The sequence below is a fragment of the Acanthochromis polyacanthus genome, chromosome 2 (genome assembly GCF_021347895.1).
Source record: "Acanthochromis polyacanthus isolate Apoly-LR-REF ecotype Palm Island chromosome 2, KAUST_Apoly_ChrSc, whole genome shotgun sequence".
Classification (NCBI taxonomy): Eukaryota; Metazoa; Chordata; class Actinopteri; family Pomacentridae; genus Acanthochromis; species Acanthochromis polyacanthus.
In genome coordinates this window covers 13,162,086-13,286,716 of record NC_067114.1, presented here as the reverse complement: position 1 = coordinate 13,286,716, position 124,631 = coordinate 13,162,086, and the positions used below count along the sequence as shown (strand labels likewise).

Below are 124,631 nucleotides of genomic sequence, written 5' to 3'. Positions count from 1 at the left end.
AGAAGAAAAATTGTGTCTTTTGGATACTCTATTGTCCCATTTGCAATAACAAAATGACTGAAACGAATTGGAAAATTTAAGTACATTTTTATGTTTATCACAGACTAAAAACAGAATCAGGGATTCAAGATTAGGTATCGATGATTAGAACCTCTTTGGGGAATGACAGGTGTCTTATTTAAACCTTTGACATCTGGGCTTTGCTGCTCTCTTTGCATTGATGTGTGTGGTGTCATCATGCCAAAATCTAAAGAGCTCTGTAAGACCTTCAGGGAAGAGATTGTGAAGAACTGTAAGTCTGTCATGGGATTTAAAAAGATAATTTGAAATAAGTCATTCCACTGTAGAGAAAATCATCTACAGGTGGCAGAGATTTCAAATGACTGCCAATTTATCCAGGACTCCCCTCTCAAGAAATTCAGCCAAAGAGCAAACTATTAGAGGCAATAATAACGTCTCTAAGGACCTCAAATTGTAATCACAGGAAAGCAGGTATCTCTAAAGAGAACACACCAATTGAACCTGCACAGGAAACCCGGCAGGAAAACTCTTTGCTGTCCAAAAAGAACATTATAATAAAAGTACAGTTTGCCAACAAATACACATTCAAAGACCAGGACTTTTGGAATTATAGGCTCTGGACAGGCGAATCAAGGACTGAGCTGCTCGACCGCAGTAACAGCAGACGTTTTGGTGCAGAACAAAAGCGGCTTTTCAGGAGACAAACCTCACACCAACTGTGAAGCATGGTTTTGGAAATGTTATGGTTCAGAGTTGCTTCGGTACTTCGGGACGGGGAAACTTCCAGTCACTGATTCAACCATGGCCTCTGAATCATATCGGAGACCGCTAGAAGATGGTGTGAGGCTATTTGTGTAAAAACTGAAGCTAAAGTAGACCTTTCAACAGGATAATGATCCCAGTGATGACCACTAGCAAACCCACCAAGAAATGACTCAAAAAGAACACACTGGATGATTAAAAGACAGCATAAAAGCCCAGATCTGAATCCCATTTAAATTTTGTGGATGACATGGGAAAGAGCAGAAAAGAGGAAGGTCTCTTGGAAAGAGCTGTGGGATATGGAGACGTTTAGAGCAAGCTTCATCATCAAGGCAGCCTATGATGTCCTACCATTGCCAAAGAATCTCAACCAATGGTATTGTAAAGACCCTACATGCTCACTCTGCCCGACTCTAGCTACACTCAAACACATTTTAGTGGGCTGCAAGACCAGCCAAGGCCAAGTGGTAACACCCTTCCACCCACGTTGACCCAAAGGCAAGACAACATTTGTCCAGGAGAGTAAGGGTCCTCTTGGGCAGGCTTGCCATTGGAGGATGCTGGTAGACCTGGACAAAAAGTTCTACTTCCAACCTGAAATCGCATCCACCAACCTGCGACCAGACCTAGTGCTATGGCCAGCTTTGCTTAGGCACGCCTACATCATCGAGCTCACAGTGCCCTGGGCGAACTAAGTAGAGGAGACCTATGAACACAAGAAACTGCGATATATGGAGCTTGCCGCTGATGAAAAACAGCGAGGGTCCGACCAGTCGAAGTAGGCTGCAGAGAATTCATAGCCATCTCGAAATCCAGGCTTGTCCGGGAGATGGGAGTACATGGGAAGGCCCACCGGCAATCAAGTACCTCTCCAGAGCCGCTGAAAAGGGAAGTAAATGGCTGTGGACAAAGAGCAAGAAATCCACCTGGACATTCGAGTGAGTAGATGGCATCTAGGGGGTGAACCTGGGATGCTGGGATTCACTGCTGAAGCCCCTGGAGGTGTCATGGGCCTATCAGCGAAACACCGATGAAGGAGGGCGCCCAGTTGATTACCCAGAGGATGCCCTCACTCATTTGACCATCCAGGTGTCTCATTTATGCAAGAAGGGATCACAACATCTCGTCCTACTTAGCAGATCTTTTTTGGGCAGTTGAAAAGGGGAATGCATGCAAGAAAACTTTTGCACATCAACTGAAGAGATTTTTCATGAAACACTGCTACAAATTTTCAGCAAACTGGTGGACAAAGAAAAACACCTACAAGAATGTATTTCTGTTAAAGGGTTCAAACTAGCTCCTGTATGGGGTCACTTTTTTCCTCATATTAGAATATTATATCTATTGAAAAATGGTTTAAATGCCACATTTATCTGTAGGCACTTTCTGAAAGAGGATCAAATGTTTCCATGTCCAGTAAAAAAATCAACAATATCCACTTGTTCTTAGTTTCTAATATATCTGTAAGTAGATTTCAAGCCACTGATGACAAATGTGTTTGGACATGAACTTATTTTCATACAGTCGGAGGAAGCAACTAAGAACATTTACTGGCGTACAATTTTTAGGTATTTGCACCTAATTGGAGAATTCCCATCTTATGTTGCCTTTGCACTTCGACTAAAGGACATTTTAGAGGAAAATATATTTTAACGCCACTACATGTGTTTGCCAGCTTTAGTTATTTTTAAGGTTACGATTTTACACAACTGATAAGCTTTAAATCAAAATACCACACAATGCTCGAGATTAAATCAGTGGTTTCTAATATTTTGGTTTCTGACTTACAAAGAGCAGTGTGTAGTCGGGCTCACATATCAGATGTCAGAGGTAGTAAAAGCTCCGCCAAAGAGTGATTTTTCTCTCAGAAATTCTCACATTTCAATATTCAAATGGTCCAATATCTTCAATTGCATTGGAGCTTTGTTTTTCTTCCTTCCCCTCCTATTAATCATCTCAAGACCTTCACATTTCTGTGGCGTCACTGTTTAAAAGTGTATATAAAGTAGTTCAGACTGGCTCCACCTGCTGCAGCTGCAACACAAACATCCTGCTGACACACTGATGATTCACTATCAATAATGATGCCAAGTATAAAAATATACCAGAGGGACCAAACCAGTATCTTTACTTTAATACTTCAACTACATTATGCCACTAATACTCACGTACTTTCACTAAAAGGGAATTTTCATTTACATTTCATGTATTTTTTACAGTGCTGTGTTGGCAGTTTTACTCTAAATAAAGGATGAGAATACTTCTTCCATTACTGCTTTTTCTAATACTTCTCTTTTTTCACATGTTACTCAACAAGTGTTAATCATCTGTGAAGTAGTTGGCTCCATGTTTTTTTGTTTATCCTGACGACACAGACATTTTGAGTCCCGGTGATTTCTGTGGTAGGGATTGAGAACCTCCTAGTCATGCAATACTCGTTCAAGTCGATGTAACGTTAGTTAGCAAAGCTAACAGGAGCTAGCGAAGTAATAACGGGGCCGAGAAATTGATTTTAAAACTCCATTCCGTTGACATTAAATGCATTAGTAGGACAGTAAATTTACTAAACTAGCATTAAACTATAAACGTGGAGTGTTTACCCGTCTGTTGTGGCATTTCCCTGTCTTCTTTCCAGCTTTTACAGGCTACCTCCCGTTATCCTCGCTCTAAAGTACCGTTAAGTAGCTGCCAAATTGAGCTAACTTAACTAGCTTCGTTAAGCAGTTTACTAGCATCACTCTCGGTTTCGCTGTTTCGTCCTGTTCTATAGGAAGTCTGGAGGAAAAAGTGCCACATGCTTCCCCTCACCGCCGCCCCCTCCCCGGCCCGGTCAAACTTGGAAAAACGGCACGTCGGGGCTGCTGCACCTGATTTAACGGGCAACGTTTAACTCTGTACGGTGTACCGGGGGCACCTACGGGTGGGTGCCACGGCCAGAAGGAGAAGTCGGTGCTTCTCTCTCCGTCCCTGTGCCTCGGAAACATCATGTCTGTTTTTTTCCGTTGGTTTTCACGGTGGCGTCGCCAGCAAAGCAGAGACATGAGCGGAGCAGCAGTGACAGACGGAGGACAGCCCTGTTACCACAGCAACTAACAGACACGCCGCGTCCGGTTCGAGAAGCAGCGTTTCAAAATAAAACCACAATTTCACAACAGCATTTATTTCAAGTTACAATGAAGTTTACTGGTTTATAATGCACAGTGAGTCTAGAGTCAGTGTAGATGAAGTTCATGTCAACAGCAGAAAATCCCATTTATCCTCTATACAGTATATTTCTAACGGTGTTGGTTTCATCACAGTTGTGTTTGTCATTTCTCGAAAATCAGCAGATAGCCCGTTTATAGATTGTCTGGTCACCACTTTATGTTTGTATGGATATCACCAAAAATATTTAATAAGTTTAACTTGGTGAAATAGGAGAAAAAAAACATTATGGTCATGAAAACACTGCAAAAATCCAATCAAGCTTTGTCATCATTTTGCTGTACATATGACAGTAGTACAAGCAAGATGAGACAGCATTTCTCCAGAATCCAATAAGGTGCAGATTTTTGTGCAAATCCAGATAAAAAAAAGAAAATGGAGATATGTTTGCTCAGTATTTGTGCAGTACATTTTAAATGCTCATTTAAGATACTGTTATTCTATTGATTTTTGCTCAAAGTTACTTCTGCAATGTTGAATATGGTCTTTTAAATGACCCAATTGTATACCAAATTTTTCCCCACTGTTGTCATACTACCTATGGTTAATTAATTAAAAATGAAATTGATATCCAAGAAAAATCTCAAGATGTACACATGTTCAATGACTTACTTGTTACGATCCAATCTCTAGGGTCAGCTGAATCCAACAAAAATCACCAGATGTTGTTGGTTCACTAAAGCAATGTATCGCTCTAGCAAATTTAACAGAACAATGATCAAACAAAGAAAACAAGACTTGTGGGTGTTGCCAAATCAAAGAACCGAAAAAAGCTCAAACTAAACAAACAAAACAACTAAACTCCTTAGCCAAAGCCAAAACACAGTAGCAACACCCACCACAAGTAACAGAAATTTATACAAACAGTGCACGGAACAAAACAAAACTTGTGCCTCTGTACACACAGTATGCTCCGACTCAAGTTGCCTTTTGGTCGGCTTTCTCTTAAATGTTCCTCCAAGTTGAACTAAGATGTACAGAGATCCTGCTGCATTCTGTGTCATTGGCCTAAGAGATGATTTTTTTGATGTAATTTTGAAACCTCTTAGCATCAATAACAGTTTGAAAAATCTGGATGTCTCCTTCCCTTTTAGGCTTCTAATCCTGTCAGCTTGCAGCATGGTGCTCTTTGTAATATTTTTCTTTTGCAGAATTGGTTTGTAATTTGGACATGGCTTGAATAACTTAAACCAGAATTTGCTATTGTGTAGCCCACAGATTTACAGTATTGGAGCAGAATCTTGGGTGAGCTGGTGTGCTCGAGTTACTTAAGTGAAGAGGTGGAAGGAGGGAGAGCAAGGCGGTGCAGAGTTACACCTAAGCTATTCCAAGAGAGGAAGTGATAATTTCATGCAAAATAAATAATATTGTTAGGTTTTTGTAGAGTGAACTCAGGCACAGGAAAAGAGCAAAAGAGACAGATGACATTAACAATGATTTATTCACAAAGGCTAGGATACAGAACTACAATTCCCAGTTATTGGGAAATCCCAGGAATTGGGCACAGAACTCATGGGTTGTAGGAAACTATGGTGTCCCTAGCGGTTGGGCAAAAAAAAAAAAACTAACCTGGGAAGGAATGCCGACTGCAAAAACAATACTAAAACTAAGGTTGAGCAATGTCAATAACTAGAATTATACAAGGAACTATAACTGTGCAGATAACTATAACTAAGGTCAGAGAACAGCTCAAAAGAATTACTGCACAAAGCAAGATTGCTCAGGGCTAAACTAAGGAAGTCACGGGGCAACGATCACTGTAGGACGAGTCCCAAAACTCTATGAAACTTGAATTCTGAAACTGGGCTTCTATAAACAATTAACTGCTCTGACTGAGGCGTGGCTTACTGTGACCAGAGTTTAGAGAAACTGGGAAGCTGGAGGGGGGCTTAGGGTCCAAGGAGCTGAGGAGGGGGCTGCGACAGCAGGGGAAGCCATGAAGATGATAGATGAATCAGGCGACGTGTCCAGAGGGAGGAATGGGTCTGGGCCATAGATAAAACCAGATATCCAGACAAAGGTGAGCCAGAGCAGGTGGAAGGGCGACTGAGCAAAAACAGTTACTGAGGTTCCATAGAGGAAAAAGCTGAACAAACCATGTGCAGAGAACTGACAATGGATGTTTAAAATCCAGCATCTGAGAGATGACGGACGCCTGGTTATATTGTGAGACAAGGTGAGTTGAGTGGCACTGGTGCACCTGCTCCTGCTTCAGTTGATTGCAATCAGAGATTGGCCTCACCTGCCGCTGCAGCACCCAGTGCACCTGAAAGAAAAGAAAAAACACAGGGAAGGAGGGGCCCTATCTATCTTAACAAAAATCTTCTTAAATATGCAAGTTTGATGCACAGACGTGTGTTTTAAAAAGTTTAAAGGTCGAAGAGGGGCTTTAACTTCTTAAGACCTGAACTTTGGTTGGGCTTGCACTTTAAATTTCTTCTAGTTATTTGGGATAAGGAAAAACCAATAAATGCAATAACTGAATAATACATAACATCGATTATTATATTTATTATATTTTATTGCATTTTATTAATATTATATGTATATTGTTATTATTATTATTGTTGCTATTTTTATAATTATATTTATTATTGTTATTACTTTTATTATTATCATCATAATGAACAATGCACTATTTTTTAGAAAAAAAAGATGTCCACGTAAATGGATGTCAGGGCCTAGGAGGTTAAACTGGGTATAATTGGTCTGTTCCAGTTCGATATTTGACTGAGTTTTGTACGATTTTGAAACACTGTGTGTGTTCTTTTATTATTATTATTTTCCTGACACATTAATGCTTGTGTGTCTGTGCTCCTGTTCTAACAGTAAGCAGAGGCTCACTGGGTGCTTTTTTTCTGAAGGCGGTCAGCCGGATGTGGTTGTCGGTGTTTGCTGACGGTTTGACTGTGGACACAAAAAACTGCGAAATCCAGGAGAAGGACAGCGCCCAGAATAACTGTAAACCTCTGCAAACTGCGGCCAGCGCCGTGTTCAAATGGGACTGCGGTCGTCTTCTCCGGGTGGTCGGGCGTTCAGACAGAGGTAGGGAGCTGCTGCTTTTTATCAAGGTCACTAGCAGATGATTTTTCGCTACATGAGTCCGTGCGACGTGAAGTTGCTTTGCTGTGATGTTGACGAATTCACCAACGGCCAGCGGGCTCCGGCTCACTTCATCCCCGTTTTCTCCCCGTCGGCGGTGTTTGGGTGTTTGTGGGGGACTCGGTGGAGCTGATGTCGGAAGGGAAAGCGAGCGGTGAGGGGGGGTCATGGTTGGGGGCCGGGAGAGGAGTCTTTCGTGGCCTGTGATGAGCTCCGTGGGCTGGGGTGGGATATGAGCGGAATACAAAAATCTGGCACGACGGCGTCTCACAAGTTTAGCGGCTTGAACTCCATCCTGGAGCTGTTGCTGGAAGGAAAGAGTCCCGCTGCGGCGTGTCGAGCGTGTTTATCCGACTCAGTGGCCTGCTGCCGCCCGGTCAGGCTAATCCAGTAATCTGGAGGAGAGGTGGTTGCATTTTGTTGTAACACCATTACTCCCTCATCCTCCTCCTTCTCCTCCTCAAACAAAGTGTGGATGGACACTTTGTCTGCTCCAATGCCGTGAGAGAAACAGACATTTTAATGCTGAAATAATTAGTAGATTAGTGTGTGAGCTCATCCACAGTTTGCCATCATAGAGTTAATTGACCTGTTTAAAGTTTGAAAATGTGGAGAAGAAATATATATTTTTACAGTGAAACTTCTGATGTCCACTTTTTCAACATTATTGGAAAATCTTTGAACAGTTTTGGTGGAAAAAAAGAAATGCTAAAAATGTTTCTTTAAGAACATTCACAAAATCGCTGGATTTTGGCAGATTTTTTGTGTGAATGTTCTTAAAGAAAATACTAGAGGTTTTACTGATATATATGTAATCACTTTAGATATTTTTATGATTTTTTTGTAACATTTTTATTAATTTTTTGAAAAATATTTACAAGAATTTTCTTGCTAAATTTGGGGGATTTTTTAAAATTAAATATATTAAATAAAACTTTGAAGGAATTATTAGAATTTTCTTTCTGAAGGTTTTGCAAATTTTCAGAAATTTGGCGAATTTTTTTGCTGAATTTTTGGATTTTTTTCCAGACAGGAAACAATATTTTTTGGTGCCCGTAAATGAGGACAATAGGAGGGTTAAAGAAAACCTTTAGCACTTCCAGTTTTTGTGTTAATACATTAAAGTTCTTACCATGTCTATTTATTTTTGCCTTTATACAGCCTTCTGTGAGCAGATGATTCATGGTTTGGCTCATTATTCAAGTAAAGGATTCCCAAAATGCATTATCTTCAGTGTTTTATCAGATTAAGGCCTCTATTTAACTCATATTTACATGACAGACTAAACAATCACAATCAGCTTGCAATAGAAATAATAATTAGCTGCATGTTAAATCAGTTTAAATGATCCCCAGGTTGTTGTTGTTGTCTTCATGGGCCCAAAAGTCTCCCTGAACATGGTTGTATATCGTGCTTCTAGTGAGTGCATGAAAGCTTTTTTTTTCTTAAACAAAACTCCAGTCTTGTGAGGTGTTTGGGAACAGTATCCTCTTTGTTCCCGCTGCTCCATGGAGAGGATTAATCCAGCTAATGATTGCTAATGTAAGGAAAGGGATAAAAGCACATCTGACGGAGAGGAAACCAGGGCTCTCGTAATTATTAATATCACCAAAGCCTGTGCGTGGGCTTAATGTATAGCTATGTGTGCTGCACGGGTGGGAGTGTGTAAGATTGAGGGTCTTTTTTTTTTAATGTGTGTTCTCATAATGACTTTGCACTTTTATAGCCGGGTCCTGCACATGCTCCATGTTTGGAAGAAGCTGGTTGCTAATGGAGTGTTTCAAGCATAAAAACTCTCATGTCGCTGCGTATTTTCTTTGCTTTGTTCTAACCTTGACCAGTTAATCCTGGCAGGGTGCAGGTGAGATTAGTGGTTTAACTGGACCCCTGACTCAGTGCACCTCGAGCCCACGTCGACCAGAAGGACAGCAGGGTGTCTGCGGCTTAATCTCACATCAACACTGTTGTTTTTTAATAAGGCTTTGATCGCATCAAACTATAATCTGTGTGGGTTTTTTTTTTTTTTCCCATCCGAGCAGCTCCAGCAGGCGAAACACTTGATCCCATCTGTTAAAATAATACAGATTTCTCTCCTGTTTGTGAGTCCGGTGCAGAGCAGATGCCACCAGTTGCTGCTTCATTCACAGATCCCCATTGGTTAATAAGGGCTAGGCTTCTGCTTGACAGATTTACTTTGGTTTAAGACTGTAATCTCTTTTGTGGGTAGATTAGCTCAGCCACGACCCTCTCTTCTTATAGTTTCCCCCGACCGGAGCATCACTAATATGCTTTGCTTGGGAGAAAGAAAAGGGGTCAGTTTTTACACCCTCGCACACAGTGGAGGGATGGTTTTATATTCTTGGGCCAAACTTCTGTGTAGAATTTCCTGTGTAGAGTCAGCCATTAGACTTCCTGTGCTCTGGTGGGAGGGAAGGAAGGGGAAGAGAAGCCCAGGCAGACTGTACTCCCTACTGTTGTCAGAGGTGGCCACTGTGGTTGCTGCGAGTGTGCCGCTGTCTCAGACTTGCAACAAAGCCAGGCAAGGAAGTGAAAGAGTGGATTGTGTCCTCTTTTTTCCTTCCTCTGTCTTCTCTCTGGTGACTTCTGTAATTATCAGAAAGCTTGTAATCGCAGAGTAGGAAAACCCCGCCAGGTACAGGAAAGTGTGAGGCGATGAGGAGACATTTTCATTTGTAACGTCTCCATTTTTGTTTAATTACAGGACATGTCCTTCAGTTTGTTAAAGCCACAGTGCTCCACGCTCCGAGCATGCCACAGCAGTGATAATATCTCCAACAGGTGAGCAGCACTCTCTCTGCCTGCACAGTTTCTTTACTGCCCTTTTCAGATATGCTTTAACCCTCCTGCTGTCTTCATTTGCGGGCACCAAAAAACATTGTTTCCTTGTCTGTAAAAAATCCAAAAATTCCGCAAAAAAATCCCCAAATTTCTGAAAATTTGCAAAACCTTCAAGAAGAAAATTCCAATAATTCCTTAAAAGTTTTATTTTTAAAAAAATCTCTCAAATTTGGCAAGAAAATTCTTGTAAATATTTCAAAAGAATGAGTAAAAATCTTCCAAAAACATCCTAAAAATATCTAAAGTGATTGCATATATATCAGAAAAAATTTCTAATATTTTCTTTAAGAACATTCACAAAAAATCAACCAAAATCCAGTGAATTTCGCTGGATTTTGGTTGAATTTCTTTTGTGAATGTTCTTAAGAAACATTTTTAACATTTCTTTTTTCAACCAAAAAAATGATCAAAGATTTCCCAAAAATGTTGAAAATGTTGACATCAGATGTTTCACTGTGAAAATATGTTTGTTTTTTTCCCCACATTTTCAAACTTTCAAACGGGTCAATTTTGCCCCTCAAAACGACACGAGGGTTAATTGAAATGTGCGAGAACGCCTTGTGAGAAATGATCCGCTGCTCTATCTCTGTGTCTTCCTCTCCCTCCCTCAGCGCTGTTTGATCCAAGAGAAACGTGCCTTGTAAGGAAGCAGGATGTTCACAGGCTCCACCAAACTGCCACCCACTAAAACCCCCCAGCCCGAGCGGCTGGATGAAGTGTACGCGGCCTTACGCAGAGGCTTACAGTGAGTAAACACATCTCAGGCTGTTTGTGTTGATTCCAGTGGAGGGCTGCCAGGTGAAACATCACTGGAAAACTGCTGCTGTTCAGTCTGAGATACAGCAGTAAAGACAATGTGTTTCTGTCGGCAGGTCGTACCTGCAGGTCCACCAGCTGGAGCTGGACAGTCTGGGTCAGCAGATCAGAGAAAACAAGAGGAACGGTCGCTTGGTGAGAGCTCCTGCTGTCAAACCAGTCACGCCAGTATCGACTACAGTTCAGTGTGTTAATGTGACGCTTTGTGGTTCTAAATGTTTTCTTTCCTTTGCAGGGGTCTTTGTATGAGTTGGATAAGGTGCGTTCATTTACACCAGTTGTTTTTAAGATTTGAGCACTGAAACTGTGTTCAGGTAGAAGAGACTTTACTCTAGTAGTCTTTTATTAATAATTGTTTCTTCTGCTGCAGCAAGTGAAAGCCATAGAGAGGTTCATGCGTCGCTTGGATTTCCACCTCAGCAAGGTCTGTGTGTAAACATGGAACTGAATGAAGATGAATGAATGAGCTGCAGTAATTAATGTTATTTTATTAATAGCTGTGAATCAAGGGACTGCGCCTTAGGAAGAACAGTGTTATCAACCATCTCTGTAGTTTCTCCTCATTTCTGTGGAACTTTTTAACATTTTTCAACGTATTGTTTTGTTTTTACTGCCTACAACTTTGCTAGCCAGCAACTATTTATAAAACCACTTTGCATTACCTGCTCATAATCACACGGCAGAAAAAAACACAGTTGTGATTAGCTGGTGAACACAGTGACACATTAAGGAGCCGGATATTTTTGGTAAGAGTTGGTGGAGAACAAAACAGAGCTAATAGGATGGTGAATATTGGACTTGAATTCATTAGATGAATGCTCATGTTGTTTTGTGTCTCTTGAATGAGAATATATTCATCTGTTTGTTCACGTTTACCATAGTGACTTTGTATGAAGATTTTTTTTTTTTGCTTTATCTGCTGCCATAATGACTAGACAATAATCTAATCTTTTCCATTAAATATCAAAGACACTAAATGTTAATAACTTTGCCATATTTGCCTTTCCAGCTTGAGGAACTGTACGATGCTTATTGTATACAGCGCCGACTGCGTGATGGAGCGAGTAAGATGGTGGCAGCGTTTAACTCGGCCACTGGCAGCAGGGAGGCCAGAGAGAGTCTGAGTGAAGCCAACAAAGGCTACAGGGAATGTACAGAGGTAGGTGTCCACATGAACACTGGGTCAACTTTGTTTTGGAGGATTTTGCCAAAAATGGACAAGAAAACATGTATATTCTAGTGTGAGTTAGGCTGTGGCTCATCATTACTGAATAATTTACTGAGCAATCGACAAACCAAAGTCATCACAACAGGCGATAAAAACTGAATTTTTGCCAAAACAATCGATTATTAAAATATTTACTGGTTAAACATCTGTCACTTATTGATTAATCCTCTAAACACCAAACAGTTTCTGGGCATATTTCACTTCGGTGGCATTTTTCCTCACTGTCAGCTAATTTTTCACAGCTACATAAACATCCTGCACCTCTATGGAAACAACACAACCAGAACTAGAAGGAGACAGAACTAAAAATGTCTGTGTGCAGCATGATGCGTTTAGTATGTTACAAACCATGAAAAGAAAAGAAAAGTAGAATTCCTTTAAGCATAAAGAAAAGTTGTTACCAATACTGATAAAAGCTGACTCTGTATACAATGAATATTTTAGTATTCATGCTTTGGAATTTGTTTCTGCACTTTTGCTATCTATCTATACTCCGTGTGAACACAACGTGCAGTTCAGCCAAACAGTCCCTAAATGTTTGTCACATGACTGTTAATCCACTGATGGCTTCATGGTGCCGTCAAGGAGCACAGAAATTTCAGTTTTTTACAGAACTGGTTTAGAAAAAAATGTACATACTTGCCAGTTTTTAAAAATAAGACACAGAATAAAGTAATTTTCATGAAATATCAGAATTTTGAGCTTAGACTGAGTTAGATTTCCAGGTTCCGACTCTAAAACAATTCACAGGGTTAAGTGACTCATTGTTTAAATTCTTTATGTCACTATTTAAACTTTTTTCTCTGCAGCACATGTGCTCGCTTGAGAGTGAAATAGAAAGCCAAATGGGAGAATTTCATGTCAAGATGAAGGGTGAGTCATCGTCTACCCTCATGTTACTTCCCATTTTCTCGACTCTCTGGCTCTCTGTTGGTCCAGTTCTCATTTTTCTGTTTCTGATGTTTCAGGCCTGGCTGGATTCGCACGGCTATGTGCCGGTGACCAGTATGAGGTAAGACGCACAACACGAGCACATTGTTATGCGAGCCTCTGTGCCTGCATTATCACATCGACTAATTGTGGCCCTGGCAGGTCCTCATGCGCTATGGGAGGCAGCGCTGGAGGCTACGAGGCCGCGTGGAAGTCAGCAACAAGCAGATTTGGGACAGCGAGGAGTATGTTTTCCTGCCTCTCATCACAGAACTGCTGTCAATCAAGGTAATGAAGCCAGATTTTAAGATGACATCACTGAAATCCTGCAAAAAGACGACAAACGTGTTGGTTCATCTTTTAGGGCTTCGGACAACCTTTGTACTTGGTTGTATTCCAAGTTGTAAATCTTTAAAAACAGGTCGCTAATATGTAGTTTCAGGTTGTAGATTAGTGGCTAAACTGGCTGCAGTTTTAGCCATTAAATGTTACTGGAGCAGGAGTAAAGCGTGCATTTTCAGGCTCTGTTTTTAACGGCAAATTAATACACACTTGTTGTGCAGGAGGCTTCATGTTTGCCAACCACTATTGAAACGATCATCCCCATTTTCATTGTAATGAAGAACCGTGTCTTCTAATGCAGCCTTGTGACTCAGTCTACGGCACAGAGGAATACTCTATATCAGACATTAGCTGTACAAGAGGAACTTGTTTGTTGGATTAGTTCATTGTTATTTTTGCCTTTTACATGCTTTATTGACACTAAGAAAACATATCTTATTACCGTGGCCTTATCACGACAGCTCAGAAAGCTGCTCCTCATTGTGGCTGTGATCAGAGGCTGCAGATAACGTCGGTCTGGTTGGATTTCTGTGGTCTCTGCGTGTCGTCATCTCTCTGAGGTTTGCTTGTTTTTGGTCGTCAAGGTGACGGAGCTGAAGAGCCTGGCCAATCATGTGGTGGTGGGCAGCGTGTCCTGCGAGATGCTCGACCTGTTCTGCCCCCTCCCCCAGACGCTGGCTGTGGACATCAACGACCTCGGGACGGTGAAACTGAACCTGGAGGTCACCTGGAGGTGCTTTTACCTGCAGCACACACCTTTTATTGCATCCTTTGTTTGTCTTTCTGTCCTGTTTCTCACTCTTTGTCCTGTTTTTCTGTCTCTTTTTCAGTCCGTTTGATAAGGATGACCAGACTTGCTCCACCAGCACAGTTTCTAAGCGACTTCTGTCCAATCAGAGCCCTCCTGACACGCCTTCTATGCGAGAGCAGGTGTTCTATGTGAGTCTCTTTATAAGACAAACTCAGCCTCAGCTTTTTCCACCAACTCCATCACACGTTCTTTGCTGCACTGCAGGTTCATAATCTGCATGAAGGGTTTCCACAGTTGTACACTCTTTGTTCTTACTGCATATCTACACTTCTGTGTATTTGTATCACTGATGGCTGTTATTACTGTCATTTCACTGGCTTGTTCTATTTCAGCTGCTCCCAAACTGCTTTGTGTGTAGCGGTAGCACTGATGTGTGTGAGGACATTCGCAGAGGGCTGTGTGTGAGGACGTGTGGCTGTGGGAGTGGAGTGCCTGGTGGCCGCAGAATGACCGATAGCAGTAGCGGGTTGTGTGACAGCAGCAGCATGTATGAGCGCAGCTGTGGTCCTTGTAGCTGTTTAATAGTGGTTGAGTAGAGCTCCAATATGTCCCTCCTCTTCCTCACCTTGATGAAGAGCGTGCCTCGTGGCTGGCCCAGGCAGAGCCGCTCGATGGCGGAGGCTTTCCACAGTGTCGTGGCCGGCAGGGTGACGTCCTTACGTTGTGAATTCAGCAGCGCGGCACCCCGGTTCACCTCAGCACAGCCGGTGTGTTGGGACGTAGTTGTAGCTGTAGTTGAGTTTATTGAGACCAAACTTTAGAAACAATAATCATTTATTAACCACAAGTAATCAACCTACGGCAGCAGGTCTGGGCTCTAAAAGGGTTTAGTAAATTCTGTGAATTGTGTCATTTTCTGATCAAATCCTAATGAATTAATTCCAACTTTCTTTTAAATTATGTTGCTTATAAAATCAATAAAATGATAAATGTTGATGGTTTAGTGTATAAAATAATCACAAGTCGCCAAAATCACAATATTACACATTGATGTAGGGCAGTGGTGGCACAACGGTTAAGTCTCTGGACTACAGATTAGGTCAGAGGTTCAAACCCCGATGTGGCCGCTGTCGGGCATTTGAGCAAGGCCCTTAAACCTTCCTTCTCCAGGGATGCTGTACTATGGCTGACCCTGCGCTCTGACCCCATAAAAATGCATTTGTGACATATGAAGACTTAGTTTAGTTTAATGCTATTCAAATACTGTGGTTACATCAGCTTATATTAGGATCCAGCATGTAGACAAATCTTTATTTGTAAAGCTTCAAGTCGCAAATATTTGCGGTTTTAAAAAAATGGTTCAACATAACTGCCAAAACTAGTAATTAATTACAAAAATTACAATTAGGTCACTGTCAGCAGACGGAACTAGCTTGGTTTATTTCTGAAATTCTGTCATTCGCCCTTCTGCAAGAAAAATGAAGGTTTTATGTAGAATAGAATTATTTTATTGGCATTGTGAATTTTGCAACAAAATGAATCAATAATCTCTACATTATGAATAAATATAAAGTGCATCAGGTAGTATTAAGTTGCTAGTAAACAGTCAATGTCAGTGTTTTTACAGAGTCCAGTGCTCTTATGACTCTAATGTAGAGATTATCTCATAAATCATGCCCCTCTTGTCTCTTTAAAATTCATTTCAACTGTTTACATCGTTGAAAAGTCAGCAAGAATTGATCCTAATTGAACTGAAATAACATTCATGCATTGAATCATTTGGCATGAAATGCTTGGAGCTTCACTTCTCTGATATTAAACCCTGCAGCAGGATAAGCTGACGTCAGCAGAGACTCATGAGTTGAGTCTCACCCGTTTTTCTTTTTTACCTGCCAAAAATCAGTCACTCCCTGCACTTCATATTTCATTTTGCTGCTTGAATCAGTCATATCGCTGCTCTGGATGTAATTTGATAACCAGTGTGTTTACAAAGTGCTCTGCTGTACGTGGAGATGAGGTTGATCTTTCTGTTTATTTCCTTGTTCTCAACTGTTGCCTCTCATCTCGTTTCCTTTCTAGTCTCTGCTGAAGCGTCAGGGTGAAATGGAGAATGGAACGGTCTGGTCCAACTCCTCTGAATCCTCCGATGACTCCTCCAGTCCGGCTCTGGCTCATCACACTCAGAGGCTGACGGCCTCAAACATGCTGCAAACCACTCTCACCACTCAGCTGTCGTTCACACCGCACAAGTCCAGCGCGTCCACGCCGTCGCTCTCGTCCAACCAAGAGGAGGACGAGACAGAAGCCGGTGAGGTCTTCTCTCAGGCGGATGCTGTGCCCAACGGCCATCTGCAGACTTCCTGCTCTCACAGCCTCGTCAGAGGGAGCAGCCCGGACTGTACCGCGACTGACAGAGCATCTGTCCAGTCAGAGGACCTCTCAGAAACCTCAGCAGACGGGAGCAGCTCGTGCCCCGACGTCTCCTCTGTACCTCCTGTGTTGGTGGAAAGTGCAGATGTGTCTTCAGAGGTGGTGAAGGATCTTCCATGTGAGGATTCGTCAGTAAAGACTGAACAGACTGAAGCAAAAACAGAAAACAACATAGCCGAAGCAGCAGAGGGACGCAAAGTAGATCAAAGTCGGCCAGCTGAGTCCGTCCATGAGCTAAACCAAGCAGAAGATGCTCCAACGGTGAGATCAAGAACAGGTTTACATGTGTCTTTGTCACAGACGGTCTATAAAAGATGAGTGTAGCTTTCACGACTGAAAAGTGAAGCCCGTGCTGAGCTGAAGTGTTCTAATGGCCAAGAGGAGTGACACATCAGATTATAGAGAAATCTATTCAAAAAAGACTCTTCTTATTGCCTCAATGAACATTTTCTTAATAAGTTTATGCTCTCAATTGCTAGTTTCATTTCTCCTTCAATACAGCATGGTGTAAATTACAGTCACATCGATAAAAAGATGCTGTAGAGCACGTCTACTTTGTGACTGACAGGTTGCTACCATATGTGCAGTGTCCTCCAGTTCTCAGATCCACCCCTCACCCTTCAACCAAGATGGTTGAAACATATCAAACTCAAGGCTTCAAAATTGTATCTGACAAACTACCAAGTAGCATCACAGCCGCTGCATCCGTCTTTTAAATCCAGTCTGTTGTGTCTTTAAAGTCTGATATGCTGACGGTGATATTTTAACACCTGGATTTGTTTTTCCCTCAGGTTCCTTTTCCTACTTCTATTAGTTTCACTCAAGAAGTTGAGACGGCCCTTGAAAGTTTTGACTTTCTCAACTGCTCTGATCTTGATGAAGAGGAGGGGGAAGATGAGGAACAGACAGATGAGCAACAACAAAAGAATGAGCAACGAGAAAAAGAGAAGCAGCGAGAGACAGATGAGCAACAAAAAGATGAGCAGCAACAGACAGATGAGCAACAGGAAGATGAAAAACAGCCAGAAGATGAAAAACGGGTGGATGAACAGCTGCAGAAAGTGGAGGAACAACAGGTGCACGAAGGAGAGAAAGAAGAGCAGGATAAGAAACCTGACGAGGACCAAAACCAAATGGAAGGGGAGAAAATGGAGGAAGAGGAAAAGAATGTGGAGATCTTTTACTCTGGAGGAAGGTCAGTGTCATTAGGAAAGAAATGGTTACTGTGCTGCTAATGTTGTGCTTCATTATTAAATCAGCCTGTAGTTGCCCTCTGTAAAGCAGCTATAATCACCATGTATCAAATGACAGAATATTTCACAGCTAAAGGGGTCATTCTTATGGATGAACCTGCAGAGATTTATCACCAGATCTGCTGTTTTTCTCACCTTTATGCAGCTTTATAGTGAGTTTTAGCTCACTGTCCAACCCTCAGCTTTGCTGCTTTGATTCACTCTCACTGCTTTCGTGTAGTTTTCAGGTTCAGCAGCTGTTTTCAGCTAAAAAAAACAAAACAAAAAGCCTGAAAAACACCTTGTACACTAAACCAAATTCAGATACACAGTTGGATTGCTGCACAATTAGCGGTTAATGAGCTGCTAATTGCTCTACTGTGAACAAAAATGGTGGCTTGTACACTTCAGTGGCACCTGAAGAGGAAATATACAGGAGATATGTGGCTCAGAGGCATCTTTACAGCATGATTGCTTCTCTCTGTGCTCACATTTACTGTATTCTACGATTTTAATACAGCCAAGTCTGTGCTGTCAGACGACAGAGTAAGAAATGTTGACCGAAACACAGCTCATTAAGCTGACATGCAAACCAGCAGTGTTTACAAGCTGTTTTGCGTCACAAAGATTCAGATTTTATAACCATAACGCTGTTTGACAAACTCACCATACAGGTTAAAGGCAACAGCTGGAAGCGATATTTTTATAGAGGAGAGAAGGAATTTTTTTCGCTGCTCTGTGCTGTGAAATATGCACTAGGGGTCAGTTACAAACGTGGATTTCTTTTGGAGTTGTGGTACGGAGTTAAATATAGAAGTCTCTTTTTTGTTTATTTTTATCATGTTGGAGTTTCCAGTTTAACTCCCCAGTTTTGCAGTTAAATATGTAACTCTGCATTACAAAACGACGTACAGTTTGTTAAAGAAAGTGAACCTAATTTAGCTTTTTATTAGGACAATGAATCACATAGATTAACAGACATATTGGTAAAACAGACATTTGTTTCAGCCTTACAAACCTCCTACAAAGCGAATCTTGAAGGTAGTGAATACTGGACCTTAAAAACAATACCACGGATATTTCTTGATCTATCATACGTGAATTTCATACAAACAACAGGAAACAGAAAAAAACAGCGTGAGCCTCCCTGTGCCTTTGAAACGGCACCAGTTCTCCTCGGTTCACTTCCACACAGTCTTCAAAGCACTTGGCAGCGACATTGTTCTGAAGAGAATTTGGCTGAATCAGGTGTGCAAGTGTTGTTTACTGGATTTAATTTAGATCCAAATTAAAGTGATGGATTGTCGTGGCTTTGCTGACACCACAGTAGATCTTTTCATGTTGTAGATTCCTGAAAAGTCTGACTAAGAATTACTGAGTCTGATAAAGTATTTTTCTGCCCACTGCTTGTAATTATGACAGTATGACATCAATGAGGCAGTAGATCTTTATCTTATTTTCCACGTTTGTTTATGTGACCTACTTTATGTAGATAATATGTTCACATGGTTGATGACTGACATTATTTATGTCTCTGAATAGGAGTTGCAAAAGACAGCAGTTGTGTTTGGCTGCATTTTGGAGAACTAAGGACAACATGTTGCATAATAAGGACATCTATTTAGATTTAACCCTTGTGTTGTCCTATGGGTCAAAATTGACCCGGGTTAAAGTTTGAAAATGTGGGGAAAAAAATATGTATTTCACAGTGAAGCTTCTGATGTCCACATTTTCAACATTTTTGGGAAATCTTTGAACATTTTTTGGTGGGAAAAAAAAGAAATGTTAAAAATGTTTATTAAGAACATCACAAAAAAATCAACCAAAATCCAGCAAATGTCGCTGGATTTTGGTATTAAATAATATATTAGAAGTTTTACTGATATATATGTAATCGCTTCAGATATTTTTAGGATTTTTTTGTAAGATTTTTACTCAGTTTTTGAAATATTTACAAGAATTTTCTTGCCAAATTTGGGGGATTAAAAAAAAAAAAAACTTTCATGCAATTATTGGAATTTTCTTCCTGAAGGTTTTGCAAATTTTCAGAAATTTGGGGAATTTTTTGCTGAATTTTTGGATTTTTTCAGACAAGAAAACAATATTTTTTGGTGCCTGTAAATGATGACAAAAGGAGGGTTAATGAAAATATAGAGACTTGGGTTTGCATCCATCACTATGTATAAATAGTGTAGTGTGAAAGGAGAGGTGACAGATTATGTGTGATTCTGTCAGTTGGAAATAAGATGTTCCTTCCCGGCAGAATGCTTGTTGTCTTTACATCGGTGTTTTTCTTTCACCTGACAGCGATGAGGAGGAGGCAGAAGGTCTTGAGATCCTTATGGAGGCTCCAGAAGGGTTTAGGAACTCGGATGAAGATCGTTTCTCAGAATCACAGGTAAATGAATTACTGTTGACTGTTTTTATGACCAAAAAAAGAAGAAAGAAAAGGTGGTTTAAAAAAAACATTGTCCATCCATAAAGGAGTCGAGTGTGGGTGATGTGCAGGATTTGGGTCAGATTGAAGTTCCTGAGGAGAAGGAGGAGCACAGCGAGGAGAAGGGAGACGGACGACACGGTGAGAGGTTTGTCAGTTGTTTACAAGACTGCTGATGTGAGAGGTTTGTTAATTTGCGCGTTTTTTACCCTTCAGGAGAGAAACCATCACATGACCAGGAGGAGCGTCCCTCCACTCCCAGCCATTTGGCCACTTCAGTCTTCTAAGGACGCAGTGGAACCACGCTGAATCCATTTCTCCCACTCAGAATTACTGGTGCCATCTCTCACTTTACACTGCGGGACCGGAGGCCTTGAGGATGTTTCATTTATTGCTCAGACAAACAAGCTCTTCCATTATGGTGGAGTTTGTGCACACATTTGCCTTGTTCTGACCAAGAACGATAAAAACCTCGAGGTTGTCGACTGCCAGTCTGACGGTAATCATTCTTATGACATTTCATCATGTTGCCTAGATTAGAGGTGGAGTCAGCAATTCTAATCTGATGCATTTTTTTTGTCAAATTTAGTGAAAACTTCTCATGGTGTGCTGGCTGTCTGTTTAGTACCGTGTTTGTCCACAGCCCTGCCTCTGTAAATGGGAAACAAAGTGACTTGGACTGATCCAGAACACTGTTCCAGAACAGGATGGAGGGGGGCTGTGGGAGTGAGAGTGAAGCTAAATATGCTAACAAGCTAGATATGAACAATTGTTCTCCAGAATTGCAGACTCCACCTTTAAAGCGCGACACCACTTAAGTTTACACTTTGATCAACTGCTCCTGTCATGTGAAAAATCCATGTCCAAAATGTCAGCATTTCAGGAACAGCTATGAGAGCGGCCTTGTTTTTGGCTTTATTACAGTGCTTTTTATTTTTAAAGTAATCATTTTGAAATGGTTTTATGAGTTCAAGTTTGTCTTTTTCAATCTACAGTGAAGCATACAATCAGTTACTGAGCTGCGTTACAAAGATATCAGTATTTGTGGATGTGAAAAACTCCAGAGGTTATGAGTGTCAGTGTTAAATCGGTGTACAGCCCACAGCTCTTTCCTTGTTAGAGGCAAATACTTCATGAGCATGTGATGTTTGTCTGGGGACATCGAGTCATTTCCAAACCAGGAATGTACCCTGAAAACGAAGAGGACCATTCATTTTAAGCATCAGAGACAGTTAATGAGAACATTTATGCTCGGATTTAATGTTCAAAGCTGTACCTGAATGAACATGTCGTTATGTAAACACTTGAGAGGTAGAAGTCTCTCTTCAGAGCTCGTTTTGGTTAAACCTGAGAACAATCTGCAGTGTGGAACTATATTTAAACCTGCATGTGTAGCTGCCTCACGCTGCCAGCATGTCTGTATAAAAAGCTCAACTGATAAGTGTGTAAGCTCGGCTCCGCTCCAAGGAAGCCGTCCGGTGTGTAACTGTGTCCAAAAGCCGCCTCATGGGGGGCGCTATAGTCTTTCAGCGTCATGCTTCACATGTTTCTTCAAAAGCCTCGTCATTCAGAAAGTGCCTCAAGTGACAAGAGATGTAAGGATTTAAAATGCCACGACAGGAGAGATCAGGCAAAAGATAACAGTGTTTATTTTCGGAATTACTTTAAGAGTGTGCACAATAAGAGATATTTACTGTTTCATATAAAGAAATGTATATGTCTTGAAATGTTCAAATGTTTATGTTCAAAAATGTTTAAACTTTATAAAGGTTTCTTTAAAATTAGCACATCAGTTGTGTTGAATGAATCCGCATGAGTGTCTTTTTTTTTTAAACGTCAGAACAGCATGAAGCACAGCCAGTTTTTCCCCAAGAAGAAATGCATTTTAAAGAGTATAAATGAGTACTTGTCTTTATGGCACGCTTTGGCTCAGAGTTAAAAACTGAATGTCAAAGAACACAAAGGCGCTGTTTTGGAATGGACTTCTGTTTGTTTCCTTTGTGTTCATCTATATGTTAGCTCATCTTAGAGAAGTATTCAGCATTAGTAAGATGTGGAACAAAATAAATATCTAAAATCACACAAATGCTCTAAAACATTTAACCACCAACGTGTAAACATCACCCAAAATCTGTGCATCAGAAGAACTTGCATCCAATTCCTGTTGCTCATATGAGCCTAAAACCAGCAGTGCAATGTAACAGAAAAACACCAAGAACTCTCGAAATGAAAATCCAGACATACTGAACTACAGCACAGCTTTCAGTGCAATAAAACCTCACAGATAAAACAGCATGATGGAAACAAGTTGATAAAAATCCTCCAGTTGTCTTCCTTTGTTTGAGCTCCTCTGAAAATAAAACAAAGTAGAAATATTTGAATATTATTGTCACTCACAAAGCACAAAAGGTTTGACAGAGTATAAGTTTCATATTCCTGTTATAATTTGTGTCGTTTCCTCCGGACATAAGAGCGACTCGCCGTCGTCCTCACTATAATAGTTTTAATATGGTTTCCTCTCTCTGGATCTGACTTCTTACTGTCCAACTACCAAAATCCAGATGATGATAAATGAGAACAACGTGAATATTCATCTAGGCTGCTTTTAATTACTGCAGTGTTCACTTTATATTGTTACCCTGGATTTTGCCTGTCAGGCTGCAGCTAAAGCCTCTGATTGGTGAACGCTGAATGTGCAGCTGGAAAAAAAAAAAAAGCAGCAGGCATGAATCAGGGCTGGAGAACATTAATGCTCTCCTCTGCACATTCTTCCTTTTAAATAACACTCTCACACAAAGTACCACAAATAAAAATCAAGTCTCAGTATCTTAATTATGAAAATCTATGTACTAGGACTTAAAATAACTAGTTTCTGAGATGAGCTGAGCCTAAATCCAGAAATTTCAGTGCCTGAAAGTGGTTTTCTTTTAACCTATGAGATCACCATGCTAACGTATTTAGCTAAAAAGGAGGTTACACTCAGTGTTTGGGACTTAAATGGGCAGTTATGCATGTGTGACAGCAAACTGTAAATGTCACGCCACCAGAAGAACCTTCATGTGTCCAGCTGGTGATGCAGGCATGTGTATGTTATGTACGGATACGAATCGCGTGACACAAATATGTAGCGGTTTGCGGGAATTATTGGGACTCGGAAACACCCCACAGTGTAATCAGTTCTTCATTCTAAGATTTCCAACAGATAAGTTCCATCGATTTGTTGTAGGATCACAATCATGTGATCGTCAGCAGGTAACTGACACAGTGTCCACTTGTTGTCATGGTTACCGTGATGCTATCTCACAATGGGAAATATTTAACAAATCCGTGGATCCAGGCTATAATTCTACAATTTCATTTAGCGGACGCTTTTGTCCAAAGCAACGTACAACACAAGCAAGAATTCAGACATAAGGAAAAAGCTGCATCACTGCCAAAATCTAATCAGTTGGTCCTTGTTTCGTTTCTGACTTTCCCTGATAATTTCATACAAATTCATTTGTCTGTTTTTGAGTGATGTTGCACACAGACAGACGGATTCACACACGTCGATTCTCACAGAACTCCACGGCGTTCCTTGGCAGAGTAATACCAAACTGCACTCAAAGTGCACTGAGTGGTAAAATAAACATCTGTTCCCTGGCATGATTAACAATTTTCTACCAGTTTTTTTCCCCTTCCAGACTTTGCAGCCACCATAATGTATTTTTAAATATTTCTCATCATCCTCCAGTTTAACAACTTATCTCTTTACACTGAAGTGGGCGGCACACAAACAGTCCATTTTGTGTGAAAGAAGAATCAAATGGGGTGTTAAACAGCTTTTATTATGAGAGCGTACAAGCACCTGATGAAGCAAATCTAAGTTAAGAAAGAAAGTTGATCATGACATCCATCACCTCTGACTGACACTCGTTACTCCTGACTAGGGTTAGAGGTTGAGACAGCTAATGCATCTTGCTTCAAAGAACACCGCTCCGTCCTACCCAAATACTCGTAAAGATGTTTAACTGGGAGTTGCAGCGTTGTGTTTTCTCACCTAAATGCTTAGCGGCTGCTCCATGGATCCTCCCAGCTTCACTAAAGCATCACTGAGTCCAGCCTTCAGCGCCGAGTAGTCGGGTTGTTCAGAGTACTGCAGAGTCATCACTGCAGTCAGGTAGGTTTGAAACGCACCTGAACCACGATACACACAGAGACATGTTACCACACAGCCGCTGTCAACCCTGTTATACGTTATAGAACAGGGGTGTCAAACATGAGGATCGCAGGCCAAAACCGGCCCTCCAGAGGGTCCAATCCGGCCGTGCGACGACTTCGTAAAGAGAAAGAATTATAGAAGACATTAGCTTCAAATTGTAAATTTATAAAATTACAAATTTAAAATAATTTTGAGACCATGACAAGTTGCTTTGATCATAAAGTAAAATACTAGATTGTTCACTGTTCTTTTCATTTTGTGTGTCATTTTGTATTTAGTTATTTTTGTCTGACTTTTCTCTCATGTTTTTGCTGTTTTGTTTCCTTTTGTCTCGTTTGTGTTATTTGCCTTATTTTTGTCATTTTGTGTTTTACTTTATTCATTGTTTTGCGTATCGTTTTTGTTGTATTGTGGGTTTTTGTATCGTTTATGTTGTTTGTCTATTTTTTTGGTCACTTTGTTTCTCGCTTTTATCATTTTGTTTGTCTCGTTTGTGTAATTTATGTAGTTTTTTGTCTCGATTTTGTCATTTGTTTCGTGTCGTTTGTCTCATTTTTGTCATTCTGTCTCATTTTTGTTATATTTTGTCTTATTTCAGTTTTTTTTGGTCTTTTTTTTTCTGACTTGTCGCTTTGTGTCTTGCTTTTGTCGTTTTGTGTCTCATTTTTGTAATATTGTGCCTTGTTTTTCTTTGCCTTTTTTTTCCTTGTCGTTTGGATCATAAACATCACTATTATCGTTCAGTTCCAGATACCTGTGATTAAATATTCTGTTCTTTAATAGACACTCTGATCTCTAAGTTGTAATGTGTAAATGATAAACTGAGGAATAATGTTGTTGAAATTGAATTTATTTTTCTTAAGAAATTTCAGTTTGTTCATAAAATTTGTCCAAAGATAATTCCTTAAATGTGACCATTTTCAGAACGTATTTTTTTGCACTAAAACAAAAGAAAAATGTGGAGTTTTGGTTATTTATAGGTGATTATCTGATTTTACTGGTCCGGCCCACTTGAGATGAAACCTTGAACTAAAATGAGTTTGACACCACTGTTATAGAAGAAACATTTAAACTTACTGGAAACTTTCTTCTTCCCGAAGCAGTGGCTCAGCAGAGCTTCAACGTCCTCCATGTACCTACATCCAGAACTTATATTTAGTTATTTGGATTTCATTTGTGTTACAAAGTGTAGCTCTAAGTGTTTTTTCTCTCTCACTTCTGTTTCTGGGCTGCAACCTGGTCGGGCTGAGTGAGTCCAGTCCACGGCAGCGTCCCTGTGTGCCAGTGCAGCATGCAGTAACCCAGAGACTGCAGGTCACTGCGGCGAGACGGAGCTGAAACACGGTGATGCATCAAAACAACACAGCAGGTGTTTAATATTCCTGTTTTACATAATCAAGTAAAATGCTGTAAGAGCTTTTTAGACTGAAGAACATCACAACCAGCTTCAGAGGAGAAAAATTAAATCAGTCTCATGTGTGACAGATGGAGAGTGGGCAGAACGCCGACGTCCTCATGGAAGGAAGAAAATAAATGTGGTACTGTGCTTAAATTACAGTTTTATATATGTATATATATATATATATATATATATATATATATATATATATATATGATGAGGTGAAAAATAATTCTGTGACACTGGTGGAGGGTTTTAGTTTACAGATGAGGACTCCGTGGACTCACCTGCTCCTTTATGAGCGTCCAGGCTGATGAACTCTACGGTGCCCTCGTGTGGCGTCCTGCTGGCTTCACGGTACTCCACATGTTGACCTCCTGGACAGTACCTGAAGGCATGGCAGTATCCTACCAGGTAAACCTAACCACACACAAGAGCAGTGAGTGATCATTTCAGCCATGGACACTCACAGACAACACTTCTGAATATTCCCCACCTGTGATTTCTGTCCTTGTGTTATGTAGATGTTTTCTGCGTTAATGTCAGCATGAACGTACTCGTTTGAATGGATATACTGCAGCACGTCTAGCTGCAGGGAGGAAGAAATGTTTCAGTTTGTTAAGAAAGTGGGAATTATTTCTAATAATTACTTTAAATGTCTTATTTGGAGACTAAACTTAACCCTCGTGTCATCCTACAGGTCAAAAGTGACCTGGTTTAAAGTTTGAAAATGTGAAAAAATATATAGATTTTCACAGTGAAACTTCCAATGTCCACATTTTCAACAGTTTTGGAAAATCTTTGAACATTTTTTGGTGGAAAAAAAGAAATGTTAAAAATGATTCTTAAGAGCATTAAAAAAATCAATCAAAATCCAGTGAATTTTGCTGGATTTTGGTCTTACAGAAAACATTACAAGTTTTACTGATATATATGTAATCACTTTAAATATTTTTAGGATTATTTTTTTTGAAGATTTTGACTCATTTTTTGGAAAATATTTACAAGAATTTTCTTGCCAAATTTGGGGGATTTGTTTTAAATAAAACTTTTCAGGGAAACTTTTAAGGAATTATTGGAATTTTCTTCCTGAAGGTTTTTCAAATTTTCAGAAATTTGAGGATTTTTTTCAGACAAGGAAACAATATTTTTTGGTGCCCGTAAATGAGGACAACAGGAGGGTGAAGAGTTTTATGAAAACACTGACTATTCTACAGGCGAGCTGAAGAACAACTTTCTCAGACAGAAGCTGGTTTTCTTGCTCAATGACAGAGTGCAGAGACTGGCCCATGCTGGGTAAAATCAGAAACCTGTAACGAAAAAAAAAAGAAAATCCCACAGTCAATGCAAAAATACTTTTCTGTAACAATGTGTGAATATTCACAGACAAACTTCCCACCTGTATGAATCTGCATGAAGACCAAAGCCGACGCAGGAAGGAATCCCTAAAAAGTCCATCTTGTTTTGTTTGATCCACTTATCCACTGAAGAAACAAGAATGATCACGTGTGATGAATACTGCATGTAACATTACACTCCTGAAGAGCCGAATATAAAGAGGAAAACAAGTTTTTGCTGATGCTGTATTTGTATTATGAAATCAAGCTTTTATGTGACATTGTGTAACCAGATCACAAGTAAAAGAACCCTTCTTGCAATCTTTCTCTATTTTACACGGTAGCTGTTAGTCGTTCTGAGTCTGACTCATTTCTGTGTGACTTTCTGTCACCTCCTAACATAAACACTAAAATACTGTTGCTAGGTTTGTTTTAACAAGGTCATTTACTGTGTAGTTATCATCACAACACATAAGAGGCTGAGTAGAACAAGTAAAAAAGCATTTACAGCTTTTTGAGGCTAAAACCTGTTAAAACACACACTAAAACATGAACTACCGGTCAAAAGTTTCTCCTTCACTGCTTTTTATTGATTTGCAGTATTTTCTACATTGTAGATTAATACTGAAGATAAATACTTTTTTGTTTACAGCATAATTCCATATGTATTCTTTGATAGTACTGATGTCTTCAGTATAATCTACAATGTAGACAATAATGAAATAAAAACCATTTAATGAGAAGTTAGTCCAAATCTTTGACTGGTAGTTTACTGAACACTCACCAGATGCAGGTTTAGCAGCTCTCTGCAAGAAGTTCTGCTCATTGAAGATTTTTCCGTCTTTAGCAGCCTAAGAGTAAAAATAATAAAGATAAATTGATTCTACACAGTGAAGTCAAAGAACTGAAGAAGCATTACCTACAGAAATAAAGAACAAAAAGCAGTTAATGAATACATAAGTTAATTATTTCTAAAATAATAGCACCTCAGTGACACAGCATCAAACAAATTCAAACTCTAAAATGTCCCACAGGCCTTGGCACTTACCAGTTTCAGGATGTGATTTGAGTCCTTGGAACTAGACAGAGAAACTGAAAAAGAACAAACAATATCATACAACCATTATAGTTGTACTTATTATAAGTGCTCTTTCTCATTAATTTATGGTTTGCTTAATTTTTATTGTTTGTTATGATCTATTTTACTCTTACAACACTTTGTATTCGCTTTTAAGGATTTAACAGTAACTTTGATATTACAGGCTGTTAACTTGAAAATTCATTTTATTTCCCCTGATGTTCTGAACTCAGTCTCACCTTCATAGATGAGCTCTGTCGTGCTCTGACTCAGTAGCTTCATCAGTATCCACTTCTTGCCCGTTGTGTCCGTCACCTCCTCGCCTTCCTGCAGCGGCTCCACAGCAGGCGCATGCTTTGCCTTCTTGGCTTTACCTCTTCCTGCCACGGCACATTCAACCAGTAACTCCAAATTAATTATGTTGGGAAGAGAAGCCTAAATTATACTCTTACTGCACATTTGTTTCTTGCACTTTACTCTGACATCCTGATAAGTCTGGTTATGGATGAGTTTGTGTGCAACATCTTGTATTGTGAGGAAAGAAAATAACCATAAGGAGAACAATTAAAAAGACTGTTTGGAAAAGACTGTAAAAGATTGATGTAAAATGCACCATAAAAGAGCAATTCCTATTTCAGTGACAGAAGTATTGTACAAATATTGACCAAACTGTCAAACATGAAGACTGTTTAAGGAGTGATTTCATTGGCACCCCAAATTCTTCCTAATCTGACCCACAGAAAACCTACCCAGGAATTAGTCTGATTCTTAGACCCCGTCTAAGAGCGTTTACAACCCCATCGTCATTCGAGACCTGGAGTAGATACAGCACCTAAACTTTGTTCTAAACCTGTATCGTTTAAAGCCTTTAGATTAACTTGTTGTGCACAACGCAAGAACACGAAGATACAGAAAGGCACATTCAGTAACATTCAATTTAAAAACTTCTTGTTTTTTTGTTTGAAGCCAGAGAGTTGAGTGGGGTCGCAGCTCACCTTTTAAAGGAGACCTTGATATCGTAGAGGAAGGAGGAGAAGCGACAGAGGAGCCGTCTACTGCTGAAGTCTCTGCTGTCCCGCTTGCTTTAACTGACAGCCTCTTTTTTTCTTCCGCCTGCTTCACAGCCGGACTGGACAGTTTGGACTTTCCTCTGACTACATGTGAATTCAACAACAATCGACATGGATTAAAGAAGATTATGACGGCAAAGAAGAAAGAAACTGTTGTGTTCATAAGGCACTGAGTGATCAGACTGAACAGTCTGCTCACCAGATCGAGGGGATTTTCCAGGAGGAGATGAAGAAGAAAGCGAATCTGGCACCAGTTCTGCATCAAGTTTGAAAGTGACCGTGGGCTGCCTGAGTGGAGAACCCTGACACCTGACACCATTATCTGTGGATGTAAATCACAGTTCTTTGACTTCTAGGAGAACAAGTGTTTGACACTAACGTGTCTATGTCCCCCGCCGGAGACATGGATTTGAAAGTCAAAGTCAACAAACGCTCGGTGTGACCTTGAAAATTATGCGAAGGTCACCCAAACTGACTGTTGTCGGGGGATCATCCTAATACATGTTGACATCAAGTTTGACGAAGATCCGACAATTCCTTCATGAGATATCGCGCAGACAAGGATGCGGGACGTACGGACGTACGGACGGACGGAGGCGAACACTAGGTCCCCCTCTTCGCGTGTTAGCGCGGCGGGGGACAAAAAGGCAACGTCTAGTTTTATTTAGTAAGCATTCGTTCTGCTCAGAAAAGGTTGTTACTTAATCTGTTGTTGAGTGTGACTTTCACCTGCTAACGAGCAAATATTACACAGCAGGGATCCAGAATAACTTTTTCATTGCTGCGACCTACTTTCTCATTTGGTCCCACCTCCCACCTTGTCACAGATAAAACACAACACTGATTGAACATCTTCTTATTGACAGAAATAACAATTTAGCAATGTTCCCAATACGCCTCACATCGCAGGCTGCAGTAGCTGCGGTGCTCACACAGGTGTGAGACCAAAAATTACTTTAAAAGGAGTTAAACTAGGATGATGTAATGTCAGATTTGTCCAAGATGAAACCAGGTGATTTTTCTACATGTGCATTTCACAGGAAGACTGCATTTTTAAGTGTAAATACCGCAGTACACAGAGGTTATAAAAGTACTACTTTCCACCACTGTAGTTAAACCGGCAGCTTCAAGTGCCGGTTAGAGCGACACCAATACAGCTTTATAATCATCATTCATTCTCACAATGAAACCACTTGAAATTCTAACTGGCACAGTCTCAAAAACAGGTTGCAGTCTGGAGCCCTGCAGAGGCGCTTCATCAGTTCATTCATGCTACTAAATTTATTTGCTGTTATTTCTTTTATCTCTTATCAGAAAACTAAACGTAGGAGCCATGAATGAATTGTTGTTTTATTATATTCTTAAGTGGCATGTTAATTGTTGTTAGTGTTTGTTTGGTTATGATATTATTTTGTGATTATCTTGAATAGAGAATAGCCGGTCACATGCACGAGTGTAGATAATGAAGCGAATATATTTACCTGTTCATCTGTCTTGACGTTTTTTCATTGTTTGAGGAGATGCGCTGGGTCACCATATTTTTTGTTGACCGCTATTTTTCTTCAATCGCTTTGATTACTTTGATTATGACTTTGTGCATGTTATCACAAGTTGATTATCTTTTTTCTTTAATAAAAGGTTACATTGACTCTTTACTCGTCTTATTCAAATCTCAGTGGAATGTTTTGTTTAGTGAGTCAGACAACACTAAACAAAATCTTCCAGGTAAAACTGCTTCCAGAGCATTTTAATTATTTACCTTCAGTCTTATCTTTGACAGGAGAAGTGGAGGCCACCGCAGATGAATCATTGCTCTTGTTGCTGAGTTTAACTTGCCTGTCCAGGCGAAGGGAGTTACGGGTTTTTTGTAGCGCAGGACGAGTTAAAGCTGGAGATAATGTTATATCTGCAGGGGCAGCAGAAAAGGAGAATTTATGTTTCAAAACTTTCTATCACCAAACAAAGGCTGACATCTAAGGATAACATTAACTGAATGTTTAATAAAATTTTGCAAAGATATGTTCCCTTACTTTCCCTGGGCTCATTACTGGGGCTTGAAGCACGGTTTGTCTTCACTATAGATTTTGCTGCTTCTGTCCTTGCGGGTGTAGAGAGACTTAAAGAAGCAGTTGAGCTTGTAGGTCCACATTCAACAGCAGCAGAGGGAAGTTTCTCCCCACATGATGGACAAAATCTGAAACCAGGCTGCAGCTTTGTCCCACACTGGGGACAGAAATGGAAAGGCATTCTGCAAGAGTGAACACACACAAACAAGGAAATTAGTACAAGGCATTAATACAAAAAAGGGATGCCATGAAACAATTAAGTATACACTATGTTAAAACTCATAATGAGCAGATGAAGAGTGGGGTTATAGATTAGAAATGACTCCAGGAACAAGTCACACAGAGGTAGTTGATGTTGTCTCACTCTTTCCCCTTTCTTGGGGTCCAGGATCATGTTATCAGACACATCTTCCCACAGATGTCAGACATGACATCTGGGGACAGAAAAGTGTTTAGCAATGTCCCAGACTGACACGCCAACAGTCAGCATGCCAGCAGCATGTTCTTGTCTTTCTCATGCCACTCGTGGAATTGTGTCATCAAAATAAAGCTGCATTTTAAGGTGACCTTCTATGGTCAAAGGAGTATCATGAACGGATGAGGGTGTGGTTAAGAAACTGCCAGTTACAAATCTTTTGTAACTAAATTTAATCCTTTTTCTAACTGTAACGACAGAAACCAAATTTTCACAGTACAACGGTTAGTAAATCTGTTTTAAAAAGTTTAAGTAGTGCACATTTTATCTGTCTAACACCTATATTGCTTGTGTGAATGTAATTGTCACAACCAACACAGTCACTAGTACTGAAAACTACCCAAACTGTGTTTCTGACAGTGATGGAGAGACATGATCTGGTTTAACCATGGCAACAACAGGAGGACTCTTTCTTCCCTTCATTTGTCCAACTTCATCAAATTAAAAACACTTCTTCTTGTGCAAAACATAAGTGTAAAAGTCAACTCATCTAAAGCTAAACGCCATTCTGATTTCATGTCAGGGTTGAATCTCAAACTGTCCCATAATAGAAGCAGCTAGTTTCCCTTAGCCTGTTACTATTAGCACTGTTAGCAATACGATACTGGTCAACTCACTCCCCGGACAACTCATTCCCCAGAAAGTGACTCCCCAGAAAACTCATTCCCCATATGCTTAGATTACTTACCTATAACTAGCTGAAATCCATGGATGATATCCTTTTACACTGAAAGCTGAAATACCCTAACCCTAACCGGGGAGTGAGTTGACCAGGGAGTGAGTTAACCGGGGAGTGAGTTGTCCGGGGAGTGAGTTGGCCTTAGAACATGCTCACCACTTTCTCTTCAACCAGAAAACCAAGACAGGACAGAACAATTCACGTTAGCTAGCTAATACTGAAGCTAAACTGTATAAAAATACAAATATAGCGCATGAGATAAAAAGCAAAAACATCATCTTGCAATTTATTTTGTATTGGATCCAAAAAAAACTGGTACCTTCTTCAAAATGTCCCGGGGAGTAATAAAAAGCAGATAAAGTGATACTATCTTTCAAACCGCTCAGGAAGTTTGGGTTTAGTTTCTTCTTCTCTGGATAAAAACAGTCCTGTAGCTGCTGGAGCTGCTGCCTCCTGCAGGAGCTCACGTTAACTGCAGCCAAAATGTTTCCTCCAACAGATGGAGCTTTTGCCAGCTCTCTTTTGCCACAACTGATAATAAGATGAAGGTCAGTCAGGATCTGTACAGGGAGCGTTATGGCGGCGTAGTCTGACCTAAGAATGAATTCTAAATATTTTTCAACAGCGGCAAAAGAAGTTTTCATGAACTTAATACAGCTGTTGAGATGACAGTCTTCTAAAAAGCACACAAACGCCTCAATCCAAAATTGATCTCCAGCTAAATTTTCATTAATAGACAAACAGAAAAAACTCACTTGACTACTTGGAAAAGCCGATGTGAGTAAATAAAACATAATATTCTTGTCATTATGTGGTTGTTTTAGGTGGTGAACATCTTTTAAGTGTCAGAAATGCAGAAAACAAACAGAAAGATTGAAAATCTCTTCATTATGATAATTAGCATTCAGTGCTGTATGTCTCTTTACTTTCACACATAAAAATGTTCTCCAATCACCTGCACTATGTACTTTACAAATCGATCACATAATATAAGACTGCTTCAAGGAATACATAAATACAAATGTTTATTTTTGGACAAAATGTACATATTTTTGCATATGAAAATATGGCACAATTGACAACGTTGTTTCAGTTTAGTCCTACGAATAAGATCATCAATACTTGAATTTGTGGCTAAAACAGTGAGAAGAGAAACATAACTATGTGTCTGAGCTGAAACACATTCACCCTTTTATACAGGAGAGAATGGCAGTGTAATACAAACGTGGATTTGCGTGTAAAACAATAAAATACAGTGCCATTTCAGTGTTTTGTGTGTTTTCATAACATATCAGCAGTATTATAAACTGATCTAAAGGACAAATTATGAGGGCAAACTAAAGCGGAGGGCCCTATTTTATTATCTTATTTATAAAAGTTGGCAATACAGCATCAAAGCTTAGACGTTTTCAAAAATCAACACATTTAGCAACCTAATGATATTCTGAGAATGCAGCAGCAACAGAGCAGCCCTCTAGCAGTTACATCCAGCATCTAGATCTTCAAGCATCCCATCATCTGATCCAGAAAAAAAACAGCCACACTTAATACATTTATGACATTTGCTGCATTAAATTGCATCTCTGCTCTTTTCCTCTGAACATTTTTATATATACTACAATGTAATATTAATTTGGTATGAATATTAGAAATAAAACCCTGGAACAATAATAATTAATTTGTAGATGTTCAGGTTTGAGTATCGAAGAGAATTCATCAATACTATAAAACATGTTTAATGTAAAACTGTTGGCATCGTGACAAAAAAGAGAAGCATTGATGATGTTACTATGAGAGGTGCAAGATAAGCGAGTCATGATACTATTTTAATGTTTTTCTAAAGAATCGAACTTCACCTCATCTGAATAGTCGTCGCTAGGCGCAACACTTCTGTGTTTGTGTTTATTTGATCAAGAGCCAGCAGGGAAACATTTTGGTAGTTGCTATCCCTCAAAAATACTTCCCCAGTTTAATTTGCTTTGATGGTTTAATGGCCAAATAGTCAAAATATCTACAAAAATGTCAACTCCTTAATAACTGATTGCATTTTTTGTATGTCTCTTTTAAATGGCAGGATAAATTACCTGAATTAACAGGGTTCCTGAGTGACTGTTCTGCTTCTACTGCTGCTTTCTATGACATACTTATTTCTATTATAAAATTACTGAGCACATATTTTGCATTTTCAGTTCAAAACTATACATAATAAAGTGTAAATGATTTAATCAAAAACAGCAAACAAGCAAGAAGATTTAGAAAATAAAGTTGTCTATTTGACTGCCACTGGATGGCCGGTGTGAGCGACAGTGAGATTGCAGTACACAGCCGGACATAAAGCACAGTATCAGCAGTAAATCACTAGAGACCTAAAGGTTCCCTAAAAGCACATTCAAAGGCAGTTTCTTTCTTTACAGCAGGTTAATTGTATTAACAGTATATTTATAGCCTTTGGCGGCTCACGTTTCTGTGATGCGGAGGCCAAAATCTACACCTGAAAACATGATCAGCATATTCAACTGATTATTTAAGCTATGAAATAAATAACCCAAACTCACAACCAATACGAATGAATGATTAAAGAGACAATGAAATGAAATGAAATGCCCAAATTCAACAGGCATTAACTCAGAACTGACACGCTGCAGCATGTCAGTGGAAGTAGATCTCTATTATGCTGGTCTGTGGGGCAAAAGGCACGAATAATGTTAAGTTTTAGGTAACAGGATTAACTATACAAGCTCCCACTTTGTTATACTTGGACGTCTGCCTACTTTTCCACCAACATTATGGACACACATGTGCAAGTAAAATCATTCTAACAAGCACATTTGCTTCTATCAGAGCCCTCTGACGTGTCCGGGTTGGCGGGTCCGTTAGCTCGGACCGTCCCATCGGGGATCCAGGACTTGTCGACGCATCGCTCCATCCTCTTCATGATGAGATCCAGCAGGACGTCCACGGCCTGGCTGACGTTCTGCCCGTTTGCTGCACTCGTCTCAAAGTAAGGAATTCTGTATGGAAACAAGTCTTTGTTTTAAACACAGCAATAAAGGTCACTGCTACGAGCTTTCTGGGATTATTCTATATTAAAATTTTTAACTAATGTCATAAAAAAATGCAAATTTTATCAGCATTTCAACACTTTCCAGCTTCTACAGCTTTCTATATGGCTCGTTGTTTCCAAAATGTTCTTACCGAGACAAAACCCTTCATTGCAAAAACTCAAAATCTTACTGAGTCTGTTTGTCTTATTTTTTCGTCAAAATGTCTCATCCCACTTGATGTAAGATGCATTCACTTAACAAGTGACATTTAGCAAGATGGAGGGATTTGTTTTAAGACAAAGCAGCTTAAATATCTTGTTAAGTCAAACAATCTTGAAATTATCTTGTTTTGAGTTGAATTTTACATGAAAACTCAAAATAAGTTTAATACATCTCAAATTAGGAGGTTACATGAAAGCAAAAATCTGTTTTTGAGTGAAAAACTGCCTCTTTTAAAGCCTGTCTGGCTTATTTTAAGACACCTAAGTTTGACAATCCTGGTAAAATATAGCCTAAAATAAGTTTTCCCAGCTAATTTTAAGATCTCAATATTCTAAATATATCTCATTCCAAGAAATCTTACCAAGCTATTTTCATTTGTTTTATTGGCAGATTTTTTTCCACTTTTCATTTTTTCACTAAAAGCTCCTTGAAATAATTTTTTTTCTTGTTTTGAGAGGGGCATTTTTTCCAGTGTTTTAAAACAGGTCACACATTTTTAGGTTTTTTGAAAAGGAGTTCAATGGTTTTCTATAACAGCTGGACACAAATTTCTGAAAATCTTTCTCCAACAGGAGTACACAGGACAAATACTGACGAATATTTTCAGGTGGGGATTAATACTCGTCTGGTCTGCTGTTGTGTATTTATTGCATCAGGATGTTGCACATGGAATCAACTCAAAATAAACAACTTTGTTCACCTTTATCACAATAAAACAATAAAAAAAAAACTGTAGTTCTAGGCAACAGTGGAGCTCTATGGCAGAGGAATGATTGATCCATCTCAGCTACACAGACAGTACTTGTCATTGGGATCAATTTATTGCTAGTTTTGATACTTTATTGCAAGTGGCAGATTTAGTACAAGATCATTTGATACATTTACAAATTTAAGAACCTTAAAAAGAAGGAATAAATACTGTCTACCAGCGTAGGTGATGTTATGTTACAGACTGAAGGCATTTAAAGTATTTTACAAACTCTGCTATCAGTGTTTTAGAAAAGGTGTGTCCGACGGTGCCAAAGCAGGATATTTTACACGTGTGTGCAAATATTTGCTTTTCGAGGAGGACCAATTTAGTCCTCTGTTCTCACACACACACTTTGGCAAACAGAGCAGCCACTGCCTTCTTGACAAACGTTTGAGGGAGAGGTTTATAGACGGATGGAAAACAGACAGACGTACCCATACTTCTCTGCCAGTTCGCGGGCCTCTTCTTCACTGACCGCCCTCTGATCTGCCAGGTCGCATTTGTTTCCACACAGGACGACGTCTGGGTTTTCACAGTACGCGTGAATCTGCAACTGACCTGAAATACATCCATTATGGATTTAGTCCCGTTTTAAAGTGTGCATTACATTCATTCAAAATATTAAATTTGAGTATAGTAGCAGCAACAACAGCTCAGGTGAGAATAAGATTTGAAGATTACATGTTTAATCACACACATATATTTTAGGTTTAACAGCAACCTCGTCTAAATTCTACATGAGTCACACACAGTGAGCTTCAAGTATTTGGCAACCAGCAAGAAATGTTTTATGATGAAATATCCTGTGCACCTTTATTTTGTCGTAATTAACCCTCGTATCCTTCTGCGGGTCAAACTGACCCGTTTTCAAGTTTCAAAATGTGGAAAAATATATTTTCACAGTGAAACTTCGGATGTCCACATTTTCGAACATTTTTTGGTAGAAAAAAGAAATTTTAAAAAAGTATTTCTTTAAGACAATTCGCAAAAAAGATTTTTTGTGAATGTTCTTAAAGAAAATATTAGAAGTTTTACTGATATATATGTAATCACTTTAGATATTTTTAGGATTTTTTTGAAGATTTTGATTCATTTTTTGAAAATATTTACAAGAATTTTCTTGCCAAATTTGTGGGATTTTTTAAATAAAAATTTTAAAGAAAACTTTTAAGGAATTATTGGAATTTTCTTTGTGAGGGGTTTGCAAATTTTCAGACATTTAGGGATTTTTGGATTTTTTTTCAGACAAGGAAACAATATTTTTTGGTGCCCGTAAATGAAGACCGCAAGGGTTAAATGAATAGCTTCCTGCTTATTCCTAGAATTTGTACATTTTAGAAATGTACACATAGTTGGACATTTTAGGAGACGTACTCATCCAGTTTCTGACGTTGAGGAAGCTTTGCTCGTTAGTGAGGTCAAACAGGAGGAGGAACCCCATCGCATCTCTAAAGAAAGCAGTCGTCAAACTTCGAAACCTGAAATTATTCAGGACAAAACATTTAACAAGAAAAAATAACTGAGGTAAAGACACATTTAAAACCAATTGAAGATGTTTGATGAGGTTGAGAAAGGGAAAGTGGAGCTTCATGTACCTCTCTTGTCCTGCAGTGTCCCACAGCTGCATGTGGATCTTCTGTCCTTTGCCTGAAGATCCATCTGGACCTGTTGATTTGTACATCTGAGACAAACACAGAAAGGTCAGGTCAAACAAGGAAATATCCCTGCAGCTTCTCCTTTTGATCAATTAAGTAAGTGAATTGACTTGATTAATACTGGAAGCACCTGTGAGGACAGAAACCAAAGTCCACAAACGACTGAGCAACTTCGGTTCTTAGTATCGATCATATTGACTGGAGGTTTTGCAGCTACGGGGGAATGAATGAGTGTTTAGCTCAGGTGAGGAGGTGAGAAACTAGGCTTTATGCCACAAAAATAAAAGAAATGGAAATAATACTTTTAATGCAAGTTTGACTTCATTAAACATACAAATATCAACATGTATAGCAAATGTCTGTGTTTTATATCGAGCTATAAGAATTTATTGATTACCCAGTCAGTCATTCAACACAGAAATAACTACATGCTAATTGAATGATAATTATCTTTGATTATAAGGGTCATTTTCCAATCAAAAATGCCAAAAATTCCCAAGTTCCATCGTCTCACTTGGGTGGATTTGCTTTCCTTCGCTGACGATCAAAAGATACCAATAAATGCTGACATTTTGTTATTCAAAAACTGAGTATTAAAAAGACCTTAATTGTTTATAAAATGGACAATTAAATCAATTTGTATTTCACAGCTCATTTCCTTAATCCAAATAGTAAACACATCTTCTCCATAACCTCTGTTTAACAGCATAACTTCTGCAGTGAAGATGACTGACCAGCTGGACGTCTGTGACAACTGGACAGGAAGCCCCTGTATTACTGCTGTGATTTTAGATTTGCTAAATTTCAAACATTTCATGGATCAGAAAAACGATTCTGTCACAGTCTTATGCTTTATTTTTAAAGCACTGCTCTGTGTTGTTTGAGTTCCAACTATGGATATTTACTCAGCTTTAACTTTCCTGTTGTCTTCATTTACGGGTACCAAAGAATATTGTGTCCTTGTCTGAAAAAAATCCAAAAGTTCAGCAAAAAAATCCACAAATTTCTGAAAACTTGCAAAACCTTCCGGAAGAAAATTCGAATAATTTCTTAAAAGTTTCCCTTAAAAATTTTATTTAAAAAATCCCCCAAATTTGGCAGGATCATTCTTGTAAATATTTTCATAAAATGTGCAAAAATCTTCCAAAGAAATCCTAAAAATATCTAAAGTGATTACATATATATCAGTAAAACTTCTAATATTTTCAACCAAAGTATTAGAAGTGAAATTTGCTGGATTTTGGTTGATTTTTTTTTTGGTGAATGTTCTTAAGAAGTATTTTTAATATTTCATTTTTCCACCAAAAAATGTTCAAAGATTTCCCAAAAATGTTGAAAATGTGGACATCAGAAGTTTCACCGTGAAAATATATACGGTATATATTTTTCCACATTTTCAAACTTTAAAACAGGACGACACGAGGGTTAACTGGGACAGAAAACTGAATTTTACAAAAGTTACTCGGTTAATTGATTCACTACTAACTACAGATGTCAAAACGTTTATGTTAAAGCATTCCTTACATAGTATTTAAAGCTCAGTATCTTTTTCTCAGAGGTTAAGTAAATATTTGGTGAATGATGAATAGATGTTTCATATACATACATATGTATATACATCAGGCTCCATATTCTTGGAGCTGGAGGTCAGCAGCTTTAAAGAGAGCACAGAGTAAATAAGAACACTGCTCAGCTGTTTGCCAATGGCATGAAGTGTTTGTTCTTAAGGAGGGAGCTAGCTGCCGTTTACCAGCATGAGTCATTACTCAGATTTCTGCTGCAGCGTTCATCAGTAGTCTTTTGTTAACAGGGTATTACTTAATGCTGTGGGAATGCATTTAAGCCCCTAATTAGGCAGCCATAAATACCTGTAGCGCACATGGACATGAGGAAACCTGACATCATAAGTATGTAAAATCCCTGTGTGCTTTTACCGAGGAGCTGAAAGAAGGAAATCCCACCTATTCTGAATCTGGCAACAACTTACCACTCTCTTTTCTCTGAAGTCTATCCCAACTGTGGTGATGAACTTGGAGTTAAACTTGCCATCTGTATACTGGTATAAGAAGCTTGTTTTTCCCACGCCAGAGTCACCGAGCGCTAGGAACTTAATGAGGTAATCGTATTCCCCATCAGACATAGTGAGTCCTTAATTTCTGAAACACACAAACAAAACAAATTAGTCAAACGACAAATCACAATATTTAGTAGAGATATAAATGTCAATATAAAGCAATTTTTCCCCCCCTCACTGAATTAACATGCACAAAAACTGGACTTCAAACTTATAGTCTATTCAAGTCTGTATCTCTTTCAAACATGTAAACATTAGCCAATTTTTGAAATGCATGGTGCTCTTAATATGATGTCATGAAAAGAACAAAATCTACAATAAAGTAAACGTACTAATTGGTATTGTCCATGTAGGGATTTACACTACCATTCAAAAGTTTGGGGTCACTTAGAAATGCCCTTATTTTTGAAAGAAAAGCATTTTTTTTCAATGAAGGTAACATTAAATTAATCAGAAATTCACTGTAGACATTGTTAATGTTGTAAATGACTAATCTAGCTGGAAATGGCTGATTTTTAATAGAATATCTACATACAGAGGAACATTTCCAACAGCCATCACTCCTGTGTTCTAACACTGTGTGTTAGCTAATGGTGTAGAAAGGCTAACTGATGATTAGAAAATCCTTCTGTAATTAAGTCAGCACATGCATAAAAGTGTGAGTTTTCATGGAAAACATGAAATTGTCTGGGTGACCCCAAATGTTTAAACAGCAGTGTAAGTTGTTACTCTGCCATGTATCTCCACTATTGTTATAGAAAAATATAAAAATCCACATTAGTCACACTTTTGCAAAATCAGGCATTTAAATAAATGCTGGAACTGCAGTTTAGTGAATGAAGCCTTCAAAATACATCCTTGCTGCTGTACAGACTCACTGCACTGCAGCACACATCCACTCTGGGATATACAGTGGTACCCAGCAGAAGAATAATTTATTACTATTTGAGGAATATTTACTAAACATTACAACTGCTATACACAGATTAATGTCTTCAGTATAGACCAGTGGGTTTGAGGCTGAAAGTCACAGAAGCAGTCAGTCTATCACGCGAATGAACAGTGTAACAGACACTCAGTAGTTAGTGATTTGTGAATTCTTGCATTGGATTATGAAAATAACTGCAGAAAGGATTGTATTTGGCATGGGAAATACTGCTTTTATACCAGTGGCAGAATTTTTCTAAGCATGCAAGTGGATAGATTTTTATACTCAAATAAAATTGGATTAAATGTAGCGTCTTATTGCAAGGTTTTTCTGATTCTCTAACTAGGTGATGCTTTTAAGCTCTTCATTAAAAGGTGCTAAAATAATCCAAAGGACCAGCACGCTTGTCAGGTTGAACTTTATGAACATTGCTACAACTCTGTGCATAATCAGAATAACAGCAGGGTACACTGCTCGGTTGTTGTTTGGTACTGAACAGGATTTGACGGTCTGCTTTCACACCAGTCCCCAGAAAAAAAACGCACTAATGGGCCAGCAGGAATAATTCATTGCTGAACTGAAAAGATTAGAAGTGAAAACACCCTACACCTGTTTAGAGTCTGTGTTTCAAGTTGGCAGAGAGTATTCAGGCTGAAGATCTAATTATACTGAATAAATAACTGAACTTTGGTTGCTCTGCAGAGTGAAAGTAGGGCAATTCAACTAGGTGGTACAACAGTACTTCGATTGTATTTATATCGTCCATTTTGCAACATAAGTCCCTTATGGGCTCTTTAGGTATTATATTAGAGAAAGAAACCCAACAAATCCAACAAAATCTTCAATTAACATTTCAATGCCATCTTCAAGTATATGTCAACACTATGGTACACTGAGCCTGTTATAGACACACATCAAAAGCCCCTGACCCACACAGCATAGGAAGACCACTCAATCTTTGACATTTACTCTAATATGAAGTGTATCAACAAGTAATAAAACAATAAAACAATAGTTGATGATAAAAAAATAACGTTGTTCATTGGTCCTTTCCTACTATGGAACACTGGGCTATTGAATGAGGAACATCAATATGAAATAACGACAGTTGTGCATTTTCAAAGTAACAGAAAGCTCTGATTCAGATCCTTTAGGCTCATATACTGTTTAGTTGAACCTACAGTCAGTGCTGGCAAGTGAAATACATAACCTCTTTCTTCTCCAATGTTATGTCAGACTTCCAGGTATAGATTTGTACAGCTGATGACATTGTGGGCTAATGTGTATAACGTAAGAGCTGCTTCATCCTGCCGACAATGACAGGAAACAGTTTAAATTCCTCTGCCCTAAAGACACAGACGTAAACGGACTCAAGTTTATGCCTGCTGAATATTGCTGAACGTAATTCTCTCTAATATGGAATAGATAATTGGGCTGCAAATTTTGAAGCAAAAGGTGGAACTACTATTATTTAGGGAGTCAAGTGTAGACGTACATTTCTCCTACACTTTCAAAATGGAAATAAGAGGCACTGATGTTCTATCTCCTGGATGTAACGTTCTCACTTGTAATGGTTGACCAGTTACAGTCAAAACAGGCCAAAGACAGCGCAGACATATCATGTGACCGCTGTGTAGAAAAGTATTTATTCAAATCTTACATTCTTTCACTGTATCCCCCAGTGAACTTTTCATCTGGAACATAAGCAGCTTAAGGTCTCGTGCAAACTCAACATCCATGATAAATGTGCTGTGATGGAAATGGTTGCTACAGGCACTGATCTGTGGCCATAAACGGTGAGCTAAGACCGCTAAACCTGAGAACTATGACGTCCACATTCCTGCTCATGGACATGTTTTTAATCAGGCTAAAAGTTATAAATAAGGTTTTATTTATTAGTTTAACAGCCAGAGGTCTATTCAGCAGGACTGCTTGAACAAACTCAGGTTGCTGTTGCTATCAACTGTTAAACAAACCTTAAAAACTACACTTAAATTAAATCACTGTTTGTGTTGTAAATTCCTTCTGCTGTTGAAAAGTTCAAAGAACAAGTGAGGTGGGATGAAAGTTGCAATGAAACATGCACAGAACCAAGAAAACAGGGAGTATTGCACGGTCTGATGGTCAAGGAAAGCCAGAAAAAAACTTCAAGCAGGCTGCACTAAAAGTACAGTAAAGTACAGACGTGGAAATCTGTGGCTCTTTCACTTATCGTGGTGGACATCAACTTGTATTCACTGATGTAACAATGAAACCTGAAGTGAACAGAAGATGAAGTCTTGGATGAAAACCTCCAGAAAACACCAAAACAATTACTTAAGCCACAGAAGTTGATCTTGATGGATTCTAGTAGATCATAATGTAAAGAAAATCAGCCACGGAGAAAATCAAACTGTTTTCTGAGGGCAATACTGTGAAATAAATCCAACACATACAGGCTTTCTTTGTGTCGACTTGCTTGACAGAGACCAAAATCCCAATTGGAGATAATAGATATCATAACGGTGGTTATCAAACTCAGATTGTTAACCACGTTTTCTTCATCAGACTCACATAAAAGGAGGCATTTGACGCATCATGCGAGTCTTCTTCAGCAACAAATAAATCGATCGCATGCCGCCTATTTGAGTGAAGAAGAACAGGATGTAATAATGGGGAGCTATGAGGAATAAAAGATTTTATACAGTAAAAAGCACTGTTACTGCAAACGATACAAGACAGGAATGCTGGTAGAAAATTGTTAATTGTGTAAATTAATATATCTACTTTTCCACTCAAACTTTGAACTTCATACATCTAAACATAAAACTCAAGAAGAACATTCATGCCTGACATTGTCACATAATCCAAGACACATAAGAATTGCTGTAGTTTTTGGCCAAATCAAAGTGGAACTAATGTCACTGATTGAATATTTTGCGTGCTAAATACCAACAGACTAATCAACTTTCTATTCTGTGTTATATTAGCTGCAATGTCAGCGGTGTAAAACAGGCTTTGCAGCAGACCAGGACCAAACATAAAAGCATATATATGTATTTTCTTAATGCACATAGGTTCCTGTAACAACACCATGTACACAGTTTGCACTACTGTAACTGCACAACTTCATTCAGTGGCATTACTAACATCCAGCCCACTAGGTGTGCAGATGTAATATATTCCCTCAGCTGAGAATCGAAATTGCACAGACAGAATATCAGGAAATGATTTGGTAAAAGAGAGATGCTTCTTACAGCCGATTCACATCTGAAACTCAGAACATAACCTCCTTCAGAGCAGGCCAGCTGTGCAGCATCAGTTACCATAGTGATATGTGAAAAGAGATCCACCTTCGTGAAGACTCAACACACCTCGCTAACACACTAATCTCTGTTTGTAGTACATCTCTAACCTAAATCCCACAAAATGTCATTGAGAGACCAAAGAGACAAAACTGTCAGCTAGTTATTGCTCTGGTGTCAATGAACTGAAAGCTCTGTTGCCAAAAACATGGAGAAAACGTTCACTATAGCCACAAAGCTAAACTAATGCTATCATCTTACATTCATTATTTTTAGAAGTGGGATTTAAGTATCCATAGACATTCAGTATGTATCAGCAAAGACAGCCCTCTAAGCTGACCATAAAGGTGAATCAATACCTATCTAAAATGGTTTTGATAAAGACTGAAAGCAGGATTTCCTGTTTGAGCTGAAAATAGAGATGAGGTTTTGTCCTAAATTGCTCTTCTCACAGCAGTCATTTGGATGGTCAACTGGAGAAGCACAGCTGTAATTAAATGGGTGTAATTGCAGATACACCTAATAATTATCACTAATAAGCATGACTCTGTGCTAGGCCGTTTCAGAGTCCTGGTATTCTGCATGGCGGCTCACAGGAAAGACAAGTGGAAAATGTGCTCCTCCTGGTTCAAAAATTCTAATGTACAGTAATAAAAGTCTATTTATACTACATGTCATATGATTCAATATTACTTCTAAAATTAACAGACAGGTATTGACTCTCATGTCAAATCAAAAATTAACAGTTTAGATTTACTATATTAAAAGTGCAGTCCTCAGAGTAGGAAGTCAATACAATAACAGCTAGTACACCTTCTTTCTGTTTTTCAGAGCTAGACTGTGAAATCTGTTTGTAGGGTCATTGGTACTCTGTTTCCACTGATTTTTCATGTGCAATTAGGCTAATTGGGAATCAAAGCTATGCACAATTTTGTTTCAATGATCAAAGGTTTTCAAATTTGTGTGTCAGTGATCACAGGTGTATTCATTTTTTGGTATGGAGTTTCTGCTTTGGGTCCTCTAGTATCAATACAGACTCCAGAGTATTTGTTTTTGATTGATTATAAAAGTAAATGCTAAACACTTGTCAAACTAGGAAAAAATGTAATTACTGAGAGGCGATGCAACTTAAAATAATTTGACTTTTAAGTAGTGTTGCACAGGGGTATGCTTAGTTCTGTTGTACACGGTCATTTTAGAATTAGAAGAATTAGGATTAGAATTAGAATGGCTTTATTATCATCATACATGGCATGACGAAAATATAAATAGCTTCCGCTGGACGGTGCACAACAATAAGCAATAGGAAATAAAACATCAACATTAAATAATAAAATCAAATGTACATATACAACAAAACAATATTAAAAATGGCAACATCTGCAAAGGAGGCCAGATACATACAATATGGGAGTAATCTTTTACTTCTCTACCCAAGCTACTGACATCATTATTCAAAACAGTGACACAAAAACTAGAGTCAGTGAGCAATTTCTGCTGAACTGAAAACAGGTCAAAGAACTGACATGTCAAGCAAAACCACACTGCTGCAGTGCAGATTGTTCCTGCAGATATCTACGGACTAATATACAGCTAAAAAGACAACTCCCACATGAACTCCTAGCTTAGTTTAAATACAAAAACAACATAAGCTCCTCTTAAAAACTGAATGTGATAAGAAAACAAATTCTGATGCATGATCCGTTGCGCTGCGTTCAAATCTAAAGCTGCAGAGCCTCTTCTCGTCACATTGCACATCCAATTCCTATCACAGCTGTGAAAAGGAAGCTAGCTCTGATGGCAGAGTCTGATCTTCCGTTATGCTATTAGGCAAGAAATTACTGACTTCAGTCAACAATTGCACAAAGCAAGAAGTGTCGTCCTCGTCACTGCCTTACACAAACTTGGCAGAAACAACAGTGTCTCCATCCACATGAAACACGTGATGCTGGCGACATGTCAAAGAAGCAGAAAAGAGCTGACATTAAGAAAACTCCAAAAGCTGGCAAGACCCGTTGTTTTAAGCATCTTCATTCACTGCACTAAAATCTAAAACTTCACTGTGAATCGCTGCCTGTGGCTCAGACGTCTGCCAATTCTTATTATTATTAGTCCACCGAAATCAGACAAGTTAAACTAATTTGAGGAAAGAAGAAATAACATTAAATCGTCTCGTGTTTCCTACAACCTTTTAGCAGACAACAAACGAGTCCCTGTCTTCCTACAAGATTAAGGTGTCACACAATACTGTTCTGTCCTTCATGGAAAGGGCCTTGAAGATACTTGTAAATGGCACCATAGAACTAAATGCTATACTTGTTTTTCCGTCATTAACAACAATTAATCTATTTAATTCAGGACAGAAGCAACAGCTGTATCTAATGAAGATCATCCTGACATATGCTGTAACAAGCGGGTGCGTTTGTTAGTCTTACTTAATGTGGCTGCAGGCAAATCTTAACATGTCTACTGTATTAGACAATATCATACTGGCTTCTAAATGGATAATCAATATGTATTTTTACTGCTATTTGCAGAAATATTGTTTCGTGGGGTTTTTTTTTAATGGGAGCACGTTACTCCCGGTGTCATATTAGATACAAGGACTGCAGTAATTTGACTTTTTTCTCTTGATAACCAATCATTTGCATATACCGTAATCAAACACCACCAAAGAAGATAAACTGTAAGGCTGCAACTAATAATTATTTTCATTAATGTTTCATAGTTTGTTCTACAGAATGAAAGCAGATAAGAACTATCACAATTCCCCAAGGCAAAAAACAAGTCTTCAGAAATATTGTTTTGCCCAAACCACATTAGTAGTTCAAAATAAAACAGACAAAAGCAAAGAAATTCCCATACATGACACTCTGTAACAAGGGAATGTCTGATGTATCCACTTAGAGGAATGACATAAATGTTTTTTTGATTATAAACATAGTTGCAGACTGACTTTCCCTCAGTCAAATAATCCTTTACAATAATTAAATTGCATTGTTACCCAATGCTGACGCCACAGCTTGTGCTCGAAGTTATTTCAGAATAATTTTGTTGTCATACGATGCTTTCCCTAGATACATGTGTGCTTATTTAAATGTCAATGTTTCTCAAAGCCTAAGATAACGTCCTCGAGTGTTAGCTCTTTGTTCACAACCCAAAGACATTCACTTTACTGTCACAGAGGCTATTCCTTTTTCCAAAGCATTAGAGTATTTTTTGTAATAAAGCAGTCAATAATTAATTTAATAGTCGACAACTAGTCAGTTCCTTGAATAAATGGTGCAGCTCTAATAAAACCATCTCTGAACCAGCTGATATGTGTTGGCAATGGCTTAAAAAATTGCCTTGAAATGGCAGGAAAATGTCAATCAGTGTTTCCCAGAGCCCAAAATGACATCCTCAAATGTTCTTTTCACAACCTTGTAGTAGTCAGTTTACTATCGTCAAGAAGTAAAATTTAAAAAGAAAAAAAAATTACTTTTATTAAATATTACTTTTATTTTGTATCTGGGTCAGCTGATGGGGTGGCACTGCTTTCAAATTTGTCTTTATGAATCAATGGCAGAATGATTTTTACATTTTCTTAAGGTTTTGACAGCTTTAGGATTACTTTAAGGTGCTGTTTACATTGCTTCCAAGATTAAAACATTAGATAAGACTTTATTCATCATTTTATGATCATATTTTCTGATTTACTGGAATTATTTTGTGCTTACCTTATTTTAATTCATATTTATTCTCCAAGACTCTCTTTAAAGAGGGTTTCCTATATAAATTAGGTCTAAATAAAGCACAGCCAGAGGAAGTCCGAGCGGTACCCTGATAAGTTTTGGTGTTTTCTCCTTCCTGTGTTTGCCAGGCTACCACCAGTGCAGAGCAGCAAACAAAAAGGAGCTTTAATCATTTGTCAGGGATAAAGTGGAAGACCCACCCTGGGCACCTGTCCAACACAGTGGCAAGCAGCTCCTTGGGAAAATCCGGATATGCACAGACCATAAACTTAAAGCCTAACTAGTGAAGATTTAAAAAAACAAAATGGGTGCAGCACAAGTGATGAACAACTCAGGATAAAATCTAATGGCTAGATATGGAGGAAGTGCATCTTCAAAGCTTCTGGCTGCCAAATCCGGTAACAATCTAGTCATTAAAATACCATGTGAGGATTTATCAGCAGCAGCAGTCACATAGAAGCCATCCCCATGCTGTGATACAAACAAACGCTCAAATGGAATAACCAAAAGACAATCTACAATCCTCAGCTGGTCCTCATGTGGTTGTCCCTGCAGAACCTGTGGCCTCTTAGGCAAGAAATAATCACCTTTTCTTTCTTTTTTTCTCCCCCCACTGCAAATAAAAAAAGACTGCAGTAGATGCCAGCTTCTTCCTGGCTCTCTCTATTAGACATACTGTTGCCAACATATGTGTCCAAGCCTGCCTGAACAGTGTGATCAGTGTCTATAATTCCTGTTTGGTGCAGATTCTCAGTCATCCAGGACATTGTGATCTTCAGAGTTACAGCAGAAAGCAACTGGACTTCTCAACTGGACTTCTCTTTTTGAAGAGGAGAGGTGACACGTCTTCAAGAACCAAAAGGAGAAGTCCAGTTACCTTCTGGTGAGGTTCTGAGGGGTTCCTGCTCGGAGTTTTACTCGTTCAAACAGTGGTCTGAATCAGTTTTTGTTGAGTTTGGAGAAAGCTAGCAGCTCTGAGAGGAGGGTAAGGCAGGTGTATACATGTTTCCCACGGCCTGGGGTCTCTCATTATGTCAGGGTGAATCTGACAGGCGGAACGGATGCACACACACAGCGAATAATAGAGTAAAGTGCTATTTAAAGTTTCCAGCCTCTTGCTAACTTCTGACAGATGCTGGTTTGTCCGGCTGGTATTTCCTGAAAACACACTCAGAGTTGGGTACTCACCAGCCCCGGGGCGTAGCTGCCGCTGCTGCTTCTAGCTGCTCTTTAAATAATTAAAAAAAAAGTAGCTCAAGTTGACAGCTGAAGGCGTCACAGAAGCTGAATAAACGAGGACTTTAGTTTCTCCGTCGCCGCTGGCCCTTTAGTTGACATGAGAGCAGCTTCACCAGGTCTGAGCTTCGGCTAAGGTGTTTGCTGAGAAACAGCTCCTCCCAACGGCTAACGTTAGCTACCGGCAGGAAGCGGCCGTTACAACACGACACACAACAGCTCTGCACTGCCTCTGCTACACACTGCTGCACACTCCGAGTAATCTCAGAAACATACACCTTTCATTATCTTTTCCAAAATTACGTATTTACATTTTACTACAGTTAGCTCACAGCTAGGTAGCAGCGCTGCATTAGCTCGAGTATAAGTTTTGATAAACTTTATTGATTCACACAAAAATTAAAAGAAAGATTAAAAGAAAAAAAGACAATAAATGGTTGTGTTATGGCTCTTTTTAAAAAAAAAAAATAGCGAGAAAGGATTTTTAAAAATACAAAAAAAAAAAACCGACTCTGTTACAACCATAGACTTTATATACAATCTATGGTTACAACTAACTGACCTGTATTAAAATTTAAGCACCAGCATGTAAATATAATCACAATAATGTATTCAATGTAGGAAAATATCCACTGATATATAATTATACAATATATTACTATATATGTCCTCAGTCAGAAAGTCCTTTAAGAGTCCACAAGAAAATTCCAGTTAAAAATTTTGCTTTTGAAACTAGTTAGTTTTAAAATCATTGGTTTGGTTCATAGGTTCAAACATTTTTAATGGATTTTTACCCTGTAGAATAACAAAAAAATACTGTCATATTATGTATGTAATATACAGACACATATATATGAAAAAATTCAACCTTGTGTGCAATACCTGTATAGTGCAATACCTTAATAACAATGTGTAATATTGTAATTTAAGTTCTATTCTAATTTATTGGTTAAGCAAACACATGTATTTTTTTTACAGTACTTTGTTTACACTTACTTTTACACAGTACTTCTGATACTTATACTCGTATACTTACAGCATTTTATTTAGAATTTCTTAGATTTAGATTATTATTTATTCTTTTACTGTCTGTCGGTGCTGAGTACGGCAACTCTATACACCATGTCAAATTCCTTGTGTGTACAAACTCACTTGGCATTAAAGGCTTTTCTGATTCTGATATAATTAATTCTATAAAATGAATGATTTTATCCCATAGGGCTAACTCCTAGACAACTTTAAACATATTATAAGATATATCCCAATATATACTGAAAACAAATATTTTAATTTTGAAAAAAATCACTTCAACAATAAAAATAATCCCACATAATACTCCAGAAATAATCAAAAGCAAAATTCCTGCTTTTAATAATCTGGAATCGCCAAATTTGGGATATTTTATGCATGAGGAATGACTGACAACTATTATCTAAGCAGTCCAGTAAATATAACTAATTGGTTTTGCTCCATTTGTATACACTGTGATGTAGTTTAATTTTTAAAGTTACTAAAACTGTCAGATATATTTATGGGGATTTAAAAAGTTTTACATTTAATTCTGAAATGTCATTGAATAGAAAATGTAAACTGCATGAAAATTAAAAGCAAAGGTCTGTACAAAGTTTTGTAGGTTTTTGGTCTTCTGCTCTACCACATTCGTCATTACATCCCTCACCAGATTTATCTTGTGACCTTCAGGAGGAGATTCAGTTGTTTGATTTTATTACCAAAGGACTAAACTACTTTATGTAATTAAAACTAGCTGCACACCAACCCCCCCTTTAACTGTACAATGCTACTTATGTGTCACATAGCAATATATTTATGCAGTTTATAACATATACTGCAGTCATAAGGCCATTTTTCTAACAAGTATTTCCAATTTTGACACTTATTGTAAAGCTGTCCTGCTGACATGGATTGATAAAACACAAGTTAAAGCTGGTGTATAAATGATACGGTGGTAAAACACAGGGATTAGAATAGTTTTCTATTTAAGTCAATTACAGTTTTTCTCAAATGCTAAAACACATTTTTCTCCCTGCTAGACCTTCACTTTGCCCTCCTCTGACTCGAAATCCTCTTCCCCTGACTCTGCCTTCATCCATTGTGTGTCTTTGGAATCTTCAGCAAACTGTGCACTCTGAACTTGCTTTTATAGGTGTGGTCACATCATTAGCAACAAGTGTCTTCAATTTCGAGTCGTTGTGTGTAATGAATGATGCCAGGTGTGTTCATTGTGGTCAAATATTGTTGACTGTGGCAAGCATTTTGGATCACATGAGCTTTCATTTGAGAATATGAGCAGAGTTCTTTTGCAACTTGTGTTTTAGCAAGGCAAAATGTGTTTAGATTTATGAGAATGGAGAATTGTGTTTTGTGAATTGTGTCTTCACGTGAAATGTGTTTATGATATTGGCAAATGAGGGCTAGATTTATTAAATGTGCTTAGACAACTGGTCATTTGTTTTAGAGGATTGGCTTTTGTGTTTTAGCATTTGAGAAAAACTGTAATAACTGTAAAATATTAGTAAATGTTCTTATAATGTCTTACAACTGCATTATGGAGTGGCTCAATAAATGCTTGCATGGTGCTTATTTTCACTTTGTTATACTGATATTTTCTTGATAACCTTGAACAATGTGACCATTTTTCACGCCTCTGTGGCTTTCAGATCTAATTTTCTGGATAAATGTTAATCCCACTGACTGAACATCATACAGATTCTGGCACTGATATAAACATAATCACGTATAATGAACGCCACGCTGTTTAGGAAGCACTGAAGGGGTTTTACACCGCTGTTTGATAACATATTTAGAGCTATCCTTTTGTTTTTTTGGTTCACAAACAACTTACTGATTGAGTAAATAAACTTTTACAGACAGAATCAAGAGTATGTGTGAAGCAACAACTTGCAAATGGAAACAGAAATGAATGAGAAATTTTGATATATTATAAAAACAGATAATTCAGGGAGTCAGATTATTAAATACTTTATTTTGTACAATTACATACACACAAAGCAACATAGAGAAATGTGAATTTATCCATACTGGTCTCGTCTTTTGTTTGCCGTTGAGTCCAGCTGTGACAGTCCAGCAGCCTCTGATTGTTCTGGCTTCTGTCTGTGAGGTATTTCCTGGGAGTGACGAATTCCTTCAGTCCGTTTCTTTCTGTTTCTTTGGCACGTCCTGGTTTTGCTGCCCTGAAGTCTTTGGCACTGTCTCGAAATAAGGTCTGTAGATATAAAAACCACCAGCGACTCCGAGCACTGTGGCAAAGGCCAGCTGTGTGAAAGGCATTCTCCGGCGAAACATGACTTATTTTAATGAAGATTCCCAAACTTCAGACGCAAGACAATCCTGAAAGAACAACAAAGTGATGTCAGGACTCTTTGAACTACAAGTGTCTTTACTGTCACTTTGCGTTTCCTCTGCTTCATAGAATGTTACATGTTCTTGCAAAATTTGACATACAGTGCAACACTGGCATGTTGCTGCCTGTATTGGACCAGTGCGACTTTATAGCAGGTCCAAAGCCACCGCATACTATCTGTGCATAACATAAAGTAAAAAATTAAAATAAAATACATCAGCTACAACAGTGTGATTCTTATATTACCATACCCTGAAATATTGGTAGGATTGATTGGTAAATAAGAAAAAAAATCCAAATTTTTGAGCAGTCAGTTTATCTCTACATTTAAAAATGTTAATCCACAAAGCCTGGATGCTAAATTGTGAAAAAGTGAATTAACTGCGTAGTATATATCCTCCACTGACTGAATAAACACCTTCTGCACCTTCCTATCAGGATCATAGTACTATTCATATGAGTAACTTAAGTAACTTAACTGGTGCTTCTTTATATAATTTCCATTTCAATGTTTATTTTTGCAGGGACAGTGCACAGTTAAATGTAAATGCAGCCAATTTACATCTGTTGTTTCTGGGCAGGCAGACAAAAAACAATCCTTGAGCAGCAAGAAAAGTACAGAAAATTGTTGTTGTTGGTGATGTCTTTGAGATATTGATTAGTTCAAACTTTCCAGTGAACACTAATTAAAACTAAAATCCTCAGATGTCTGAAGTTGAGAATAAAAACGGAATATCTGGCTTTAATTTGTTTCATCATTAGAGGTCTACTGTGTATATATTCTGCGAGAAAAAAAACTGACCAGTAGGGGCAAGACCGATTTGTGGCACTGGTAGCTCGCACCACCGCGGTGCCACAAAAAGTGTCACTGCACAGTGGCATTAACCGTGGCACCGCCGCGGTGCAACAAAAAGTGTCACTGCACAGTGGCATTAACCGTGGCACCGCCGCGGTGCAACAAAAAGTGTCACTGCACAGTGGCATTAACCGTGGCACCGCCGCGGTGCAACAAAAAGTGTCACTGCTCGCTGCCAGTGCCACAGATCGGACCTGCTGTCTCTCAAACTGAGAGGGAGTTTACTTTATTTGAAAGAACATTACAGGAGATTTGTGTAAAACATTATGTTTGACTTGGCTGCATTAGCAGATAGTTGCACTGAATAATGGCAAGTATAATAAATAAGTCTTTATACTTTAAACAATGGAACAGACAGTAAGGACTTGGCAGATTTTTTTAGACTTCTGATTTAAACTACTGGACGATACAAAGCTGTTTCAACTTAAACATTTAAAGCACTGTGTTCAAGAGCATTATTTTTGAAAAAAATCCAGACCAGATCTGAAAACAGTGATTCTAGCTTGATAGTTTGCTAAACATTTAGCTTATCAGGTCAAACATGATATTTTAGCTCGTTTAGAGGTAATTCTCTGTAATATTCAGAACTTACCGACAAAAGCAATTTGTACGACGTATCTGTAGTCACAAAACATAGACAAACAGAAGAAAATAGAAGAAAAACGAGGCAAAGACACAAGAAGCAACAACCAGGACACAGTTATGTAGCTCAGAGGGATTCTTCTTCTTCTTCTCTGAATGAGCAGCAGCGGGAGACACAGCGCCCCCTGGTGGAGTCTGAGTCACCTGCTGCTGTCTGATGCTCACAGAAGCAATCTGAGCTGCTACATAAAGCCATTAGATAAAGCCACAACTGATGTCAGAGAAACAAAAAACTGAATGTCAAGTTATACAATTTCTGATTTTGAGACACTAAGTAAGCATTTAAGACTTATGATAGCTTAAAATAATAAAAACAATAATATTATCTACATTTTTTTAAAGAAAAATGCTTTTTTCAAAAATAAGGACATTTCAAAGTAACCCCAAAGTTTTTAACAGTGGTGTATTGTTGGAAATCAGCCTATTCTACAATCAAACAAGCAACAGAATATGTGTAAGGCTATTTCCGCCCAGTTCTTTTGATGGAGTAGTCAGGAGACTTCTTCTTAAAATCAAAAATATTTATTACAGCAAAACTGAATGTGCGTTACAGAGCTCTGGGCCTGAATCCTCTGTCCCTAACCAACAACAACTGTTCAGTCAGTTCGGATGAAATCAGATAGCTACCTGTTCCTGGCCCAGTCTTCTTGTACTCTAACAGTGTGCATAGCTATCTAGGCTGGCTGCCCCACTCCAGTGCTGCGCTGGTCCACTCTCCTCTGCCACAGCAGATGTTTTGTCATTATCGCTCTCGCAGGAATGACTTCACCCCTGCAAAGCAAGATTAGAGACTGCACACACAACAAGCTCATGTTCTTTACTGATTAAAGCTTACGTCAAAAACTGTCTGTACTTTTATTATCAAAAACTGTCTGTACTTTGATTATCAATCACCTTATGTCTTGATCATCCTTGCATTCAATCACATGAGTAATAAGTAAAATAAAGCATAAGCTCCTTCTTATTGATTCTGGACTTTTCTTCTCTTTGTTTCATTACAGTCACACCGTGGTAATGATGCTCTTGACCTTCCTATTCCTCAGAACAATCCAACTCTTTAATATGTACTCTAAGCAAATTATAAAACACCATTTTCCACAGTATTGGATTAGAATTTCAAATATTTACTTCATTTGTTTTGCTCATGCAGAAAATAGTATTCACTTATCACAGGACACAAAACGTGACATTTTCACATCACCAAAAACCCAAATGTAAATTACACATTGAAATAAAAATAGCACAATGCTCTTTGACAAATGAATTTACCTTAGTGTCGTCCTGTGGGTCAAGACTGACCCGTTTTGAAGTTTGAAAATGCGGGGAAAAACAGATATTTTCACAGTGAAACTTCTGATGTCCACATTTATGTCAGGGTTCCTGCTTCAGTCCCTGCCTTTTCTCCTTCTCCCTCTTTTCTTCCTTCTCCCTCCTTTTTCCTGTCTGTCATCTGTTTCTCTCTCATATCTCTCCCTCAGTCATCCCATGTCTTCTCTTTCTCCTTGTCTGGTACCTCTGGCTCCCTCTGTCTTCTCTCCTGTGTGTCTCTGCTCCCTGAATCTTTCACCTGCCTGCAGTATGATTGCAGTAATGAGAATCAGCTGTCAGAATTACTCACACCAGTCACCTGTTTCCATTTCCACCCCCTGTATATAAGCCAGCTCTGTCATTTACTGTCTGTTGGACCACAAACTTGCATCTTGTCATGGATTCTGTGTTCTTTTTGGACCTGCTTCCCCAAGTTTTGGGCATCCCTTTCCCCCCATGGATTACCCCACATGGACCCAGATCTTCTCCCTGATTCTTGCCTCAGTCTCCAGCCTTTTTAGTCCTGTTGTTTCTTTGTCTGCCCCTGGATTCCCTCAGCTTGTCCTTCCCGTCTGTGTTCAGATTTCTCCATCTGGCGAATATTCCTCTTAAACTTAGTGTCATAAATTCAGTTTAGTTTGGTAGACTTCTGTTTCTGTATTCATAGTGTTGGTTTGTAGGGCGGATGTGCAGATGAACAGACATACATTCTTTCTTGGAGACAGACATTCTTTCAGCCAGCCAATGGAATAATCATAAATACTTATATATTCTTAAATTCATTTAAAAAAAAAAAAGATTTCTGGGAATAAAGGGACAAATGTCAGAAGACTTGTCTTTTTTCTGCTCAATTTCATTCTGTTTTAGTGACTGTATTTACATGAACCATTTTTATCAATGAAATAAAACGTACTGAACCATTCTGGAGCTCAGAAACCCTAAGGGTCACTGGTGTCAGAGTCTCATTACAGTGTCTTTTGTTCCTCAGCTTTGTAGTGTCTCCAGAGTTCTGATCTTTGGGTATGTGAGCAAAGCCAATGGTCTCCTTTTGTTGTGGAGAAATCACAATCTGATGGGGCCTGCCTGCAGGTCAGGGCTGAATCAGAGCCAGTCCCTTTTTGATCATGAAAAGGACAAACACCTTGTATTTTAAAATCCAATTACCAAATATACAGACTGTTTTAATGTCAGTGTTGAGATTATTATTGTGTGTTCTTGTGCTTTACAGATTGTTTTTGTTGAAATATTTCTACTCTTTGAAGTTTCTCACATTGTTCCATAGTTTTTGTGATTGTCCTGGAGTGCAGCTCAATTTTCTTGACATCTTATGTTTATATACAGTGCAGCTGTTTTATACAGGATATGCTTTATTCACTTTACTGCTTAATTTTAATATGCATGTTCAAAGATGTGTTTCAACCTACTGTATGCTCTAATTTCTTGAGATTGTTTTTTTTTTATTTGTCAGTCATAATTCTTCTGTTGGGGGCAGTGATGAGTCCAAACTGCTGAAACAACATGACGAGAAGAAGAACTTTTATTTTGAAATCTGGAGTGCAGAGAGCACCGGAGGTGAGTCGAAATGCGGAAACGCAGATGAATCCTCAAGTTTAAGAGATCTACAGTCGTTTTATTGAAGATGTAGCAGTTTACTACTGTTGGTTAAATAAACAGAAAGCCTGTTGATCCACAGCAGCTCATAGCTTCGGTTAGTTTGTGAGTCTGAGGCTCTTCGTGTTGTTTCCTCACCTGAGTCCATCCTGACAGGTGAACTCTACACATCATGCTCTGATGGAAAACCTCCGAGCGCGTCTCAGGTTTGGGAACAAAGAGGAGGATGTGAAACTGAGGAAACGCAGATCTCTGCTGTATTCAAAGGAGGAGCTGAATCCTCTGAATGACGGTTTGAACACTTTTGTAACTAAACAGTGACTGGGGTGAAGGTGGTCTGTTTGTGCAGCTGATGTGTGATCGGTGTAGGTCCTCACATGCAGTGAATAGATCTGATCTGTGACTCCACAGGTGAGCTGACGGCCAGAGTTGTGGTATTTTCTGTGGTCTTCAGACTTATCAATTGTCTCCTGGTTCAGAGCAGCTTCGTCCCTGATGAGTACTGGCAGTCTGTGGAGGTGTCCCACCGCATGGTCTTCAAATATCCTTGGGGTTTCAAACATGCGGTCCGCGGGCCAAAACTGGCCCTCCAGAGGGTCCAATCCGACCCGGCCAGAGGGCCACTTAGTAAAGAGTAAAGATTACAGAGAAGACATTAACTACAGGTTGAGACCATGACAAGTTGTTTTGCTCATAAAGTAAAATACTAGATTGTTCATTTGTTGTTTTGTCTCATTTTAGCAATTTTTGTCGTCTTGTTTCCTTTTTTCTCTCGCTTGTGTTTTGTCTTATTTTTGTCACTCTGTACTTTATTTTAGTCATTGTTTTGTGCATCATTTTTTTGTCTCGCTTTTGTTATTTTTTTTTGCCCTGTTTTTGTCATTTGTGTAAATTTTTTCTCGTTTTTGTCCTTTGTTAATTTTTTGCCACTTTGGGACTTTTTTGTCTATTTTTTTTGTCTTTTTGTTTTTGTCTCATTTTATGTTGTTTTCTTTCTCGTTTTTTCATTTAGTGTCTCATTTTTATAATATTTTGTCTTGTTTTTGGAGATTTTCTGGTTGTTTTTTTGTCTGACTTGCTGTTTGGATCATAAAGTAAGATACAAATACAAAATTTCAACCCACCTATATGTACTCTGAGGGCCTGTAACTCAAAAATATAAACACATAGATACATAAAACATTGTCAGTGCTCTTCTGCAGTTATCCTGTAATCAGTTTTATTTAACCAGGTAGTCCTCTTGAGGTTAGACTTTATCAGGGAGAGATCTGACAGCCAAGATGTCAGTAAAAAATACAGACTAAACAATGCAAAACAGATAAATGTCCTGAGAAAATTTACCACTAAATTCAGTCTTGAATTATATCAATATTCCAAATGTATAGTTTTTTTTTATGCAGATTGCTCCAAAAAGGCTCATAGACATTAAAGACAAATGTCAGATGTACAATACATGTCTTTACTTTCTACATCACTCTGATTGGTTTACTGATGAATAAAAATCTATTTTTCCTGCAGTCATTAGTAGGATTTCCCATTATGATACATGTTATTTACCTGACCCAATACTTTACATACAGTTTGTTTACGTATTAAATGACTCTTCTCATTTGGCGTTGTTATTCTGTTATTTGCAACCTTAACTGTGTGACTTATGGATATCTGACATGGGAATGGAAGGCAGGAATAAGAGGATTCTTATATCCGCTATTCTTTGCATTCCTATACAAGATACTACACCTCCTAAACTACGACTCAGTCCATCTCCTGGTGAGGTCCTTTTGGTATATTAATTTAAATTTTAACACATCAGCATTTGTTGACTAAATAAATCTCATAACTTGGTTACAGATTTGGCTTCCACGAATAATTCAAGCTCTCCTGGCTGCGTTTGCTGATGTGAAATTCTTCTTCCTCATCCGAACGCTGGAAAATCATGATGTTGCAAAATGGACGGTAAGAAAATATTCATTCATGGAAACAGTTTTTCCCATTTCAGACCTTCTGTGTTTGCAAAAATCTGATATTTTCAAACAAACTCTACTAGACTCCAGTCAGGAATTAACGACTCCATGTTTGTGAAATCTTAACAATGCATTCAATTTTCTGCAGTTTCATTCTGTTAATGCTAAAACACACGTCTGATTTTGCCGTTTTATTGTGTTTTGACTCCAGTTCTTCTGTCACATGTGTTCCTGGTTCACATGGTTCTGCTGCACCAGGACTCTGACCAACAGCACTGAGACCTCCATCACCTGTCTGGCTCTGTTTTACTTTCCTCTCCCCGGGTCCAAGACTCACAGCAGGTGTCCGCTAGTTAACGCCTCAGCCTGTCTTATTTTAGTTTTTACCTGACAAAAATATAGACAAACAGTATAAGTGAAACCAAAAAAAAAAAACACAAAACGACAAAGAAAGTAAAACACAAAATGACAAAGTCAGACAAAACAAAAACAAGACAGAATATTACAAAAAGACAAACCAACAGAGTATTACAAAAGTGACACGATAGACAAACAACAAAATATTACAAAAATGAGACAAAATCCAAAATGAGACATGAATCAAAACAAAGACAAAGAATTATACAAAAAATGGACAAACTACAAAACCGAGACAAAAAAATTACATAAATGAGACAAAAAAATGAAAAAATAGACACCATAAACAAAGACAAAAAAAACCCACAATACGACAAATATGATCGACTAAACAACGAATAAAGTAAAACACAAAATGACAAAAATGAGAAAAAACACAAGCGAGACAAAAAGGAAACACAAAACGACAAACATGAGAAAAAAGTCAGACAAAAAACAAAATATTACAAAAATGAGACAAAATGACAAAAAAAATAGACAACCAACACAACAAAACAAAAAAAGAGAAAAAATGAGACCAAAAACTTACAAAGCGCCAAAAAATAGACAAACAACAAAACCTAGACAACATAAACAAGACAAAAAACCCCAATACGACAAAAACGGTACACAAAACAATGAATAAAGTAAAACACAAAATGACAAAAACAAGCGAGACAAAAAGGAAGCACAAAATGACAAAAACGAGACAAATGACAAATCGGACAGAAAAAGACAAAAACAACAAAAGCAAGACAAAATATTACAAAATGAGACACACAACGGCAAAGAAACAATCTAGTATTTTCACTTTATGATCAAAAGAACTTGTCATCGTCTCAATCTGCAGTTAATATCTTCTCTGTAATTTTTACACTTTACTAAATCGTTCCTCGGGCCGGATCGGACCCTCTGGAGGGAAGGTTTTGGCCCGCAGGCTGCATGTTTGACACCCCTGGTTGACACACGTTGTTTTTGTTTTGTTCAGCAAGAAGTATTTGGCCCTGGTGGCCCTGGCTGTGATCATTCGACCGACGGCTCTGATCGTCTGGTTTCCTCTGATCTTGTACCATTTCTGGCACCAAGACGACAAACTGAGACTCATCACTCATAACTACATTCCAATAGGGTTTGTACTTTCAGCCTCTTTTCAGCCACTGGAAGTGGATTATTCACCCTCTTTTCCTCATCGCTTATCTAATCTCTCATCACCAGGATGCTGGCCGTTGTAATTTCAACAGCGATCGACTGCGTGTTCTATGAAAAGGTAAAAAAATTAAAAATAAAAGTGGCTCCTGTGTGAAGTCAGATGTAACAGCTGATGTTCTCTTCACAGTGGACGCTGGTGCAGTGGAACTTCGTCAAGTTTAACATCATCCACAGTGTGGCAGATTTCTACGGCTCTCACCCCTGGCACTGGTACTTCACTCAGGGCTTCGCTGTCGTGATCGGACCTCATCTTCCTTTCTTTCTTCACGGATGCTCCCTCGCCTTCAGAAGATATAAAGTCCTGCTGGCAGCGGTTATCTGGACCATTGTGGTTTACAGGTAAGAATATTTTAGAGCAACATTAAGAGTAAAAAAACTTCAATAAAAATGAAGACATATTAGTCAGTGTTCATTACAGTGAATAACATATAATAGACCAGGGGTGCCAAACATGCGGCTCACGAGCCAAAACCAGCCCTCCAGAGGGTCCAATCCGGCCTGCAGGACGACTTGGTAAGAAGTAAAAATTACAGAGAAGACATTACCTGTAAATTTGTAAAACTATAAATTTAAAATAATTTTGACACCTTGAAAAGTTGTTTTGATCATAAAGTAAAATACTAGATTGTTCGTTGTTTTGTGTCTCGTTTTTGTAATGTTTTTTCTTGCTTTTGTCTTTTTTCTTGTCATTTGTCTCTTGTTTCTGTTTTGTTTCCCATTTTTTCGTTTCACGTTTTTGTCGTTTTGTGACACATTTTTGTAACATTTTGTCTTGTTTTTGTTGTTTTTTTTGTCTGACTTTTGTCTCATGTTTTTATTGTTTTGTTTCATTTTTGTCTTGCTTGTTTTTCTCTTATTTTTGTCATTTTGTGTTTTACTTTACTCAGTTTTTTGTCGGTTTACGTTTTTATGTCTTGCTTATGTTGTCTTTTATTGTCATTTTGTGACTCATGTTTGTCGTCTTGTGTCTCATTTTTGTAATTTTTATTTATTTTTTTGTCATTTGTCTCGTTTTTATTGTTTTGTTTCCCATTTTTGTCATTTCTGGTTTTTCTCATTTTGTGACACATTTTTGTAATATTTTGTCTTGTTTTTGTTCTTTGTCTGACTTTTGTCTCACGTTTCTGTCGTTTTGTGTTTCCACATTAATAGGGCTGATTAAATGGCATTTTGAGATAATCAGCGTTGGCCGACTCATGAAGTTGCTAAACAAAAAGTTCCTGCAGATCTGAAATAGCGCATCAAGTGCATGTGAGGTCTAAAATTAGCAGGGAACTTTGCCAAACAGGTGCTTGACTGGAACGAGTGTGTGTTCCGATTTAAAAATAGCCGCAGTAAAGAGAGTCTTAGTGTTTTTAGATGAGCTACGATAAATCCATAAACAGCAGCACGGCACACTGGCAACAGAAAGGACAGAATATAATGAGCTTAACCCAGAATCACACGACTTTATGTTTACCAGACAAGTAGATTTTATTTTAAAGTTTTTTTTATACAATAAAGTTTTTTTTTTGGATTATTTGTGGACATGTAGTTGATGCAGCTGGTAGAATGTAACCGCTGAGAGTCCTCATACGGATGCTAATTGCTGTTTTCTTATTTGTCAGTATATTTTTCATTTTCATAAATGTTCTTGCCATTCCTACTCTACATCTGGTATGTTTCACACCTCCCATCTGACGTCATCCATGAACTGAGATATTAGAAATGTCTTGGATGTACTTCTGTGTTACAGGTTGGGATGATATTTTTCTTTGAAATTACCATTATTTCTGTTTTTTTTCTGTTTAACCCTCCTATTGTCTTCATTTACAGACACCAAAAATTTATTGTTTCCTTGTTTGAAAAAAAATCCAAAAATTCAGAAAAAATTCTCCAAATTTCTGAAAATTTGCAAAACCTTAAGGAAGAAAATTCCAATAATTCCTTAAAAATTTCCCGAGCAAGAAAAGTCTTGTAAATATTTTCAAAAAATAAGTAAAAATCTTTTAAAAAAAAATCCTAAAAAATATCTAAAGTGATTACATATATATATCGGTAAAACTTCTAATATTTTCTTTAAGAACGTTCACAAAAATCAACTAAAATCCAGCAAATTTCGCTGGATTTTGGTAGATTTTTATGTGAACGTTCTTAAAGACTGGGCCTGGGATCTTTCTGCATGGAGTTTGCATGTTCTCCCTGTGCATGCGTGGGTTTTCTCCGGGTACTCCGGATTTCTCCCACAGTCCAAAAATATGCTGAGGTTAATTGGTTGCTCTAAATTGTCTGTAGGTGTTAATGTGAGTGTGATTGTTTGTCTGTATATGTAGCCCTGCGACAGACTGGTGACCTGTCCAGGGTGTCCCCTGCCTTCGCCCGAGTCAGCTGGGATAGACTCCAGCCCCTCCGCGACACTAGTGAAGATAAAGCCGTGCACAGAGGATGGATGGATGGATAGATGTTCTTAAAGAAACATTTTTAACATTTTTTTTCCCGCCAAAAAATGTTCAAAGATTTCCCAAAAATTATGCAAATGTGGAAATCACAAGTTTTTTTTCCACATTTTCAAACTTTAAAATGGATCAATTTTGACCCGCAGGACGACACGAGGGTTAAATGTGGGTCCTAATGTCAGATAACTGAAATGTTTTTTTTTTTTGTCTCCTCAGCTTGCTTCCTCATAAGGAGTTCCGGTTCATCTATCCTGTGCTGCCTTTCTGTATGGTCTTCTGCGGTGAGTTCCCTATTTGACATCCAGAACTGTAGCATGTGGTCACTTCCAGCCAGATGTTATTTTTTTTGATCTCACCACAGGGATGTCTTTGGCACATTTGAAGGCGTGGCGTCGAGCCACAGCAGCCGCCTTGTTAACGGCCAACCTGCTTCCTGCTCTCTACACCGGCCTGATCCACCAGCGAGGAACTCTGGACGTCATGAACCATCTCCACTCTCTGTGTGACGTCAGCGTCTCCACCCGCCTGCAGCCGGACGTCCTCTTCCTCATGCCCTGTCACTCAACGCCCTTCTACAGGTACAGTTGTGAGATCTGATGTAATCTGAGTTAAAAGGCTTGGTGAGTTTAACACTGAGCTCAAGGGTTATTATAATGTAGCTTCCACAATCCAGCATCATTTTTGTACATTTGGCCTGATTACCTGCAAGAGGTCTAATAAAATATTTGGATGGAAGGATGGATGATAGATGGATGGAAATATAGATGGAAAGGTGGATGGATGGAAGGAAAGACGGATGGATGGATGTATACTTTATTTATCCTGAGGGAAATTCAATTATGTTTTAACTGGAGTATTTTAAAATGCTGGTAATAAAAAGTATTGAGTTTTTTTTTTTTTTTTTTTAGTTTTTTCCACATAAGATATCGGAAACTTAATGTCTAAAAGTTGGGCAAGACTGTCAGACATCAACGGTTATAAATACAAAAAGCTGTGCCCTCCTTGTATAGAGCATGTTAGTAGTTGTTAAAGCTGCATCTTGTTTATTTTTCAGTTTTGCTACAGATACTGACATCTAAATACTCCAGACTTGTAAGTGCATCTGTGTTTAATCCTGTCAGCTGTTCAAGACATTTACCCAAATAGCAAATAAAATAGGAAGCAAAACTAAGACTCTGACCATGCATTAGGTACCAGTGTTTCACACATTTTAGTTAGAACTCAAAAGTACGGGAGTTTAATAGTGAATCTTTTGTGCTTCAACTCGACACTGCAGGCTGGATTCACAGAGGAAGACATTAAAATGCTCTCCTCTAAGTATTTTAGGGTCTGTGCTCATTTTCTACCACATTTTTTTGTCTTTTGAGTCTTTGTTCCGAAAAACTGGGATAAAGAGACGGGGAATTACAGGCAGCAAATGGTTTGGTGGCCAGGATTTGAGCTGTGGAACACACCCTAACCACTCCTAAAACTGCTCTTCCCACAATTATCTTGTTGGAGGTTATTTTGAAATTCAAGTTTGGACTTTTCCAGTGTAATTTTGATTTGATGGCACAACATGCAGCAGGGTCATTATACAATTGAGGAACTTTTGAAGTCCATGGGATCTATCTTGCATACATTTTTATGAAAGTAAAAAACTGTTTATGTTCATTGTGATCATGTCTTTACAAATTCCTTAATTATTTATTATGGAAACAATCACTTATTAATAAAAAATGATTGGATGTAACTAAATAACTGTCCAAATTTAAACCACCTTCTAATTGGCTAAACAATAGTAAAATCAGCTTATTTAAAAATGGTTTCATGTTGTCTTTAAGTTGAGATTTTTATATGGAAAATAACAAATTATACCTGTGTCCAAGAAATCACTTTCAACTAAGTTCCCCATTACAAAAACACCTGGAGGTGTGTTAATTCCAGATCACATGACCTGCTCCACATGATGTCATTTCCTCCTGAAGAAACGACTCCAAGGCTTTGAGTTATTTAATATGAAGCAGTGTGTGAGTCACATGTGGATTTATGGCATGTCAACAGGATTACTACAATATATTTATAAATTTTCAATTTTACTCAACTGTATAAATAATATTTAGAAGAATCTTTCTGTAAAAATGCCATGTGGTGTTTGGTTACAGGCAGTCATGTTGATTTTAGGCCTGAAAACAGCAAAAAAATGTCAACTATGATACACAAAGTCCTGCAGTTCTATACAGACCCAGCAGCTGACGGTCCTCTATCTCCTCTCACAGCCATGTCCACTGCCCGTTAAAGATGAGGTTTCTCGAGTGTCCTCCAGATCTGGGAGAGGAGGGTTACTTTGAAGAAGCTGAGCGGTTCTACGACGATCCTCTTCTCTGGCTCAGGACTTCATTTCCTAACAAATCCTCTCTGCCCACCCATCTGGTTTTATTTGATGTTTTAGAGCAGGTAAGATGAAGGTTCTGTTTCTGCACGTATTTGTGAACATTTTTAGCTTTTAAAAAAAACTTTTTTCCCCCATTTTTCTAGCAAATCTCCGTGTTTTTGAAAGGGAATAACTTTGTGAGGACAGCAGAAATATTTCACAGTCACTTCCCTGAGGGAAGAGTTGGAGGAAGCATCTTTATTTATGAAAGGCACTGACAAACACTGGAGCAATGGCAACTTCAGTTCATGAAGGAAAACTTCCTATGATGTGGACTTTGCACTGAAATAAATATTTTAAACTCAAATGTTGTCATTTTTTAAAATTTTTATCTTCATCCACAATTCATTTAAAGGGTAACTTCGTTTTTTTTCAACCTGGGGTCTGTTTTCATGTCATTTCATACATGTGAGTGATGGAGAAATTAATTTTCGACATAGCTCCAGTATTTAGCCAGGCAGTCAGCTTAGCAGCTCAGCTAGCGAAAAGTATGGGGCAAGAGGCCCCCCCGCGTCAAAGTTCGCCCTAACGCTCTTTTTTCCCCCACACTGACCAGCTTGGATAGTCTCAATGAGTGTCCCACAACATACTAGAGATGAGAAGTGAACAAAAACCTCCACTTCTGAAAACAGACCCCAGGTTGAAAAAAAACGAAGTTCCCCTTTAATTGCTGTGATTTCTAGGCTTTTCTTTCCAGTCGTGTCAAAGTAAAATCAAACTGCCATGTCCAGTTAAAACAAGCTTCAGGTGGAATGTTAGAAAAAACAAAAGCATTTAAAGTCTGAAAGCAAATTACAACCACATCACACCAACTCGTCTTTGTAGCAGCAAATTAAAACAATGTGACTGTACAGGAAAACATCCTACATGTGGCATGTCTTTGCATTGTTTTTGTTGTTTTTACATGGCACGGTAGTCGGGTTCCCAATTAACATTTTCAGCTCTTTTGTTTTTTTTAAACGCAATTCATGTGGTTGAGCTTGAACTCCTCATCAGTTCCATAATTTAGAAGCCGAATGTTAAAGAATGATTAAGATTTGTAAACCATTAAATGAACTCTCGTGTTACGAATGTGCAGCTGACAAAAGACATGCCACATCTTCCATTCAAACCAAACAACAGTAACGTTAACACCAAACAGCTCGAGGACGTTCAGTAGCATTAAAAACATAACACTGTGCACACTTACAAAAAAAAAAGGAGACTTTGCATCTAAATACAACCCAAACATTTGAATTAGCCACTATCCTGCTGAACTAGCGGGGAAATTTTCAGTATTTGGGGTCAAACGGCATCGGGCCCAGTTCTATTTTGACGTCTGCCATGTGTCTGTCTGCGTTTCTACCTGACCTGCTCCACTTGCGTTCACTGTGAGGTCGAGATTTGGCTCTCTGATGTTTACGCTGGTGATGCTTCGCCCTCAGCTCCTCCTTTGAGTCTGTGTCGGGTCTTTCAAACGGCCCGCTGCGTGAAGGAAAACATAAAATGAACTAAAACTACTGAATTGTGGTTGCATTCAACTAGCAATGATTTCCTCTTCTACTCCTGAGTTGAGCCAGTTGTCAATCCCTCATTGAAGATATAGTGAGGAAGTGGATTAACAAAATGTAACTTCAACTTGCTACTTCTCTCAGCTTAGGAATTGAATTCATTTTTCAGGTTGTTCATGATGTTTTGTTAAAAGATAATTCCTTAAATGTGAACATTTTCAGAACATACTTTTTTGCGCTAAAACAGAGGAAACATTTGGAGTTGTGGTTATTTATAGGTTATTATGCAGTGATTTTACTGGTCTGGCCCACTTGAGATGAAATTGGGCTGAATGTGGCCCCTGAACTAAAATGAGTTTGACACCCCTGCATTAGTAGAATATTGAGTCTTTTATTCCAGGAAAATCCTCGGATAGCTTTTCTAAATTATTTAGAAGTGACAGACTGTAACTTAAAGTGTTACTGGTAGTTAGGAACTTTGTGCATCAGGGTCATTCCGTGTGGTTTCACCAGATGGTGGTTGCCGCACCATCTTCAAATTAGTCCTAAATTTGCATGCCATTAGATAGTCACAAAAGTACTTTCTATGCAAAATTGTAGGCCTGTAGCTCAAATAGTTTCTGAGTTGTGGGGGTCTGAAATTTTCAGAATTTGGGCTATAAAAAGCCTCGCCAGCATTTTTTGCATCTTTAAGTGGTTATTTCTCAGCCTCTAGACATACCAGAGAGCTGTGAGTTGGTATACAAGGCCTCTGCATGTAGCTAGTGCCCCACAAACATCCACAGGTGTTTCCCTACATTCTGCAGGCCGTGGGGGCTTGCTAAAAATGCTCAAAATTAAGAGACACCTACTCACGAGTGGAGTTTGGGACCTTAAAAGTACTAGAAATACTGCACAGAAGTGTTCTAACACCCCTGGGTTCGATTCTACACAAACTTGTGTGATAACTTACCAAACTGGAGCTTTCTAGGTACCTCAGTTTGGAAAATATGAGCTCCCAAAGTTGGACGAGATTTTAAATTGGCTATTTTGGGGGGCAAAAATCTCAGTGTGGGACAGGTACCACAGACCCCAAATTTTTCTACAAGGCAGTTCGGTCTTCTATCACTGTACAAAAAAGCAACAAGGTTATATTTGTAGTTACTGAGATATTCTTACTCAAAATGGCATGGGTAATGTCAAAATCGTTTTTTGCTTTTCAGTATTTTAAATTGGGATACAAGTATTAGTAGTCATTTCAATGGTAGTATTATGTATGTTTTGTTCTTTTTGAAATGTTAGTTGTTAAAGGTGACTACCTTCAAAAAGTGTAATGGTATACCTTAGGTATACCTAAGTTATAACTTGGGTATACCTAAGTTATAACTTGGGTATACCTAAGTTATAACTTGGGTATACCTAAGTTATAACTTGGGTATATCTAAGTTATAACTTAGGTATAGCTTCTTTTGCTTGTAACATGACATTGTACAATTAAATTTAACATGTTTAATCCCACTGCACTGATACTGTAAAATTCAACATTATTGTTGTATTTTTAAATTAATCAACCATGAACTACTACAGAGCTCCCTGAATTCAAGTTAGTACATGTAATTGTAATGTAATGTAAATACTGAAAAGCAAAAAACGATTTTGACATTACCCATGCCATTTTGAGTAAGAATATCTCAGTAACTACAAATATAACCTTGCTGCTTTTTGTACAGTGATAGAAGACAGAACTGTCTTGTAGAAAAATTTGGGGTCTGTGGTACCTGTCCCACACTGAGATTTTTGCCCCCCAAAATAGCCAATTTAAAATCTCGTCCAACTTTGGGAGCTCATATTTTCCAAACTGAGGTACCTAGAAAGCTCCAGTTTGGTAAGTTATCACACAAGTTTGTGTAGAATCGAACCCAGGGGTGTTAGAACACTTCTGTGTAGTATTTCTAGTACTTTTAAGGTCCCAAACTCCACTCGTGAGTAGGTGTCTCTTAATTTTGAGCATTTTTAGCAAGCCCCCACGGCCTGCAGAATGTAGGGAAACACCTGTGGATGTTTGTGGGGCACTAGCTACATGCAGAGGCCTTGTTTACCAACTCACAGCTCTCTGGTATGTCTAGAGGCTGAGAAATAACCACTTAAAGATGCAAAAAACGCTGGCGAGGCTTTTTATAGCCCAAATTCTGAAAATTTCAGACCCCCACAACTCAGAAACTATTTGAGCTACAGGCCTACAATTTTGCATAGAAAGTACTTTTGTGACTATCTAATGGCATGCAAATTTAGGACTAATTTGAAGATGGTGCAGCAACACCCCCAAGGAATATCTGGTCATTTCACCTGGAATGACCCATCATTTAGTTGTGCAACACTTTAGTACAGTAAAGGCAGACTTACCTCGGGCCATAACTTTTTATGTACGATTCTCCAAAGAAGTGCCTGTAGACGTAGTCGTCAAGATCGCCGAACACGTCGTCGTTAAGGCCGTGATACTCGTGCATGTCTGCCAGATAGTCTTCAACGCCGCTTACAAAGTCTGTGAACAGCATCTGATCGTGGATGAACACTCCGTTGTGGAAGAAGTTGTTGATGAACATCTCCAGCTCCTTCCAGTGGTAGAAGTGGTCGACCTCCTGCTGCAAGTAGCTCTGCAGCAGCTGGTAAAATTCGTCAGCTCTGATTGGCTCCATGGCTTTGTTGAAGAGACTCATAGACTCCTGGTAGGCACAGTCAAAAACTCCGGAGCAGCCCTTCATGTTGGCTTTGTGGCTGCCTTGTCCTCGGTCTTCGTGGACTTTACCTCCTGACTTTCGCGTGTTGCAGCTGCTCTGGAAGGAGTCAGATTTGTGTCTGTGATGATGTTTGTGGGATCTGTGCTGCCACGACTCTTTTGTGTTCTTCTCATCACATTTCTTGTTATAAAAACCTCTGGCTTTGTTGATGAAGTTCGAAGCCGAATCCTTGAAGTGTCGGAAAGTGGATTTGACGGAATCAGAAAACTTCCTCAGATTCTCCTTCACAGCCTCCTTGGCTTTCTTAATCTGCTCTTTGTGGTGGTGGACAAACTCCTTGGTCGAGTTCTTCACAGCATCGAATGTCTCCTTCACTTTCCCTGGCATGCCTTCTTTTGGTTTTTTCACTTTGGACTCTGTGTCTCCTTTGGCTCGTTCCTCTTTGGTTTCCACATACAGTCTCTCCCACAGGTCGGATCGCTGCTGCTCAAAGCTCAGCCTCTTCTCCAGCTCCATCAGACGTGACTGCAGCTGCTCCGCCTCTGAATCCGCTTCCTTTCCAGCTCCAGGGATGCGACTTCTCAGACGATTCAGCTCCCTCCTCAGCTCATCTGTGACCTTCCTCTCTCTGTCGAGCTTCTTTCTCAGTGTTTGTGCTTCAGCCACCATGTCTTCTCTCTGGCCATGAAACTTTCTAAGCAGCTGCTTCTCCTCCTCCAGCTGGTCTTTCAGCCTCTGGTTTTCTGCCAGCAGCGAATCAGCTCCAGCTCCCATCACCTCCAGATCTCTGATCTTAGAGCGCAGGTTTCTCAGCTCCTCCTGTAAGGTGGACAAAGACTTTTCTTCACGTTCCAGGGAGCTTTTCAGCAGCTGGTTTTCAGCCGTCAGCCTCTGCTGCTGAGACACAATGCTAGTCTTCTCCTCAGCCTTCTGCTTCAGCAGCACTTCCAGACCGTCTCTCTGGGCCTTGATGGAAAAGAAGCAACACAGGAAAAATTATGGCTGTCAAAGAGGATATTACATGTTTCACTGTAATTAAAAGCAATCACAAAGTGCAGTCAAATTATTTATCCTTTCAATAGTGAAACAATATTTTTTAACTTCATTTTTAATTGTAACTGAGTTTTGGTTAGAAATGGGCATCCAAGTTACCTGAAAGTGAACCTTTTTCAAATTGAGCTCCTGGTTCTCTTTCTTTATTTTCTCAATCATCTCTGTGAGCAATGAAATAACTTTTTGCTCATCCAGGTCATCTAAGCCCAAGTTGCTGCTCTGGTCCTGAGTGAGAAAAGAAAAAAACAAACACACTCTGATTTTTGAAAGTTGTGCTTTTGTGTTTCATGACTGAAACATTATGCAACCAAACTAAAACATTTTTTGTAACAGTGGCTTGTAAGAAAACATTGTTTAAGACTAACCAAAATCATCACTGCAAATTCACATTTGTTCTACATTTGTTTCATGTCTTATAAGTAAAATGTGGATTTCCAAATTTCCTGAGATCCCAGAAATACTTCATAAGGTTTCTTGTTTACAGAGAAAACCTAAAGGAACCCTACATTAATTAATTCAAAGAATACATTTTTGAGACTTCTGCTTTAGGTGTTTATTTGTCCAACTGGTAGTTATTTAAGCTTCCTGACTGATTTTCCTGAATTATTATTCAAAAGTTATTTCTAAATATTTTGTCTACTTCATTTACCAATGAATTAAAAATTCTAATGTAATCTAACATTTTAAAAAAGCACATTTAAAAAGCATGACTTATATAAGAACTGTTGTACAAGAATGTGGAGGGTTTCTCACTGTATTTCTTTCTGCTTAAAATAAGTTAGCATTATATATACTGACAGTCAATAGAAACTTTGAGGTAGAAATGTACACAGAATTCTACTTGTAGGGGGGTTGTAATTATTCATTGTGGATTTACTGATGATCTAGTGCCCTGGTAGTTGAGATAATGATGAGCTGTCATTTTGTCATGATTCATTGCACATGGGTTGGTCACTTTGCAAAAGTGAACCAAATACACACCAAGCAATACTCAGTGAGCATCTGCACAATTTGAGAATGGGTTTTGAAGGCCTATATAAAGGCCCAAAAAAGGCTACCATTGTTAGTCCAGTGAACAGCATCATGCCGCGTCTATCACATGAACAAACGTCTCCGGGCACTGGGTATGGTGGAGGCCGGTTTGAGCTCCAGTGATGTAGCCAGGCGTATGGGCTGTTCCCAACCCACAATCAGAAGCCTGGTCCAAAGCATGCGCCGACGGATTGCTGCCTGCATCGAAGCAAATGGAGGCCATACTTGGTATTGACTGTTGTGACTTTGTGTTTGGCAGGTGCCGTTTTCTTTTGTGAAATTCTTTATTTTGAAATCATTCGTGAAACTTTAGATTTTTGTTTCTGTATGCCAATATGCTAAACAAATGATTCATATGAAGAAAATCCAGTTTCGGGCTTCAAAATAAAAATTATGTTGAAAAATATGGTCTCAAAGTTTTTAATGACTGTCAGTGTATATTGGCAGTCAAAAATAATTTGCTCATCATTATGAGATAATAATGATTAATATTACATTCTGCCACAAATGTGCTTCTTATCAAGCATGCTGTCACTGACCTGGTTCATAGAAAGTTGATCTCTCACATGTCGGTGAAGCAGATCTCTGACTCCATACAGCTCATTCACTCTGATTTTGTCCCTAGTGTGTTGTCTTTCTTGAATTTGGAAAGTACCTGTTGGTGAGATTTGTTACACAGATCATTTACACACAGAAACAGAAAGCCCTGTTACAGTAAGACTACGTGAAATTAAGAAGTCTGCAGTGGTCTGTAATGTCTGAAAAAGTTGGAAATACAGTTATAATGAACAAAAAGCTCATAGCTGCTCCTAAGATAAACTTCACCTAGATATTTAGTGCTCCTGGTCTGAAACGGAGGACTCAAGCAAATAAACCTTGACTTGGGACAACAAGAACGTAAAGACGGAAAATTCTGATGTAAAGTACATTTCTAATGCTGCTTCAGGAGGCTGAATGACTGAAAACAGTCAGTGCAACTCTTATACATGTCTCTCCAGCAAGAAAACACTATAGGACAGAACAAATAACACAGAGCATGTAAAATGCAGAGAAGCTAAGCCAAACTGAAGAATTAAAGTATGTTGTCTGCATTAATACTGACATCCGTAACCTCATAATTCTGGGCTGAACTTCTTACCATAGAAGTGACCAAAGCCCATGCTGATGGCTACAATGAGGGCCAGCAGGATGCATTTGTTGAGGATGCTGCTGCTTTGGCCTTGATCTCTGACATTCACAGCAGCAGTTGGTCTAACTTCCGTCCAGTCTTCCTCCTGCTGCGTCTCCTCTTCGGCCTCCTCTTCTTCCTTCTCCTCGTCCTCGTCACTCGGGCGTGATTCCAGCACCGCCTCCTCCTCCGGGTCTGTCATGACACTAGTGGTGTTCTTCCTCAACCTTCGTCGTCGCACAACAGTCATGGTGCTTCGTCCAGCCTCGTCCTCGCTGCTGCTTGAGTTCGTCTCCCGGGGCTGCTGCACTGGAAAAACTGCAGAGAAACATAAATAAAGGTTATGGCTGTAGTGACAACAAGGTGGAAAACGGTTTAACTGGTAACAGAGGCACAAACAACCGGCTCAGAGAACATGCTTTAGTGCAGTCAATCATTCAGATGAAAATTACACTGAAAAGGTTTAGTGATTCAGTAAATGATGAAAAATGGAATTATTAGTGATGCACGATATTAAAATTTCTGACCGATACCGATATTAACATTTCTGATATCACCGATAACCGATATTACCAACGTCGATATTCAAATTTTGTTCACATGAAAAACTTGTATAAATAAGCACTGTGAGAATATGAAACTATTCAAAAGAAGCCCATACCAAATAGTCTTCTGTAATATGTAACAAAAATAAAACAGATTTAAGTTCAGGACCATTTATGTTAAAACATCTGTAAAATAGCAGCAATATCAAATGTAAAGGAAATATGTCCTGACTATATTTTGACAAGGGATGTACAAATTTTGAGCTATAGTCTGTGCACATTTCTCAAGTTACATCAGTCTAGTATTCTCAAACTACTGCAAATGCCCCACACACTGAAACAGTTGTACTCCCAGTTCTCCACTGTTGTAAACGGCTAGTCGTCGAGAGCAATCATCTCTATTACTTTGTTTGACGATATATCCTTAGCTTTTTGTACTATTATTGGCAAATTTACGTGTTTTGCTTAGAGTTTGCTGTATGGACGTATCAGCCGTGGCGCTTGTTTTTTTTGTAGCTTCTGAGAGTTAGTAGCGAATGCTCGCTCTCTGTACTGTGCGTACACACCTGGGTGGTTGTTTTTTAAATTTGTAATTAAATTGGTTGCATTAAACGACTTGGCATGGCATCCTCCTCTCATAACGTCATTTTTGCAAGTACTGCATATTACAATTTGTGCATCTTCTTTGGACAAAGTACTCCCAGACTGCAAACATGTCTTCCTGTTCAGATGTAGTCAGTCTTCCCACAATACTTTGCTGCGTGACTCGACTCACACCTGCGCAACTCAAGCAAAATGAGTGCAGTCCAGTGAGAGATCATGTTAGAGAAAATCAGAAGTTTTTCACATCGGCTAATTTTGCTCATTGGACCGATACGATATATGGGGAAAAATACTAATATCTGCCGATATATCGTGCATCCCGAGTAATTATGCATTTTATCCAACACATTTAAGTAATAGTTAAAGTGTTTGGAAAATAGACTTGTGTTTTCTTGCCAAGAGTTAGATGAGGGGATAAATCGGACTCTCATGCTCAGCCAAGACATAGTTCAGCATGGTACCAACATAACACTGCAATGTGCTGTTTTCCACTTTGTCCAGATTAAACAAATGTAATTAGTGAGCTTTCAGGCCTGTTATTAGTTTCCGCATGATTGATGCAGGCTTTGAAAGTACATGCGGCTCTATTTATACTACAACAGGTACGAGTCAGCCTTTTATGCAGATGTTGGCATTGTCCCTCATATTGAACACAGAAATAGACACAGAACTCCTTGGATATTTCTGAAAAGCTGGCAGTGACTTTGCACTTTTTACAGCATATAGCAGGATTTGTAACTGCAGCACAGAGGTCAGACATACCGCAGGATCTCTGGAGAGTTTAAAACTGTACAAATCAATGCACCTTCAAAGTCTACCTACTTCAATTACAACTCTTGTAATGAATTTTAAAGGTGTGGATGATGAATAATCTCCTTGTATGGTCTCTCCTCTCAGCCTGGATTTGTTTTAAGATTTCTGCTCCTGGCACAAGTGTCAGAATGGTCACAAACTCTGGGCTGCACATGGATGTACGCAGACTTGGGTGCATAAATAAAATAGCAGTTAACATACTCTTCGAAGACAAAGATGTATAAAACATGATTTGGCCTTTAGAGATGATGATTTATGGACTATAGGCTGAATTTAGCAGTTTGCAACAATCTGGCATGTTTGTATTTCATATTATTAAACTGATCTTCAACAATGTACACTGTCCCTACTAAATGAACAAAAAGCCATCGGTTTCTTCCCACTGTGACAGCACAGTGGATCTGGTCCTGTGAAGTTCATTGTTTCAATACATTTACTCTGAGCTATATGTCAAATGAATACTACCACATGATCGACGACATCTGAAGCTGCAAACATCACTGCTGCTTCAGGAAGTGATTCATTCTGTTTCACAATTTTGTGGCTAAACTATGTGATGGGCAGGTTAATGAGACAGGAAGAAAGTAGCATGGAAAAGTTAACTAGAGAGGCTTAATCAAAAGTTTCCGGCTGATCACCAAATAATAACGTAATACAAGTAATAAGCTAATGTAATCAATGTCATTCTTAGCCCACTGAAACACGGGAAACAGGAAATGTTTTCTAAATATCAACAGGGGGTTGAAACAAATGAGTTACAGTGGACTCAGAGCCTCAACTTCATCAATAAGTGCCGTGGTGAAAACTTGCCAATGTCACCACGGATGGACCGCCAAACTAACAGGAAAAAACGTCGGGCTGCTGAAAAGAATCCAGGATACGGTGAAGGAGGAAAATCCTGAGCTGGATGAGCACTCTGTAAGTCTGTTTTACATCTTGATCATGTCGTGAAGCTAGTCGTAAAACTCGTTAACTCTTTAGGAGTGAGAGGACTTCAGCATCGTCAGTTCATGAAGTTTCTTGAAGAAACTGATGCTGATCACCAGGATTTGCTTTACCGCTTTCATGTCCGCTGGTTAAGTTTGGGGAAAGTCAGTGAGTGTGGGAGCTCAAAGGCGAGATTAGCTCATTTTTGGAGTTAATCGGGAAAACCGACAGAGACTGGCTGTGATTTTACTTTTGCCGTGGACATACTGACACACGTAAATGAGCTGAATGTGAAGCTGCAAGGAAAAGATCAATTTGTGCACGAAATGTACACAAATGTGACAGCCTTCGAAGCCAAACTGACTTTATTCTGAAGACAAATGTCAAAAAAATCCTTCGCTCATTTCCCTACACTGACGACGCTAACAGAGGCCAGTGGACATGTGATGAAATATAAGGAATCACTAGAAGACCTACACGGACAATTCTGCCATCGGTTCTCTGATTTTGAAAAAATTGACAAGACACTTCAGCTGGTATCATGTCCCTTGTCACAAGACCCAGAAACAGCACCTCAGGAGTTGCAGTTGGAACTGATGGATCTTCAAAGTGACTCGGTCTTAACGGAGAAGTTTAGCTCCCTTAAACTGAATGACTTTTACGCCTCACTAAGTGAAGCCAAGTTTCCAAACATTGGGAAGATGGCACAGAGGATGCTGGTGTTGTTTGGATCTACCTATGTGTGTGAGCAGACGTTTAGTGTGATGAACATCAACAAAGCACACCACAGATCCCAGTTAACTGATGAACACGTCAGATCAATCCTGAGAATTGCCACAACCAAAGTGACACCAGACTTTGATGCACTGGCAACAAAGGGTGACCAACACCACTGTTCCTGCTGAAACTGAATGTGAGTGTTCTTTACTTTGTCAGTATTGTCTTTAACATGTAATTCATATTAGTTTGCACAATCTCCAACCATCTGATGCTGGTCTGCCCCGTCTGTTGAACCCGATATAGATAGTAACCATCTAAATTTAATGCAGCACTTCTGAGCTCACACAGGCATCTTGGATTGTGAGTTTGCATTTGAAGCCCAGAAGCTTTGACTCACTTTACTACTGTCCAGATATGGGAGTGGTAAATAAATAAAAATCTGTAAATTTCACAACTAAAATCTGCTCACGTACGCACAGAAAACAGCTACCTGACAGCATTTTATCTCTGCACAATCCTTGGGTTTGTCAGAAATGATTCAGGATTAGTTTTAAGCATTGCTGAACAAACTTAGCATCACATCAGATTCAGTGCATTTTCAATCAGGCCACCTGGGAAAGAGCCTCCAGTAAGGTGACTTCTCAGATGGTAGCTTAAGTTCACCAGACTCTGTGGAAGTTTCCAGTGACTCAACAACAAACCTGCTTCAGCAAACAAGGAGAAGAGAAACATTTGGTGCTGTTGTGTAGAATTTTTCTATAATAAATATCAGCTTGGTGAAGGAATCATGGGGATGGTTCATTGTGTCAGTATGGTTCCTACCAGTCTCTGCAGCGGTGAAGGCGTACTGGCTGCTGCAGGAGGTGCCCAGATAAAACTCCTCATTGCCGGCTGCCTCCTCTTCCCTCTCTGTGTGCTCCTCATCCTTCAAGTCACCCAGAGTCACGATGTCGGAGTGATCGCTGGAGGACAACACATGCTCTTTCCCTTTTGCAGTGCCTCCGGCCTGCAGAAGACACGTCCAAAATGGGGTGTAAAAGCGCAGGAACAAAGTGGCTCTGCATTATTTAAAGAACACATCGTTTCCAGGGCCTCTCACCTCTGAAGCGTACAGTGTCTCAGCTACGGTTTGTTCTCCCAGGGTGCCGTCAAGTGAATTGGCGGACCTCTCTTCAACACACACAGCTGAAAATGCAATAAATAGGAATTGTGATTAAAATACATACAAATTATTTCAACTATCATGAAGAATCAGAGAATTATGAATGTTTATACGGATGGTGACATGCTCAAACTGCTGGTTTTGTTTAAATAACACTCCAAAAATACTGACATATTCAGAAGTGTCATGAAAGACAAAAAATAATATAAACGCAACACTTTAGTTCTTGCTCCCATTGTTCATGAGCTCAACTCAAAGAGCTAAGACTTTTTTAAAGTACACAAAATGTCTATTTCTCTCAAATATTGTGCACAAATTTATCTAAATCTTTGTTAGTGAGCACTTCTCCTTTTCTGACCACTCATTTCAGAGTGGCCTTTTACTGTGGCCAGCCTAAGGCACACCTGTGCAATGATCAGATTTAGACAAATTTGTGAACACTACTTGCAAGAAATAGAACTTCTGTGTACGTAGAAAAAGTCTTAGATCAGCTCATGAAAAATGGGAACAAAAACAAAAGTAAAGCATTTATGTTTTTGTTCAGTGTAAATACTTACATTTTAGAAGATACAACCGGGGTATTTATTAACGATGATCAAAACAGCTGAAGATTAAAGCTGCTGTCCGGAGTTTCCGTTTGTTTTCAATTTATGTATCATTTTTTAACAAAGCTTAAATGTGTTAGTCTAGTTCGATACTATAATATAAAGTTAGTATAACGCGATATGAAAATTTATTCCTGAGCTCCGCCTTCCTCTCATAGACCCCCATGTTATTCCAAAAAGCGCGGGTCGCTGCCGACCAATCAAGTTCGAGCTTCAGCTTTGTCATGGTGTCAATCAACGGTTACGCGCACAGCAAGCAAGCCCATGCAGAGGTGGGCGAGCTACGCACTACGCAACCGCGCGCACATTTGTTTTGCTTGTGGAGGAGAGAGCATCAGGGATCAGCAACTTCCAGAAAAGTTACCAATCCCACGGCTTGTCAGGCCAAGAGACTGCAGGACGTTTTTTGGCTCGGGGTGCTCGCGTCGTTCCCCGACCACGGCCTCCATAGCCCGCCTGACGGCTTCGTTTAGAATGCCCGACCTCTGGAGGAAGATGTTGGGGCGTCTGGGGCATACTCTTCGTCAGAGGAGTCATGCAATTCTGAACTCTAGATAGAAATAAATAAACAATGTAACACATATACACGCGTAAATGCACTAAGTTTGATAAACAACGTCATCGAGAGGGATACACGAGTGTAATCACATATTGAAACTTTACTCGTTCGTCCTAGCAGATTCATGTTATTTTGGTATTAGGACAAGTTAGACTCAATACAGCATTCTAACGTAATTCCTTTATTATTTACTAAATGTTCTAAATGTAGAAGAGTGGAAAACAGCAAAACAGGCAAGATGCTGCAGCACTCCGGGCACTCCTCTCATGTACTGCGCGCGTGCACAAATAAAGGGGCGAAATCAGAGGGAGGGTGGGACCAACAGTGTTTTGGGAGACGCTGCGATTCAAACTCTGGACAGCAGCTTTAATCTGTGGTTTTGATGAATTTATTACATAAAATACCTTTTTTAAAACAAAAACTCAAATATTGAAAATCACAGTACAAACTGTGAAGGAAGGGGAATCCCACAGTGGCACAGTGGAAATGAAACCAAAAGAAAAAAACAAAGGCAATCCTTCAAAGGCAACTAAAAAAAAAAGCTTTATGAAATAGCAAAACATGTCTATGACTATTAGACTCACACAAAGCTAACATCTCAAACTAATATCATAATCAACGTTAAACTCCAGCAAAATAAAACAAAATAGCATGAGCATTTTTACCACCAGATTCTGAGGCCTGTGCGTCCTGCAGCTCTGGTTCTTCCACCGGGGGACACTCTACCAGCTCAGCCGCAAATTCCACTGCAGCCTCCGTTCCCAACGTCTCAATATCTGAACCCTGGAAACACAACAGACATCAAAACACGGCATGACAAGAGTCCTATGTCATATTCAGCTCAGATTTACAAATATCGTGTTGTTCGATTACTAACAATAAGTACGTATTCAGCAAATGATGCATTGATGATCTTTTTTATTGGTACTGAACAAACACAAGCTGGACACAAGGGTGTTTTTTCAGATAGATAGATTAAACCTTTACTGATCCCACAGCGGGGAAATTTACAAGTGTAAACTTGTTGAAATATTTTTAAAACCTTGTCGGATGCTACAAAGATTCAAAGCATAAATAGACTTGTTTTTTATTATTACTATTTTTGATGTAGACCTTGTACACAAAAACATTAGTTGCTCAACTCCAGCCAGGATTTTATAGTTTGGTAGAGTTTGTGTGCTGTCAGTGTCAAAATACTATGTATAAATGCATTTAATTACAGTCAAGTTAACAAGTTTTCATATAAAACAAACAAAAAGCTCTCTATCTAACCATTATTTTTTGGTGTATTAATCTGTTGATTGTATTCCTGGTTAACTGATTAGACGGTTTGTCTAAAGATGGTCAGAAAATTGTGAAAAAATGTTGATCATTGTTTCCCAAAGCCCAACTTTATCGTTTTATCCACAACCAAAAGATATTTAGAGGAGGAAAGAAACCAGAAAATGTTCACATTTAAGATGCTAGGATCATAAAATTTATACTTTTTATCTTTAAGAAGTTTTCAAACAAATTAACTGATTTTAAAAATAGCTGGCAATAAATATAATTTGGAGGCTGATTGATTGATCGTAACAACCCTGTGGGTTGGGTTTCACATGGACAACACCATCCCCAGTAAAGTGGTCCATTGTTACCCAAACAACAAACCCCGGGTAACCAACGACTTGAAGGTTCTCCTCAACAAAAAGAAGAGGGCTTTCAGAGTGGGGGACTAAGCAGAACTCAAACTTGTACAATGAGAACTTAGACGCAGACTTAGAGAGAGCAAATACACCTACAGGAGAAAACTGGAGAAGAAGTTGGAGAGAAACAAGGATGTCTGGAGTGGTAGGTATGAGGGAGCTCATCGGCTTCCAGAGGAAAGGCGGGGGAGGATGAGCAGCGGGAGGGCCAACAAGTTGGACCAGTTATTCAACAGATTCGACTCCAGCTTCCCCTCCTCCACCAGTCCTCACACTACACTTTGGATCTTCCTCCCTCACCCCCTACAGTCCCACACCAACCCCCTTCAAGGACAATTCACGACTCCATTATGGCCTGCGCCCACCCACCCCCCTCCAGGCTGGACTACACATGGCAGTCCCACAGGTGAGGAGAGAGTTGGAGAAGCTCCACCAAGGAAAAGTTGCTGCCATCATCGACAACACCTCCAATCCCCTTCATAAAACTGTGGACAAGGAGCAGCTTCAGCAACAGACTGAAACAACCCCACTGCTCAGGAGGTCATTCCTCTCCACTGCAATAAGACTTTTAATATGTCTGGCAGATCACAAAAGGACTCCATCGCTCTGCCTGCTGATTAAACCGCTGTACATACTGGACAGTTTGGATCTGACCCTAATTTTGTGTGTTGTCTGGTTGTTTACCAGACTGTTGTTTAACAGAATTTACTTCTGAGGATCAATAAAGTTTGTCTAAGTCCAAAGGAATGGTGTCTCATCAATACAAAAGAGAGACAACAGCTCCTGTAATGAGAAGAAACTCTTTAACATGACCAACAATTTACTGAAGTTGTGTTCAACTTATTTCTAAACAGCTAATATTGTAATAAAATGTTGCTGCCACTGACAAATTTAAGAAGTTACACTAAAACAAAAGAAAACAATATGGATTTGTACCTCATTACTGATGATGGTCCAGCCACAGGACGACTCTGCATCACTTGATGTCTCTGACATTTCTGTTAGCGATGTACAGGAGTCTAGAAGAGATGAGGAACATTTGAGACATTGAGTGCGTGGCTGTGAAATGATAATGCAGATTAATATGTCACAATCTGAAAAGTGCTGTAATGATTTTTTTTTTAAATTCAGGCAGGCCAAGATGTGTAGTAGCCAGTGTCAGGTATCAGATTACATGTTACATTTCTAGCCAGCCTTTATCCCCTAATGTCCAGTTTAGTCATTCATTCCCAACTTGTCTTGTCCATTTAAATATTTCTATATAAACAATCAAACAGCAGAAACAGCGGCCTCTGGTGGTGATAAGCCTCACTAGCAGCCCTCATATGATGCCAACCAGCACGGCCTGACTCTCGAAACAGCCCCGTTTAGCTCAGGAACAGAGATCTCAGCGGTGAACCGATAAGCTTGTCACTGCAGCGGACATTAGCTTCGTCCGTTTACATCAAATATCGACATTTGGCGACTGTTTCGCTGCTATTCAACTAACTTGCCAGGTTTGTTATTAACGTCACCTCTCTAAACACCATCGGAAGATATAATTAGTGCCCCGTCGACGGCGGCTGTTATTATTTATCCTCCTTTTAACGATGCTAAAGGTTTAAAAACTGAGAAAAACACTTAACTGACCGGTGTTTTGTGCCGACGACGAGGGAGCTGTTTGCAAGCAGCCCCACGGTTATTGCAGTATGCCTGAGCCCAGGTTATCCGTTAACAACACTGCAGGCCGACAGCAGATGGGAAATGTAGTTTTAAGGTAGTCCGCTCAACACGGAGCGCAAAGGCTTCTTTGAACTGCGAGAACTACATTTCCCGTGAGCCAGTGCGGTGGTGAAACCGTCTCGGCAGGGGTGGAGCAAACCCCGCGGAAACAAACCTTGCGGCTGCGAAAAAAAAACGTAAACAAGGAAGCGTGACAAAGCAAGCTTTCCCACAACAAGAACTACTAGTAAAAACCACCTAAATAAACATTATAATGACTTTGTGTCGCGTTGTGAGATAATAGCTAAAGTTTTAAAAAGCACGTCGCAAATGCTAAAAAGTTTAAGTGTCCGTTAGAAAACACGTGTTCATTTTGGGCTGTGTAGACCTGACTGATAATGTACTAACATCCACTGTGCACAGTATGGAAGCACAGAAGCTCAGATTTCAACACACACAGAGGGAGCGTGACAATATTCTCTCCTGAAGATGCGATTCACTTTATAGTGGCAGATAGTTGTTGCTTTATTCATTTTCAAAATCTTAAAACCTTTATTTTTCTGAAAGTTCTGAAAAACAGCAAAGATTAAACCTGTGACTTTTGTTTCTGCTTGTAGCCAACGCTATGTACATGGGGGGGGGGGGGGGGGGTCAGGAGATGAGGAAAGTTCTGGAAAGAGACAACATAACTATCAAGAAAAATCTGGACAAGGTGGGAAAATGCACACCTGTATGATCACATTGGAATATTTCTCTGCACTTGCCTGTAGTTCGCTGCCAGCTAACAGCTAGTAGTCTTTAAGTACATAAAAAGACAGATGCTTGCTTGTATTATTAGTGAATAGTTTACTTGTGGCATGTTCTTTAGATGTGTATAAATGTAGAAATCCACATCAGCAGTAAACTCTGTGTACACAGTTTCAGCTAATTTTTTATTACGGAGCTACAGACCACTGGTGCCCTGTTCAGTACTATCAAGACATGAAAGGAAACTTCCCTCATGGAGACTTCAGACTGTGTGAGAACGGCTTTCGCCACGTCTTCGTCTTGGATGCAGGACGAGACGTCGCCAAAATGGTGGTTGAATGGATCAGAGGAGATCTGACTACATGAGCTCATTCTTCTGTTGGCATTTCTTCCACTGCCTGAACACAGATGACCACAACCTGTGATGACCAAAACCTACGAGCAGAGATGTTTTAACTGGACTGAAGAGAGATGGATTGGAAATATTTTAAATATTAATTTCTATAGGCTACCTCCCTGCTATACCCTCTTTCCCATCCAGTCTGATGCCACATTTTAGATGATTTATGCTGTCTTTTATCAGCCAGTGTGTTCAGTCCCAGCATGGAGCTCGTATGCCGTTTCTGTCTGTCACAATACTCTGCTGTCTCACAGACTGGACCGTCTGTTTTTTGGTAACAATACTGTGGTTTTAAGTGGATTCTTGTGAAACTACAAAGGTAATAAATGTTTTTTACCTAAGAGATAAATTATTTTATTGTTGTATGATCCTAAATATTTAATGAAGTGTTTTTACAAAGAAGGCTCTGGTGGCTGTAATTTTTACAACTTGTTTATCCACTGATGGTATTGTTTTATGTCACACTGAGCACGTAGAGGTTGCCTTCCTCTCCTGACCCTTACAGGCCTCCTTACCACTGTGTTCAGAGTTCAGGATGAACTTCATTCTAACAAATAAACTACCTGCACTAACTATGAGTTCAGCTGTGAACCAGAGCCTGTGTGGAGCTCATGTTCATACCAGGACAGCATTGTTCTGAAAACCAATTTGACATCATTGTTTATTTAGAGTTTATGTTTTCAGTGACTTGTAACGTTGGGTATAAGTCCTGATACATCTCATTATCCTGTGAAGTCTGTCCCCTCTGACTTAGGGTGAAAGATCTTGGACAGGTCCTCAGTCATACATTACAGCCATATAAGCTCATTTATAATCACTGATTTATCGAAGCATGACCTCTGACTGTGGCCATTACAAAATCTAGATTTCTGCGTACTGTAGCTTTAGCAGACATTAGTTTCCATGTAACGCAGACATTTGTGGTTAGGGTTAGTTAGTTATATATATATATATATATATATATATATATATAGTTTATAAATATATAAACCATAGTTAGCAACCGCCAGGCCATCTCTCAATTGGACAGAGGCGACCTGTCCAGGGTGTCCCCCACCTTCGCCCGAGTCAGCTGGGATAGGCTCCATCAACCCCCGCGACCCTAATGAGGATAAAGTGGTATGTAGAGAATGGATGGACGGATATTTGACAGCTGGGGAAGATGTTTTTGTTTTAATGTAATGACATTTGTGTCTGGATTGTGTATTTTTATGTTTCATAACCCCTTAATGCTCGATAATTTATTTTAAAATTTAATTTGAAAGTCCCCTCTTTCTGTGGGTTTAGATGATGTCACGAGTTAGTTGTGTTGTCAAACAATATATTTGTTTTTATCGTGTATTTTTTCATTTGTCCATTTTTGAACTGCATATAAATGTGTAAAAACATGTAGTTTAAATAAAAATTGCGGGTCAAAATTGACCCATTTTAAAGTTTGAAAATGTTGAAAAATATCTATTTTCACAATGAAACTTGTGATGTCCAGATTTTCAACTTTATAGGGAAATCTTTGAACATTTTTTGGTGGAAAAAAGAAATGTTAAAAATGTTTCTTTAAGAACATTTACAAAAAAATCAACCAAAATCCAGTGAAATTCGCTGGATTTTGGTTGATTTTTATGTCAAGGTTCTTAAAGAAAATTGAAGTTTTACTGACATATAGGTAATCATTTTAGATACTTTTAGGATTTCTTTGGAAGATTTTTACTCATTTTAAAAAAATATTTACAAGAACTTTCTTGCCAAATTTGGGGTATTTTTTTTTAAATAAAACTTTTAAGGGAAACTTTTAAGGAATTACTGGAATTTTCTTCCTGAAGGTTTCGCAAATTTTTAGAAATTTTGGGACTTTTTTGCAGAATTTTTTGATTTTTTTCAGACAAGGGAACACTACTTTTTGGTGCTCATAAACAAAGACAACAGGAGGGTTAATCAGCACAACACGTTGGAAAGAAAAAGAAGCAGACATCAGATAGCTTTTGTACTTTTATTTAAACTGAGAATCAGACTGTTTCATTATTAACCATCGTCTAAAATCTCCTAACTAAACATTTTTGGAAAAAAATAACTGGCAAGAAATTTTGCTGACACAGACAAAATGTAACAAAAACATTTAACAGAAAATAACAGATAACATAATAATTACAAAAAAGATACATTCATCAATTTCAAGAGTTGAAACCTGCTTTCTCCTGGAGGTGGAGCGGCCGTGGGTCCCCCTGAGTCTGACTGTAAATGACCCGCAGCGCTCCACCACATTTTAATTAAACATTCCTGCAAAAGGCAGAACAAAGAGCACAGTTCATCAGCTCATACCAGACTCTGTGTTCTGTCCCTTTTTATTCACATGCTCGGACAGCAACACAATTCCAACGTAACACATTTATGAGATGAAAAGCAGCAGATAAAAATGTATGTTTCATCTCTGTATGGAACACCGAAGGTAGCACTTGTGTACCTGCATGAACTGCTAAAGACCCAACTCAGAATCTGTACCGCCCCACTGGTTGTGTTTTATTATCTCAGTTTGAAAAACCTGAAAAGCTGAAGTATTTATGATAAGACCTGAACAGTGATTTGGCTTGAGATTCTGGACTGGGCCTTTAAAGCTCGAAGAATACAGAATATATGAACACATAAAAGTGAAAATGGAGATGTCTACCAGGATAACACGACTCCACTGTGTCAAAAAACATCCATCCTGAAAAGACAACAGGTTAAAAATTTGATTTTGTGGAAATAAAGGATGACTAAGAAACATTTTCATCCTGCTTTCTCACAGGAAAACACATCATACAGTTACAAAATGTGAATGAGAATACTGAAAATGACAACATTTCACACTAGGATAGGACGCCTTTAAACTGATCTCTTGCCAATATGCAACGGTGACCTTTTTAAAAAAAATTCTTTGGTTTGCATTGTTTGCTTTTATAAAGAAAAACTGATTGTGTTACTTTTCATCCCCATGATTGAATCCTCTACAGAATCCTCTGATTAAAATGTGGGAACATCTGTGCACCCACTGATGTTTCTAATATCTCTCTTATATCATAAAATAATTCAAAACTAGCAATAAATTTCAACTTGTTAGAGATTAAAAGGATAAACATATAGGTATTATATTTGAATAATATCTCATACATTTTAAAAAATACTTTATATTTTGATCGAGGAAATGTCACGAATACAAAAAAGGTGAAATATCAGCGGGTGCACAGCGACACACACACCTGCACTGCTGCAACACAGAATACTAAACAACATAATATACTGTATTTATCTCTTATAATATTCACCTACAATGTACAGACATCTGCTTGCAACAGTTTTCGAGGAACTCTGCGACAGGATAATTTGGTTGGTGTGCATAACATTGATTATTAATTGTCACTGAATCGTCATCAAGCGCCTGTGAATCCTTCCGGCGCTTCCTCAGAGTTTTAACCCGCGGCTCTCTGCTCTCTCTATGCCGCCGGTCAAGGCCACTCATGTGCAAGGCTTTGAGGAACGTCACCTCAACTGATCTCCAAGGCCGCGCTTTATCTTTGGTCTAACGATTATTTCACATTCCTCAGTAATCTTCTGCCGGAGATTAGTTGAGAGACTAAAATAAAGTTCAATTAGCAAACAACTCTTTGGGTAAATAGCGTCACAGTCACCGCTGCACATTGGCCTCTAATACAAAACTACTTGGCAGACAAGTGCTAATCTTTACCTACTCTACAGCAAAGCAAAACAAAAAAAGGAACTACAAAGTGTACTCAGAAGTACATTATCTCCTAACAAAAATATAGATTTTTAGAAGAGAAACATTTCACGGTGTTCATTCAGTTCTTCACTTCAGTCTCTGATTTAACACTTCCATCGCTTTCACTACAATCATTCTTCATGTGTTGCATTCTCACGTGGAGCTCCTCCCTCAGACAGATTCAGCTTTGGTTTGGGCGTCTGAGGGACACTTTCCACATTAAGGCCAATTATAAAGCTTTTCTGAACCGACATGTCGCTGCAAGCACTTCTGGTTTAACGCAAATAAAACGAAGAAGTCAACAAACACGGGAGTGTTGTTGTAAAAATCAGACATCGTAGAGCCCGAGGAGAAAACTCCAGAGGGGGCATCCATCTGTGTGGAGGGCAGCACAAACTTCTGAGCTGCTGGCACACAATGTCAGAGATACATTCAAAGCATTTTTAGGCAATTACACACTACAACAGTTTAGTACTAAGAAGATACCCTGTCAGTTCACCATGTAACACTACATGACTTTTCAAATGTACTAAACATTGTTCCCTGAGTTTAGGAAAACAACAAGACAATAAAATTAAATCTTAAACGAGGTAGTATAAAACGGGAATAGCAAGGGCAGCTGCACTCTAACGTACAAAACAAAGGAGACACTTATTATTTCCATCATACCATTACTCAACAATGGACAAAATGAACAAAAAAATATTATTAATACTGGCTCAGCACCTCAGCAACATCTGAGGGGATAAATAATGTGTGTTTTCCATCCTTCAATCCACACAGCGGGTGGAGCGAGAGGACGAAGCTGCAGCGCCCTTACCACCCGGTAAATCAGAACAAAGCAAGAGAAAAAAGACAAAACGAGATGACGATCGGGAAGAAAGTCATCAGGAAGTATAAAATGTAATGCAGCTGAAGCAGCTCATCACATAACATAGGTATAAGTAGTTATTAAATATACAGTGGAAAGTTTACCCAGAGGCAAACAAGAGGTAGATAATCAGCAAAAAGGACTCACGCTTCCCTTCGCTCCAGTGATAAACTCTATTAAATAACGTCAGAAATGTCACTTCGACAATCTTCTCTTAAACATTCATGGTGGGTGAGATTCTTTTTTTTTTTCCAAAAACATACACACACAAATAAAGAGGAAAAAATGACATTCATTGAAAGGAAAAGAAAGAAGTAAAAGAAATCTTCCTGCCAACATTTCGTACTGCAAAGGCCTCGGCTGGCTTCCTGTTCACCGTCTGTTACAACAAAAGAGGGTAAAAACGCTCCTCTTTGCTTCTTTACGCCTCTCGTTCATGCTTACAGGACTCTCACACCGACACTCAGGCCTGCAATGGACTGGCAGAGAAAATTAACTGAGGAGGTTAGTGTGGAGGGGTCCTTGTGTTTCTTGATTGTGGATTTTTTGGGTGCTTGTTCTCATGATGGTTGAGAGTGAGCTGAGGGGATCGTTATCAGTCTCACCTCTGTCATTTCAGTTTGCGGCTTCAGCCGATGAGCTTAGTTTGGCACAAAGTCTAGACTCACAACAGCTACTGTAACCTCCTCTGGTCCAAAGGAACAGAATCAAACTACCAGCAAATCCAAAGCTCACTAATTAACACGTCGTATCTTAATTGTTTTATAGGGAGAAACAAAGTGAAAAACAAAAATGAGCTGTTGTGCAGAGGGTTATGACTCGCTGGACAACTAGCCAAGACTCCAGGAAGTCACTGCTCTCAGCCAAAGTTGTTGTCTGATACATAAATGCCCCAAAAATCCACATTTTGCTTAAAAATTGAAACATTTTCAACAAGTGAAATGTGCTGTTGATTGCTGAGGTGTAAGGGTGCTGGTAGATGATTGTGTTGTCTTTGTTCAGGGGGGCTGTTTCCACTCTTTGTGCCAAGCTAAGTGGGTCAAGCTTTAGATTTAACAGATAGATGAGTGGTATTGATCTTCTAATCTAACTTTCTACTAGAAAGTGAATGAGTGTCCTAAGATCTGCCTATAACGTTTATTTGCCTCTCTTGGCATGGAGTGTAAATAAACTAAAAGGGCACTGTGGTGAGCTCACGTTTTTATGATGCGACAGCCTCAACAGTTAAATAGTTCTGCCAGTACACCGCTGCCTTCACGCCCTCACACACACACACACACACACACACACACTCACACACGCCTACACACTTAGACAGAAAGTGCAGACTGAGAAACGCTCTGGGCTTCATGTTCACAGCGGCTGCTATCAACAGACTCTTTCACCTTCATGTCAGTCTGACTGTCCTCTGACAGCTCGTTGGGTTCTTCAGCGGGGCTGCTGCAGTCCGAATCTCCGCCGTCCTCTGCTGTCAGAGACGGCGGCCGGCTACTGGGACCAGACAGGTTGGTCAACTCCGTCTCGTCGTGAGAGTAGCGACCGGAGTCTCCAGTTTCGTGGCTGCCTTCGCTGTTAGAAGATCCCTCTGTGTCCCCGGGACGCCCCAGCAGGACCTGCAGGGTGGGGGGCTGGTTCAGGGACATGGACAGCTCCTCCTCGTAGGTCAACACTGTGATGCCTGGCTGATAGGATGCAGAGCTGTGTCTCATATTCTGCAGGACAGCGACAGGTTCTCTTAGTCTAATTGTTCATGGATCAGTTTTAGAGTTACAGAAAGCTGCAGCTGATCGTAAAGTCTTGAAGAAGACATTATGCTGCCTTCATATGAAATCATCCAAACATAGAGCTTCTGAACTCATTTCCAAGCCTGTAACAATTACCACCAGTCAGGTAGTTAGCATATAAATGACAGGTAGAGCACAACTGAGAAGCCTGGGAAAGCAGTGCATTTTGGGATTTTTACCTATCAATGTACGTGCTGCTGACAGTGAGCAGGACACATCATTCTTAATCTTACCTGCATGGTTTTACTGTCCTTTTTCACTCCACCGCTGAAGAAAAACCATTTCCCTTTCTTCTCAGTGCTGGGCTGAACAGGGCCAAGAGAATTGATGACAAGATTTGTTCCCCCCTATGAGGAAAAAGGTGTGATGAGTAAAGTTAAGCATTTGTTAAATTATAATGCATTGAGAATATTATACTGTTCTTTAATTTTGCCGTATTTGGTATACTGTTTGGAGGTGTGGGGTAATTCATATCCTACTCATCTATTACCCTTAGTTATTTTACAAAAGAGGGCTCTTAGAATAATTAATAAAGCCGCTTCAAAAGAGCATACAACAAAACTGTTTCTGAAGTCAGGACTGTTAAAATTGAAGGATTTAATTGTTTTACAAACATTAATAGTCATGCATAAAGCAAACAGATGCCTGCTACCTTGTGGTTTGCAAACACTTTTTACTCTGAATAGTGAAACAAGTAGAAGAAATCTTGACTTTAAATATAATTCTGCAAGAACGACTCTTAAAGGAATGTGTGTATCTGTCGCGGGTGTGGAAAAATGGAATTCCTTGGAAAAAGATGTGAAGCAATGTTCAAACATTTTGCAGTTTAAATGTAAGTTTAAAGAAAACATATTTAACATTTATTCAAAGGAGCAATAACAATGATGTGATTGATTTGTAGATTGATTGTAGCCATCTGATGTTTTTTTGTTGTGGTTGTTTTTCTGTTTGAGTTTAGAAAAAAGACTGGGGTAGGAGTTAAAAAGACTTATTCTTCATCCTACTCCTGTTCTTGTACATGGGATGTGCGTATTCTGTGCTTTATAAATTGTATCCATTTGTTGATTTTTTTTAACGCATTACCATGGAAAAGAATAAATGAAATGAAATGAAAATATGTTTAATGTTTAAAAAGTAACACTGTAAAATGATTGCAGACTGTAAAATAAGGATGATTGTAGCAGATACAATCAGTAGCCTTGATATTATTGTAACTATATTTGAAGTAATTTGTGTAAAATCTGGTTGTTACAGCAACTTTTGCAAACCATATGAAACTGTAAACCTGCAATATTATTAAGATGAACAGATTTTTGGAATTAGTACCCTTATTTATGATTTTGGATATCCAAAAGTTTAAAAATATCAACATTAATAACACATTTTCAAGCATTTTCCAGAGTAGAAAAACAACATTTCCAAGTCTTTTGGTGACCTTGTGCCACACTGTACCTTGGCATCAATGAAATTACTTCGACTCATCATCGGCACGGCCACATCAGCGCCCTCAACTGGACCCTCAGTGCCCAGATGTCCTGCAGCTGCTGCAGATATGTTCACCCCTTCTCTGTACGTTTTAACGGAAGAAAATTTCCTAGAGGGAAACAAACATGGCGTCATAAGAGACAGGTCACTAAAGGAAAAACTGTGACATCAGAGGACCATGACTGTCATCACTGCTCAGAGGCAGAAAGTACCTGTTTTTGCCTCTGCAGATGATGATGAAAGCACAGATGATGATGCAAATGAGAGCGATGCAGACTCCCACACTGATACCCGTCATTGACTTTTGGTCCAGATGGTAAAATCCATCAGAAAAGGCTGTGAAGGATTAAAAAAACAACAAAAAACACATTGAGATCGTACCCAGTTTCAACAGTCCCCCATCATCCAGTATCATGTCATTTCATTAGCGTGTCACTGACCTGTTGAGTGTGTGGAGCCATGAGAGAGGCGGAGATCTTGACCAGAGGACAGATCTGTTCGTACGGTCAGTTCCACCGCGTGAGAAAACGGTCCATCGCCCATGCTGTTGGATGCAGAAACCTTCACCAAGTAAACCTGTCCAGGCTTCAGGTTCTCTAGCAGCGCCATGGTGATGCTCCCTGTCACGACAGTTAAGTCTTTGTCAATACAATGTTGAACAAAGTTTTTTCATCTTTTTAAACTTACTGGTGTCTTAAAAAGAGAATTGCAGCCATCATGTTAAAACCTTGAAATCAGGAAAGTATGAGTTTTGTTGTCTGACATTCACAGAGCACAAGGAAATGCATTGAATAGTATTTATAGAGATTAAAAGCATGATAAACAAATCTTAACTCAAGGTCCACTTACTAGCACTGTGAGGATTTTTACTTATACTGCACACTAAGGTATTATAGCAATCAGACTGAGAGCTGTGGTATTAAGTGAGCTGTTAGACGTATTCAACATGTCAGGAATCATACAGATGCATTATTTAATACATGTGTAAAACTACCTAATAAAACCAAGTTTCTTAGAAGTGTTTTTTTTATTACATATTCATTATTGTATATTCCATGCATCCACTGTGAGGCAGTCTAATATATGATGAAATAAGTAATTTTTTTTTAAAAAAACTACTAATTAGAACAAAAAAAATACTACCTCCTTCTGCAGAAGGGATACGTAATGAACAAACTTTTCTATGTGCAATATAACCGGACTCTATCCTAGTAGACTCAAGGGCAATACATCTGTTCACTCTACTTCAGTTCTTTTTCTGTTCATCTTTCTAGTATTAGTATACAGACACTTTACAGGAACACTTTTAGAAATTTACATTTTGTACTTTATATTATTTGTTATTTCTATTTTACTACTAACCTCTGTGTAATTGTGTATATTCCACTAACTTTTGTTTATTGTTTATTGCACTCTGGCAAAAATAATTTCCTCTGGGATGAATAAAGTAGATCTTATCTTATCTTATCTTATCTTACAGTGTAATATTTGGAGCTATGTGGTGATGCTTAAGACAGTGGAGTTTTGGGTTCTGCAGTGAGATATTTAACTGCTTTTAGAGATAACATGGAGAGAATAGTTGGACATTTTTGGAATTACAGGTATTTGCATATATCACTATCTTATCTGTACACAAAATATGAATACAGTCAGCAACCTGGAAACAGTGAAACAGTCTCGTTCCATCCAAACGTAACATAATCTGAGCAGCACCTCTAAAGTTCATTAATTAAAATGTTCAGATCAAACAGTAACTGAAGTGTAAAAATAACAAATTGCCAAAAGCCAAGAACCTAAAATGTTTTACTATTCCTTTGATGTTCAAATGCTGACCTGTGAAGAAGAGGACTCTGTGATGCAGTTTAAGAGAAGCATAAAAACAATCCTGGTGAGAGGTGCTGTGTGAGTGGAGCTTCTGAGGTAAAGAGATGGGGGTCAGAGGATCAGAGCTGTACACATTCCCATAACCAGTACCACCCAGTCTCCACACCACCAGAGCCCCAGCAGGGCCTGCAGGGGGGTGGCTGCTCAGTTTGAAGTAACGGGGGGCTGTGCTGAGCTGCAGGGGTTTTGTGAATGGCTTCACTTTTGACCCCTTCACCAGTGGCAGAGGGGGAATAGTGTGTCTTTTTTGTGTATTTCCTGGGGTCATCGACTCTTAAAAACACCTTTGCTGCCTCACAAATCAGATACAACAGCTTTATAGTCTCTGCTAATGCTTCTGTTTCCACACACAAGGATGCTGCAGGACACCACATTCTGATCTTGTGAAATAACTATGAGAAGCCTTCTTTCTGCACTGACGCTGGCAACAGAATGATTTGTAATTTACGTTTAACCTACAAAGACAAAACTCTGTCCCAGCTAAGTGATAAAGTTTTAATATGCTTTTCTTCATCCGACTGACAACTTTACAGACATTTGTGCATTATTGTTCAGCACTAAACTAGACAATTTAGACAGTTTCACACTAAAACTGTCCAAATGTAAACTAAAAAACTATTCATAAAAACTAGAAACTGTGTTAAAATACACAAAACCAATACTATGACTACTTCAGTGAGGGTTTCATTGATGAAAACAGTTAAACACATATTTGAAATAAAGCAAAAAGTCTGTGTGAGATTTAAACTATCCGTAATCTGTTTTTTCATACCAACACAGTGACGTCATTTCTGTCTTTATAGCAGGTGTAAACACAGGAGCAGTGAAAAGATTAGACTAAATACTGAATGTTGGCTGTTGTACTTTAATGTGATCCTCTGGATAATCAATATGTCATTACTATATCTGTATAATAGGCGGTTTGGCACAAAAAATAATAGAGATGCGGACTTATAGACGTAGTTAAAAATGATCATTAACAATGTAAATGAGAATCTTTGTTCTAATCACGTTAAACCTCTAAGCTGATCTTTTATCAGTGAGACAAAAGCAGTGAGCTCTACCTGTCCGGCACAATTCTGAGATCCCAGTGAAAAGAGACGGAGATTAGAGGATGAAATGAGTTACTGATTTCCAATGGACTGTTTGTCTGATGCAGAATTAAAGCTTTGTGTCTCCCTCCTCTGCTACACATCTGTAATGCCTCCTTATCTAAGCGCCTCTTCCCACTCTCCTCCTTACCTTCTCTTTGCAGCACTTGCCATTCCCCGGCTATCCAGGCGTTTCTAGAAGCGTACAGGATCGTGTAATGAGTCACGGCTACATTAGGTTCATCTGGGAGCTTCCATGAAATAAGAGCCGTGTCCTCCTCAATCAGAGTCACTTTGACGTTGGAAGGTGGCAGCGTGGGAGCTGGGAAAGAAAAGTAAAACGCTTCAACATATGGATGTCATCACAACTGAAGGAACATGTTTATGCTAACAGCAATGACTGTAGAAACCATATAAATAATAAATGAAATGTTTTGTGCTCACCTTCAGGAAGAGTACTCTGATAGACCACAGGGCTCCAGGGGCTGGACAGCTGGTCAATATGAAGGCGAATAGCAAATTCATACTTGGTGTTGGGCTCCAGATCTCGCACCAGGAGGCTCTGCACACTCCTGCAGAATAAAAACAGGAGAGATGCTTAAAGAACCAGCCTCCTGAAAGCATTTATTTCCTTTTACCTACAAGAGGGTCTATTTATCCAGTTATATGTTCAGAGTGATTCACTGAGGCATTAGCTGTGCAGGTGATACTGATAAAATATAAACTCTAAGAGGCAAGCTGAAACAGTACTGAAAGTGCAATAATTTAAACAGGCACGTCCGTTCTATAAACTATATTCTATTCACTCACGATATTACCGAGTTTAATTGGGGTGAACAGGTCTTTTAACCCTCCTCATTTACGGGCACCAAAAAATATTGTTTCCTCGTCTGAAAAAAATCCAAAAATTCTGCAAAAAAAATTCCCAAAATTTCTAAAAATTTGCAAAACCTTCAGGAAGAAAATTCCAGTAATTCCTTAAAAGTTTTATTTTAAAAAATCCCCCAATTTGGCAAGAAAATTCTTTTCAATATTTTCAAAAAATGAGTAAAAATTTTAAAAAAATATATCTAAAGTGATTATATATATATATATATATATATATATATATATATACACACCAGTATAACTTCTAATATATTTTTTAAAAACATTCACCAAAAAAATTACCAAAATCCAGAGAATTTCACAGGCTTTTGGTTGATTTTTTGGTGAATTCTTTTTTCACCAAAAATGTTCAAAGATTTCCCAAAAATGATGAAAATGTGGACATCAGAAGTTTCACTGAGAAAATATTTTTTTCCCCCACATTTTCAAACTTTAAAACGGGTCAATTTTGATCTGCAGGACGACACGAGGGTTAAAAATGACCAGAAGGTGGTGATGTGGAGCTGTGATGGCACTAAGGAGGAAGGACACAACAGAGAGAAACTGGTGACTTGTAAACTTTCCCACGTGCGTGAGAGAATAGTGTTGAGGGAGGAAATTCAGCTGAGAAAATGTGAAACTAGGCAACAATATAATACAGTGTTAAGATAAACCAAGCCATCGTAGAGTGTTGTCCATCTGGTTTGACTTTCCATGAATCCCTCTATAGATAGGAAAGCTATAAAAAGTCCACTCCAGAAATATACTAAAGCTGCACTAGTCATTATCACACCACAGATATTTTGGTTACTGTTAAATATGTGTGAGTTACGTTCGACTCTTGAATTCAGCCTCTAAATGGGCAATTAAAGGCATTAAAGAAGCTGTAAATGAAAACACGAGGAGATTCTTACGTCTGCAGGTAGAGCACCAGGGAGGCGTTCTGCAGGCCAACTGGGTTGCAGCGGACGGTATAGTTGACTGCCTGGCTGGAGGTGAAGGCTGGTCTGCCCCAGTGCAGAAAGACTGCAGTGGAACTGTTGGTCTTGGCGTACACATTGTGAGGCGGAGGTGGAGGTGGCACCAGGCGATCTCGGACAGCTGAGACGTGCATCGAAATAAAAGTAATTATTCCCATTTTGGCTTAAAGTAAATGCAAGACATGACTGTGGTTGAAACACACTAAAAACGTGACTTACAGACACATCCAGGGGTGCTGATAGTCTGGTCGGCTTGGTATCCATCTCCAACAACATTGTAAGCCAGTAGCTTAACGTGGTACTTCTTTCTTGGATCTTCATTCAGAAAAAGAGACACAAAATTTGTATATTAACTCATTCGGTGTATGTAGACTTCAGGAATCATGTACAGATTTGTAATGACCACAGCTTAGAAACCGATGTAATAATTCAACATGAGCCTCAGCAGTGTGCCAGATGACAACGCGACTCCTGCAGCCAACAGGAAACAGGGCTGCTACTTGAAAGAGAGCTGGACTGTGTGGGTGTGGGGTCACTGAGGTTTCTGCTCTGATGGTTTGGTGGGAACGAGAGGTGAGGCGGTGCGACAGATGCTCGCTGCTGCAACTCCTTTGGTCAGTTTCAACAACACTCAGGGCAGCAGAACAGAGGAGCTCCACTATCCATCACCCTGTCACCCCGTGCTTTTGATTGCAAATAAGAAGCCCCCGGTCAGGCCTGCTGGTCAGTGGTCAGCAGCCACCTCTACTATGGTCCTGAATCTCGGGGTTAAATCAGGAGACAATCCCCTGGGAGGAACACTGCTGATGGTCAACAGCAGTTGCAGGCCTCAGTGACCCTGAAGACCCTCTGCTGAACAATGGCCATCTGACCAAATGTCCCTTTTACCCCTAAAAGAATAAGATCACGTTCTAATTTAAATGTTGCACACATCATCGCTATTGTGCTTCATATGTGGCAACTTTTACAGACTATAAGAAATGTGGCATCCCTTCTAATTAGTGTTTCTCAGATGCTTAATAACAATCTGGAGAGACATAAGACATTCAAGATAAAAATAATTTTTGGTGACAACATGAAGCTATCATTACAAAACATATATGAACATATAGCACAAATAAATACACGCAATCCCACTGTAACACAAAATAAATCTTGAGGCTAAATACTACTACCAGAGACCTGTGTGTCTTGCAGAAAACAAAAACACTTCTATGAGGCTGCAGAGAACTGGGAGACCACAGGAGATGAATGTGTGTCCATGGAGGTTAGTAAAGTTTAGGAGGGGTGGAGCTACGTTAGTTGCACCCTCATGCAGCCCCGAGGAGTTTCACTGGAGCCACAGCAGGGCAGGGCAGGCTGAGATAAAACTCTGAAAGAATCCGGGGTCATGGGTGTGGAATAAGAGATGAGCCTCTTTGTTTTTGCCCAGGATTCCTACATCGAAATAGTTATTTACAAAGGCGAGCAAGACTAAGAAAACGGTCCACTCATTAACAATGCAAAGTGTAGTCATGAGTTGCTGGTCTTTGTGCAGAGAAGAAAAAAGTTTACTATGAGCAGGGAGACGATCAGAATTAAACTCTACTTGCTAGGTCGAGAGAAACATAAAGACAGAATTCCTAGACTTTTTGCACAATGTCCACCTTGTTATCCAGAGTTTTTGTTGCAGTTTGTTAAGCCTCAGTGTCCACCTATAAAGAGGAGCAGGCATGTAGTGTGCACATCTACTCAGCCCCGCAGTACAATGGGCCCGTCGTAATTATGCGAGAGAGGAGCTCTGAGAGGGGGGAAGCTGTGACATCTGGGCCACGACCTTTGACATGGAATCTGGGCAAGCTAAATCCTGCAAAAGGAGGGGTTACGGTTCTCTCTCTGAAGGGGGAGGGTCACGCAAAGGAAGTGAGTGGAAAAACAGGGAAACGCCAAGAGTCAAAGTAAAATGGTGCTTAAGTGGTGTCAAATCGTCCGGATAAGAGAAAACTCAGCAGACAGGTTTGTTTTTCAGCCACACTGGAGTCATCTAAAGCTTTCAGGACATCGAGATGTGGCCGGAATAAGTGGTTATATCCTGGGGCGTCAACATCAAGATGACAAACAAGAGGGGTGTTATTAAAACCACCCACAAAACACACTGCTACTGTGTAGTAACGCAATACACAAACTCTGATACAGAAAAGAAGATGGCGCGCAGTAAATGTTGATGCTTTTTGTTTTACTATGAGATCCTGATGAGGCTGGAACTACCACTTTTGTTACATGTCAACAAAATTGTGGAAACTTTGTGTATGACCTGATTGAATATTCCATTTACAGTCATATAGAACATGAAAAAGCTGAAAATCCTCACACTGAAGAAGCTGGAAACACTATTAATTGGATTTTTGCTTGATTAAAAGACTAAAACTGTTGATAAAAAAAAATCACTGTGCCGATTAATTTTCCCACTCTTAAAAAGCCCCACATTGTAATCGTCACTCTGTTTCAGGAACCACAGAATTCCTTGAGTGTTTTCTTGAGGGATGCGTGGCTTTACTGCCATAAATCATTCTGTGTGTATTAAGGGGCATATTTGAGCCATTTGTGGTCACCCTTCTTTTACAGCTAAAATGCAGTTCCCGTTGGCCCCTGAAGTTTTGTTCAGTTGCCTAAAGGCCCCCAGGCCGCTGCAAGCCAGGAGTGAACAGGGGCCGTAAATGTCATCTCCTGCTTGAACCCTCACACCAGCATCTATCATCCCTCCCACCACCTCTCTCTCTCTTGCCCTTACTCCCACAAATCAACACAGACATACATTCACACACAGGCAGGTTAATCACTAAATAACCTTTTAAAACAATCTTGATCTAGCATTCACACCAAGTGCGACGTGTTTAATAAAAGGAGTGGAAAAGATGCAACAAGGCCCGCGGCTGTGAGATAAATCTACAGTTGTGTGCACAAGGCTGTCTGGTGCCAACAGGTATGAGAGGTATTTAAGCGTTGACTATTCATGTTCTTCTCACCGGCCAAACAAAGAGTACAAATGCGAGGAAAGGTCACATCGCCATGCCATTTGTACCCAACCGGAGCCTCTCAAACACATTCCTGTCCCTCATGGTGTGCTTTCAATCATCTGGAACGTCATAGGTGATAATTTAATGAGGCGGCCGGCTCAGAGCGTGCTCTTCTGCAGCTGGACACAGAGCTGAATCAGCAGCATCCACTTTTACCACAGCTGATCAGAAATCAATGCTATTGGCAAAAAAAGGGGATGGCCTCTGTGTACTACATCGAGTGGGTTATAGGAAATGCCATTTACAGTACAAGCAGATTTAATTTGCAGCGATCGCCCGCTGAGAAAAATCAACATTCAGCATTTTGAAGTCACACCGGTTCAAAGTCGCTCACTTCAGGGCTTCAAAGTGGAGTTTTGCTTGTAATAACATAAGTTATCAGCCCTCAAAATTTGAAGTATATAAGGTCAACAATGCTAGCCTAGCCACGCTAGACCCATGTTTCTGAAGGCACAAGGGTCTAGGGCCGCTCGACAGGGAGGGAGGCAGGTTAAAAGGTTGTCTTTCAAATCACTCTGCAGCAACTGGGTAGGTATACAACCAATCAGCGCAACAAATAGGCTGACGGAGTTCCTAGAGCACAGGCGGATTGTGGCTAAGTCCCATTAGCTTCCCAACCAGCGGAGCCAACTGGTATATTAAGGATTTGCCATATCCCGTCGGCATAAGTCCAAATACGTCTTTCTTCTCAATGAAACATTTCAGTGCCGTCCTTTGTTTATCTTTCAAGTTGAATTTTAGCTTCAAATCTTTAAGGGCTGTGGCCAAAGCCGAGTCGAAAGATAACTGTTTATTGTGCGCCGGTTGTTTCTGTCAGAATCGTCACGCCTCTGTCGTCACTTCGTTACGCCCGCCTTCTGACTCTACACTTCATGGTGATCGGTCCGGCCAGTTTTAGGAGAATCCAGCCTCGAGTCTTATGGAGGGTAACTAGACCCACCCTGGCAGAGAATTAAATGAGCTGCTGTGGGTTGTCTAGCGCGGCTAGGGCTAGTGCCAGGCTAGTGCCCGTCTCTCCACCTCCAATGTGTTCAATCTGATTCCAACCACTGAGCCAGCTTTTTTAATCAGTTTGTTCAGACGGCTTGCATCCTTCTGTTTTATGCTGCCTCCCCAGCAGACTGCAGCATAAAACAGGACACTTGCTACCACAGACTGATAAAATGGTAAATTGCAGGAGCAGAGTTTTCAAAAAGGGAAGTTATTCTAAATGGTACCATGTTGTTCTCATTAAAGACTAGTCGCCTTTACAGTACACCACATAAATATGAACAAAGCAAAGCTCTGTCCTTTCACTTTTCATTCAGATTTTGAGTTCAGCCTTGCTATCAGTGCTTATTGAGAATGATTTGCAGAAAATAACCATCAATGATCTTTGAAAAGCATTTAAAACTAGAAGGGAATTTGCAGAGAATTCACAACGTACCACACCTGTGTGCCCAAAGATCAGATGGTCACCATTAAAGTGAGATCATGTCACTTTTACAAAACTAAATAATACATGTGTCTTCTAATAGAGTGAATTCACTGAGTTTATGGCACATCTCCATTTGCATGGCTATCAGAGAAGTTTTTTTCCATTGCAGTGGATTTAACTAGATTCCCACCTGTTAACAATTTCTTGTATTTAGCTTTTAATAGTTCCCATTCACTGCTTTTAAAAATGTAAACGTTATCAAAATTTCTTTCAAAATTCTCTCTTGCATAAACTATTCTGTATCAATAGATTAGGATAAAAGAAATACAATAAATATAAAAATAGCAGTAAGTAATGTCTTGAAGGCAGAATGTGTAATTGGGAAGAAGCATTCATTCTATTGCAGTGAGTTCCTTCACAGCAAAACAATGTTTTGTCTGCTGCAGGAAGTGTTGCCACACAGGAGGTCAGCTACTTCAATTTACACCTCGCCCCTCCTGCTCTCTGCTGCTGCTAATTTGTGAGAAAAAAATCTCGAGACAGTGAGGTCACAAGACACGTTCATTGTTTGGCCTTCAGCTCAGTTGGTCAGAGGCTGCGATTCCTTGAAGTCCTGGCTAATAAACTATCTTTGTGGCACTCAGAGCCCAACACAATGAGAGTCTTTGATGTCAGTGCTCCTCCAGCACCACTGCTCAAAGCAGTCATAAAACACATGATAAATCAACCACCACAAAACAGCTTTCCCCTCTTTGAAACACAGCCCTGCAAGGCTTCTTCGATAAACACTCACACAAAGATGATTCTTTCCATTCACATGAAACTCATATTCCAAGAACAATTAATTCATATTCAGCACAAGAAAAAGTCATGAAAATAATACTGAAATATGGAAACTTCTGCATATTAACATACATCATTAGAATCAAATTCAAAGTGGAAAATAATAAAATACTCAATAAAATACAAATTAAATTAATTATAGGGAAATATTTCGGTTACTTCTTTCTGACTACCATTTGTAAATATTATTAAAGCATCATCACAGGAAATGGGTCTAGATTTAGATAAATAAGATCAGGATTTATGCTATTTTCATCAGAATTAGAGTTTCTCATTTTTAGTACCAGTCTTATCAGTACAATATGAGAACGGGCAATAAAAGCAGTCGTGTTTCCTGAAGTAAATATCTGACAAAATGCCTGCAGCAGTTAAAGTTAACACCTATAGTAATTTATAGTGCTTCCTCTTCTTCTTTTTTCTCTTTCCGATGTCATTCAGGCACAGAGCTTCCTGATTTACAAGTCAGCTGCTGGCCACCTGGTTGACCCCCTCTGGCCACAGATGGTCAGTTGTCCACTGCACTGGCCTGAGACCCTTTTACCCTCTCAAACAAAAAAAGTCAAAATGAATCTGACCTGAAGGCTAAAAGAGAGGGGAAAAAAGCTGTGATATGCCTCAAACACTGTCCAGCAGTCGCAGAAAAGCCACACACAAATCCAACGCAGAGGTTGGGAGGTCGTGGAAGTGGGATGTGGTGCTCTTCTGCTCCACGCCTCATGAACCTTTGCCCCACACATGACAAGACTTTAGCCAATTGATCACTCATACGCTTGGCTGTCAATAGATGCTGCTGCTGGTTTCAATAAGAAATTATCCACCACATACTATTATCCTGAAAAAAGTCTGAAAAACAATGTGGAGAAACATGTAGCTTAATGTAACTTATAATAGCCATCCATAATCAACTAAAAACATGTATTACACCCCATCAGTTATGTTAGTAAGATGCTCATTTAAGTGTCAGGTAGATTAGTGTCAGAGAAAATCCCTTTTCTCCTAAAGATGTACAACTATACAGCAAAATACCTCAACATCTTATCAGACCAGGAACCTGTATAAATACATAACTTCTATCATGTGTCAGTGTTCCCACGAAGACCATGTAAATACTTGATCAACACCAACAGACCAGGTACCGCAGCAGCAGAAGGTAACTTGAAGCAAAACTCACCGAGGCCTCCGATGGTGTGGGCATAATCAGAAGCACGCAGCTGCAGCGGGGCGCTCTCAGGCTGGCTCTCCTCGTGGTAGAACAGTTTGTAGCCTTGCACACTGGCTGAGTTCTTGGGTGCCAACTGCCAGCGCACTGTAATAGTGGTGCAGTTCAAAGGCTCCAAATGCAGCTCAGGAGCCAGAGGAACTATAGAGAAAAGATTCAGAAAAACATTTAACATTAAAGCACACTCTGGATAAAATTCCATGTGGTACAGATGTTGCTCTGTATGTTAACCTCTTGCTGTCCTCATTTACGGGCACCAAAAAATATTGTTTCCTTGTCTAATAAAAAAAAAAAAAAAAAAATCCAAAACTTCAGCAAAAAAAAAATCCCCTAAAATTTGGCAACAAAATTCTCCTAAATATTTTCAAAAAATGAGTAATAATCTTCCAAAAAAATCCTAAAAATATCTAAAGTGATTCACACATTCACACATTGTGAATGTTCTTAAGAAACATTTTTAACATATTTTAACACCAAAAAATGTTCAAAGATTTCCCAAAAAAGTTGAAAATGTGGACATCAGAAGTTTCACTGCAAACATATAGTTTTTTCCACATTTTCAAACTTTAAAACGGGTCAATTTTGACCCACAGGATGACACAAGAGTTAAAATAAACCACACCACTGCGAATGACATGCCTTTCATTTTCATTCTGTGCTTAAGAACGTTATTTTGGCATCTCTGAATGCAATCCAAAGACTTCAAGGCACTGTTTTGCTATGTATAAGATAAAGATGGAATTCTTCAGAAAACAACGACTTTTTCTTTGAAAACTGTAATCCATCCACTGAGCTGTTTCCAGTATTTGTGATGGACTGAGGAGGTTCCAGAACGGATTTTCTTTGAACACTGCCATATGATGCCTCACCAGCTGTTTCACACTCAATACAAACCAAGGAAAACCACACAACAGGGAGCCATTTCACACATTTTCATTTCAGGAACGAAGGGAATGTAGGTTTTCCAATTGAAGACCCTGCCTGAGTTTAAACTGGGATTGAGGGCAATAGAGATGGGCAGGAAAAACGAATCCCCCATCCCCCCATCAAAGCTTCAGATGTAGCCCTAAACAGACATATACTCTTTCCCACCCGGAGGCCTGAGTCGCTCCCTTTATGACCCATGACTGAAGCCCTTCCAGTGTTACTGACAGTGCAGGGCAAAGGTCACAGAGTAACAAACGCGATGCCTTAACAAGATTATTAGAGCAAGCTCTTCTTCTCAACAAGGGAGTGCAGTGATAATTCAGCCGGTTTGGACAACTTCCTCTGGGTAAATGAGAATATTTTTTCATTTTCAGCAGTTTTTTAAATTGTGAAAAACATTTCTTTTCTTTCTGATTACTTGCTGCTATTTCAGAAACTTTGCGGACAGCTCTTCCAAACGTACCTCGAGCACTGGAGGCCTTTGGAGTGCGGTGAGATGTCCAGGCAGACTGCTCACCCCACCCTATGCTGGTAGCAGCAACAATACGCAGAAGGTAGATGGTGTCTGGCTGCAGGTTTTCCAGCAGATGTTGGGTCTTTTCTCCAGGTAGTTCTATCTGGGACACTGCACTCTCAGAGCTGGTGCGATAGGACAAGCGGTAGCCAGAGACTCGGCCACGACTGAGCTTGTCTGGAAGAGGCTGCCAGGACACCTGGATGTCTGTGGGGCTGCGGCTGGTGAGGCTGAGCTCTGGGGCACGCAGGGGAACTGTGGACCAGGACAGAAACATTAGGTGTGATAATGCCGTAACACTCAAGTGATAACCTCATCTGATTATGCAATATAAAGTCAAACAGTAAAACTTGAAGCTTTTAAATAGCTATCATTTCTTATGGTTTGTCTACACTGGAAAAGAAAACTATCCACGCTATGAGCAGCATAAAATCAGACTCTGCTATTGCTCATGCCATGACTGGAAAGTCAAGTTACTGACTAGTTTCTTTACTGAAACAACACAACTTTGTTTGGCTACACTATAAACAGCACAATTACAAAATACTGATGGATGTGACGTGATGCTAACAAAGCAGCAGCATTATAAGTGTTGATACCAGCAGGAACTATGGGCTATGCCAGTATAGATGGGTGAAAAACTATCCTATTCATATTTTAGTTGTATTAGGTCAGAACAGTTGCAAATCAATGAAGAGGACTGTTTTATGGCAAAATGGGATGTTCATGTGATCTATGTATTACTATGATGGATTACCAGTGTGGTCCAGTAATTAATCTGCCAGATTAACCAAAATAGACATTGGGGTTATAACTTTTTGAACTTTTTTTCCAAAATCAAAGTCCTGCATCATGATTGGATGAACATTTTGGTATAATTGAAGAAACCAAACTCCATTTTCAACACTCTTTTTAAAAAGTCCCCCCGAAACAAAAAGTATTAAATACACATTACAGCCAATGACATGGCTTATAAAGTGAAAGCAAGAATAGAAACTGATACTCCAATATATTATGATGGCAGTACAACTTATTATTGATCCATGATCAGTCATATTGACTTGTAATGGCCCTTGTGATAACTTAGCACGGTTTCGCATTTCATATCATTGGCTGTAATGTGTATGTAATACTTTTTTGTTCCGGGGGGGCTTTTTTAAAAGAGTGTTGAAAATGGAGTTTAGTTTCTTCAATTATACCAAAAAGTTCATCCAATCATGATGCAGGACTTTGATTTTGGAAAAAAAGTTCAAAAAGTTATAACCCTAATAGACATCCTTGTTTGGTTATTTTGCAGGAAATGTACCACATCACAATGTGTCAGGATTACAGAATACAACTATATGTAGAACAACCTTTCCATGTCGCTAATGGCAACAGAATAAAATGATAACACACACAATAGTTTGTAGAGGAAACTGCCACAATACAGTTACAATCATTACATGATAGTCACATATCCTGTAAATACTTCTAAGCAATTAAGTAAAAGTTAAAAATCTGATCTCCATAATTAACTTATCAACAAGTACTGCTTACACAGAGGTCCATATAATATAAACGTCCATCATCGCAGTTTGTTATATGACTTGTTTTTGATTTTGCGAAGGCCTCACCGTCCTCAAGCGTGTGCTGGAACACATTGTCTGACATTCGACTGGCTCCCATGGGCATGTAGGCCACCACGTAGAAGGTATAGTTGCAAGCTGGCTCCAGATCATCAATAATGTACCGGGTTGTATCGTTTCCAATGACTACTTGATATTCCTCATTGTTTAATCCTGGACAGATGACAGGTTGAGAAAACGAGTTAACCTTGTCCTACTTTTAAACAGGTCGAATGCAGTTCTGTTTATTCTCAAAGCTTTTTCATTCATAATCATGCCATTGCACAAAAAATGCACAGCTACACTCTGCACTTTATGCCCTTTTCTTTAAAGCGATTCAGCAAAGTCACACACAAGACGTATTTGTGTTCTGGGGAAAATAAATTACCTGGCCTGATTTTTGACCTGGTAAACAAAACACTTCAGAGTAAACAAAAAAAAGCATTCTCCATCAAATGAATGCCTCAGTAAGCCTCGCTGAAAAGTTTAATAAAGCTTGCTCTTCTGTTCAATTCATGCCCACTCGTTGCCTCACAGAATGCACACTTTTGGACACTCCATGGCACTGGCTAATTAGTTCCTCTTTTCAGTAGAGCTTCAATTTAGTGCCAGGCCTTTCTGTCAACAACCTCAGGTGCAGAGTGCACTGTCTGATACGCTGTCAAAGTCAATGAAAAGCTATTGTCTCTGATTGGGACCAAGAAGACTCTGACAAGAAATCTGTATTAAGTGCAGAAAATCCCTGACAGATGCCAATTATTCAAGAAAAAAACAGAGAATTTGCTAGGCTTGTTCCTTCTTTTTATGACCTTCTTATTCCCAACAAAATCCAGCAGGTGGTCCTTTTCTCCTGCTTGTATTCTCTGTACGTTTCACCTCCCCAATGGAAGTCAGTGGCATTATAATCAAGTGCGGTGCCTGAATGTAGAGGCTTCACGTTTTCCTGAAATGTTGCATTGTTTGAATGTGACTCTTGTTGTCAACAGCAAGAGTTCCCAGGAAAGCTGAAAGGCTTTAAGGCTTTTCTGCTACCACACTGCAACCCTTGTGCTTTTAGTGAATAGTATTGTCTTCATCCTGCATTTTGTCAGCCAAAGGAAGGGACCCTGCGTCTTGAAACTCCACAGGACTATGGTACTAAATGACTACTCCTGTTTGTTCAGAAAAGCCTGTCATTCTACTTGATTTGGGAGTTCTGCTTTTCCTGACCTCTGCCTAACCGCGTAGCTCTGATAACACAGCTTGCTCCCACATTGAGCTCTATGGACAGGAAGGTGCCATGTTTAGGTGTCTGAATTTCTACTTCCTGAGGTTATAAATGCCATAAACACAAAATGTCTTGAAATATTCTCAATTTCTTGCTCTATATGACAAAAGACTGTCAGAAAAGTTCTCACCTTCAGCCTTCATGTAGTGCACAGAATAAGCAATAACTTTATCTGAGTTGTACAGAGGCCTCTCCCAAGCCAGCAGGATGGCAGAGCTCGACACTGTGTCAGCTCGGATGTTCCTGGGCGCACTTGGTCGGTCTTCTGACATCACCACAATGAGCCTCGCCATGGACAGGACCGATCCTTGCTCATTTTCTGCCTGACACTGATAGATGGCATCATCCTCAGGGATGATCTGGTTGATGACCAGTTTGCTGGGAGACAAACACACACATAGATCATGAGAGTGCAGTCATTCTATAATCACCTTAACAAGAACTGACAGTTGATAAGGAGCAGGAGCGAATTACAGGGAAACCAACTAAAATCCCATTTGCACAGCTCTAAATTATTCAGTTTCCTTTCTACTGTAGGAGTGATAGTGAACTATTTATTTAAACTGTTGTAAATTAGTCAACAAAAGCTGTTAATGAGCATTTCATGGTTAAAGGAGTTAGGCTTTCTGTTCATTATGTCAGTGCATGTGAAGCAAAAACATTTGACATGGCAGAGAGGACATGAATGGGGTCAGCAGGATTAATTTTCAAATGAAATGAGGTGAAACATACCTGTTGTACATCTTGATCCGACCATTGGAGTGAACTTTCTCTCCGTTCTTGAGCCAAGTGATCTGAGGCGTGGGAACTCCTTCAGCGTGGCACACAAAGCGGGCGGTACCGGCACGTGGACGGGTCAGGCTCTCAGGCCACTCCGACAAGGAAGGGGGCGCTTTAGAAAAACAACAGCAAATTTTTACATTTCAAATTACCAATATAAAATCCAAACATATACAGCCAAACGATGGCTGACTGTCCTAACCTAGTACAGTGACGTTGGCTGCAGCGACTGTGTAGTTTCGTGTGCGGGGCGTGGTGGCTCTGCACATATAGACTCCTCCGTGCTGGGGTTTGATGTCCGTGATAATGAGGTTGCCGTTTCCTAACACTTTGGTGTTGTAAACATCGATGGACTTGCTGTCTGCTCGGCTCCAGGAGATGATGGGTCGAGGGTTGCCTGTGGCCATGCACTCCAGGATGGCGCTCTGGTGCAACGACACCGAAATGTTCTGCGGCCCGGTGATAATCCGTGGTCTCTGGGGAAGCTGGGGACTAAGAGCTGCACACGAAAAAGAAGACAACTTTAGTCACATAAAAATGTCCTGCTAGTGAATAAATAAGCCTTCCAAAAATCTATTGACCACTCTACAACTGCGTGAAAGGCACAGACTAAATATCTTTTCATCACACATTTCCTCTTAGCTTATATTTGTGGACAAATTCCAGAGGGTGACTTTTTACTACTAAACTGTTTCCTGACTTATTATCCATTTGTAAAACCAGAGCTGTATGACACACCCGGGGTGACAGTGAGGGTGGCCTCCGTGCTTCGGCGGCGGCTGGCTATGTTGGTGGCGATGCAGCGGTAGTTTCCAGCATCTGCTCGCTGCACACCATAGATCTGAAGAACACCACTGGGCAGGACTGTGATTCTGAATGATGCACAAATACTGCTTAGCTTTCATCACTTGCAATATGGAACAATTACACAACGAGTATTTCTAACAAACTCATAATGGCTGAGAGTGGTCCCATATTATCTGTCAAGTCATACTTCAAAAAATCTGTTTTCTAAGTCTGTAAATGAATATCATGAGGCTAAACTGAAAACAACCGAGTGCATACCTTTCAGTGGTGAGGGGTAATGTGACCCGATTGAACTCCCAAGTGATGATGGGAGGAGGGTGTGCACTGATTTTACAGGAAAACCTGGCAACTGAGCCTTCAGTCACCACTATGGATGTTGGCTGGATTGCAAAAGAGGAGATACCTGCAGTAAAACAGAAAGAGACACAAATGAAAGACTTTTTACAAATTAAAAAATATGGGAACTTAACGGTCTGTACTGCCAGAGTCAAAACAAATTTAACATCTAATCTAATTCTTAAACGTTTTTTCATTTATCTCATAGTGTCAGAATAGGATGGTATAAAGTGTCCAGATGTTGAGTTCACCAAAAAAATGTCTGTCACTATTGTACATTTTCTGATAAGATCAAACTAGTACCAGGTTATCATGAGTCCATTTGACCAGCAATGTAACACACTGACTCACTCTCACATTGAGGTTGTCAATTTGCCAGTTTGCCAAAAGCCCCAGAAGATTATTGGTTTCTTCAGCAGTATTCTTCCCCACAACAGAACGAGCATTCATGTTTTTATCCCTTATATGTAGTCTTTTTAGGATAAAGTCACAGGAAACTCCTGTGAGGTGTTTGTTTGTTGTGAAAGCCGGTGTTGAATTTCACTCCATGAGTTGTGTCAAAACTTTGCTTTGACGTAAATCTACAGCACACTTGAAGTTAATTAAATGAAAACGTAAAAAGTCTGACAGGGCTACTTAAACAGTCATCATTAGGTAGCAGCTCTCAGATCAGGAAGGAAAGTTGACTGTGAATTTATTATTTCCACCATAAAATTGTCATTATAAATATACTATGTGGATATTTTTACAAAAGCAATCAGCAGGATGATTATTTCTGACAGATAATGTGTTTTTCCAAATCACTCTCGTGTCTTTTTCCGAACATTTTAGACACTCATCCATCTCCACCAGGTTCAGTGGAAGTCCAAAAGCAGAGATGCCTATTACCTAAAACTACGGACATGCTGAGTGCTGCAGGAAGGTGATGACTGGAGTGGAACAGCTACATCCTGCGTGGATAGAGTTTCCCTGAAACTGAGCTGTTGTCAGCCACCAGCTGAGCAGCAAGCAAATGAGGCCCAACATGAATTACAATAAAGCCTTTTATACAGCAGGAGAAACGTACGCATTTTATAATGACTTAAGTTGTTTTGGCTGTATTTGTTAATGAATGCTCTCTTTGACAGTAGTTCCTCCAGAGCCATAAAGGTCCTAAAAGGCATTAGGGTGACCCACTGCTGTACCATCCCCCTCTTCTCAAAAAGCTGCAGAACCCTGAGGTCAGTCATTTGTTGACAGAAATCCATTGAAGTGCTGTTTGTGATAGAGAGAACAGTAAGCCTCACAGCGTGTTAACTTTTAGCTATAATAAATATATCAATCATTGATGGCACAGACATGCACCAATCAACAGACTGTTCAGGACTTTTACAATGGGCCAGACAAATAAAGTTGTATATCTTTCTATTCAACCAAATTTCACCATTTCTAATTTCAGTAAGCCCTTTTTCGATATGCTCAGGTACTGCCTGCTTTTAAGATGAAACTATCATCTCTTAAGTAATGGATAAACAAACATACTGTGGCATTCTTGAACCTCTGCACACACACTCAGAGTTGCTTCTGCTGCAGTCAGCAATCAGCACTCAGCAAAGAAGAAACACAAAAGAGCAGGAAGGAGGGCATCAAGTTGAGATCAGACACTCTGTGCCAAAAACATCCCTAGCACCATTCAGATCACATCCAAAAAGGATTCAATTCTTTCATAGTTTGGTGAAACTGCATAGAACCCGGTAAGATACGTTCGAGTTCATGTGGATAAATGAAAATCACATGAACTATTTTATAATTAAGCAATTGAACATTTATTTTGTTTGTAACCAGGAGAAACAACCACAAGCAAAACTGTGAGAAGACATGCAGCGCCCTCCATAATTATTGGCTGGTTAGGATGTGTTCTTTAGCTTCTAATAAATTCATTTTTTTCTAGATAACATAGGACCACAATGAAAAGTAGAGGACAATCCAACCTTTAATTCAAGTGCATTTATTCAGTGTGTGTGTGTGTGTGTGTGTGTGTGTGTGTGTGTGTGTGTGTGGGGGGGGGGGGGGGGGGGGGAATCACACATTAAGAAATAATTCTTTGACATCAAATCATGTGTGCCAAAATTATTAACACCCCTGATGTTGAGACTTTGCACAATCCCCTTTTGCCAACAAAACAGCACCTAATCCTCTCCGATAATACATTTTTCTACAGTTTTCAGTGTGAGAGTATGCTTCTGCTATAATTGAATTTATTTTAAGGCTTTCAACACATCTTAACCAGGGGTGCCAATAATTACAGAGGGCGCTGTAAATGCCAGACTCGCACACTGGCGACTGTAACTTTGACTTTAATATCCAGCATCCTTACTGCTATGTTTTTACACAAAGGACCTAAAGCACCATGCTGTGATGGTAACCTCTGCTTTCTCGAAAAGACTGCAGGAAATCCCTATACTGCAATAAACACACAGTAGTGTGTATGAGGGAATGACTAATGGCTTTGTGTAAGCGGAGTTGCCAGGTGTTGTGGTGCTAAACGGCAGGAGAGCTCAGACAGCCAAAAAAACATTCAGTGAATTGTGACTTTTACACATTTGACAGCAGCATGCCTCCAAATCAAGCTGGCATTTGTGGAGGAAAGAGCACCTTATTTTGACCGAAAAAGGGCTGACAGCCTCGGTTCTTAATTATAACATCATTGGCATTACTTGTATTTCTAATTACTAGATTATAACTTACAGAATATATCTCTAGAACTGCAAAGCTAAACTTCAAAATGGCTACTAGGTTATTTTTCTTTCAGTGTCACAATCCCACCACAGGCTGAAAGTAATTAATTAAAATATTAATTGTATGAATGTTGTTTACTACACTGCTGTTTTCCAGATTGTGCATTTACCTGTAAAATATTCTTGCTGGACAAGAGGCAAACTGTGGCCAGGATCAGATCTCTTCACTAGGGACACATTTATTCAAATTAGTCTTGAGCTGCTACCCCATTAGCCCGACTGTGGCTGTTTGATGTGAAGACAGAAGTGGGGAGAGGCATTCGAACCCTCTTTCCCACCCCTCCTCCGTTAACGCACGCTCTTACAAAAATGCCATTAATGTGCTAAAGTGATATGACTGCAGGGCATGAGAGATGAGCCGCACTGATCCTTTGCCCATCTGCTTTGCCTTTTCATTCAGGCAAGTGATTCTGGAATGACAAACAGCAGGATAATCACTGATTATTGATAAACTACGAAGACAAGGTGCAAAATCTATAGGGGCTAGGGGTTTGTCGCACACCAGCAGAGCACTCCAAGCTGAAAACAGGAGGCTAACCTTCTGCTTTGAGAACAGATGATATTAGCAGAAGGTTATCCAATGTGTGGCTGAAATAATTAAGGTAAACAAATCAAGCTCAATGTAATTTACTTAATCATACACATTTAGTCATTCAGCCACTTATGTGTTTCACTGAAGAAAAATGACATTAAAAAAACTTTGTGCATGCAAACAGTGACATGTCATTTCCTTTACTACACCAAAATATGCAAACATAAAATCTTTGGCATAACATTTAGCCCTCTCCTCGGACTTAAACACAGAATAAATATCTCTGGCTATTCCCCAAAAGCTTGAAGAAACAGTTCTGACCATCTGCCCATCCCAGCGGTCTCACCTCTCACCTCTCACCTCTGACCTCCACAAATCCTGGCTATCCCCCAACTCCGGCAGAGCTGTGAGTGACCACCCCAAACCAGCACTGACGCTCACTGCTGCCTGGATCTCACTCTCTCAGGCTATGGGACTTGAAAATTCTGTTTTGTAATAATATCCTTCTCTGTTGTACCAATGACATCTGCCAGTTGTTGCTATTACAACAAATAAAACAACAGATACAGTGCAGCTGCTGCCAGACATCACACCACAGACACTTTATAATTAATTTAAAAGCTGCCATTCTCAACCTATTTAATAATATGATGCAGGAGAGGTGAGGAGTTTATCAGCATATTTTTTTATGCACAAAATTTGCTGTAGATTAATTCACAACGATACAACCAATGCCATGTTCCAGCAATGTTCAGAGTTAAAGGCACAAATATGAGTCTGCTTATATGCCCTCCTGGTTTATTAAAGTAGTTCACTTTAGAGTCCAGAGAAGTAAAACTATACTTGCTGCTGCTCAGCTTGCAGCAGATGGGCCTCCTGATGCCAGCAGCTCAACAAACTAAAGGTCAGTGGACAGGTCAGGCCCAAACAAAGGTTTCCCTACAAATGCCAGGAATTAGTTCAGCCCTCTCTCCTCTGGTTACTGTGGTCAGTTTCTCAGCCAGAATACAACACGGCACGTACTTTACTTGCATGTGAGCCATTAGTGTTAATAAAGGATAAACTTGCTGATTTCTTTTTATGTTCCAGTTTTGTACGGAAACCCTGTCGATTACATTCCTCCAATTCATTTTGACAGCCTATGTAAATCTTCCAACTTACAAAATGACATTAAACCCATCGTTAGCTGTCCGATTTTGTTTGTACATGCACTATGTATCTGACTTTCTACCTAAAATTGATCATTTTTAGGTGAATCTTCTGATTAAGATACATTTTCATTGATGCTGTAGTGCCAGAACAAGATATCGTTGTGAAAATGTCAAACAAAGTCATCCTCCCAGTTCTAAAGACCAGAAATGTTCTCACCAACAATCATTGGGAGTGCAATCACCTCAACCTGGCTTCAACACACTGGATAACAAAAGCAGTCTGTGTTGTGTTTGCAGTGCTGCCCTCCAACCATCCCGAACCCAATCCACCCCCAGGATCCCCTATTTGGGTGAGACATTAAAATTGATCATCCCCTCTTGATCCTGCAGATTGCATACTGAATTGATGGCCATCGGGACAATCTGGGCCCTTCACTGACTCACATAAACAACCCTCAACTTTTACATATTGTCCTCCTACAGGGCCGATTCTGGAGTGTACACTAAGAAAACTTTATTTTACCTTTTATCTGCTCATTCCTCCAGTGGTGAAAAACACCACCATTTAATTGAGTGATGAGTCCTTTACAATGTTCATTGACCCCGCTGGACATTAATAAAAGGCTCTGCAGAAAAAGAGGACTGATAAGCAAGGAGAAGAATGCAAAGCTGGGAAAGCCCACAAATCAATCACTGGCTGGTTGGCAGATGTGCTGCTGCTCCACACAGGCTGCAGGACAGTCCAGTGACCACTGGCCTGGCAAAACAAAGACCTATTCCCATGAGCAGGGTGAGCTCTCAAAGCACCGAACAGGCAGTGGGGGAGCAGTGTTGGGAGGAGCATTCCTCCCCCTCCTCTAACTCCTTATCTCTGTTACAAAGTTTTCCAATCACTCAACAGCAAATCTCCACTCAGACACTGGCGTCATTGTCTTTAATCTCCACATCAGAGTTAAAAGTTTTAAAAAAAGAGTCAATCTGTAAATACCTGCAATCTGTTTTTAAGAACAACTTTTTAAAATTTACCATTAAACCATTGGCAGACCACAAAAACAAAACTTCTGCTATTCTACAAGAGATGAGAGGGAAAAGAAGCCTATGGAAACAAAAACAGACCCGCTGATGACTATTAATGCAACTGATAAATTAGATGAGCATCCAGCATTATTGTAGGAAAGATTTAAGGCCTGCTCTCGGTCTCACTGCCCTCCATCTATTGAACAGTTTAAAGAAACCTTTGACCTCTCGGCCTGCCGTTCAGGGGAACCATGGTAACCTTTCGTATCCAGCAGAGGAGAAAAACAAGATTCCAGGCTTTGAGTTGTCTCACTTAAGGGCATTTCATTCATTCACATCACAATTCACACTGTGCAAGGTTTGCTTTCGTCTTATTGAAGCTTCTAATTGTGCCCAGCCAGTGCACGTCAGATGCATTCCTTAGCAACTTAAAATAATGCTATGGTCCGGACCTGGCTGCCTATGGACACACCAATGAGGAAAAATAAACATTGTTAGTCAGCTGCAGCAGCTCCTTCAAAAATATATCATTTAAAGCCCGTTTGGTTCTCGGTCTTAAACACAGACAAAGTGAATAATGGCTAGTATAAGAATTCATGTGAGTATATGTGTTCAACAGTGACACTTCCATTTGTAAGAATGACCTTTCTGTCTAGCAAAGCCAGAAAAAAATAAACAAAACTGTACACAAGAATACCATTACATTGCTCTGACATTCATATTGCTGGACAACTCCACTTTTTCATGTGTACATTACAAAAACACTCATTAGACTTCAGAAAATAACATACTTAATACTTGTAAAATAAGTTACTTTACACTTACACGCATTGTTGCCACTCCTCATATAGTCATAGTTTATTTTAAGTTTTCTCATTTCTGTTGGATGACAGGCTAGAAGTGCATTAATCAAACACATTGATACTTCATTATGCAGACAGTATATCTGCCATAATGGATCAGACCCACATAAATACAGTTCCTGTCAGTGTCATATTAAAATCCTGTGTTTCTGCTATCATTTTGAGAAAAAGAGAGCACTGTTACGGGATTGGTACCAACACGTCATGTAATGTCAAAGTCTGAAAGAGCTACCTTTTACACTGACCACAAACCATCAATTTTAACTGTGCCTCTAATCGCTGTCCCCAGATTTTGATTTGTACAGCATCAATATTGTCAGTCCACAACAAAGCAGTCCCACTTCAGACTGGTCTGTGATTTTCACTACCAACAGAAGTGAAACTGTCAGCAATGCATCCGTACAACTTGACATCTCTGGGAAATTTTAAACAGCGTCCAGGGAGCCACATACAGGCAATACCTGTTAAAATACGAGAAATCTAACAGTTTTCATGCCCGCTGTGCCTGTGGTCACATGGTATAAGAGGCCATAAGAGGGAGGCAGTCTGTCTACTGAAATCCCCATCAATCTGAAGTCTATTGACAAAAGTCACACGATGAGGCTCAGGTATCGCATTCCTTTTCATTAAGGTTAAATCCCGTCTCACCTTTGTGCTTTAGCACAAAGTTTACACTCCATCATCACCAAACTCTTCGATTAACAGCTAGTAGATACACAACTTATAAGCAAAGGGCTGAAAAGCTCCCACGGACTCTAACTCCATCACCTAACACATAAAACATGTCAACGTGATGAAGAGAGATATCAAAGCGCCTCTGGAAAGCAAGTGCTCAGGCTCCCTACAAAGTGCACTATCCATCTTCCAGCTGTGGAATTAACACGTAAAAAGACATGAGGACACACTGCAAATTAGTCAAAATAGGCATAATAAACAAGATTTCTTCAGTTAACAAACATTAAAAACAAATGACCACATACTCTCTAAGCAGACTTTTCTCCAAGAGGAAGGTCATAGAAGACAGTCAGAATGATCACTGCCACTCTGACTTTCCAAACAGATTGTGGACTCACTAATCTTTAACTTTTACAATTAATGTAATTAGCCTTTCTGTGATGAACAGTTCCAGCTGTTTTGTCCACTGACTTGATGACAAACAATTGCCCTCCAAAGAGTGCCTTTTCTTTTGTCAGCACGGGAGGCAATGTGGACAAAAACAGAGTGAAAAGCTTTTCACTCTTTCACCAGACTAGTGAGGCAGAAAACAATTGTCTGCAAAGCCTCGAATACCTACTGACCTGGTCGGGCCCGCAATAAAGTTTGGTCATTTAGACACTCGGGCTAAAGCCACAGTACTGGGAAACAGCAATTCACATTCGTACGTGTGTGTGTTTGTGTGTGTGCAGAGCACTTGCAACAACCCCCACTGCTCCCCCTGTGTCCTTCAACTGAGCATTTCTCAGGTATGTGAAAATTTTATGAGCTTCCAGATAGACCTTCCAGCAGGTCTAAGTGCCATTTTAAAACAAACTAATAAAGCTTACTGGCAGCTTTTATCACCTCTTAACTTCAAGCTATAAAGCAGGTAAACTACTCAATCAATTAATAAAAATATATGTACTCTTTAGGTACCTGAAACTATCTGAAGATGTGACTGACCTCTACCAGAGAGAACTGCACGTGGTGAAGTACTGCTTCAGAACAAAACATACAAACTGGCTCAAAAAAAGGACCCTGGAGCTGTTTTGTACCTCACACTAATTGCACTCCATGTTATGGAGGTCCTGTTACTTTTCATACAAAGGTGATGGATGTTGGTGTCAAAGGAAACTGATTTAATGGATTTGAGTGCACAAACTGAGAAAATCCAAATAATAAAAAGTTTCTTTACTTCTCTTCAACTCTGGATGACATTGGAGGGAAAATGCATTCCAAAGTAAAACAAGTCTTTCTATTTACATGGAAACCTCAATCGCGGGACATTTTTTTCATTTCCATATTAAATTAAACTTCCACATAATGCATGCAATGTGAAAAAAGCATATTTTAGGACAGATGGCAGGATAAAATGTTTAACATACATTCCACCAAAGTGGGCACAGCAAGACGCATGGCCTGTAGGTAGGAGGAGGGGATATAAGGTCCCAAAAGACCAACTCTGCCTGGAGCTTTCCTACCTCCCCCTTAAAATACGAGGCCAAATCGTGCAGCACTAGGGGAGAAAGCATTCCAAAAGAACAATTCCTCAAGCGATCCGGGTGCAATAACATGAAAGCCCGGGCCAGTGAATAGGGGTCATCTGCTCTTTAGCATTGGAGAACCAGCATCCTGGACAGCTCCTAACCTTTCAAATCTCATGCGCCTTCATTAACACACCAATGGGCATTTCCCCCCTTCTGATCAGCATCTTTTTTTTAAGCTCTAACTTTGAAGACTTTGTCTCTCTTCCTGCTACCGCCAAAGATGCTCTGAACGCAAAACTGGGCAGCAGAAATACAAATGAACATGTGCAGATAGATTTGAATCTCATCCACTGATGTTTGTGGGGAAAATAGTGGCAATAAACACAAAACTTTTGAAGAGTTGTCGATCACATGTCCACTTCACTGTTGCATTTCTAATACAATTCCAGCTTGATACTCACTTGCGATTGTAAGACGGGCTTTCTGGCTCAGGATTGCTCCGTACTTGTTCTGAGCGAGGCACTGATAGAACCCTTCATCTGATTTGTCTCCTCTTCTGCTCTCCACCTCTGAAAAATAAAGGGAGCCATTGGAGAGCAGGTACACCCGTTCGTTCTCCACTAGTTTTACTCCATTCTTCAGCCATCTGACGTCAATGGTGGCTTCTCCACGCGCCTGACAGTCCAAAATCACCGCTTCTTTCCGCATGACGGTGACATCGTGGGGCTCCTTGACGAAAAATAACTCACTAAAGCATAAAACACCTGTAAAGAGAGAGACAGGGAGACAGTTAGAAAAGCACAGGAGAAGTGAAGGTGGTTATCAGCATGGGGCCTCCTGTCAGGGCAGAGGAGCACGGCACAGCAAAGAATTTAAAGCATTTACACGCCAGTCAAAGTACTGGCTTATGGTGATGCACACAGTTTACATCAGCCTGCGTGCTTATTTCTTGAAGTCAGTAATGCGATTATTCAAGGTTGTGGCTCGATGCTCTCTAGGTAGGTACTATCAGAGTTACTGGATAGAAGTGTGACACAGATTAAAACCTGCTGAGGGCAAATATCACATTTAAGAGGCTTGGGAGGCCTGCCAGCATGAGGACGACTGTCCAGTGCAGTAATCACACCGTGCCTTCATTAAGTCTTTCTGCTTCACTTAAAGCTATAAAGTCACTGGCTGAAGGTGACACAGATTATCTTGTTAGTCCCTCAGTGTGCACAGAAACCTACAGCTGAAGAGTGAACTTCATTTTCAGTTCAAACTGTTAATACAACAACCTCAAACTGTACCATAATGTAATCCACATTATACCTGCAAGATTTCTCCTCAGTCAGGGAAACAGACTATGCATGGATCTTGTCCACAGTATAAATGTTTAAAAAAATTCTCCTACAACTCTGTCTTTGATACATGTATTGATTTTGTAATGGCATATGCTGGACTTACTGTTGATGTTTCATCTCAGCTCTAATCTGGTAGAGGATTAAAGTCACAGTAGCTTTAGGATTTACTTTCAGTATTAATACTGTCACTTCTGCTCTACCTGCTCATCTAGAGTAAGTATTTTGGCTAGGACATGACATAAATAAAAAAAAGTCAGTATTCTTAAGATATCCACAGCACATTTATCTTTATATATATATATATATATATACATATATATATATATATATTCCTATTTTTAGATAGCTGTGGTTTAGAACAGTTTTAATTGATACATCAGGAAAATAAGTTGGTTAAATTGAATTTGTCAATAAAACTAACTCTGAAAAACATCATATCAAACAGACATTTCATACAAATTTAAGCTACTAGCTGATTCTTAAGGAAACTTCAAATTTCTCTGACCGATAAATTAGCTAAAACAGGACCGTTTACTGACAATTTCACACTAAGTTACACGATACTTTGAAGTTTCGTGTCGATAAAAACAACTGAGGTAACTTATCAGAAAATGAAAATGTGAAAACAGGTTAACCAAACACCGAATTGCCAATAACCAAGTGTATTCGTGGTTTGAGCTGAGCAGATAACTAGAAGCAAACTTTAACTAACCGTTAAACCGTTAAAGTCGGTCTAAACTTTATTTTGTTCAAGTCTTCACACTATCAAACACACTACTGAGATGAAACACACCCTAACGTGTTCGATAAAAACTCAAACACATGATGAAAGTGAAAACGCGTCTCACCTGAGATTGGAAGAAAAAGCAGAAAGAACAGCAAACGCTGATATAATTTCCTTTTGACAGACGCCATTTACGTTAAAATTGTCCGTGCATGCTAGCTACTCTCTCATGGTTGCTTCCTCCTCATGAGCTGCACCGATACTGACTACCGGAGCCGCGGCTGGCAGATGCAGTAGGTCAGCCTCCCTCCTCTGGGATGGACACCGCTGATCAATCACCTCCCAGGTCAGTGTGGCGCATGTGGAGCAGCGCCACCTAGCTGCAGGACACACACAGGACAGGACAGGCTCACAAGCACCGCTGGGTGAATACACAGTCATGGAAAAAAATTATTAGACCACCCTTGTTTTCTTCAATTTCTTGTTCATTTTAATGCCTGGTACAACTAAAGGTACATTTGTTTGGACAAATATGATGATAACAACAGCATAGCTCATAAGAATTTCATTTAAGAGCTGATGTCCAGACATTTTCCATGGTTTTCTTGATAAAAACCAAAATCACTTTAGTTCTTACATTAATGGCTCTGGCATTGCACTGTAAAAAACAGTGCTTTTAGGCATGCCATGTTTTCTTTTCTGTCTGTTTTAGTCACATGGTCCACACAGGAGTGAGTTCTTGATTGCATGACCATTGTTTCTGATGACTGCAGTGATGCACTTTGACATGCTCTCTACCAGCTTCTGACATTGTTCTGCTGTTACAGAAGCCCATTCCTGTTGCAGAAATTCAAACTAATCTGCTTTGTTTTGGGGCATGTGGTTCTCCATTTTGCATTTGATGATTTTCCACAGGTTTTGAATTAGATTTAGATCTGGTGATTGACCAGGCCAAGGCATGGTTCCAGTGTTCTGGTTCTCCATCCAACAGTGAAACATGGTGGGGGCATTGTGATGGTCTGGGCTGGCTTTGCTACTTCAGGGCCTGGACAACTTGCTGTGATTTATGGAAAGATGAATTCTGCTCTCTACCAGAAAATCCTGAAGGAGAATGTTTGGCCATCAGTTTGTCACTCCAAGCTAAAGCATACTTGGGTTCTGCAGCAGACAACGATCCAAAACACATCAGCAAGTTCACTTCTAAATGGCTTGAAAAAACAAAATGAAGGTTCTGGAGTGGCCTCGTGAAAGTCCAGACTTGAATCCAATTGAAATTCTGTGGAATGACCTTAAAAAGGCCGTTCATGCTCGAAAACCCTAAAGTGATGCTGAATTTAAACAAGTGGGCCAAAATATCTCCAAAAAGATGTGAAAAACTCCTTGCCAGTTATAGAAAAGGTTTGATTTCAGTTGTTGCTGCTGAAGGTGGCCCGACCAGGTCATAGGTTTAGGGGGCAATTACTTTTTCACACAGGGCGAGGTAGCTTTGAATCTGTTTTTGTTTTTTGTCTTTTTTTTCTAATGCAGTCATTTAAGCCTGTATTCACTCACTGTCTCAGAAAAATTATTAAAGAACCTCTTCAGACAGGATTTTTCATAGAAGAGGAAGGGATTTGTTGCTATTTGTCACTGGCACCTTTTACCTTTTTGTGACCACACATAAAATGAAAACAAGTTTTTTCTATACTGTTTGACATCAAAAAAGGAATTTTATCTCACTTTTCAGGAGCTACTTTCAGCGGCTGAGGAAGAGTGTGACTTGAGATTGGAAGCTCAAGGGAAAAGCTAGTAACTAAACCTTATTTTAAGATGTTTTCCTACTTAATAAATTTCCAAATTCAGTAATTAATCTTCAAGCTATTTTTTTCATTGGAAATGAGCTAAATGTCTTTTATTTGCTCAAGTAATCAATTGACAATTACTTTATTGAGCAGCCATTCTTATTTATGTGACAACCTTTAAACAAATTACATTCACTCATGCGTTACAGGGAAAAGAGGTTTTCTGTGGAACTTTATGATCAGATCCTTTCACAGTCATGTTGTCCATAGTTTGAGCCAACATCAAACCCTGACTCACTGCTTTGTGTATTTTCAGCTGCCGGTGTTATGTCACTTGCTCCCCCATGAACCTTTCACTTTCCCTTATCGATACGAGCGACTTGTATTGATGAGAGCAGATCCCTCAGAATCGGACACCAACTGCCCACCAAATGGTCTCTGCAAACTGAAAAAAAATGTTAATGGAAATGAGTTTGTCCTTTAAAACTGGGCCTGCAATTATGAGGAAGCATTGATAGGAACAGGACAGCTGCTGTGTCAATGTCGATATTGATCCGGTGTCCATCACTTATTGTATAGGGAGATCAAACCCCCTCCTGCCCCTCACGGTCGTCCCCTTTTCTCCCTCTGAGAAGCTTTATTCAGCAGCAGGACTGCAGCCCAGCTGTGATGTCCACGTGAACAAAAATACAAAGAGCTGGTCTGATCACAGGAAAACATGTCTCTCTGATAATCAGTAAAACTTACTAATACATCAGACTTGTAACTGAAATTTACATATAAAATAAGCTCTTCGATTTAAATGTTCAAGCTACTTTAATACGGAACAATTTCACTTTGTTCAATCAAAAGAGGAAACACTGAATTTCAGATGTGTGCTCTGCCTTTTGAGGAAACTGCAGTTCATTTGTTTGCCTAAAACAAATGATGAAAAAAGTGGATACAGGGATAGAAAGCATTTAACCTGTACTGTGCCACCTGTCTCCAGAACATGACTAGCTTTTTGTTTGTTTCTTGAGTATACTTCTATTCAGATAACAAGAAAAGTGCAAACATGTGAATATCATGTTTGGAAAATCCCTGTTCTGTTCCAGCAGATCTGTTTAAAAAGAGCAGGGATTGTTCTCAATCAGCTTCATCTGTGGCTGACTTGAAGAGTAAAGATGCTACTAACTCTGAAGGGAATTTTCAGGGTTTTTCCACAGTTTTCAAAAATAAAAATGCTGATTTGGTCATCAATGCACCATTTCCAAAGCAGCCAAGTTGTGTGCACACCAGCAGACAATACCAAAAATAGGGGGTTGAGAATGAATTGGTAAATCTGAAGTTGTTTATCCGAAAAAAAAAAATTTGAACTCAAAACTTTCATTAAACACACACTGAAAATGTAAAACGTGGGTGTCAAACATGCAGCCCGTGGGCCAAAACTCTGTAATTTTTTTACACTTTACAAAGTGTAAAAAAATTACAGAGAAGACATTAACTGCAAATTGTAAATTTGTAAAGTTATAAGTTTGAAATAATTTTGAGACCTTGACAAGTTGTTTTGATCATAAAGTAAAATACTAGATTGTTCATTGTTCTTTTGTCACTTTGTGTCTAGTTTTTGTCATTTTGTGTCTCAATATTTTGCCTTGTTTTTGTCGTTTTTTGTCTGATTTGTCATTTTGTATCTCATTTTTGTCATTTGTGTCTAATTTTTGTAATATTTGTCTTGTTTTTGTTGTTTTTTTTGCAGTGCTTGTACAGTATTACATAACCACAGTTTTAGATTACACGGTGGGCACCTCTCTTACATAACGTGAGAAAGTGACCTCATTCATGGACAGCTAAGCTCTCCCAAGGGTGTTTCATTAATCAAGAGTTCAGTTTCGGCACCTGCCAATATGGAAGAGTTTGTGGGTGGAGTGCTGTTCGGCCCGCATCTGAACTCGGGTCAAGCTCTGGAGCCGAATCAATGGACCAAAAGTCATTATCAGGTTATGAATGTGTGTAGCTTTGTGGGTAAAGGAGAGCCAGCTTTCCCAGGACCTGCCGTCATTGGCTGAAGGGCGTGTCTTCCTGCTACCATCCCCGCTGACCCCAGCAGTGTCCAAAAGGCCGGCCTGAATCCATGTGACCTCTTCACTGACCTCCGTGGAGCGAAGGGGGTTTTAGTGCCCCAATGGGGGGTTGGGGAGAAATTAGGACTGTGGCTCTTCAGCTGAATCAAACAAAAGGCTTCAACTACAGAGATGTGGAGGAGTCCTCTTCACATGCTACTTTTGTTAATGCTAGACATGAAAGATGCTGTTGGTCAGAGAGCTTTGAGTTACAATAAAATTAGGCTTAAAATAAATCCTTTGAGAAACACAGACAGCCTAGAAGAATTCAGATGGAAATATTCATGTTTCTCTGCCATCATGCTTGAAATGAACCAAATTTGCTGGTCAGATCTAAATTTTAAAGTTAGGTGACGCTCTTTGGATAGATGCAGAGTGTTTCATCTCCCCCAGCTGGAGGGATTCAGTACTACAAACACACAACAGCAGTGAGCAACCTAAAAGAACAAAACAGTACATTTTCCATTTAAATTCAAGAACCTCAAATAAACACAACAGTTCCTCCTCACTGTTCTGGAGCGTTCCTACAGACAAGTCCAGCTTAAAGAAGATGTAACACAATCACCAAAACTTCAATGTTTTCCAAACTCCTCACACAGTCATCAAAAATCTGAATCACATATAGCTGACTAAAAATTAAACACTGCCACAAAGCCTCTCATGACAGCTAAATTTAAACAAAACAGATAACAAACCTCTTATAAAACACATCACAACTTCAAACCTGCAGTTATTCCATGAAGAGAAACAAAACTGAAATTAAAATTAACAATATTTGAGCCCCTATATCTGGTCTTTACTGCTGTTCAAATCAAATCATGCAACAGTTTTCTCTTTCACATCACAACTACTGTAACATTCTCTCTGTACAGACACCTCAGAGAGTAAAACAGTGAAATGTCACTGATAGTCTTGGATTTGGAATTGCCCTTTTACTGTTTCTCTGTATTCTGCTAAAGCACACATTTTCCATTGTAGGACATTTATAAGTATTGTCTCTTTAAACCTCTTTAATTTTTCCCTGTGCTTCTCTTTTTTTCTTAGAAACACCAAGCGGTGAAAGCAGTATTTAGATCCTTTGCTTAAGTAGAAATACCAACACAGGAATGTAAAGACACACAGTTAGAGGTAAAAGTCCTGCGTGAAAAATTCTGTTTAAGTAAAAATATGTAAGTTTTTGTA

General features: G+C 39.4%; 7 protein-coding genes across 14 annotated transcripts; 2 read left to right on the top strand and 5 right to left on the bottom strand.

Moving 5' to 3' along the window:
• Positions 1–6,865: 6,865 nt before the first annotated feature.
• On the top strand, positions 6,866–21,898 carry LOC110967226 (rho family-interacting cell polarization regulator 1-like). Of its 2 annotated transcripts, XM_022216767.2 has the most exons (17): positions 6,866–7,032; positions 9,812–9,888; positions 10,560–10,693; positions 10,821–10,899; positions 11,000–11,023; positions 11,135–11,188; positions 11,774–11,923; positions 12,802–12,865; positions 12,961–13,004; positions 13,085–13,210; positions 13,849–13,997; positions 14,095–14,203; positions 16,095–16,706; positions 17,237–17,640; positions 19,985–20,075; positions 20,162–20,255; positions 20,331–21,898. In XM_022216767.2, exons 3-17 carry the CDS (start codon positions 10,602–10,604, stop codon positions 20,399–20,401), a joined length of 2,163 nt encoding a protein of 720 aa, XP_022072459.1. In that variant the 5' UTR covers positions 6,866–7,032; positions 9,812–9,888; positions 10,560–10,601; the 3' UTR covers positions 20,402–21,898. The 2 variants fall into 2 exon arrangements, with proteins under 2 accessions (XP_022072459.1, XP_022072460.1); XM_022216768.2 differs by lacking the exon at positions 9,812–9,888.
• Positions 21,741–32,864, bottom strand: vrk3 (VRK serine/threonine kinase 3). Of its 3 annotated transcripts, none has more exons than XM_022216769.2 (16): positions 32,739–32,864; positions 31,230–31,447; positions 30,959–31,105; positions 29,399–29,521; positions 29,125–29,283; positions 28,369–28,509; positions 28,100–28,143; positions 27,836–27,902; positions 27,114–27,198; positions 26,922–27,024; positions 26,211–26,303; positions 26,002–26,134; positions 25,532–25,649; positions 25,393–25,451; positions 24,154–24,290; positions 21,741–22,464 (listed from the first exon to the last, which is right to left on the bottom strand). In XM_022216769.2, exons 2-15 carry the CDS (start codon positions 31,444–31,446, stop codon positions 24,154–24,156), a joined length of 1,626 nt encoding a protein of 541 aa, XP_022072461.2. In that variant the 5' UTR covers position 31,447; positions 32,739–32,864; the 3' UTR covers positions 21,741–22,464. The 3 variants fall into 3 exon arrangements, with proteins under 3 accessions (XP_022072461.2, XP_051794361.1, XP_022072462.2); XM_051938401.1 differs by lacking the exon at positions 32,739–32,864 and adding an exon at positions 32,429–32,566; XM_022216770.2 differs by lacking the exon at positions 29,399–29,521.
• A 563-nt stretch (positions 32,865–33,427) lies between these two features.
• Positions 33,428–49,524, bottom strand: rab27a (RAB27A, member RAS oncogene family). Its single transcript, XM_022216780.2, has 6 exons — positions 49,300–49,524; positions 40,079–40,247; positions 38,032–38,117; positions 37,811–37,914; positions 36,871–36,994; positions 33,428–35,430 (listed from the first exon to the last, which is right to left on the bottom strand). The coding sequence occupies exons 2-6, from the start codon at positions 40,229–40,231 to the stop codon at positions 35,235–35,237; spliced, it is 663 nt and encodes a 220-aa protein (XP_022072472.1). The 5' UTR covers positions 40,232–40,247; positions 49,300–49,524; the 3' UTR covers positions 33,428–35,234.
• A 2,807-nt stretch (positions 49,525–52,331) lies between these two features.
• Positions 52,332–54,322, bottom strand: LOC110967232 (protein PIGBOS1). Its single transcript, XM_022216778.2, has 2 exons — positions 54,178–54,322; positions 52,332–52,716 (listed from the first exon to the last, which is right to left on the bottom strand). Exon 2 carries the CDS (start codon positions 52,669–52,671, stop codon positions 52,513–52,515), a length of 159 nt encoding a protein of 52 aa, XP_022072470.1. The 5' UTR covers positions 52,672–52,716; positions 54,178–54,322; the 3' UTR covers positions 52,332–52,512.
• Positions 54,323–57,023: 2,701 nt separating this feature from the next.
• Positions 57,024–65,870, top strand: pigb (phosphatidylinositol glycan anchor biosynthesis, class B). Of its 3 annotated transcripts, XM_022216779.2 has the most exons (13): positions 57,024–57,107; positions 57,303–57,438; positions 57,558–57,687; positions 58,799–58,916; positions 58,998–59,102; positions 59,322–59,452; positions 60,495–60,635; positions 60,722–60,773; positions 60,843–61,054; positions 63,367–63,431; positions 63,512–63,728; positions 65,409–65,586; positions 65,668–65,870. In XM_022216779.2, the coding sequence occupies exons 1-13, from the start codon at positions 57,054–57,056 to the stop codon at positions 65,779–65,781; spliced, it is 1,653 nt and encodes a 550-aa protein (XP_022072471.1). In that variant the 5' UTR covers positions 57,024–57,053; the 3' UTR covers positions 65,782–65,870. The 3 variants fall into 3 exon arrangements, 2 of the variants coding, with proteins under 2 accessions (XP_022072471.1, XP_051795806.1); XR_007938142.1 differs by lacking the exon at positions 65,668–65,870 and having other exon boundaries at positions 63,535–63,728; positions 65,409–65,554; XM_051939846.1 differs by lacking the exon at positions 57,024–57,107 and having other exon boundaries at positions 57,114–57,438.
• Positions 65,717–82,388, bottom strand: ccpg1 (cell cycle progression 1). Of its 3 annotated transcripts, none has more exons than XM_022216771.2 (11): positions 82,272–82,388; positions 81,579–81,661; positions 79,623–79,740; positions 77,731–77,816; positions 77,454–77,637; positions 77,243–77,332; positions 72,994–73,341; positions 72,395–72,510; positions 70,923–71,048; positions 69,436–70,736; positions 65,717–67,027 (listed from the first exon to the last, which is right to left on the bottom strand). In XM_022216771.2, the coding sequence occupies exons 2-11, from the start codon at positions 81,636–81,638 to the stop codon at positions 66,835–66,837; spliced, it is 2,622 nt and encodes an 873-aa protein (XP_022072463.2). In that variant the 5' UTR covers positions 81,639–81,661; positions 82,272–82,388; the 3' UTR covers positions 65,717–66,834. The 3 variants fall into 3 exon arrangements, with proteins under 3 accessions (XP_022072463.2, XP_022072464.2, XP_022072465.2); XM_022216772.2 differs by having other exon boundaries at positions 79,626–79,740; XM_022216773.2 differs by lacking the exon at positions 77,243–77,332.
• Positions 82,389–85,463: 3,075 nt separating this feature from the next.
• Positions 85,464–119,862, bottom strand: prtga (protogenin homolog a (Gallus gallus)). Its single transcript, XM_022212980.2, has 19 exons — positions 119,691–119,862; positions 117,961–118,263; positions 108,899–109,043; positions 108,572–108,705; positions 108,036–108,332; positions 107,786–107,945; positions 107,184–107,431; positions 105,796–105,960; positions 104,129–104,434; positions 102,691–102,879; positions 96,423–96,518; positions 96,138–96,324; positions 94,801–94,928; positions 94,508–94,678; positions 91,822–92,001; positions 91,594–91,717; positions 91,349–91,490; positions 90,130–90,243; positions 85,464–89,824 (listed from the first exon to the last, which is right to left on the bottom strand). The coding sequence occupies exons 1-19, from the start codon at positions 119,755–119,757 to the stop codon at positions 89,423–89,425; spliced, it is 3,558 nt and encodes a 1,185-aa protein (XP_022068672.2). The 5' UTR covers positions 119,758–119,862; the 3' UTR covers positions 85,464–89,422.
• Positions 119,863–124,631: the final 4,769 nt, after the last annotated feature.

What these genes read in the sequence shown, in the direction of transcription:
- LOC110967226 (XM_022216768.2), top strand. Translation starts at nt 10,602, where the DNA reads ATGTTCACAGGCTCCACCAAACTGCCACCCACTAAAACCCCCCAGCCC. An exon ending in GTGCCGGTGACCAGTATGAG is followed by an intron (nt 13,005 to 13,084) that starts GTAAGACGCACA and finishes TGGCCCTGGCAG; the next exon opens with GTCCTCATGCGCTATGGGAG. An exon ending in AACCTGGAGGTCACCTGGAG is followed by an intron (nt 13,998 to 14,094) that starts GTGCTTTTACCT and finishes TCTCTTTTTCAG; the next exon opens with TCCGTTTGATAAGGATGACC.
- vrk3 (XM_022216769.2), bottom strand. Translation starts at nt 31,446, where the DNA reads ATGCCTTTCCATTTCTGTCCCCAGTGTGGGACAAAGCTGCAGCCTGGT. An exon ending in CAAATCACATCCTGAAACTG is followed by an intron (nt 27,903 to 28,099) that starts GTAAGTGCCAAG and finishes TTTTACTCTTAG; the next exon opens with GCTGCTAAAGACGGAAAAAT. An exon ending in TTCAGCTCGCCTGTAGAATA is followed by an intron (nt 26,304 to 26,921) that starts GTCAGTGTTTTC and finishes TCCTCCCTGCAG; the next exon opens with CTAGACGTGCTGCAGTATAT.
- rab27a (XM_022216780.2), bottom strand. Translation starts at nt 40,231, where the DNA reads ATGTCTGATGGGGAATACGATTACCTCATTAAGTTCCTAGCGCTCGGT. An exon ending in ACTTCAGAGAAAAGAGAGTG is followed by an intron (nt 38,118 to 40,078) that starts GTAAGTTGTTGC and finishes TGTTTGTCTCAG; the next exon opens with ATGTACAAATCAACAGGTCC. An exon ending in GAACTGGCAGAGAAGTATGG is followed by an intron (nt 35,431 to 36,870) that starts GTACGTCTGTCT and finishes GTTTCCATACAG; the next exon opens with AATTCCTTACTTTGAGACGA.
- LOC110967232 (XM_022216778.2), bottom strand. Translation starts at nt 52,671, where the DNA reads ATGTTTCGCCGGAGAATGCCTTTCACACAGCTGGCCTTTGCCACAGTG.
- pigb (XM_022216779.2), top strand. Translation starts at nt 57,054, where the DNA reads ATGACGAGAAGAAGAACTTTTATTTTGAAATCTGGAGTGCAGAGAGCA. An exon ending in ACTGCGTGTTCTATGAAAAG is followed by an intron (nt 60,774 to 60,842) that starts GTAAAAAAATTA and finishes TTCTCTTCACAG; the next exon opens with TGGACGCTGGTGCAGTGGAA. An exon ending in TATTTGATGTTTTAGAGCAG is followed by an intron (nt 65,587 to 65,667) that starts GTAAGATGAAGG and finishes CCATTTTTCTAG; the next exon opens with CAAATCTCCGTGTTTTTGAA.
- ccpg1 (XM_022216771.2), bottom strand. Translation starts at nt 81,638, where the DNA reads ATGTCAGAGACATCAAGTGATGCAGAGTCGTCCTGTGGCTGGACCATC. An exon ending in CTTCACCGCTGCAGAGACTG is followed by an intron (nt 77,333 to 77,453) that starts GTAGGAACCATA and finishes TTGCTGAAGCAG; the next exon opens with GTTTGTTGTTGAGTCACTGG. An exon ending in TACTGGAGGCTCTTTCCCAG is followed by an intron (nt 73,342 to 77,242) that starts GTGGCCTGATTG and finishes GTTTCTCTGCAG; the next exon opens with TTTTTCCAGTGCAGCAGCCC.
- prtga (XM_022212980.2), bottom strand. Translation starts at nt 119,757, where the DNA reads ATGGCGTCTGTCAAAAGGAAATTATATCAGCGTTTGCTGTTCTTTCTG. An exon ending in TTACCCCTCACCACTGAAAG is followed by an intron (nt 108,706 to 108,898) that starts GTATGCACTCGG and finishes TGCATCATTCAG; the next exon opens with AATCACAGTCCTGCCCAGTG. An exon ending in GTAATTTCATTGATGCCAAG is followed by an intron (nt 90,244 to 91,348) that starts GTACAGTGTGGC and finishes TTTTCCTCATAG; the next exon opens with GGGGGAACAAATCTTGTCAT.